The 144,179-nt window shown below is 32.7% G+C and overlaps 7 protein-coding genes and 1 long non-coding RNA gene across 9 annotated transcripts; 5 read left to right on the top strand and 3 right to left on the bottom strand.

Annotated features, from left to right (window-relative positions):
- Positions 1-6,055: 6,055 nt before the first annotated feature.
- On the bottom strand, positions 6,056-9,348 carry LOC139522715 (Krueppel-like factor 4). Its single transcript, XM_071316194.1, has 2 exons — positions 8,837-9,348; positions 6,056-8,151 (listed from the first exon to the last, which is right to left on the bottom strand). The coding sequence occupies exons 1-2, from the start codon at positions 8,912-8,914 to the stop codon at positions 7,006-7,008; spliced, it is 1,224 nt and encodes a 407-aa protein (XP_071172295.1). The 5' UTR covers positions 8,915-9,348; the 3' UTR covers positions 6,056-7,005.
- A 20,381-nt stretch (positions 9,349-29,729) lies between these two features.
- LOC139506653 (uncharacterized) lies at positions 29,730-30,148 on the top strand. Its single transcript, XM_071295510.1, is given in 2 exon segments — positions 29,730-29,953; positions 30,076-30,148. Coding segments are annotated over 2 exon segments (297 nt in total).
- A 10,138-nt stretch (positions 30,149-40,286) lies between these two features.
- LOC139522708 (uncharacterized protein KIAA1958-like) lies at positions 40,287-42,791 on the top strand. Its single transcript, XM_071316182.1, has 2 exons — positions 40,287-40,750; positions 41,267-42,791. The coding sequence occupies exons 1-2, from the start codon at positions 40,499-40,501 to the stop codon at positions 42,545-42,547; spliced, it is 1,533 nt and encodes a 510-aa protein (XP_071172283.1). The 5' UTR covers positions 40,287-40,498; the 3' UTR covers positions 42,548-42,791.
- Positions 42,792-46,434: 3,643 nt separating this feature from the next.
- On the top strand, positions 46,435-47,566 carry LOC139510344 (uncharacterized). Its single transcript, XR_011661875.1, has 2 exons — positions 46,435-46,489; positions 46,826-47,566. It is a non-coding gene; the product is annotated as an uncharacterized lncRNA (long non-coding RNA).
- Positions 47,567-51,314: 3,748 nt separating this feature from the next.
- Positions 51,315-77,626, bottom strand: LOC139510337 (uncharacterized). Of its 2 annotated transcripts, none has more exons than XM_071296879.1 (22): positions 77,493-77,626; positions 75,162-75,263; positions 74,194-74,291; positions 73,280-73,408; positions 72,581-72,715; positions 72,348-72,409; positions 70,826-70,887; positions 69,133-69,236; positions 67,859-68,060; positions 66,890-66,955; positions 64,855-65,006; positions 63,959-64,117; positions 63,324-63,482; positions 62,748-62,832; positions 61,931-62,121; positions 61,107-61,193; positions 60,570-60,782; positions 59,273-59,391; positions 58,314-58,448; positions 56,907-56,985; positions 55,962-56,085; positions 51,315-52,723 (listed from the first exon to the last, which is right to left on the bottom strand). In XM_071296879.1, exons 1-22 carry the CDS (start codon positions 77,620-77,622, stop codon positions 52,521-52,523), a joined length of 2,796 nt encoding a protein of 931 aa, XP_071152980.1. In that variant the 5' UTR covers positions 77,623-77,626; the 3' UTR covers positions 51,315-52,520. The 2 variants fall into 2 exon arrangements, with proteins under 2 accessions (XP_071152980.1, XP_071152990.1); XM_071296889.1 differs by having other exon boundaries at positions 75,162-75,260; positions 77,493-77,603.
- Positions 77,627-90,444: 12,818 nt separating this feature from the next.
- LOC139510329 (actin, non-muscle 6.2-like) lies at positions 90,445-92,949 on the top strand. The gene is made up of 2 exons (XM_071296851.1): positions 90,445-90,748; positions 91,780-92,949. Exons 1-2 carry the CDS (start codon positions 90,623-90,625, stop codon positions 92,782-92,784), a joined length of 1,131 nt encoding a protein of 376 aa, XP_071152952.1. The 5' UTR covers positions 90,445-90,622; the 3' UTR covers positions 92,785-92,949.
- Positions 92,950-98,172: 5,223 nt separating this feature from the next.
- Positions 98,173-103,997, bottom strand: LOC139510332 (actin, cytoplasmic-like). Its single transcript, XM_071296867.1, has 2 exons — positions 103,753-103,997; positions 98,173-99,229 (listed from the first exon to the last, which is right to left on the bottom strand). Exons 1-2 carry the CDS (start codon positions 103,876-103,878, stop codon positions 98,225-98,227), a joined length of 1,131 nt encoding a protein of 376 aa, XP_071152968.1. The 5' UTR covers positions 103,879-103,997; the 3' UTR covers positions 98,173-98,224.
- A 14,818-nt stretch (positions 103,998-118,815) lies between these two features.
- Positions 118,816-134,913, top strand: LOC139506638 (uncharacterized). The gene is made up of 4 exons (XM_071295504.1): positions 118,816-119,020; positions 120,952-121,950; positions 132,352-132,519; positions 133,783-134,913. The coding sequence occupies exons 1-4, from the start codon at positions 118,895-118,897 to the stop codon at positions 134,785-134,787; spliced, it is 2,298 nt and encodes a 765-aa protein (XP_071151605.1). The 5' UTR covers positions 118,816-118,894; the 3' UTR covers positions 134,788-134,913.
- Positions 134,914-144,179: the final 9,266 nt, after the last annotated feature.

Genomic DNA, 144,179 nt, shown 5'->3' with positions numbered 1-144,179 from the left:
CATATATACGAAGCTCTGTCCGATGGGTGAGTATTGAAATATCCATTTGGCGGTGTGGGGTACATACATACGAAACCCTGTCCGGTGGGTGAGTATTTAAATATCCGTTTGGCTGTGTGGGTTACATACATACGAAGCCCTGTCCGATGGGTGAGTATTGAAATATCCATTTGGCGGTGTGGGGTACATATATACGAAGCTCTGTCCGATGGGTGAGTATTGAAATATCCATTTGGCGGTGTGGGGTACATACATACGAAACCCTGTCCGGTGGGTGAGTATTTAAATATCCGTTTGGCTGTGTGGGTTACATACATACGAAGCCCTGTCCGATGGGTGAGTATTGAAATATCCGTTTGGCTGTGTGGAGTACATTCATACGAAGCCCTGTCCGATTGGTGAGTATTGAAATATCCGTTTGGCTGTGTGGGGTACATATATACGAAGCCCTGTCCGATGGATGAGCATTGAAATATCCGTTTGGCTGTGTGGGGTACATATATACGAAGCCCTGTCCGATGGATGAGCATTGAAATATCCGTTTGGCGGTGTGGGGTACATACATACGAAGCCATGTCCGATGGGATTCTTAATCTTAATCTAATTCCGCGTGATCGGAGAAGAATCCTTGGAATTACTCATACAGAGATTTAATATTGACATGCAAGGTTTCATCCCCTCTCATTCAACAGACTCCTTTCTCATTGATATTTTGAATTCCAAGCCCTTCATCTTAATTGACACACTTTGCAGAAGTTTACTTATTTTGTTTATTGTTACATAGGTACTAGTAGTAAGACCAATATTTATCGACTATTATATTTGTTTCAAAGATTATTTAAAAAAATCAATTTGTTTTTATAGATATAGGAAGATGTGGTAATAGTGCCAATGAGACAACTCTCCACCCAAGTAACAATTTGTAAAAGTAAACCATCATAGGTCAAAGTACGGTCTTCAACACGGAGTTTTGGCTCACACCGAATAGCAAGCTATAAAAGGCCCCAAAAAAATTCTAGCGTAAAATAACCATACAAACGGGAAAACCAACGGTCCAATCTATCTAAAAAACGAAAAACACTTATTTGATTTTGATTTTGATTTTAAACCTATTTTATTCATTCAGATATGAAAAGGATTGAGCAGCAGGCACAGCCTATAAAAGCTCTCTCCATAATAATTAAATGTTGCATAGAGTTATGTTCCTTGATTTAGTTCATTGTGAAATTCTAAATTTATTATCAAGTGAGATTGCTATTTTATTGTGTTATAACTGAGCAGCACTTACTGATTTCAACATTTACCAGCACTTTCTCTTGTTTTACACCAGGTGCTTAAAGTCATATCAGAAGCAGCAGACAAGTCAGTACGACACATGTTCAAGGTATAATTCAATTATAACAACTGTATTTAAAATAATGCATTAAAGTAGAACATGCATGCTACTCGTGAGCACACACGAGAAAATAGATGTTAACAATGTTACTTACTAAATGCAAAGTATATTTAAACATATAGGCAAATAATCATCAGTTATTAGCAAACCGAACAGCAAGCTATAAAAGGCCCCAAAAATTACTAGCGTAAAATAACCATACAAACGGGAAAACCAACGGAAAAACGAGAAACACTTATGAACCATATAAACAGACGACAACCACTGAACATAGGATTCCTGACTTATGACAGGTGCACACAATTGCAGCGGGATTAAACGTTTTAATGGTACCAAACCTTCTCCCTTTTCTAGTCTGCAATTTTGTAATACAGCGTTAGCGAGTACTACCAGTTTTTTGTTTAGTATTATGATATATTTTTTATATATAAATGCTGAAAGGTGACGTAAAAAGAAGCTGAACAAGAACAGTAATTACGTCTGAAATAAAAATGTGCTAAACCTTTTTCATTTTAGTAAGATGCAAAACATAAAAAAATATTAAACCATTAATTTATTTAATCAATCAAAATATTTATATAGCATATCATTCATTGTGATTAATTTTCTCTTGTTATGCATTGTTTAATTTACATTATTTGTCATGTTGTAAATGTTATATATGTTGTACACATGGATAACGCAATTTATGAAAGTTAAGCAAAACGAACTTTTAATCCTTGAAATAACATCAGTTTAAAATATTGTAAAGTTATAAATTATTTACCTCAATATAAAAAGTTTCATTTGGTATAGTTTTATTTCTAGGCTTAACTTTATTTAAGACAAATTTAAGGGAAATGTATGAACACATCAATGTGCTAGTCCTATAATATACAACTTTCGCAGTCTGTTTCATTTTTTTACGTTTTTATGCTGCTATGATATTTTCATTTTTATTCGCATTAACAATGAAACCAACAAGTATTAAATGAGAAACAGAGACCAGTTAAAAAATACAAATATCAGGGAAAAAATAGAGAAGAAATATAATTTTGCTTTAATTAAGGACTGGTATGAATCGCATAATACATTTTAATTCTAATACGGCGTTATCTCCCTTATACTGTTTAGTCCTTGCACTGAATATGACCATACTACAACACCTTTTTTTGGTCCATTGAAAAATTAGTGTGAAACATTTTCCCATGCATATCTATTTTTTAACAATTTGTTGTAATAATGGCTTGAAATGCCATGCATCAACGAAAGTACTAGATGGTAAAATAAAGTCGGGCACTATCGGAACCTGAGAATGTGTAAAAGTCAATCAATCTAATACCCAGTAACATCTGTCTTTTTCTTACTTAATATCTTCATAACGACAAGTGATCAGGAAAAACGTGTAATGGATAACAGACAAAAACATTGAACTAATAATTTACAGTAAATATTTTTTGGAAAGACAAATAAAATTTAGAATGGAAATGGGGAATGTGTCAAAGCGACAACCCGACCATAGAGCATACAACAGCCGAAATCCAACAACTGGTCTTCAATGTAGCGAGAAACTCCCGCACCCGGAGTCGTCTTTCAGCTGCCCCTAAACAAATATGTATACTTGTTCAGGGATAATGGACGTCATACTTAACTACGAGTTATACACCAGAAACTAAAATTTAAAAATCATATGTAAGACTTACAAAGGCCAGAGGCTACTGACATGGGACAGGCGCAAAATTTCGTCGGGGTTAAACATGGTTTTTTTTTTATAGTTTTCAACCCTCCCCCTATACCTCTAGCCAAAAGTGTAGAAAAATAAACAAACAACAATACACACAGTAAAACTCAGTTTAAGAGTAGTCCGAGTCGGATGTCAGAATATGAAACAAAAGAAAATAAACAAAATGACAACAATACATAAATAACAACAGACTTCTAGCATTTACTGACATGCCAGCTCCAGACCTCAATTAAACTGATTGAAAGATTATGTCTTCATCATATGAATACCAGGCACAATCCCTAATTCTGTTAGGGGTTTAATATTATACCATCATGAAATATATTAGAAGAACATAACCTGTGTCATGCCAACAACTGGTTTTAAAATAAATGTTTTTAATTCCGATGCAAAGACCCTATAAGTGAATCAATATTAAAGCCAAAATATGTAATCTTTAATGACCTAACAACAGTATCGTAACTATATCCATTCTTAATCAGTCTGTTTAAAGGTTTTGTTAGCTTTTGGGGTGAATGCTCACTTGTGTGTGCTTTGTAAAGAATATTACCATAAAAGATTGGATGTGAAATACCTGAACGTATAAGATGTCTGCATGTTGAGTTATATTTACAAGATTCAAGATTCAGATTTTATTGAACACTCAGACACAGATACATGTGTAACATGAGGTCATACATAATAGCATTATATAAACATGACGAAGTAATTATGTGGTATCAATGACATAGATATAGCATAAAGATATATAACAATAACATACAACTATGTTATTTTTTTAACATTTTCAGAATTACGAATGATTTCCTTGTACCGTTTATAGTTTTTGAAACTATTAATCGAGTAATAGTTTTTTTCCAGACAATTTCGAATAAAATTTAAATTCATTCGTATAAATTTTATAAAGAAATTCCTTGTGAGGTATATTGATATAATAACTATATTCTTATATGATTTACAATTGACTAGCTACACATACTAGTAGATGTGCATATAAAAATTTGATTTCGTATTAAAAACCCAGGGTTATAGATTGCAATCACCTTGTCCATTCATCAATTCGTCCATCCGTTCGTTCGCCAGAGAAATATTTTCGTTTCATTTTTATGAGAAACTTGTATACAGAATGACTCAGATTTGGTCAGAAAATAATTCTAACGAATTTTGTCAAGTGTTTTCTGTCTACCTAATCGCAACGTATTTGTATTTTCGGATTTGTAAGGCACATACCTCCTTATTTCTGATACTTTAAATTACAAGTTAGGGTATAACATGCTTGGCACGACAACGCGTGAAATTTGTTTAAAATTCGAAGCAGTTTTGGATTCAATTTGAAATAGAAGTGGAACTGCAAAAAAAAAAAGCTCCGTAAGAAGGCCAATATTGTACATTAGTTGTCATAAAAAATAACGGTCAAGTTCAAAACCCGGTTTGAAATTTCTTTTAGTAGACCGCTTCTGTCGTTGGAAAAGTAAACATTTTTTTTTCAAATCGCCATGGCTAGAAAATACTATAAAGCATCATGTAATGGAGGTCATTTTTGTATTCAGCTTCCACACTACAAATTATAACAGACCCTTCCTTCCCCGCTGTTCGAGATACTGGATCATACATCTGCATAATTCTCTGGGTCTCCGTTTCTAGACTTTTTTTAATGTGTTGAAATTTATCTCCTTAAATCGACTCTTTGTCTTAATCCGTCTCATATGTAGATGTCTCTCGGTATATAACCTCTTCCTCTGCATCAATAGACAAGTTTTATTTGTCTTTGCAGGTGTTGACTCAAACTTATTCGTTCAGTGTATGTTTACTTGTTTATGTTTATATTTTTTTTTGATTGAGTTAAGCAAATTCAGTCGATAGTTTATACAGTGCGTCTGTTTATGTTGTTATGTTACACAAACTATACCATCTCATGTAAGGGTGAAGGTTGGTGACTGTTTAAACCCGCTACATTTTTTTAGTATGCACCTGCCCTAAGTCAGGAGCCTGTTTAGTGGTTGTCGTTTGTTGGTGTGGTTTATTAGTGTTTCTCGTTTTCTATATTGATTAGACCGTTGGTTTTCCTGTTTGAATTGTTTAAAGCTAGTAATTTTTGGACCCTTTAAAGCTTGTTGTTCGGTGTGAGTAAAAGCTCCGTAAGAAGGCCGTACTTTGACCTATTACCTTTTAATACATTGTAACTTGGATGGAGAGTTGTCTTATTATAACTTATCTTCTTATTTATATCGTATGATGTGATTCAGTACAGAAACCAGTTCTCTTCAGTTCATTATATTGACTCTTCTCTGCTTAAAACGTTTGATCTGTTACAGGTCTATGCATTTTATTTTGTCCTTTGATGTTTAAGGCAGGCGATTAGCCCGGTGATATGATTTAGAGAGACACGTTTCATTTGCATTGTTGGTGACCGTATGATGGCCTGTAAAGTTGTGTTTGTATCGTTGCGCTCCTGTCTCATTTACGTATACCATGCTTGTCTTTGCATTCCTATTCTCAGATACTTAAGCAGATTATATAAAAAGTAAAAAACTAACATTCTAAACATGAAAATTTGAATCTTCCAGAATAATTCATAAGTCAGGGGTCTGTTGTTTAGTGGTTGTCGTTTGTTTTTGTGGTTCATTAGTGTTTTTTTATGTAAATTAGACCGTTGGTTTTCCTGTTTAAATTGTTAACCTTTAACACTGGTCATTTTTGTAACCTTTAGTGTAAAATTTGTTGTTCGGTGTGTGCGAATGCTCTGTGTTGAAGGACGTACTTTGACCTATAATGGTTTACTTTTATAAATTGTATCTTGGATGGAGAATAGTCTCATTGGCACTCATACCACATCTTCCTATATATCTATTAAACATTATCCTCTGGTAAAAATATTGACCATTCAGCAACCAAACCTTTAAGACTAAAGTAACCAGTAAAACAAACAAATTTAATAAGTTTTAAACATATTTATTATATATTAAGGTGTTAGCAGACCTGTACGAGTCAGACCATGCTGACTCCACAGGCTTGCTAATAATATTATACTTATAGTATATGGCACTTTAACGTGAACACCGTTGACTAGGTAAGGGGAGGCATATTATATACAAGTACAAATAATATCAAATATTTTAACAATATAAAGCACCAAAGTTAATAATATAACAAAAATAATTAACCCTAGAAAGATGTTTTAATCAATAGTTTGATTTTAATTATTAAGTACCGACTCCTGCGGTGGATGAAATCAACATAATTATGTGGTCTCTTTGCTATCCTAATATATTTGACTTTTTCTGATTACAAAGGTATACATATATGACCTGAAATCGGGTCTACACAATTGAAACCAGTCGCAAACGTTGCATGTCAAGATTAAATCTTTCCTTCTGAAAAAATCATTTGTATAATTCAGAACTTTAGTTTATAAAGAAATTAATGAACAATACAAAATAAAATATGTATAGGCACTTAGTATAATTGCACTTGTCCATTGTTTTAACAGTAACACGACAGTTAAATAACAATAAATAACTTTTCGTTGTTTGTCACTTTCTTGCATTTCATTACAATTTTTTTGACGCTGCATAGTTCGTCTTTAATAGCACTTTTGTTCAAGACTGGTCACAAAACCTTTTACATGTTTTTAACATGATAATTTTACATTGAGAGTTAACTCTCTTTAGACCAACTTGGACTTTTTCGCCTTAACCGAAACGGACCAGCCATGACTTTCGGCAAGGTACACCATACCATAGTAGTTCTCGTCCAGCACAACGCTGGTCGGATTGGTATGGTCTTTACATACTGACATCATACGACGTATAAAACTATTATTACAGTCAATATAAATGTCATAATATATAAGTTCTTGACCATTTTTGAGTCCTCATTGTCATTGTTAAATATGCCTCTTCATGTGAAGTGACAAATGGTCGCTTCTTGAGAAGGCGCGTTCGCAAAGATGGCACTGGAATGGACGATCACCAGTATGTTTACGATAGTGGCGAGTAAGTTCGTCTGATCTGGCAAATTTCCATCCACATCCTTTCCATGTACAATGATACGGCTTTTCACCGGTATGGGTTCGCAAATGAGCCTTTAAATGTGAACTTTTGGTGTAAGTTTTGCTACAACCTGGATGGGTGCATGTGTGACTTGTCTGTCGTTTGCGTCCCCAGGTACGACGACCTCTTCGTTTTGGCTGTATGGTCCCTGGTTCCATCGTCTGTTGTGGAAGAAGAAGATCAACTAACTGTGGCGAGGATGGTGGCGTAATCATTGGATGTGGCATCATCTGTGGCTGTTGTGACATTTTGGCCATAAATGGATGACCAGACATCATATACATATGGGTTTGTGGTGAATGTACTTGTTGAACGGACTGTGGTAGGTGGTATGATGACATTTGATTGTGTGTTTGTGACATCACATTGCCTAGTTCTGGTGATGAAGGAGGTGATAAATGGCCTGGAATACTTATAGAATATCGCATCTGATGAGGTGATGAAGGAGTAACAACGTTACAGTGAGATTGTGGAACAGTCATGGTGGTATTTGTATTGTGCATATATGTACTACATGAACTAGCTGTATACTCTTGTTTAGGAACAATTGGTTTAGAAAAGTCACTTTTCACATTTTCCATTTCTAATGAGTTGTTATTGTTCATACAATTGTCAAATTTGATATCAGGAATGTCCATAAATGTAGAATGAAAATCTGGAAGTGGGTCTTGTGATGACGACATAGGCTCTCGCTTCACTTTTGATTCGTTGTCTTCATACAATGAATTGTTCTCAATACTATTTGAAAGAATAAAGTCAAAGTCTAATAAATCCTCAATCGTTTCTTGTGTATCAAGACACAGGTTCGCGGAACACAAATCTTGTTTTCCGAAAGCTAGATTGCACTGTTCGGTAGATGTTACAGTAGAAACTGGAGATGCTGAACTGCACTGCATTTGGTCAATGACATGAAGCATACTACTCTCGTATGGTGTGTTGTCTTGGTACATTAGAGCTAAACTCTCAACGTCGCACCAATTCTGAAAAGATAAAACATCAAATAATTATACAAACTGGTATGTCACAATAAGATTGATGCAAGGGTAATGATTTAAATACACAACTAAGATGTTCCCCTGAAGAAAGTGGTTATCAGTTGTCTGACATTTCCCTAGGTAATTTTTAAATAGAACGATGTAAAATCATACAAATAACTTCATCACTACAAACTAACAAGTCTATCTTTTACCTGTGAATCAAAATCGAACAAGTCCATGATAATGCCTATATACAGCTTAGATATACAGCCTCCTTGATGTCTCTTCATATAATGAATGTTCAGCTATAAGAGACTTTTCATTTTATACCGTTAAGTAAGGGGCTTAAAGAACACGCAATAATGAACTGAAATCGCATTACACCATTCTTTTTAATTAATTAGATGATATATAATAGATATTTTCGTTATGTAGGATACAATATAATGTTACACGTTAATCCAGTAAGCGTGAATGTTACAGAAGATCCTCACACTTATTTAAGTTCAGGATTAGCTAGCATCTTTATCACACGTGAAAAAAATACATGTGATATTAAAGTTGCATTTGAGTTTGAATAAAAGCGATATTATGCCTTTTATTTTGGTCCGCAGTAAACTTTTCAAACATAAAAAATAAACAATTATTCACTGATACATTATGCAAAGTTATAATATAAAATACTTACATTTGTCAGCTTTTCAAAGTTTTCTTCATATAAACTTTTTGAATTAAAGTTTCCTGATTCCATTCTATCACACAACATTTTGAAGTATTAATTGATCTAAGTTTGTCCTCACATTTAACTCTTAATCAAATTATGTCAACAACGGATTAATATTTAGAATGAATAATACTGATACATATAGTTAACTTTATACAGTTTTACAAGGTTTCCGTCAAAATACTCCTCAACCAATCAGATTGAAGGTAGTATTTATAGATACCTATATAAACCTAACTTTTACCTTGCTATCACTACAGTTCTGTCCCACACGAAACACAACACAGAGACGACGGCGGAAATATTTTATTTCCTCATCGATTACAAAAGTTGAAAAAAAACATATAATAAAAGATAATGATCAATATTTTTAAAGATTTTTATAAATTTGATTTCAAGCAGTTTACGCTGTATCAAGCAAGAACACTTTCTGTCCTCATTAATGCATGACCTAATTCGTAAACAGGTGAACAAACGGAGATTGTCGAATTCCTACGATGCAATACACATCCTCATTTTTCGCTGAGCATCACTTGGTATTATAATTAGTAATCTATAAATAGTACTGGTATATAAACTGTCTGTTAGGTATGACTGCTGACATAACACAGGCTGAACTATGATGTGTGATCATCGGTAGAATAACCTTACAGTAAAATATCTTCTGTTCAAATGAATATTTCTTATACACACAATTATTCATGATTTAATTAAAATAAATTTTAGTTAATAAAATTAAAGTATTAAAAAGTAAACAATTTTATAAAAGGAAAGGATTGTAATATGTTTGAAATAATTAAATTCTGCAATACATAAATATGGATATAAGCATCAGTGCAAAAGCTGTTGAAGGCTCCTGTTTCCCCTGAAAAAAATTGGGAAAAGGCGTTTAACGAAATTCAGGTATAACTTTTAACCAAATTTTATAGCAGTACTCAGAACTATTTTTTATCTATTTTGACAGTGGAATCGGTTAAGCGTGGATCCAGAAATCTCAAAATGTGCCAGAGGAGGGGGAGGGGGAGGGGTGGGGGAGAGTTCCAACATACATTTACTTTTCGTCGATTTCTAATTGATTAAAAGATATATACAAGGCTCTGTCATCCTTTAAGATAAATAAAGGCATCAATAGATACCTGGTTTAAAATGTTGTAAACCAGATTCGCGTTTCGTCTACAAGAGACTCAGCAGTAACGCTCGAATAAAAAAGTTAAAAGGGCCTATTTAAGAACGAAGTTCAAGTGAATGAAAAGTTATCAAAGTTATATTAAGTTTGATTGATCCTCTGAATTAATTAGTGGATGCACGAAATTTGCAGTGAAGTTACTATTTCGGCCTTTTCAATTCCTTTAACAATTATAAATATTAAACAAAATCAAAAGAAAGTGTGAAAAATTAACGATCAAGAAAAAAATAACTGGAGAGTTAATTATGTTATGTTAAAAAAAAATAAGCCAGTAGCTGGGTGTGAGCAAAAAAGAAATTCTAATATATAAATAAGGAGATGTGGTATGATCGCCACAACAACTGTAGGTCACCGAGTGACTTTCAACGATAAGGAAAAAAACTGATACCGTATTAATAAATGTCAGTTATAAATTGTACTGCAACAATAAACAAAAAACAGTTATGACAGAGAGCAACAACGACCACAGGATTACAGACTCCTTGATTGGGACAGACACACGGAGACAGTGGTGGGGTAAAAACATATTAGTACTACACTCCCCCCTTACAAGAGGGCAGGATCGTAACAGTTCAACATAAGAACAACACGTTAATAATAATATGTATAATACCGACTACATGAAGTTATGTTTCTCCCAAATTCCAAGGAGAATTTTAAGAGCATGGTCATTCAGCAGTTGAAATTACACTTAAATACGAAAAGCTGATACAATATTAAAAGATTATCCGCATGTATAACGCATAAATATTGTAAGCTATATATGGTTGTACCCGCACAAAGCGCGTTGATATTGTCAGCTATATTGTACCTGCACATAGCGCATTGATATTGTTAGGTACAGGATTGTACCTGCATATAGCGCATTGATATTGTTAGGTACAGGATTGTACCTGCACATAGCGCATTGATATTGTTAGGTACAGGATTGTACCTGCACATAGCACATTGATATTGTTAGGTACATGATTGTACCAGCACATAGCGCAGTGATATTGTTAGCTATATGATTGTAACCCTCTAAAGCTAGACTAGTACTTAACCCTCCAAAAGTGTCTTAATCTTTCAATTAGAATTATAGTTTCCAAGACGAGTCGAACGACGATATATGCATATATATATAAGTTATATATTATGCTCTGAAATGTGTCTCAAATTGCTTTTCATTAAAACATTCATCATTGTTTTATTTCTTTGTGTGCTAGCAATTTAATATTGTGTTATCACTCCTATTCATGTCTTATTTTCTAAACAACTGTTTTTTTCAGAAAGTACATGGGTGCTTTTCACAGCGGTAAAACGTCGCCGATGATTTAGACTGCATGAAAATAGAGCATACGTCCAGAAAAAAACATGATATATTACACGGGCTTAAGATCATTTATTATCTTACCTCCTATACATTTTCAGGAATATGATTGGTTAAAAGCGTCCGGAATAAACTGTATAAGCTATTCGGCAGTACTAGTATTGAGTTTCGTATGGTGAAAGGGAATCTTACCCTTGATGGTTGATATTATCAAGTTTAATTACAACCTCTGTTCATCTCCTTATTTCATGCTTTAAAAATGCAATTAGGCAGGGCTTTTGAAAAATATGGAGCCAAAGAATAATGCTCATTTCTTGATAATGTACCTGGACGAACGCCATAGGTTGATTCTATTTATATTTTGGTCATGACATGAAGATTAGTAGGGCCGTCTAAAATAAGACAACATTCCATATGTATCTATTCATATACTGGCTTGGACATTTTAAAAATAGATATTATTTGACCGAGTGCGAAAGTTTTAAATGTTGACCTTTTATTTAAAGTGGCACTAAATTATGAACTTTAATAATATTATACTTTAATATCCTTATGTTTACTATGTGAATCTTTATATGGTAAGATAAAACGTCACCATGAAAGAAACAATAAACTTGGTCGCTATAGACAGTTTGATTATAAGTCTACTGTATACTAGTGATTATTTAAAGACAGCCATATTTTTTTTTGGGGGGGAGGGGGTTCACTTTTTGCTAGGCTGACTTATACCCCCGAACAAATTTTATTTTTACCTTTTTTATCCAATTATTCTCTTGTTGGGGACCAGGATTTTCTTTCTCTTCCAGTATTGGCCATGCTTTTATAATCAGGTCTTACTAAGCTAGGTGTTCATTTTCAAAATTCATCCTCCTTTCCACCAGAAAATAAAATTGTCGTCCCCATAACACAAGATGACAATTTCAAAGAAAAAAAAACCATTAATTTTCCTATAGTTTATTCTTGACCAGTGCCACAACAATGACATGGCTTTGTGTGGTATATGTGGAACCTTCGCCACTTCTTGGGACTAAACATGGCATTTACCTGGCATTACAGTATAATTTCAGGAATAGTGAAACACACCCTTTATTTTTTTTAACTTTTTCACATATCAAATATTAACCTCGAACCAGAAGGGCGAGACTAAGGAGCTGTTCCCATCAACAGTTTTAAGTAGTCAACATCCAAAGCAAAGGTGTTTGACAGAACTGCACTAGAAATTGTACAGGTATAAAATTGTAGGAGGATATCTAAATTTATGCTCGAGTAATAAAATGTCAATTTTAAAACCATAAAAATTCCTTTCAGATTTACTCATCTATCAAAAATATAAATATTTACATGCAAATGCTTGGTAGCGAGACGAAGGTCGGTGCATTATGAAGGTTCTCACGTTCACTATCCTCATATCATATATTACATAGCTTTTAAATCGATTTATCATCCTGTTCTCTTTTGCAGACGGTAAGTCCGGTTAGAATGGGACGTTCATGGTTCAGTCCGAACAACCTGTATGATAACATGTCTGCGCGTTACATCCGAGCATTGGCATTATTTAGGAGTTCAAAGACTACCTGTAGAATAAGAATGCAGAACACTATTGTTTCCCAAATACCTGCTTTCCAGGAGTTTGCTGAATGTTTGCTATGGACTGATAACCTAATCTTGTAAGACCTTGTGGTTTTGCACAGCAAAACGAATGCATTCCTCATAATGAAAACCTACTGGATCGAGATGGATTTGCATTGGAAAAGTTTTTTTCATTATTCCCCAGTCAGCCTTTTGGGGCCATAACAGTCTGATACGAATTACGATTTACAAATATAATAAAAGCCAGGGAAAGGAAAAGAGGGGTTTTCGAACTATTAAAACACAAACCGAAACTATTATTATTATTATTATTTAATTATACTCAGAGAGTCGTGTTCTTTATCTTTGCAGGCATTTTTGGTATAAAAAAGTATCACAAAACTCCAAGCCAAAAAGGGGAAGTCCCTATAGAACACTATCAATCAACAGAACAAGTGAAAAACAACTGAAAAATTCATGCATGTTACATATTTCACGTATCATGCATGCCAGTGGCGTTTTCTTCTTATTTCATCAGTTCTTTACAATTATATGCTGAATCATTCACATTTTACTCGACGTAGTAATGTTTTACGCTATCTATTTATATTTAAATAACGATTCTGTAACGAAGTAAATTTATCTTTCAAATTTTAATTCAAAAGATATCCGTATTTAAATATTAAATTTTCTCTCGAAAGACGTTTTACTTTAAAATAAATCGTCTTCACTGTAGAGTGACCGCAATGTTTACCTCCCCCACTTTTACCTTTGGCCTGAATGATCAAACAAAATACCTGAGCAAAGACAGCTAGGCCGAGTAATGACGTCAATCCAGCTAGAAGAATGTGTCTTCAATAAAAGCTTGTTTATACAGAGGTCGTATAAGGATTGATATGAAAGTGGTGTGATATAAGAAAAAGGAAAGATTTATATGGATGCAAAAGCATCCGGTATAACGCACTGAGATAACGCAAACCTTAAAATCGTGATTTGCATAGAAAATGCAAGTCAGCCACGGGATTCAGGACAGATAGTAGCGAATTGTTCATTTCAAGATTACGTTTTAAGACAAAATTTTGCATTTTATGTTGCGTCATAGCAAAGATCGACCAAGAATTACAAGCTAGCTCATTTATTTAACTATTGTGGTTTCTTTTGTTTTGTGAACATACATAATATATATATAATAATATAGATACACATGTTCTTTAGCGTTCTTTGGTAAAGACTATACCAGTGCTTGTTTTCTTGTATGGAAAACACTGATTGTTCCTTGTTAGCCGGATAACCGGTAACAGAATGAACGTATGACCTTTAAGTGTAAAAAATACCTTCAGTATTGTAGAAAATACCTTCAGTAATGTAAAAAATACCTTCAGTAATGTAGAAAATACCTTCAGTAGTGTACAAAATACCTTCAGTAATGTAGAAAATACCTTCAGTAGTGTAAAAAATACCTTCAGTAATGTAATTTTACAAACATTTTTTATCTTTAAAAATATTAAAGAGACAAATAAACTCCTTTGACCTGTTCGAAACGTATGTTTGAATACAAACTAATTTTATGGTTCGATCTCATTGGTATACTTGAACTTTAGTCAATGGAGAAAAAAATATCTTCTTTTCGTGTAATGTCCAGTGCCAAGTATTTCATGTATAATCAGGACTTGACTACATCAAATCCGTATTGACCTGTAGGGTATGCTAAGCCATTTAAGGTCAAATGGTAAATGCAATAACTAGAACTGTCTTAATATGTTAAAGTTATTAAAACAGGTGCCTATAACATTTTACCAAAAATTTAAATCACATTTCCATCTTGTCTTTTTAATTTTATGTTGATTTAGCTGTGTTGATGACATTTGTGCGACTTTTAAAAAACATTTTGCAGATAGGCATCAGTTTATTGCGACCACCTTACAATTTGATGGATATTATACAAAAACAAATGCTATTAGTAAAGTTAAATCATGCATTGAATACATAAATGTCATCATTTTTTTGTTTCTTTAACATAGATCTAAATACATAACGTATTCATTGATAAAAAAAAATTATTTTGAACATGCGACACCCTAGAATAATTGTTTGTTTGTGTGTCAAGCTATACTGGAACCAACTATGTCGTAAAAAAGATCTTCAACAACAGACAAGTGCATGCACACTCATGTGTCTTTAAAATACAAAACTACAGCAACAGTATACTCTTCATAGTTTGCAAAAGTCATCATTCAAAATTATTCCTACATATAACTGGTGAAATTATAAGTATTCATTTTAAACTGTATGTTTGCGAGTATCGCCAAAGAGTAAACAAATGTGTGCGACGTAACCATCCATATGCTGTTCAACCTCATAGTCACAGACATCGTAGTCTGACGAATACTTGTTTCTCATCTTGTCGTTGAGTAAGTTATCAAAGATTAATTTCTGACATACTTTTGATTCTGATTGTCTTTTGAATAATAATTATCTTATCGTCCAATTGATGCAGGGATAAAACTTCACAAAGACTGGAGTTACAAATGTGGACAAGGAATTTTAATGAAGTTCAATATATTTACCTAAATCTTACTTGGAAGAGATAATGACCTTACCGGTTAGAGATATGACATTGGAGATCAATGCATGCAATAAACAGTGTCGTCTGAAAGTCGGTTAGACCTCAATGTCTGATAAATTGTGTCTTTCATTTTTTATTTCAGGAGATTCAACTTCATTTGCTTGCCATACAATTTTGAAGAGAATTTTCACTTTTTGTAAATTTGGGCGGGCTTTTTTTGGTAGCCTTGTTTTTTTTATGGTATTAAAATGCATTATCACTGAACCAGTATATATTTGTTTAGGGGCCAGCTGAAGGACGCCTCCGGGTGCGGGAATTTCTCGCTACATTGAAGACCTGTTGGTGACCTTCTGTTGTTGTTTTTTTCAATGGTCGGGTTGTTGTCTCATTGGCACATTCCCCATTTCCATTCTCAATTTAATTTTAAAATCTTGTCGATACAGTTAAGTCATGTGACTATGTAAAATGTCACTCTTTAATAAAATTGACGGTTAGTTATATTTTAATATAAAATATATATTAAAATTTAATGCAGAAAAGTATCTCATGTTTTGATCTATTTTTTTCAAAATTATCAAATTATCAAGAATTTTTATATAGTTTTCTACTCAGTACGTTGAACTAACCCTTAGGATAGACTTTTCTGTACTAAATTACAGAAAAAAAAGGAAAAAATATGAAAAAGTGCATCAAGAGTACACGGACTTGATAACTTTACAATTTTTAAAACACTGAAAAAAATTATTCATAGCTTTGGTTGCTGAATTTGTAGTTAGCTTCATTCGCCTTATGGAAATGCTTTGCTGAACCTTTTCTTAAGATTTCTTTTGGTAGAATTATCAATAGGTATCCATCGAGGAACTTGCTACACGACCTGTTGTTTCGGTTCGCATATGCATACCGATCCGTCAATTGGTTACTGCATTGATTTATATAGGTGCTTTTTTATATATATATAAACATATGTAAGCTCTTTACCTCTTAAGTCCATACTTGTTGTGAATAAATTAAACAGAGACTTCCAGATTATTTAAGGGAAAACACACTAAAATAATATACATGTATGTATCCAGAAGAACGTACCCGTATTTTAACGGTTTTAATTTTGTCTTTACATATACATAAAACACTCGTCTGTTACAAGTAAAACACGTTTACCGAAAGACAGAGCATAGTTTAGAGACTGTAAACAATTATAATCACCGCATGGCCTTCAACAATGATGAACCCATTCCGTATAGTTAGCTATAAAAGACTTGATATACAGAATACATAAACATTTTGCATTCGTGATGACTTCTTTTATTCTATTGCCATTGTGCGACCTACCTAAAACCGTACCTTAAAATAAGAATCAATGATATATAGCGCGCATCGATGCATACATATAAATTACTAGTGTACAAATCTTTCTGTACACATAACAAGTATTTTAGTATATTAACGCCATCATTTGAAATACTTGAACATTTTTTTTTCTCATAAGGATGCAAATTGTATTTTTATAAAGATGAATCAATCTTTTTGCCACCTACACAATTTAATATAAAATGTACTTTTGATGGTGATGCAGAATAAAGCATTACTCACAGATTTCCCGTGACATCACATTCAGTGTTATAATATATTAGGTTAATGATTTTGTTTAAAGGGGTGGGGTGGGGTAGGGTGTTATTTTTTTATTATGTTTATTCTAAAGAAGCTGAACAAAACATGATTGGTTTTCTTTGGCAGAATCCAAACGTGCTTTAAAGTGCATGTTGTTGATTTTAAGATTATTTTAGTACAAAGCATAAAGTCTGACTGAGATACTAGTATATAAATAATTTTTAAAAACATGACAGCAGCCACCCTGCCTCTCTTCATGTGCCACTCGGCTTCTTCTTAATTACTTGTTTTTATTAATAATTACTAAATATCAGCACAACAATGTTACATCTGTAAAAGAGGGGCGAAAGATACCAGAACCTGAGGGACATTCAAACTCATAGCAAATAAACTGACAACGCCAAGGCTACAAAAGAAAAAGACAAATAGACTAATAAGAGTACACAAGACACAACATAGAAAACCTCAGACTAAGCAACAGGAACCCCACCAAAAACTGGGGGTGATCTCAAGTGCTCCAGAAGGGTAAGCAGATCCTGCTCCACATGTTGGCTCGTCGTGTTGCTCATGTTATTACAAACCCGGTAAATAGTCTAATTCAGTAGGTCACATAAGTGAAAAGGGTACGGGAAGCAAATGTTTGTTCTTCCCTTGCCGGGATGCGAACTCATACTATTGAGAAACCGTGACAACATCGCCTGCACTCTGTCCAGCGCCCTAGACCCCTGGGCCACCAAGACTAAACTAATAATTAAGCTATCTGTGGCCGAATGTTACCTTTCCTCGTCTGTAGAATCTTGAGTTGCACACAGTACATGATATATATTAAGCATACAGATATGAATTTGATGAAATATTTTTTAAGCGATTTATGGTTTTAAAAGTGCAATGGTTTCATATGCATGTATACAGCTGTAAAGCTAATATATAGATGCCTAAATAGAAAAAAAACCCGTTATTTTTATACCATATCTAATTTTATGACAAGGAAGAAGTGTAAGTAAATACATCCTCCCACAATAAGTTTTTATAATTATAATTGTTTATTAAATGGAATGCATTACACCTTTCCGGTTATTCATACATTAGTTTTGATAGGGATTTTTTTTCAAGTTTTATTATATTTTTTAAAACAATAAGGAATATGCCAAATCTCTTTTTAAACAAGTGTATCTTTCCAAGACAAAATGTCACCAAAATTAAGTTTTAAAATGAGTCAGACTGTTGAAAAAGAAATCCGTAATGGATAAACTAGAATGAGAAGAACATTTCAAATATGGAATCATATTCAATAGCTATGCTGCCTTTATTTGTAATTGTTAACAGACTTGTAAAGTGTTGTTCAGCATGATTATCAGAATTGAAAGAACAGCTTCAAGTTCTGTTTAAGAAACTCAAGAAACATAGAAGATAGCTGTCAGACTAAACAATTATGATATAACTTATCTATCCTCATAGTACTGATACAATACATTATGTGGTCAGTTATATTAATTAGATGGTCAGTAGTTTTGACATTAACAAGACATTTTGACAATGTTTATTATGCAATGGTTTCAACACAAACATGACTAACAAGAATTTGATAGCTTAACCCATGATTAACGACACCCGCCATCCACACGTTTGACCATACAATGCCGCTACCCCAGGCTTTATTGTACCTCAAGTTGTCCACTACACCATCAAATCTAGTATGTTAAAAGATATACTCTACTGATATAACAGGTCCACGTGTGAAAACGATTGTAATCTTGGACCTCCCAGTCCACCGAACCCGCAGGTCCCTAAACTGACTATATCCAATACACTATAAATACTTCAAAGTGTATTAAATTAAAATAAAGATTGTCCTTGGTTCACTTATCGTTATAATAAAATGAATGAATTAGTTTTAACGTTTTGACCCGAAGTCACTGAATATATCTTGATAAAGTTATTATAGTAATGTCAACTGAGGTCACGTTAAAAAGGAAACATATATCTTAATTTAATGAGCATTAATTAAGTTTACATAAAAAAAGTCATAATACTTTGATAAAGGATCTAAATATGGAAAATATCTTGCATGTTTGATATTTTATCTACTTTTATCTTGATTTTTTTCTGTATTCTCTGTTAAACAATCATGGACACAAAAATATTTCAGCAATATGTGCATATAACTTCTTTTAAACTGAATTTTACTGTGCGTATTGATTGCTTTGTATTTGTTTTGGTTAGAGGTATTAGGAGGGGGAGGGTTTAGATCTCATAAAACATGTGTAACGCCGTTGCATTTTGCGTCGGTCCCAAGTCAAAAGCACTGATCTGGCCTTTGTAAGTCTTGTATGTTGGTTTTTTTTAAACTTCATAGATTTAGGAAGATGTTGTGTGAGTGCCAATGAGACAACTCTCCCCCCAAATAACAATTTATAAAAGTAAACCATTATAGTCAATGTACGGCCTTCAACTCGGAGCCTTGGCTCACAACGAACAGCAAGCTCCAAAAAAGGCCCCAAAAATTACTAGTGTAAAACCATTCAAACGGGAAAACCAACGGTCTATATAAAAAATGAGAAACGAGAAACACGTATAAATTACATTAACAAACTACAACTACAGTACATTCAGTTCATTAACTATAGTATATTTATACCATTTGGTAGTCTTGGGCTGTTTTATGCTCTTTGGGCGTGTTGTTGTCTTGAAACATTCCCAGTTTCGATTCTCAATTTTATGAATGACTTTTCATTATTTAAAGATTATAAACGGCATCGCTTTGAGCATTGGTATTATGGAGTGTTTAACGAACTAAAATTAGAACACGTTTCAATAATGCCCCAACTTCTGTCAAGGAAGTAGGTAAAAATTCCCCTGAAAACAAACAAGACCGGGAAATTAACCCTACCTACCTTGCCCCCCTTATGCATTTGTTATGTTGTCCCCCTTAACATACATTTGTTATGTTGCCCCCTAACATCTATTTGTTATGTTTATCGTTGTACAATATCCGTTGGAGATGATTGTGTTTACATTTCAAAACATAGTCTAATGAATATTTATCTACAGGTACTTTCTCTTTAAATCGAATCAATTGACTCTTTAAATATATCCATTGCCAGCAAAGATGAATTGTATAAATTTGTCTTTAAAGTTACATCACAAGAAAAATATTTTTATTGGTATTAAATGGTCAATGAAGACGTTGTTAAACGTACGTTCTCTGGTCGACATACTGTTTGAAACAACAACGAGCAATCAAATTCCACAAGAAGTAAGCCATGTGCATATAGTGTTATGACAATTGATAAACAGATAAATATTACAGCGCAATTTTCATATTACGTAGTAGCTTCAACATTTCAAGAATAAGACTGACCTGTTAAAATAGGTATGGTATGGGGACAGGCTCTTCAACTGGACCCTTATGACAAAGATGGTATGGTGACAGGCTCTTCAACTGGACCCTTATGACAAAGATGGTATGGGGACAGGCTCTTCAACTGGACCCTTATGACAAAGATGGTATGGGGACAGGCTCTTCAACTGGACCCTTATGACAAAGATGGTATGGGGACAGGCTCTTCAACTGGACCCTTATGACAAAGATGGTATGGGGACAGGCTCTTCAACTGGACCCTTATGACAAAGATGCAGAAATTCATTGAATTAGAAAAAACTACCAAATAAGCAAAGAATCGGTAAAAAACAAAAACCTTCACATAAAAAAAGGTTGAAAAATCAATATTGAAGCTAAGCCAAGATGCCATTCAAATATAAATTAAAAATTCCATCATTCAGAATTAAAGTCGTGATAATGTCAATTAAGATTTCCCTTCAACAAGACAAAGTTTTCTTTTTTAATGTTAATTTTTCAATACAAAAACTAACTTTTGTTTTGATATAAAATACAAACCAAGTCGCCTTGGCATTACAGTAAATAAAACGAATACATTAATTTCTTGATCTTCTACAAGAAAATGCTGATTAAACTAAATTCCTATTTTTATTAAAGATTTGTTTTCCCTACTAGACTGTCCTCCGATAGTTGTACAAGTTTTTATCGAATTTTGAAAAAAATATATCAAGCTAATCATTTGGAAATGGAAATGTCACAAGAGTTGGCGTGAAGGTCGCAATACAATCTATCTTAGGCCATCATAGGAATGTTTCTGTTTAATCTATTTAAGGCTATACTGTTTGGCTGCTGTATGGTGACATATACCTGTATCGGATTTGAATCATATGCCTGGTATGTTCACAGTAAGCCGGATCTTTTTTAAAAACTGAATATCAGGTGTAAATAATTGTCTTGTCTTCATGTGTAAATCATTGTTTTCATGAATGCTTCATGATCGTGGACAAATGTACATATACAATATTCCAAAGAAATACACACATAAATGTTGCTCTTGCATAGAACATATATACCTATTGATAGTATGGCCAGAGTATGGCTTATATCTAAATTCATACTTCAATTTAGTATATAGAACTTGTATGCGGTATAAAAAGTTTAGTTTCACTTTTTGCTAGTTGGGTTAATTTTTTCAGGCGGTTTAATTTTAATTTTTGTACACTTTTATTTCCGACATTTTGTGTATCGAATATTTTGTTTTCGTTTATTGTTTTGTTATGAATCTGTATTTGCTTAAAAATCATTGGATTGTTGTCTCCTTGGTAATCATACAGCATTTCCTTATATCTGTTATCAATACGTTTCTATAAGTTATAGATATCTGGAAATATTTGAGATGCAATTGTTCCCCTATTTTACCTGAATAATAGACGAATCTTGTCAATAAATAGTGGCACACAAGCAGAAACAACGAAGACCTATTTTTTCTCATTTGTACCTGAACGTTGTAACATTGTATGTTACACGGGTTTTGTCAATATTCAACAATAGTGGCACACAAGCAGAAACAACGAAGATCTAATTTTTCTCAATATTTGTACCTGACCGTTATAACATTGTTACGTTGGTATGTAACACGAGTTTTGTCAGTAAATTATCATGTTCTTCCGTCAAAATAAATTCGTTTGTTCAATATTTAATACCATCTAAGTTGTAAACAAGATACAAACTTGATTCCGTGCGTAATCGGTCACATCTAAGTACATAAGCAGTTTGGAAAAGTTGGTTGAAGATTTTAAAGTAAACAGAATTAAAGGGGGGAATTCATTTCACTTTCTCAATTCGAATTAATAATTTTGTCCACTTGATTCGGTTCAAACCAACAGTTATGTTATAAAACTTAGATTAATTTCCCATGGCAATCAAACATCAACTAATTCACATTTAAAGGCATCCTCTCATATTTATACTGGTGTAAAAATAGAATATGGAAGTTAATTTTTGCACAATTACCGGTATTATATGCAAACTGGAGTGTTTTTCGATCACATGTAATCATGTTTAATTGAACGTTTATACAGGGTTTAATAAAATACAATTGAAGTTATTGTGAAGTAAGTATAAAGTTATTGTGAAGTAAGTATAATATTTCATTTTTTACCTGGTAACCTTAAGTATAGGTATAAGACATAACAGAAAGAGCCTATAGTGACATTGAAATAGAAAATGGTGGTTTTTGTTTAAATCAACAATATGTCTATATCGAAAGAAAAATCTTGATCGGAAAAGAAATGGGGTCGTTCATATGGCTTTCTTTGTTAAAACGTTTTACAAAATTACAATTGACAAGAGAAAAATGAACAAGAGTATTTATTTTGAACAGTTGGTAATTTAATGGTCTTCGTATCGCATAATTAAGATACTTTACATATAAATTAACATAAATTAAAGCACTATATGAACTACTTAAAACACTTATACAGCAAATTTGTAGCATTTTGGTCGATCATTAATTTGTTTGGAAGAATGATAAGTATAGAACAAAAGACCCAGTTGTCACTTTCAAAGTTAAGTTATATCTAGGTCAAAAAAAAATTTTTTATCAAGTAGACTTGGTCAAATTCATTTATTTTCACTATTAAAGGTTTTTACACAAAAACTCGGTCAAAGAAAAGGTTCCAAGAAAAATGGGATGATATTCTATTCCATCCAAGTCCGTCAAACTTTTTCAAGTTGCATTATAAAAGAAAATCTGGATTCATATAAAAGTACAATGTATTTTTTAAATGTGTATTGAGTTTGCAAGTAGCACGCTTTCCGTTAACGAAACTGCACAAAAGATTTCTCAATTAAACTCAAATTGTTCATCCATTATTTTGATGAAAGAAATTAATTGCCTTGCAAACGGAATTGGATTGGCGAAAAGATGTGCAGATGAATTTTTATATTTTTTAATAATTTATATATAGTGGATAGGGAGGATAATAGAGAAAAAATAAGAAATAATTGAATATCCACAAGAATGGACCCGCCCTTTATTCACAAGAACTCTCAGTTTATTTTGGACATGTGTACTACTTATACGAGTTTTAATATTTCCTTTTCCATTTCATTTTTTTTTTTTTTTTGCATTCCAAACGTATTGAAATTCGTCTCCAATACAATAAAGAATGCCGAGTCATCAAAATCTATATATTTACTCGTGTCGTTGAATATTTTGTCACCTTCCTTGTCCTCGGTAAATAGTTTATGCTTTATTGTTCTGAATTCATAGTTGTGCAGAAAAATAAAAAAATATGTTTATAGACTATCGTTGGTTATCTCAACGAGATTAATTTTCTCGCTTGAGCCGGTACGTCGAAAGTCAGAAAGGTAATCGCGTTGAGATGACCAATGATAATCTGTTTATCGCTAGTTTACCTATGACGACGGTGTTAATTTCATTTACAGCGGTACGTGCGCCTTTACTTTCTAGTGAGAATTTTGCATATCACTATAATTACATTAGATGTATGTTTCATTACAATGCTTTATTCTGATTGGCTAACTGCACATCACGTGTTATTCCGTAAGCAGTTGCATTGCTCAATACAACTTTTCATTCATGATAACACGTGGTCCAACAATAAAGTGCACAGATGAATTAAATAAAAAAAATATATAAAATTCGTATTTTCATGATCATAGCTAAAAAATGTAATTATAAGTATTGAATGCTTCTTTTTGTAACTTTATAGGGTTGTAAAAGAGTTGACCGTGCGCACATTTTTAGATACAAAATGTACTTCGGTCAACGCTTTTACACCCCAATAAATTTACAAAAAGAAGCATTCAATTCTTAAATATTCTGTTGAGAAAAGAAATTATCAGGTAGTTAGATTAAACGATAATAATGTAATTTACACGCTCAATACTTTATAAACATGCATTTGCTTACTACATCCAAAAGTAAATGTTGACCAAAAATATTTTATTGATTTTCTTCATACAACTTGATTATTTCAAATTAAGGAATGTATCTCCCTCATGCAAAACTCTGAATCCATGTCTGGCTATGGACATACTGTTTTACCTTTAGGATTATAGGTCTTCATCTTTTGTAAGCCTTTGGATTTTCAATTATTTTGGACTCGAGCATCACTGAAGAGACATCTTTCTAAGACTCAGACTGAAGAGACATGTGTCTTAATGCCCACCTGTGACAGAAAAAAATAGGTTTCAAAAATGTTATAAGACTCATATGCACAAAATAGAGAAAAAAATTACACGAGTTGTTTGTTGGACAGTTTCAAACCAAGACAACTTCTTAGGTTTACAACGTGTAAATCAGTAAAGTTCATTGTATTTTGTAAAAACACCTTTTTTTCAATGTAGATTTTAACGAGGTATTATCAAAAAGCAGAGACAATTTAAACCAATTGTTATAATAATTAGGACTGTGTACGTCAATATACTATTATTTATGCCCAATTTCACTACTGTGGAAAGATTTAAATGTTCAAATCATTAAATGCAATTATAGTTTACAATGATTGAAAATTGATATTTAAGGCGATAAACTTCTCAATTTGAAGACAGGTATAGATTTTGTAACTGATTACTTTTATGTTTGTTCATTTTTTTATGAAATAAATTTACTATAGAAATATGTTTCTTATAGTGAGTACTTCACCTTAAGAAATAGTTTCTTGCAATTATAAGGTTACGACGTCCTAGATAGGTTTGCTCAGAGTAAGTATTTTATAAAATACACGAGATCATGCTAGTATTTTAGCCATTTCGGTTATTGAAATTATGTCAACACAAGCTTGCAGAAACTATTGCATTTATTTTTTATAGATTTAAGATTATCCCAGATGCCAAAATTGTATTTCAAATGCATCTTTTAATTTCCATTTAAAAGTAATCTTAGAATATATATACATGCAAGATTGTACTAAGGATTTTCTTATCCCAGGCATAGATTACCTTAGCCGTATTTGGCACAACTTTTTGGAATTTTGGATCCTCAATGCTCTTCAACTTTGTTCTTGTTTGGCTTTATAAATATTTGATATGAGCGTCACTGATGAGTCTAATGAAGACGAAACGCGCGTCTGGCGTACTAAACTATAATCCTGGTACCTTTGATAACTATTTTTCTGGAGATTTGTTTGTAATGTTGATTTTGTCAGACATATATAGCCTATGATAATTTCCATAAATGCAAGAACAAACCCAAATCGTAGTTGTGTCTCCAACAAAACGCGATTTTCAAAAGAACTACATCTCGATTTCCCCTTACCAACTTGAAAATATCTTTAAATCGGTTGAGGTTTTTAGTGATCTGTAGTGTTCTAAAAAAATAAACTTGGACTTCAGCAAAAATATGGGAAGGTATCTCTTTTCCCCATCTTTACTTATCAAATTTAAACACAGCCGAAAAAGGTTATATCATTGACTATCATTGGGTCTTTCTGTCAAGTATTTGTATGTGAACATGTTGTCATTTTAATGAACTAGACTAATTATATACATTAACCAGTAAAAGAACATAATATACGATTTGATTTGTGTGTGACAAGTTCCATACATCTAAAATATGAATACATTTTTCACCTGTACGTATGCAATCCTTACTTTTATTTGTTGTTGCTTATACTATTAGATGAAATATTACCAGCCGACATTAGAGAAAACTTTGAGGTTAAAATGATTTAAGATGTCAAACATTAGACATGCATGTAACACATGTATGTATACACTGATGTAAGTTTTTGCTCACGTCACTATGTTTCTTTGATGATATAGATTTATATGTTTATGTTTGTCTCTGTTTTAAAATTTCGAGCAACAAATGATTTCTCAAAACCTTGTCTGACTTTTGAGTTATAAGTTGTCGTCATTGTTTCAACCGTTCTTTGGAAAACCGCCAAGTTGAAGATAACAAAAAGATACAATTTGATGACCATATAGTATGCTCTGACAATTACAGCATCAATTGAATATTCCCTTCCCGCTCTTTTTTTTGGTTCATGATTCAAATGGTATGTATCAATATCCACTGATCAATGAATATGCTTCAAAATATATCATCTGAGTATTTTCCGATTGGAGTACAACATATGCATGAGAGGCACATGTAAAAGATGTCCTCTAGAATGTATCATCTGTTATCTGTTAAAAGTGCCATTTAATTTTGTTTCTGCTTAAATAATTTTTTTTTTTAAATTTGACCAGATATTGTTTCACACCAAGGAAAATGTTTCCAGTTCACACATATTCCCGTAATATCTGTATATTGTTGAATGAACCGGATCGTAGTTATCTTATGACGGAAATACCTCATTCAAGAAGAAATACCCAATAATTTCCTAAATTTATCAATGGAAGTGTTTAAATAGCCTTCTTTATGCAACATTTGATTGCCTCAAGTTAATGTATGCTGTTATGCAAATTCCAGGTTCTCAACCTTAAAAAAATCAGCGAATTTTAAGTAAATACCGTCATCAGATAGGTAATTTCTCTTAAGCTTTAATATAGTCTAACTGAAACATTTGGGATCGCGAAGAAAATAGTTTTGTAACCTTCCACGTTTAAATCTCTGTTTTATAGGTTTTCAAAAAAAATAATTATATCTTCGTTTTTATGGTCCAGCCGACTTAGGTTCGGCCATACAGTATATAGCCTGGCATCCCGGCCCAATCTAGCTGCGCATCGCGTATACTGACAAGATTAGCCAGGACCCCAGGCTATACAGTATAGTGTTACTCTTTAATATCTTTCATTCTGTAATTTCGCCAACGAACAGTTATACGAACTTTTTAACCGGCCTTGACATATTGATCTGATTTTCACATCGGATGACCGTGAGGGTATTCCGGTGAATTGCTGTCGCCTAGATTTCCATTGCATAACTTTCGCTATATGTATAAGTAAAAAATCTTTAATATCTTTGCACACGTACAGAAAAATGTGTTAACGCATGCGAAAGAATATCTCGAGAACTTTTGCAATCTCCCATGCAGAGTTATCGGTCCTTGCTCTGTCTCAAGATAAGAGTGTCCACCATGCACTTGCATTGCACTATTAATAATGTAGTAGAATAGAATGATATACAAATGGATGAAAATCATATATAAATATAAATCATCTCAATATGTCAAGCCGGTTAAAAAGTTCGCCCTGTATAACTGTTCGTTGACGGAATTACAGAATGAAGGATAGAGGGTATCCATTGAAAAAATGAATTTATTACCATCGATAAGGAATGTTATTTTGCACTCGATAATGTCCGCGTATTTATCATGTTTATAGATCGGTTACAATCCCAACACGAAATTTATGTAATGGAAATCTAGGCGACAGCAATACAACAGAATGCTAAGGTCACCCAATGTGAAAAAAAGAGGACAGCCTTATGTTTTATACACACTGATTTTCTTTTGTATGTCTTTTGTTTATCTGTGTCGTTGGGCTGTTGCCTTGTTGGAATAAGGCACGAGTCATGTTAAGTCTTGTTTACCCATACATATGAAACATTATAGGAAGCCTTATACTCAAGGCCTTATGCTTATGTACATTGACATTTACATTAGATAAAGTGCCAGTGAGCTAGATTGTCTACATGCAGGGATACAGGTTAGGTTATTTATATAGTTAAACAATACAAACTCCTTATAGAATATTTTATTGTATCACTAAAGCAGTTTTTAAAACGTGTCTATATGTAACAAACGTATAAACAGGAAATATCTGAAGTATTTGAATTTTGTATAATAGCTTCTGGATATCTATACTTCAAAGACATGAAGTATTTACGGGTTTGTTTGATAACTAGAAGTTAATGTCCTCTTGTCTGAATCAGTAATAATATATGGTAGATGTGTATGGATTAATGTTTCCGAGCCGGGAATGTAAATTTAACGTCGGCGAAAACTTGTGATGCAGATTTGTTCAATTTGGTATACAGATAGTTACAGAACTGGCCAGTATAAGGTTCTTCTTTTGCATGGACTTCCAGTCATGACTGTCGCGAGTTTCTAATTGATTTAATGTTATTACTAAGATACAAATCGGACTCTGAAACGAAGACAACCGGTGTCTTTTTCATCTTTTAAATCGTTGCCTGGGACCATAGATATGTATAACAGGTGCGTGTATAACCTAAGCGGTCTCTGGTCTTTAGTGGAAGAATACAAAATGCTTCTCTTTGATGTGGCATATAAAAAGAAGTTCTTACCATATTAAGTTTGTTTTATTATATGATTTATTTAATGTCCTTTTACGCTTTTTTTTACTTTCATGTGCATTATAAATGTCAAAAAATGAGAGAGTTGGCGGCGATGACGATGATGATGGTGAAGATATAACCGAAAGAGGAAGAGTATCAGCAATCCTATTTTAAACGTAAACTCGCACGCGTGGTGCACAAGGAAATCATATACGTTTTAGCTAATATTTTAGATTTTGTTTGCTTCCAATGTTTTCGTTGTCCATTATTTTTTCAAAGGTTTTGCTGATGCAGGCTGTATAAGTTCCTGAACAAGATTCAGTGAATTCAAACTTTTACTGCGTTACGATTCATGGGAATGATTTATCATGTTGCAGTTTTTATCATGTTGCAGTTTTGTATTTATTTAATTATACATAAAAAAAAAGATTGTGTTCAAGAATTACAAAAAAACACTAAAAAAAATCCAGACAAAGATAATGCCCGCGCTTCAGCATGTATCACTAGAGTACTGAATTAAGTAAAACAATGATGTAATGTTCATGAGCTGTGTCTGAAAGATGCCCGCCAGAAAACAGTCAATATATAAAAAAAAACTTCAACAACCCGTCATTTGTGGAAAATATAAAGAAAACCAAAATCCCGATAACGTGCACATCTTATTACATCAATCTACATAATTTCTTTAGAAGTTGGTCAGACAAACCAGGTACCAGAACGAAATGAAGGGGACGGAAGGGGTTAAACAATATGCTGTCGACATTTTGTCGAAGGGTATAAAACTAGTCAGTATGACACTAGCAAACCAACTTCTAGAAAACAGACATAAGAACAATAAAAAGATACATACGAACAATGGAAAGATACACATACGAACAACGAAAACAGGCATACGAACAATAAAAAGATACATACGAACAATGAAAACATACATACGAACAATGAAAACAGGCATACGAACAATAAAAAGATACATACGAACAATGAAAACAGACATACGAACAACGAAAACAGGCATACGAACAATAAAAAGATACATACGAACAATAAAAACAGACATACGAACAATGAAAACAGACATACGAACAATAAAAACAGGCATACGAACAATGAAAACAGACATACGAACAATGAAAACAGACATACGAACAATAAAAACAGACATACGAACAATGAAAACAGACATACGAACAATAAAAACAGACATACGAACAATGAAAACAGACATATGAACAATGAAAACAGACATACGAACAATGAAAACAGACATACGAACAATAAAAACAGACATACGAACAATGAAAACAGACATACGAACAATAAAAACAGACATACGAACAATGAAAACAGACATACGAACAATAAAAACAGACATACGAACAATGAAAACATACATACGAACAATAAAAACAGACATACGAACAATAAAAACATACATACTAATAATGAAAACAACAATGAACATAACATGCAATGGTCCAGATAGCTTGGTGTGTTACAAGCACACGATGTGGCGTGTACACAAACTTAGGCAAAAATATAAAATTCTACAATATAAGTCATATACATATAAATTATAATATCTTAAGGTATATCTATAATTATAATTCACTTAAACAAGATATTAAAAGTTTTCCTAAGGCTTGTACATTTTATGATAGTTTTATTTGCATCAAATTTGTCTTTTAAAATTTTTAATCTTGAAGCTAGCATAAAAAAGGGAATGATTGCATTATATAGACAGCTAAAGCGGACTTCGTGTCATTGCCATATATCCATCTTTGCTACGCTAGTCCTCAATTTTATTCAGTCGAACACACACTGTCAACTACCTATCATCAGTAGAAAGTACATTAGGTCATACATAATTGTTATATGCTGCTTCAATTTAAGGTTCTCTTTTTAACAGATATGTGCCTAATTTAGTTGTTTCTTGTTAAATATGTCCACAAGAAAACATAATGTTATTTTTAGTCTTATTTACCAGTGATGTAAACAAGTAAGATAATTTGTCCTCCTACACCTTGTTACTGGATGACAGTTAATGTTTCTTTTTAGGTGGCCATCTGTTTCACACCATGAATCACTGTAAATTGTAGTAATAAAAGTATATTAATATTCATGAAAAATCAACTTCGTTAAAGCTTCAATTTCTTTTTATTTTTAAAGTTACTTTTATGATTTTTTTTACGAAGTTTACATTTTACTTTTCCTATTAGCAATTATATTGCACACGGCAAATTGTATACTGAACAAACTTGCACGCCCCAAAAGGTAGGTAAAGTTTTCAATTTCAGGTCTATCACTGGTTATGGTCGGTCTGTAGCGCCCTTTCTGGTCTAGTGTAGTAAGTTAAGTATTTTGTAAAAGTATCACTTGAAAACAATTGATGTATTCATAGATAAGAAGGTAATTTTATCCACTAATTACTTGAGTAATTGTTTTATGATCAATAAATGATAAATATCCTTTCAAGATATTGACTCTGTCTGATAGTTCTTTGGAATATTTCCAGCCAAATGAGCGACAGGCATGTCCGGTTCTGACAGTACCTATGACATCATCGGAACTTTGAAAACCATGAACCTAAGTTTTAACAGTTTTAAATTCCGTTCTGGATCGAGAGTTGTATGCTTATCAGCGATATAGAAAACCATGCTTTATGTTTTTTGTGATATAAGCTTTATTTGGATGATCAATTTCCGTCAATTACTTTTATGATAATCAGCTATCTATTTCGTTATTAATTACAAAAATTGTATCATTTAAGAACGACTTTTTGTTTTGAGATTTAAATCGTTATTTTGTAACAGAAAATGAATTGTCTGAGCAATCGAATTAATGAACTATGTACTCGGGGTTAAATGATTGGAACCACTTTTCTGGCACTATATTTTGTAGATAATAGCCTTTTTGTTTTGTCTAACGACATTTTGATTCTAATCAGTACATATCGACTTGTTGACTGCTTCACTAAAATACAAATTTGAGAATGATTTAAGTGCAGATTAGCATTTTAAATGCCAAATTTTAAATCAAAATCATTTAAATTATATTGTTAACTGTATCAGAGATCTATACCTTTTCTTAAAGCCTTTTTCAATTGTGATATTTTCAACTTTTATCTATCTTCTCAATATTTTAGGGAATTTACCCATCAGTTCCACAAACAAGTTTTAAAGTGATTCAATTTGAGAGCCCGAGGCTGTATTCATGTATTAGCTGCATGACTATATTGGACACTCAGTGTATGGACAAAGTTTAATGCATACTTTGAAGTCAAGACAACACCCAACCAATCGGTAACAGACGGCCACTTGAAAACAAGAGCGGACTGGATATGTCACGCACTGGTTCCAGTTAAAATATTGAATGTCAAATGTTGCGACGGTCCGTCAGTCTTTCTAGTGCATTTGTGTACTAAATTCACACTAAATCGTTCTCGTATTATCCTCATTTTATTATTTGTGTCCAAAAATTATTAGATGTATTTTAACCATTTAAAAAAGACCAGCGTGCATCGCAGTATCATAAATGTTAAGTTTGCCTGTGATGCTTGGCTTCAAGAATCTTGTCGACCACCAAAACTATATTTAAAAAAAATGGCAGGATGGCGTTCATATCGATATGAAACTTATAAAATACAAATTTATTATTTATTTATCCTTATCATTCAAAATTATGAAATAAACAAAATAATCGGCCTGCGCCTATTTAGCAATATGAAGTTGACGCGAAATTATACATAAAGGTCAACCAGTAAAAGCAAAGTTATTCAATGCTCGGGTAGATTCAGATTCAGATTCAATATTTGTATTAGGTCCGAAGTTGGGTCCGATCTAAAATCCCCATACTGAGAATTTGAGGGCGGCCAAATGATAAGATTGTCCAAGCACCGACTCCAAAAAAAAGGGATTACGCATTGTGATACGGAGCAATTAGTTGCAAAGAATACTCGTTTTGAATTTGGATCAAAGATCTCACACTAGATATTAAGCAAACAACAAAAAGGATATGTGGTATGATTGCCAATGCGACAACTATCCACCATAGTTCAAATGGATGTAAGCAATTATATATATATATGCAAACGGACGACCTTCAACAGTAAGGAAATCCATCATTCATATTCTGTTATTAAAGGCCCCGAAATGGAAAATGTTAAACAATTTTAAATCAGAAGACTGAATACCGAATTTATAACAAAACAATTTTCGAAAAACACAAAAAAAACGACATGAGCCAGAGGTTTCTGACTTTGGACAGACTCATAAACATGTTTGTGAGAGCTTAATGCCATGTATGAATCACATTTAAGTTGTTGCCTTCACAATCAGGGTTGGTAAGAACGCATAAGAAAATATTTGCAGGCAATACACAACCTTGACAATCAACTCCTCTGCATATACCGCTAATACTTTATATGGAATACAACACATTTTAAATTATATTTGTGAATTGTTATTTTTAGAAGAGAGGTAAAAGAATATTTAGATGAGTCAAAAATGTCTCATTTATTATGTGACGTCAAATATTCTGTTAAGTCACATTGATTATGACGCGGGGGTGCAAGCTATCTGCGGTCTGTGTGACTTCGGTTGTGGTTTAAGGGATCACTATAATATTGTCAAAGTAAACATGTAGGCGAAATATCAAATCTTCGACTTTGAATACCTTTGTAAAATATACAAAGCTCAATGCCATGTAATAACACACCTATTTGGTTTCAATTAACGTTGTTCCCTTTGCCGTCGTTGGCGGATCTGGGATTTTAGAATTGAACAATTTATTATTAAAAGGAAACATGACGAGTATGCAATAACCCTATTTGTATCTTCATAGAGAGTGTGATAGGGTGGGACACAGTCCCGTCTTAAACAGCTACTCAGACCACTGACATCGGATACTATATAAGTTGGTTTAGTCTGTTTTGTCTGCGACTTTTTTTGTAAAACGAGAATCGTCACACTTTAAGCAGTTTACGCATAGGCCCCATTTCTCGTTTGAAATAGTGAGCGGTAAAGATGTATATACAATAATTTGATTAACTTAGCAATGAAGGGTTAAGTCAATGATGGGTTTTCCGGTGTGCAGTATGTCTTTATCCACTCGACTCATTGTACTGATGATAATAAAACATATAATTACTACTATAGAAGGACCACAGAGGTGTACTGAGACAGATCTAGATCTTTCAAACTGCCACCAACATAGCAAAAATGTCCGTTTTGTCAGTTTATACAGGAGTCCACAGTTTATACAATAAAACAAGCTGTTTAATGTATCTTTATAGTTCCTTTTCCCTTGATTTTTACCTAAGTTCGAAATAATCTTCTTATAGATGAAAGGATAGACATTTTGTATTTGCACAAGACGCGCGTTTCATCTACAAAAGACTCATCAGTGACGCTCGAATAAAAAAGAATTTACAAAGGCCTCAGTTCGAGTTATTATTCGATTTGTAGGGATTTGCTATATGTTTATAAAAAAATGGAGGTCTTTTATAAGAAATCCTTAAATACTGCCAACTATAGGTAAGTTCTACTTATGAATTTAGTACATACATACTGTACTTTGTGTTAAGCATTTACAAACACCGATATATATCATTTATCAAATAACATACGATATTTTGTTTTAGTTTGTTTTAGTTTGCTTTGGATACTTGTATTAACCTGGTTGTCTCCAATACTTGATATCAAGGTCGATCGATGACACCCCCGCCATAAAACAGGTCGTCTGCCAACAGGGATCTTAAGAGGAATCTCATTTTATTATATTTGCACAGAAGAACTCTGCATATTTAAATCCGACGTAAAATCTATTGCTGACCCGATTTTATAGTTTGACCTCGAATGCCTACTAAATAACCACCCACAACATTATATATACATGTACGTCTACACGTACAGGAGGGTATTGCCGGAATGATGGTGAAAAAAAAGAAAGAACAAAAAATTAAATGCTACGATATAAAGAATACGAAATTTTTGACAAAAACAATAAATAACAGCAACGAAGACTCCTATACATAGACCCAAATACATGTTACGTACACTACAAATAACCTAGAGTTACAACTTACAGAAAAAAAGATTCCGCTATAGACCCTCATATAATTAACTCTAAAAATAACCTAGAGCTACAGCCTACAGAAATAAAGACTCCGCTATAGACCCTCATAAATGTAACACTAACAATAACCTAGGGTTCACAGCAAGCAAAAAGAAAATAGACTCCGTTATAGACTCTCATACATGTAACACTAAGAATAACCTAACGTTGTATAGTAGGTTTAATCAAACAACAGTTCTAAGCTCTTATAGTACTAGCATTTGATTAATCAAACATCAAAACATATAGAGATTAAATGGAAAGAGGACCGTTTGATACAATTAAAGGTCATATGGTGACCTATAGTCAGTGCCCGCAGTATCTTAAATCTGCATCCTCTGGACTATGATGATGAGGATACCCTTACTTTATCAAACCAAGTAATAAATCACTTGACATAATAATTTCACAAAGGTGTCCAATATCAAAGATTTTATATTTCGCCTACATGATAACTTTGATGTACTTGTACTTTGACAATATTTTAGTAATCCCTTAACCGCAGCCAAAGCCACACAGACCGCAGATAGATTGCATCCCCGCGTCATAATCAATGTGACTTAACAGAATACCATACGTCACATTACAAATGAATCATTTTTGACTCATCTTAAAATTCTTAGACTCCTCTTATATTCTAAAAATAACAATTTATTAATATTTTGTATTCCTTATAAAGTATGAGCAGTATATGAAGAGGAGTTGATTGTCAAGGTTGTAGGTTCCCTGGAGATACGTTCTTTTCACATCTAGGTTAGACAATTCTGCTACCCTTACATTCCCCAGTGACGATCAGACCTACACGATGGAGGAGTGGGTCTGTATATATACAGAATGTATGAATACTGAAAACTTTAAATGCAGAAGTTAAATCTGTCCCATGCTAGGAGGGTGGCAATCTCAACTAGTTGAGCGGTCCTTTATAATCGTGATTCAAAAAAAACATTTCCATAAACATACTAGTACCTCTCAGTTTTTCAATGACAAAGTTGTTACGCCTTTTATCATTTGCAGAACGTTCCTGATTGAATATGCAATAACAGATTTGGCAATTGAATTTAAACAAGCAAGCAACAATCAATCAATCAATCAATCAATCAATCAATCAATCAATCAATCAATCAATCAATCCAATCAATCAATCAATCAATCAATCAATCAACAATCAATCAATCAATCAATCAATCAACCAATCAACCAACCAACCAATCAATCAATCAATCAATCAATCAATCAATCAACAATCAATCAATCAATCAATCAATCAAATGCTTTCATCATCTTGTAAATAAATGGAGTTGTTTGGTAAACGTCAATTAGACAGCAACCAAACGACAAAAATAACGACATATAGAAGGCATTATACAGACATCAACAATATACTAATACAACATGTGTATGTTTTCCCATATAAATCAGAGGTATTTTCTTGCACTTTTTTTTTTATAAATCTCAACAGACTGCCTACTTTTAGTAATTATCTGAAAAATTGAGTCGAAAGAAATATATGGGGCACTGATAAAATAAATGGAATGTGAAAACAACATTTAATAAATGATAAATGTGACCTGCATTCGAAGCGTTTTTCTGGATTTACCTTCAACAGGGACGCTCAAAATCATATTTGAAAGCCAATATTGTTTAAATACCTGAATGCAAGAAAAGTTATGTATGGCAATGGGTTTTGAAAATGAAATATTATCGATTAAGTTTCACTAAAATCCATTCATATTCTGGGATATAAATATAGACCATAGTCTATAAGCTAGGATTGAAACAATCATTTACTGAAAACCTCTAGGTAATGCTTTCACTGAAAAACTTTAGGTGATGCATTCACTGAAAAACTCTAGGTGATGCATTCACTGAAATACTTTCCTGAGTTTGAAATCTTTGAAGCCGGCGAACAATCACAGCCGGATTGGCAAGCTAGAAGGCCCCATGTAGAAGGGGAGAACAAACTGCATAATTGCCTTGTAAAAATAGCTTCATAGTAGAACAAATTAACTGTTTCCACAGTCAGTGTTTTTGTTTTTACTTAAAGCGACATATTAAAGTCCATTTCATATAGAAAATTACACTGTTTTACAAATAGATAACACCAGAGTGACATCACTATTCGTGTGCGTCACTAACAAAGACTATTTCCGCGACAAGGAAATTAAAAGTACATGTATATATTTGTTAAGACATGTACTTAGCTTTAAAGGATTGGGCTTGATGGTCTAGTTTTTTCATACTTTACCTTTGCACTATCACGTGAACACGCGAAGCGACTTAATTTCTACATTATTGAATGAATGCATTGCATAAGCATTCGGGTGAATTATGTCAAAATGTGAGACGACTTACGTGACTTAGTCCCTAAAATATAAACATTGCGGGCTATTCCTTGTTAGCTCACCTGGCCTAAAAGGCCATGTGAGCTTTTCTCATCACTTGGCGTCCGTCGTCGTCGTCGTCGACGTCGTCGTCGACGTCGTCGTCGTCGTTAACAATTTTTCAAACATCTTCTCCTCTGAAACTACTGAATGGATTTGAATGAAACTTAACATGATTGTTCCTTAGTATATCCTGCACAAAATGTGCGCTTCGATTTTTGATCCGTCAAAAAACATGGCCGCCGTTACTTAAAATAGAACATAGGGGTCAAATGCAGTTTTTGGCTTATATCTCAAAAACGAAAGCATTTAGAGCAAATCTGACATGGGGTAAAAATGTTCATTAGGTCAAGATCTATCAGCCCTGAAATTTTCAGATGAATCAAACAAACCATTGTTGGGTTGCTGCCACTTAATTGGTAATTTTAAGGAAATTTTGCAGTTTTTGGTCATTATCTTGAATATTATTATAGATAAAGATAAACTGTAAACAGCAAAAAAGATCAGCAAAGTAAAATCTACAAATAAGTTAATATGACCAAAATTGTCAATTGACCCCTTAAGGGGTTATTGTCCTTTAATGACAATTTTTCACAATTTGTTCATCATATTTGCTAACTTTAAAAAATCTTCTCCTCTGAAACTACTGAATGGATTTGGTTAAAACTTAGCATGGTTGTTCCTTAGATTATCCTGCACAAAGTGTGTGCTTTAATTTTTGATCCGTCAAAAAACATGGCCGCCGTTACTTAAAATAGAACATAGGGGTCAAATGCAGTTTTTGGCTTATATCTCAAAAACGAAAGCATTAAGAGCAAATCTGACATGGAGTAAAAATGTTCATTAGGTCAATATCTATCAGCCCTGAAATTTTCAGATGAATCAAACATCCAATTGTTGGGTTTCTGCCACTTAATTGGTAATTTTAAGGAAATTTTGCAGTTTTTGGTCATTATCTTGAATATTATTATAGATAAAGATAAACTGTAAACAGCAAATATGATCAGCAAAGTAAGATCTACAAATAAGTCAATTTGACCAAAATTGTCAATTGACCTCTTTAGGAGTTATTGCCCTTTAAAGACTTTTTTCACAATTTGTTCATCATGTTGACTTACTTTAAAAAATCTTCTCTTATGAAACTGCTGTATCAATTTCAGCCAAACTTAGGCTAAATGAGTTTCAGAGTTTCAGAGTATCTAGTATAAATTTTATATTTCATTTCCTTGTATTTCAAGAAACATAGCTCCTATGGCTAAAATAGAACATAGGAGAAAATGATTTTTTTTTGCTTTTGAAGAAAATAGGAAGATTCAAAGAACATTTAAATAAATTGAAAAGCCAAAATAATCATTGATGAGAGATTAAACCAAAAAAATTCAGGTGAGCGATTCAGGCTCTTGAGAGCCTCTTGTTATTGTAAAATGTTGCAAATAATCAGCTAGTGGAGCATAGATGATTGAAAAAAGCTTTACTGATACTTGATATTATCTTCACAGTTTTTTTTCCAAATCAACAATATACTATTTCTGCATGGATTGGCATAACTTTCATTGACCCTAACGAGTTATAAATTTTTCAAGCAGTGAAATAATAAATGACTTTTTGTTATTCAATGTAATCAATCAGACTTTGCTCAAAATCCATCACCAAAATATATCAGGGTCATTGCCCATGTATGCTTAAAGCTTCTATACAATTGATATTGTATAGAGATAACGACACAAACAAGGTTTTATTTATGTAAATAAATAGGATTGACCTTCCCCTAATAAATTGGTTGATGAATTTATTTTCTTTTTTAATAGATTTAATAAAAACCTAAAGTTTCCTTGACAGCAGCTCTGTTGTTTATTATGGTCCTTTCTAGTAAAGGGTACTCAAGCTTGCTAACAAGAACACAGAATGAGTGCTTGTTCTGATTGTTCTTCGTGATGCTTACTAGTCAGAGCACTAAGAGATTGTCTGCTATTTGTGTTGCTTATACTAGTAAGTAAAAACATGTGATCTTTTTGGGCTAAAAAGAATACTGTCGACTGCTTGTGTGTTTAATTTTATCATCGTCCTTTCTTGAAAGAAATAATCATTGTTGTTCTTTAAGTTCGTTGTGTTTTCTAGAAGAAGCACTGACTGTCGTTGTCCTTCCTGCTTTCAGCTATAAAACACTGACTACACAGTGTTTCTTCATTGTGCTTATACTCTATGGAAAAATTTATAAGGGTTCCGCGATACCCAGTGTCTCGCCTACTTTATGAAGGTATTAAATGTTTTAAGAACTTTAACTGCAGATTGTATGTAATGTTAACTAAAAGAAAAACTACGTCCATGTATAAGTAACATACGGAAAAACAGAAAATATATTTTTACAAAATTTCCTTTTAGATACTAGCTTTTGATCATAAACAAGCTTCTGTCCAAGTTTGGTAGAAATCCAGGATAGTTTAAGAAAGTTATTAAATTTTCTAAAACTTTAACCATAGATCGAGTGATTATTTGTGGACGCCGACGACGACGGAATGTAGGATCGCTGTCTCGTTTTTTCGACAAAAGTCGAAGGCTTGACAAAAATGACTGTGCAATTTACTTCATTGAGCTCTTTCGTAAGAAAATAAACTGCAATATTGTTCGTCATGGTGCTTAAGAAAGAACAGTCTGCACGCTTTTTTTTCATTGTGTTTTCTGTGTTAGGTGTGATATGTTTTACAGTTGAATGTATTATTTTGGTTTTGACAAAGTTTTTGATTTGAATATGCGTTAAATACTTGCAAATATGGTAGATACGCTTAGATCAGCATATTTTTAAAACCCTATCGTTCCTAAAGGTCTATGTCTGCTCGGAATGGACACAAATATTAAGTTAGTCTGCTCGGAATGGACACATATATTAAGTTAGTCTGCTCGGAATGGACACATATATTAAGTTAGGCTGCTTGGAATGGACACAAATATTAAGTTAGTCTGCTCGGAATGGACACATATATTAAGTTAGGCTGCTTGGAATGGACACATATATTAAGTTAGGCTGTACTAATTGTATAAATATAAGATGGTTAAGTGTACAGGGGCACTTTTTCCTAACAGACCACCAAACATTCTTGTTAGACTTGAAGGTTGATGTTATAGTTATTGACCAAGCAAGTCGGTATATGGGATTTAATTTGCACAGCTCGAGTGACCCTGTTTAACCCGAACGACGAAGGAGTTCGGGTTATTGGGTCATCTCGTGCTGTGCAAATTAAAACATATACCGATTTGATTGGCCAATAACTGTTTTAACACATGACGTCAACGACGTCAACAATTTTCCCGCATAAATCACATTCGCCCAACAAGACGTTGCAATGGATGGATTTCATCATGAATTATCGGAGGATGATATGATCTTATCACAAGTATTAGAAACATTGGAGGATGAAATGGAACTGAGAAATGTAAATATAGAGGACTTTTTTGGAGAGTTTCCTAGTAATGTGATGGATGAGAATGCATCTGGAGATTTAATCAACACCTCAGCTGTTTCATTTGACCTAGGACTAGACTTAGATCTATGGTTGCAAGTTCCTTCGGAAAACGGAAAGATCCAAAATGTCAAGGTACGTCTTTTTTTTAGAATTATCTGCCTCGCGCAGACCCATTATTGCATGATTTATCTGATTTGAGGTGTGGACCCATAGACGGGTCCCTCTTTTGTGGAAAAAAATGGTTAATTATATAGAGAATCATTGAAGCATGACGCGCGCCCCCTCCTTTTAGGTCGGTCAGCCCTCCCCCTTTAATAAAAAGTTCCCATTATTTCATGATTTGAGGTGTGGACCTATAGACAGATCCAAGGGATGGAGTCCCGGGTCTCTCTTTTGTGGAAAAAAATGGTTAATTATATAGGGAATCACTGAAGCATGACGCGCGCCCCCTCCTTTTAGGTCAGTCAGCCCTCCCCCTTTAATAAAAAGTTCTGGCCCGCTACTTAGACCCTTGATATAATCATTTTCGGAAACTACCGACTAGTTTTATTGTTTAATTGTTCTCATCCGGAACATTCATGAAATATTTGCCACTGCCGGATTTTGCCTCTGCCATGTGTTAAATTATGTGATATTATCTCATTTTAGGATGAAGAACCTAAAGATCAGGAACTAGGAGTCGAATCAAGGTTTGCAGAAATGACAGACAATGAAATTGATACACTTATTGAAGATGCTGAGAACAAAAACACAAAGAAAGCCACAAAATGGGCAGTTAATGTCTATGAAGACTGGAAGAATTCTAAAATTGGTAGTGGTTTAATTATACCAAACCTGAAGGATTTGTCTGTTCAAGATATTAACAGCTTTTTAGGAAAATTTGTAGTAGAAGTTCGAAAAAAGAATGGAGAGAAATATCCAGCGAAAACACTTTATCTTCTTGTAACTGGACTTCTAAGAGGAATGCGGTCACAAGGTGTTTCTAATCTTAACTTTTTGAACGAGTCTGATGACAGATTTCTGAGGTTTAGACAAATACTTGACGCACAGATGAAAAAATTAACATCAGATGGGTATGGTATAAATGTTAAACAAGCAGATCCAATTTCAGTTGAACAGGAAGAAATTTTGTGGGACAAGTCTGTGTTTGGTAATCATTCATCCGAAAGTTTATTGCATACTGTTTTTTTCTACAACTGTAAATATTTTGGTCTACGTGGTCGTGACGAGCACCGTAATCTGCAAATTTCACAAATACAGTTAGGAGAAGATGATAACGGAAACTATATAGAATTCCGGGGTAAGGATAATAAAACGTATAATGGAGGGCTACGCCATCGCTATATTGCACCAAAATCTGTCAGACAATATTTAGAGAAGGATTGTCAGACCCTTCAATCGTATCAGATTTATATGAATGCAATATACGAAATTGATAAATCTGTTAGCAGTCCTTTTTATCGAAGACCTGTTTTATCAGATGGTTCTGTTAAGTTTGACCACATACTGGGCGCTAATAGATTAGGGTCACTCATGAAGACAATATGCCAAAAGGGAGAATTAAAGGGGAATTTTAGTAACCACTCTGGGAAAAGAACACTTGCAACTAGATTGTACCAAGCAGGAGTCAGTGAGCAGATGATAATGGATAGAACAGGTCACAGGAGTGAAAAGGCTGTTCGTACCTACAAAAGACCTGCGGATTCTATGCTAAAAGATGTCTCTAACATTTTGAATCCATCTAATAAGCAGATAAAACTTGAGGATCCCAAACCATTAACCGATACTCGTGCAATCCTTCCTGAACAAGTTGATATTGAAAATACAGAAAATGCATTTAATGTTTCAAAACCAGAAGGAAAATATCGAGGACTGCCAAGTAACAGCTCTTTTCAAAACTGTGTGTTCAATTTTGTTACGAAGATGTGAACCTCACAGATTTTTTTTTCAATGTTTAACACTGAATTGTTAATTTAAGTTGTTTTTAAGCCGTACATAGAAATGTATGAAAAGCGGGTAATTTTCACTGTGTCAGGTTGTGACACTGATAACTTACATATCAAGACTACAATAGGAAGATGTCGATGATAATTTATTTTCATTTTTTTTTAATGACAATTTTTTTTTATTGATGGAAAAATAATTTTAGTATTAAATCAAACTGTGTTCTTTATCTTATTTAGATTTGTATTTTGTTGATTGTAATGCTACTACATTTGTTTTGTATGTTTTCTATTCTGATGTTTTATCAAGTGACTAATTTTTATGTCCGAGTATAGATACATGTATCCACTTGATATTTCTTACAAAATGGAGAAAAACAAATATCTGTAGTAGCAATGGAATCAATAAACGTAAAGTACTGTACAATAAACATCTGTCAAGGACGTGACCTGTGCAATAATTGAAGTAGTTAATGCACACCTGACCCGTGCATTATCCAGATTATACTACAGTAAGATCAAAGGGATTTTGCCTCTGTCATGTGTTAAGAACGTGTTAACTCTACACCACCAATTTGTTGATTTTGCCATGTATTCTGTCATGACTACAAACAAGTTATTGTTTTGGCAGATGAATCAGAATTAAGACAATTGATGAAGCTGTTTTTCTGTCTTGAATCATATGAGGTTTATTAATTGGTCAACAAGGTCTTCATTTATCAAATTTTCTCAGTGATCCTTTTCGGACAAGTTTTTCGTATGATATATCTAATAATTGATTTCTTTCCTTTAGGCTTTTACAGCCAGGTGACTAATTGTATACAGCTAGAAACATGAAACATACAAGGTATAACCTTGTGAACCTAAGGCCAAAATCTTCACAAACAATACCATACCTACAGGCTGTATTAACACTGATCGTGGAAAAGATACGTCTTTAATATTCTTATCAATATTTCATATTTAATTTAAAGATTAATGGATGATTTAATTTCAGGTGATAAAGGTATATGTTAAATATCATTAATGATTGGTCTGTATAGATACATATCACCATGGCCTGTACCAGAGCAGATAAAAGTTTGATTAATTATAACTTATGTGCTATTGTCATAAAGAGGCATCCATTATCCCTCACATTCTTTTTAAAGTAGCCCAGATTTATTTTATTGTTACTTGCTAATTAATTTTTTATCCATAAATTCTATGGTAATATTAAATTACAAATCCAAAATAATAATAAAATAAGATCTTGTTTACTTTAAAAAATAGTATACCCCTTTTCACAGAAACAATATAAAGAGATGATATGTTTTGTCTAGTTTTTCACACTGTATAACCTTAATGAACTTGGATAATATATCCTTCCTAAGAAAAATGTTTAAATATCTACTTTACAGTAGACTAATATTTTAAACAATATATAAAAGACTATTGTCTCCTATGTCCTTGTTTTATAATTTTTCCAAATCGTTATATAAATACTTAAAAAAAAATTTCCCTGTAAAACAACAGATAACATGTTACATGTGGAGAGTTAGTAGACGACTGATCAGGCCATCAGTATCAACTTACTTTATATACTGTGTTATAATTAGTATCAAAAGTAGGTTTTTCCCTTTCAGTACACTTGGGGAACATATAAGAATACAAAAATAAATAAACAGGATTATTATTTTGATAAAACTGTTAAGGATCTTAATCTAAAACTATGGTTTTCTGAGGTATAGAATTTCTTTCAGTGATAATACAAATTAACCTTTAAACTGAAAATAAATAACAAGGAAATAATCTTTATCAAAGGATACGGATTAACAGCTTTTAATCTTCAAAAAATCCAACCCAACTTTTTTTCTGGAAAATTATATAGATCTTGTTGTTAAAACATAAAAATCCAACATGTAAAAAAGAAGAAAATGTATTTTTACCCCTTAAAATTGTCGTAAGATTAAGATCACATATTTTGAAGAATTTCTAGAATGCTATTTTCCCTCAATTTCCTGACTTTATTTCCTTTGAAAAGTTTTCCAGCATAAACATATATATAGATCAACTTTTACATGAAAGTGGTATTTTTGTATTTCCTGAAAAATATTGTATTGATATAAGACAATACTAGAGATGTTTTCCAAATAAAAATATCATAAGTTATAGTTATTGACCAAGTAAGTCGGTATATGCCATTTAATCTGCACAGCACGAGATGACCCAATAACCCGAACGACGTAGGAGTTCGGGTTATTGGGTCATCTCGTGCTGTGCAGATTAAATTACATATACCGATTTGATTGGCCAATAACTGTTTTAACACATGACGCAATCAATTTACGTGAACGTTTTAGAAATGTGGACGTTATTCCGCAATCCACTGATCCTAGGAAAGTTTTATTGTAGGGGAAATACGACTTTGGTAAGTTTAAAATTAATATTTTTTTTGATATTTAGACTCATTCTACAATTGCGATTTAATGGTGTATTTATTTTTATCGTTTCCGTTAAATTTGTTCCCAATTTTTATTTAATTGGTGACGATTAAGACTTTGACAAATTGTGTACTTTCAAATTGGTGTATGAAAAGAAAAATAACTGCAAGGGTTATTGAGTTTAAATTAGATTAATCGCTTTTGAATTTCTTTCCCTCAATGATATGTTTAGAGAAAAAAAGAACCGAGGAAGATGTTATATTACCTAAATTTTAAATGTTAAATAAACAGAAAATACATTTCTCTTTTAAAAATTTTAAGACACGTCCATCTAAATAAAGTCTGATTGATCTCCAGCTACCCAGCTAATCCCCGGTTTGAAACTAACATAAATATGATCCTCATTAAATTCGATCCAAAAATAGTCCTTTTATAGGAATAGCTATCCAAAAAGTCGTTATAATTCCATTGAGTCTGAAACTAATCCAAATCAGATTTCCTTTTTTCGGATATTCGAAGATACATTTCTTTTTTGGCAGAAAAAAACAAAAATTGTTTTAACTATCTTTTTAACTTTAAAACACTGATTTAGATTTACGTTGTACACAAAATATAATAAAATAGTTTATGTACCAGCTTAGATAAAAAAAAAAAAAAAAAAAAAGGAATGAGAAACCTTTCGTTTTCCTATTTTGAAACTACGATGTTTGTACGAAGTTCAACTTTGTCGTAATTTCAAGGCAGATAGTGGATTCGGGGGTGGGGCGAACAGGTCTTTAACCCTTGGATTGGACAAAGTATCGTGTTTTAGCTTAAAATCGTCAATTTTGTCTTTAGTCTCGCTACACTCGATGATATTTTTTTTAATTTGATAGAATAACGCCCCTTTTAAAATCCAGGAACCGCCCCTTAAGATAAAAATAGATTTGAACTGTGCAGTATATCTGAGGTAGTTAATGCACGCCTTTGCTGTGCATTATCCAGATTATAACACAGTAAGAGCAAAGAGATTTAACTCTTGCCATGTGTTAAGTTATAGTTATTGACCAAGCAAGTCGGTATATGGGATTTAATTTGCACAGCTCGAGTGACCCTGTTTAACCCGAACGACGAAGGAGTTCGGGTTAATGGGTCATCTCGTGCTGTGCAAATTAAAACATATACCGATTTGATTGGCCAATAACTGTTTTAACACATGACGTCAACAATTTTCCCGCATAAATCACATCCGCCCAACAAGACGTTGAAATGGATGGATTTCAATGAATTATCGGAGGATGATATGATCTTATCACAAGTATTAGAAACATTGGAGGATGAAATGGAACTGAGAAATGTAAATATAGAGGACTTTTTTGGAGAGTTTCCTAGTAATGTGATGGATGAGAATGCATCTGGAGATTTAATCAACACATCAGCTGTTTCATTTGACCCACATTGTAGGACTAGCCTTAGATCTATGGTTGCAAGTTCCTTCGGAAAACGGAAAGATCCAAAATGTCAAGGTACGTCTTTTTTTAGAATTATCTGCCACGCGCAGACCCATTATTGCATGATTTCAGGTGTGGACCCATAGACGGATCCAAGGGATGGAGTCCCGGGTCCCTCTTTTGTGGAAAAAAATGGTTAATTATATATAGGGAATCACTGAAGCATGACCCGCGCCCCCTCCTTTTAGGTCAGTCAGCCCTCCCCCTTAAATAAAAAGTTCTGGATCTGCTTCTTAGACCCTTGATATAATCATTTGCGGAAACTTCCGACTAGTTTTATTGTTTAATTGTTCTCATCCGGAACATTCATGAAATATTTGTGTTAAATTATGTGATATTATCTTATTTTAGAATGAAGAACCTAAAGATCAGGAACAAGGAGTCGAATCAAGGTTTGCAGAAATGACAGACAATGAAATTGAGATACACTTATTGAAGATGCTGAGAACAAAAACCATAGAAAGCCACAAAATGGGCAGTTAATGTCTATGAAGACTGGAAGAATTCTAAAATTGGTAGTGGTTTAATTATACCAAACCTGAAGGATTTGTCTGTTCAAGATATTAACAGCATTTTAGGAAAAGGCTGTTCGTACCTACAAAAGACCTGCGGATTCTATGCTAAAAGATGTCTCTAACATTTTGAATCCATCTAATAAGCAGATAAAACTTGAGGATCCCAAACCATTAACCGATACTCGTGCAATCCTTCCTGAGCAAGTTAATATTGAAAATACAGAAAATGCATTTAATGTTTCAAAACCAGAAGGAAATTATCGGGGATTGCCAAGTAACAGCTCTTTTCAAAACTGCGTGTTCAATTTTGTAACGAAGATGTGAACCACACAGATTTTGTTTTCAATTTTTAACACTGAATTGTTATTTTAAGTTGTTTTTAAGCCGTACATAGAAATATATGAAAAAGCGGGTTTTTTTTTTTAGTTTTCATTGTGTCATGTTGTGACACTCATAACTTACATATCAAGACTATAATAGGAAGATGTCGATGATACTTTATTTTCATTTTTTTTAATGACAATTTTTTTTATATTGATGGAAACATAATTTTAGTATTAAATCAACCTGTGTTCTTTATCTTATTCAGACTTGTATTGTGTTGATTGTAATACTACTACATTTGTTTTGTATGTTTTCTATTCTGATGTTTTATCAAGTGACTGATTTTTATGTCCGAGTATAGATACATGTATCCACTTGATATTTCTTACAAAATGGAGAAAAACAAATATTTGTAGTAGCTATGGAATCAACAAACGCAAAGTACTGTACAATAAACATCTGTCAAGGACGTGAAGTTCACGTGACCTGTGCAATTATTGAAGTAGTTAATGCACACCTGACCCGTGCATTATCCAGATTATACCACAGTAAGATCAAAGGAATTTTTCCTCTGTCATGTGTTAACATCAATTAATATTTTTTTCATTTTTTTGCTTTAGTATTTTATACTGCATGACCTTTTTTTTATTTTTTAAGAACTTGATAATATTTTTGTAAATTTTTTGTAAGAAAAATATGTAAATTTTCAGTCGTAATTTTTTTTTAATATCATAAACTATGAATGTGTTTTTTCTTTTCTTAAATTTTGTAGATATTAAAAGAGCATTTTTTTGTGCATAAAAGGATCTTAATGCCCTTGCTTAATAAGCTGATGTTAAAAACTTCCATCATCAGCTTATTTTCTTATTTTCTACTTATCAGAACATTTTGGTATCAGAGAATATTTAGAAAGATAAAAACATTAGCTAATAAACTGGACTGCAAATTATGCTTATTCTGCAAATGTATTAAGTTTTTATTACTGTTTTTTAATTGAAAAATTCTTTATTCAATGGAATGTACTTGAAGAAAGAAGTCTTCTGTAATGTCTGGATCAAGTATTCAACCTTTAAAGCTTATATTGTGAAAACAGATATCTCAAAGTTAGTCATTGTCACAATACAATAATGAAATATAACAATAGTTTAACAAAGCAGTCCTTAGATTTAAACTGACACTTTAATTTACAATCATTACAAGTGCATGTGTGTCTCATACTGCACTAGACTAAAGCAGAAAAATAGTATGAAATTCTCCCCAGAAGTAATATTTAATAATTCTCATGCATAATAATAAAGTTGTCTGAACTTCCTGTAGTAAAACCTAATAATCAGCTGACAGATGTATACATAACTATAGTGATACAAAACATGTACTTTTTTTTATCTTTATTTTATGGACAAAATGATAGATTTCAGAATAAAATATTAATACGATTTATGCAATTAGTTCATTTTATGATAGATTTAACTAAGGTTTAATCAGAAAAAGATTTCCATTCAGATTTATCACATTTTTATGTGCTAATATCTGGAATTTATATGAATGTCCAATATTATATCAATGTGAATAACAGCAGATGTTTGGGGGAAAGGTAAATGAGACAGCAACTTAACAACGCAAGTTCACCAACTTAGACAATTAAAGGACTGACTATCTAACACACCAGGTGACCCTAAGTTTTTAGCAGGTAGAAAAAGTAGAAGTCACAGAAACAGCTAAATGATGATATAGTTTTAGAGAGAACTAGTCACAGTCATAAAACAGGTATCTGTAGTAATAAGACTAAACTTGATCAGCAAAATAACAAGATATATGTTAATATTTAGAATAAACAGTAGATTTCATTTTAATTAAACTTTTTCTAAACCAATTTAATATAAAAGGGATGATGTTTGTCTCCATCTATCCTGTTTCCCGGTACTATGTTCCAGGTATTAGCTTATAGCCATACTCTCTTACTGAATATTGCGATCGGGAACCAGTCTAGTCTCCATCCAAGCATCTGATATATTAGAGATTTTCATTTGTATTTTCATTTATATAGTGAAGTAAATATAGCCTCCAATGTTATTCAGGAAACCATCAAAACAAATTGGATGAATTGTTAACATTTGTCATCAATTAAGTTCCTTTAAATTGTGGAAAAAATCATTAACTTGTTAAATTGCACATGGCTATTAGTTAGTAATTCCCCATTTTATAAACTTAAAATAATTTATTAGTATAATAGGCAAAGAACATACGAATTGTACTTATTTTTTAAACAGCATTACATATTGCCTACTGGTACTTGCTGTTACTATCTGGACAACTTAAAGAGTTATTTATTGTATGTCAAAGGCACCAGTTTCAACAACATGCACAAAAGAAATTAAATGTATAGAAATGTTAAGATCTTGATCTTAAATGGGAACAAAGTCAAAGGGGAGTAACTCAAGTGCTTAAACCTAATTTGGGAAGTATCAGATGTAAATTTCTCATTATCATATGTCAGCATGTAAGTGGTTTGTTGAAAAAGTTTTACAGATTAATTTTACCAAAACTTTAGTTTTGAGAAACAATGATGTTCTGATTTTATTTAGAAAATCGTTTTTTTGTTTAATATTTTAAACAAAGTTTTTTTTCAAATACATAAACAAGTATTGGACTAACAATTTTCTGGCATTGTAACTTTTAATTAGATCTTATCTTGGCAATCATTTTCGCTGTTAAGATTCACTCTATTGACTATTGTTTTTTCAGAAAAACAAAAAGAGTTAACATTATCATTGAAGGGCAATAACTCCTGTAATCTTGATTGCTTAAAGACGAAACTGACACAGTTCAACAGTGCAAAAAAACTGACAATATTGATCATAATAACTTTAATTCTTGATCTTCTTTATTTTGACTGTTTAGGGTTTATCTCCATCTATTGTAATTTTTGTTTAAAGGTTACCAGTATAGCCAAAAATGCACTATTGGTTAAAAATCATCTTTCAAGGGCAATAACTTCTATAGGGAGAAGATTGACACCTAGTAAGTCCACAATGTTGTAGATCTTGCTAGTCAGTTTTGCTAATAAAAGTTTCTCACTCAATCTATAATAGTTTCCAAGATAAAGAATTTACTCAAAATGGATAGTTGAGGGGCAGTAACTCCAAAATAGATTATGTGATAGTTATGAAAAGTTCAGGGTAGATAGATCTTGACCTCAGAACAGATGTAAAATCATCTTATATCATTTGTTTAAATGAATACTTTACATTGTATTAATGTACTATATTTTTGTATATGTTGATACAACTGAATTATGACTGTATCTTGGTCAATGCTCCCTAAGGAATGTTAACTTAATTGGAACCAACATATATTGTATTATTTTCTATTGTATTGTAACAAAACTTTTCTTCATTAAATATTTACATCAACAACAGTGTTTGTTCATTCACAACTTAATTGTAACACTGGCAGTAATGACTTCTGTTTATTATTCTGAGAAACAGCTTGACCTACTTGAAGCAATCTTTATCAAATCAGATGTGTGTATAGCCTTTCAAAAGTTAACAAGTGGTACAGTTATCAGACAGTTCTTAGATACCATCATCCATTAGATGTTATAAAGTCTGGAAAACATGATAAATCTTCTCTTTATTATTAAAAACATTTCAAAACACTTGATGAGTACCAGAATAAATTTAGTCTGAATGTCAAACCTACTTTTACAGCCCATTTAATTTGAAATAAAATAGACTTTTAAGCTTTCCAATAAGCCACTAGTAAAGATTGTCCAATACCAATCATAACACATCTAAAAGTTGTAACCATTTTAATACAGATTTGACTGAAATATGTTTATGGCAGACTGTGAGGGTGGGGGTGGATAGGTTTTATTATTTATTCAATTTCACCTAGAACAGTGAATTGAACTACAACTATTGTTGGTTGTATATGCAGGTTTTCTTTGTCAAATGATCCAGAATTATACTTCTTCTGGCAAATGAAAAATAAAAAAAATATTTTACTCTCATAGTTTAATTGTTAATATAGTATAAATATGTAAAATATTAGTACATCAAAAGGACTAATAAATGTTATTACTAAAAGTAGCTTTCAGCAATTTACAAAAAAGTACATATATTTAAATAACTAGTTAAAGATGTTGAGGAAAAAATCTAACAAAATCAACTTTCTGCTTGGCCATTTAGCCTATTTCAATTTCATCAAAATATATTGGATATAATTTCATGTTTGATTTATCATGTGATAGTATCTGGACGATAGCATAATAGATAATGGATTTATTCACTTTGATGGGAAGGGGACATAACCCACTGTGTAACAAGAAAATTCAATTGAGAGAACCAGCTCTCGTTGTAAAACATGTAAAAAAAAATATATATAAATATTAAATATAAAAATATGCTAACAATTTGTTTTCATTCACCAACAAATAGAAATCTTTCATTAACCATGTTAACAGAATAATTATACATATTCAGGAATGTTGTGATATAAAAAAATCTGTCAGAGTGCATTCATTCTAAACCGACTTAACAAATGACTACTGTTGATTCTTCATTGTTTGTCAGATACTAATTTTTAATGGATTTCGTAGATAAAGGTTAACCATGAAATCAAATGTTCAACAAATTACAAAGGAATGTATGCAGACTTACAAAAAACACGAAATATAAAATATCCACAGAAATGTAAGTTTTCCTTAATCCACAATAATTAGTTCCCTTGAAAATAAATTAATCCACAGTAATTCTAAATAAACATTCATTAAAAACAATAATATTGGAGAATGATAGAAAATCTTATCCAGTTGATATATTTTACTAATGTAAAATTCATACAAAAATTGCGTCAATATAATAAGAATGATACAAATATAGATATATATGTATAAATGATGGGCACAATGGAGGGATTGCTGATCAATTATTTCCAAAATGATTTTGTCATAATCTTTTAAAATGAACTTTTATATACTATGTTAATCTTACATGAATCAGTTCAAGAATTATGCATACAAAGATATGAACAAGTCACTAAATAATAAAAATGAAGTCAAAACTGCACACATATGTCACATTATCATTCTAAGAACAAGTCATTCATTCATATCTTAAAGATAAAAGAAGTTTATATCCATTTTTTGAATACCTCGTAATTCCTTATTCTCACTACCTTTCATCCCAGAAAATAAAAGTATGATATTAAAAATGTTCTGTTTCTATAACATTTTGTGAAGGATCATCCAAGTAATCCAATATAAACTGCTTTAATTTGTATGGTTCAAACCAATCCACGGACCAGCGATCTTGATCCAGGGGTGGGTAGAATGCAGCATGAGTGTGGTCATTCTTCTGTACCATACACACTCTAGGATAGTCAAATAATAATTTGGGATCACCATCGTCTGCAAATAAAAAGATAAATTCTAACAAGACGTCCTTCAAACGCTTTAAGTACAAACCCATGGAATAATATGAATATATTGCCAGGGCTGTTCCTATCGTACTCCCACGTCATATGTTTTTTATGAATGATGTACCCGACATCATAGAACGATGACGTAAGAATATAAGCATTTTACAGGAACATACACGCTTGTGAAACCGAAAATCATTACAACAAGGAACCGTAAACAAACGATGATAAAATGTGGTATAAACCCATTTTTTTTTTATACATATAATATATACATATGAGTAAATTATCATTTAAATTCATCCAAAACTATCTAAATATGTTATTGTAAATAGTTAAAGCATGTCACTAATTCAGTTTGCTCAGTTCTTTTAAGCTAATTTAATAGTGCATTTATTTATGGGAACGGCAAATGTATGCCTCCACCTAAATTGCTTTGATCCAAAAGAATTGCCGTATTCAGTGGCGGATCCAGAGCTCCCTTTGCTCGGACTTTTTATACCCCCGCTTTAAAAAAGGGGGGGTATACTGTTTTACCTCTGTCTGTCAGTCCGTCCGTCCGTCCATCAGTCCGTCCGTCAGTCCGTCCGTCAGTCAGTCAGTCCGTCCCATGAAACTTTCGTCACATTTTTCTCAGGAACTACACATCCACCCTTTCTGTAATTTAGTATCAACATTTATATATGTCAGCCATACCGTGTGATGCGTTTTCAGATTCATCACTTGACAACTTCCTGTTTACCGAACACTTGTCTGATTTTACACATGATAGCCAAGTTGAAAATTTTCGTCACATTTTTCTCAGGAACTACAATACAAGGATTTCTGAAATTTGGTTTCAGGATTTATATAAGTCAGCTATACCGTGTGATGCGTTTTCAGATTCATCACTCGACAACTTCCTGTTTACCGAACACTTGTATGATTTTACACATGATAGCCAAGTTGAAAATTTTCGTCACATTTTTCTCAGGAACTACAATACAAGGATTTCTGAAATTTGGTTTCAGGATTTATATAAGTCAGCTATACCGTGTGATGCGTTTTCAGATTCATCACTCGACTACTTCCTGTTTACCGAACACTTGTATGATTTTACACATGATAACCAAGTTAAAAATTTTCGTCACATTTTTCTCAGTAACTACAATACAAGGATTTCTGAAATTTGGTTTCAGGATTTTTATAAGTCAGCTATACCGTGTGATGCGTTTTCAGATTCATCACTCGACAACTTCCTGTTTACCGAACACTTGCATATTTTTACACTATTAATATTATCCACTTGCGGCGGGGGTATCATCAGTGAGCAGTAGCTCGCAGTTTCACTTGTTTTTGGTTTTTTGGTAAAATGATTAATCAGACTAGACTTCGTGAATTTTTCCATTTCCCTTGTCTTTAATTTTCATGCGACAATTTTTTACTTATTAAGATATTTTTGGCTGGTATTTACTTATGTCAAAGTCATGTGATTCGCTATGGTGGAGTTGACGAGTGATTCAAATTACAGTAACACATTGCTTAAGCTGAGACTGACAATCATGACACCTTCAAAGCAACACAGGATTAAGCATGTTTAACCCCAAACACCCCAGCCTATTCTAAAATAACATAGTTAACTCTCGTTGTATCAAACTCGGTTGACTCGAAATTTTGGATGAGTCAAAGTTTTCATGTGGTCTAAAATAACATACATGTAGCTGAAAAATAATAGTATACCTACTCAGTATAAGCTCTAGATATATTTTAAGTCTAAGGTATGAACCATTTGATTTGAGGGCAGTGTGAGGTATATGAGTGAACAAAATCTGACTCTGATTTTTGCTATTAGAAATGAAATTTTCCAACAGAATCATTTAGCATTAAATGAACATGATGAATAAAAAGCGGGTGTATTTTTTTGGGGGGTCAGAGGTTTGCATGTCTGACCTGAATGCCTGTTTCGCCGAACTGATATTTTGACTTTTTTTCTCAAGGCCAGACTGCAACCTGCCTGCTGGGTGTGGCCTTTATGTCTCCTTTTGTCGACCGTCGTTCATTAATTCGTTGTCATTTCAGACTCATTCGTAGCCTTTTGTTGATTTGGAACCCCTCACCTCCCTTAATTTTGTTTGGTGAAACATAAAATTGCGTGTTCGTCTGTTTTAACTCGTGTCGGTCGTATTGTTTTCCATGGAATAGCCTGGCATATATCTTGTTTACAACAAGAAATCTAACGCAGTTGTGCTAACTTAACATACAACAAACAAGAATTGTCCAGGTCTATTTATTACTGACAAGTCTCACATCAAATATATCAGTACATAGCTTTGAATCCATACTATCATTTTATGATAGACAGTAAATAGGGAGAATAAAGCATTAAAATGTCCTACCCCTACACTTTACAGCAACTATAAAATATACATGCCCCACGTCAGAAACCGTTTAAAAAGTGTATTTTACACTTATTTTATGTTTTTTTTAGGCTAAAAACAGGTCCCAAAATTTTTTAAAGATTTGCAGGTGTTATAATGTGAAAGAGCCTATTTACAAACTGACTATACTTTTTTTTTACCATTTATGTCCTGGAGTTTGGCATAAAGATAAGTTTCTCATTTTATCTCATTTCTAATTATATTGCTGTTTATCTTGCTTGGTGTTGAAGTGGTATGATTAAATTTTTTTTTAAATATTTGTGTTAAATTTTCATTTGTAAAACCCTTTTTTTGGCACACGTGGCTTAAAATGGCTGTAAAATATGACAGATAGTTGGATGTCAATTTCAAACACTATGAAATCATGTTTATGATTAGTCCAAGTCCAAGATCATGTTTATGATTAGCCCAAGATCATGTTTATGTTTGGTCCAAGATTGCTCTGGTGTTTGACAGCCCTTTTAGGCCTTGAGACATCAGAGCGTAGTCTATTTAGAAACATTAAAACTATCTACCTAGATTTGAGTTGGTAAGTTTCTGTCTTGAAATTGTAAAAGATCCATTTTAAAGTACAAAAATTAGATATCATTTGATTCCTTATTCATTTTAATCCATGAATATGTAACTTTATGCAAGAACCAACCACCTGTACCACAAATGAAAATAATACCTCCTTGCTTAGTCTTTTCCCTTTGGACAAGTTGTCATGTGACTTTGTTATTTCAGTTAGTGCATAAGTAAATTATAAACTTAATAAATAGCATCAAGTTAACAGTTCTTTTGTAACTGCATTACTTGAGAGGTTCTTACATTTAATCATAATTTTAGTGTAATCTAAAGGCAAAAACTGTCCTGCCCAGGCTGGAAACTCTTCAACGTCCAGTGTCATAACAATTATATCATTGTAAAACTGATAGGCTATCTCTGTTAAAACCTGGAAAGATATAAAATTACTGGAGAGATATAAAATTACTGTAAATATAACTGAACTATTCCAGTACGAGACTGGTGCATACTGAAACCTGTCAAATTTGACAATTCTGTATAGTGGGTTATTTTTGCAGAGTGCAATTTTTGCAGATAGAACAAAATTGCCAAAATAAATTCTGAAATCTAAAACTGCACATGCAGAGGTATTGATAAAAGTTTTGAATCCACCAAAATATTTCGTATACATTATTCAATGAAAATCGCGAAAATTTACATCAGCAATAATAACCCGTTATACAGTATTTTGTAATGGAATCCATCATTGAAAGAAATATGAACTAGTTACAAAAAAACAATTTTTGACAATGACATCTACTAGATTCATTGGTACATCCCATTTGTCACTACAGTTAAACCTAGTATTGAATATACTTTGATTTCATAAAACACAATTTTGCTTCAATTATTAATTCTGTTATTTACATTTTTACATAATCTATCACATTAATCTACAAGGCAAACAAAAGGTTCTTTAAATCATATAAAACAAGAATGTGTCTCAAGTACATGGATGTCCCATCCGCACTATCCTTTTCTATGTTCAGTGGACCGTAAAAATGGGATAAAATCTCTAATTTGGCATTAAAATTAGAAAGATCATATCATAAGGAACATGTTTACTAAGTTTCAAGTTGATCAGACTTCAACTTCATCAAAAACGACCTTGATCAAAAACTTTAACCTGAAACGGGACAGACGGACTAACGGACTGATGAAGAACAGACCAGAAAACATAATGCCAATAAATGGGGCATAAAAACGTACCTGTGAAAAAGAGGCTGTATCTGTTATATTATCTTTGTAGACTAAAGCAATCAATATAGGCAAGTCTTCACTGTCTAAGCTAAAAATGTAAACATTCAATAACTTATGTACATTTCATACATGCCTGGCAATAATTAGTAAGAATAAATATTAAAATGTTTGGTATAATAAAGGAAGTTAATGAAAATCAATGTGAAATGCGTACAAAAAGTAACGATATATTTTCAGTCCCAGAAATGCACAAAACTTCAAAAGTGGCTACATAATGCATTAACTAGAATTATCAATACAGAAGTTTAAAATTGTGATTTCTTCCATGGGAACAATCATTCTCATCTTGATAAGAACATCTGGGATCAGATATTGGCAGCTCTGAAGCAATCCCTTCAGTATGTAATTATTGGTGATAACACAATTGAATACAAACAAAACTGTTTGAATTTTTGCAAATGTTCAAAGGGAGATAACTCAAATTAGTTATTACTAAAATTCTGCTCTTTTTTCTATAGCTCAGGTTTTCTGAAAAAAATATATTTTCTTTTTCTTTTACATTATAAATTACAAGCTAAAGATCATAAGCAGACAATATATTATTGTAGGTGTCATGCTGATCTTCATCCAAAAAGTGTTGAAAGATAAATAAATTAAAAAGTAAAATCACAAAAATACTGAACTCAGAGGAAAATCAATTCGGAAAGTCCATAATCACATGGCAAAATCAAATAACAAAACGCATCAAAAACGAATGGACAAGAACTGTCATATTCCTGACTTGGTACAGGCATTTTCAAATGTAGAAAATGGTGGATTGAACCTGGTTTTATAGCTAGCTAAACCTCTCACTTGTATGACAGTCGCATCAAATTCCATTATATAGTCACCGATGCGTGAACAAAACAAACAGACATAATAGGTAAAAATGTCAAAAATAGGGGTACAGCAGTCAACATTGTGTTATCATCTTAATCACTATAAAAACAACAAATGTAACGAAGAAGCACAAAAAGGCATACATCAAATTAACATCCTCATTTTGATTAAATCTCTACTCATGATCATCAACCCCTTTTACAGGACCCAGATAATTTGAATAATCTTAGAATAATGTCAATAAAATACAAGGAGTACAACTTGTAAATAAAATATTGAATCTGTATATCGGGAGATAAAAAATATTTTCTAAAGAGGTTTTTTTAACAACAGATTCATTTTCCTTAATCACTTCTGTTAAACTGAACAAACAGATGAATTCTGTTTATGTTCTGTCAATTTATTACCCCTTATTACAATTTCAAAAAAAACAAAATTTTTAATTTTGATGCATTATTAATTGCCCTTCCCAACCTTAATATAGTTGCATAAACCAAAATTTAACACAAGACATTATAAGAATGTGTAAATTCTTACCTATCTGAGGTATGGAATGCATTAGAGTTGATCTGGGTTATTGGCAGACGTGAATGGTCCAAAGTAAAGGCTGTTATAATATCTGTACAAGCAGCATGGTCAGTTTCACATTTCTGACCGTGCCCTATTTTATATCTACAAAATATGGATCATTGAGTGATTTTCATGCTTTAAAAAGCTGACTGACTGTACATATAAACCCTCTGATTCTTTATAACAGTGATTCACTGTTTGTTACAATGCAAGTTTGATCATGCATGATTGAGAAAGAATGATTCTGTTAGCTTGACAAAAGTATGAGCTTTGTGAAACATGTTTAAACTGCATGATTCGCTCTCAAAACTGTTTCAACACTGTATACTGTAACCCATCTTATTTTCGCTGATACTTTATTTCAGGTTTTACCCTTTCTAGTTTACTTCCAGACTATTCAATTTCGTGATGTAGTTTAATAAGGAAAGATCTAATTTTCACATATTCACTTTATTTTTCTTTTCGCGAAAGCTACGAAAACAAAAAGCTCGCAAAAATAAGTTGGTCAATAGTAATGTAAACTACTACTCACTAATTAGTACACCCCTCTTGAATTTCAGTGAAAAGAAACAAACAAAAGTTACCAATTTGAAGCTCAGTAACATATACCAAGAAACTCTTATTTGTAGCTGCTGAGAAAAAGTAACAAAAACCTTAATCAAAGTTAGAGACAGACGGGATGTCTATAAGTAACAGATCAAAAAGATACGTAGTTACTGAGAAAAATAGAAATTTTGTATGGACAGACAGACAGACAGACAGACAGACAGACAGACAGACAGACACAAGGATGGAAGGACAAAGTATACCTCTTTGAAACTGAATATAATGATGTATCACTGAATAAATGAGCTTTATGGAATATGTTTAAATTTTTATTTTTAATGGATTATCTAAAAACTTTGTCAATGTAGATAACAAATTACCTATGAGTTTTGTGGAACATGTGTAACTTTGTATTTTGTTGATTCTCTAAGGACTGGCTGAGTGTATGACCGATCTGCATCAGGGTAGCATCAACTCCATCCTTTCTTTGTAGAATTATCTAATCAATATTCATTATAACATGTTTAAGGGGGTTCGCGGGTCTAAATCATTTATATAGGATATCTCTATATTTTTATATAAATGAACTTTATCTTATAGTTAATAGAAAAATAACATAAAAAAATGGGGTCACCGTTCATTTGCGCTCACAATCTGCCTTTGAAAGAAGCAAACATCTTTGTAAAAGTGTTTTTTTCCTGTTGAACTAATAGGAGAAATAAAGGTCATATCGAAACGACAAAAGAAATTTATTACAGAAATCACTCAAATTTTACAATAATTTAGTTTAAGTACAGCATATATCGAAATTATATTAAAAAATATAGGTAACCGATGAGTTAAAAGAGATATTTCAATTTTAAAGCCAAAAAATGGCATTTTTCCACCAAAGGGAGATAACTTGGAACTTTTTCAATGATGTTTACATTTTAAAAGTCATCGGGGGCCAACACGAATTAATTGTTTTGAATGTTTTTTGTACCATATGATAAAGTAACAACTACAAAAGGTAATACATAAAATTTGTAATGAAAAACAAATGTTTAATTTTTTTCTGAAATTTGTATACCCTCGAGCCTCCTTAACACATATATGTACTGTAAATTCAGAAATTATTGCATGCATTTATTGTTGCGATGTCATTTTAGACAAAAATGCTATTTTAATTTTTGCGATACTGAAAAAAAATCCTGTTTATTTCATAAAAATGATTTCAAAATGTGAATTTAAACTATTGCAATAATTGTCGCATTTTTCACAATAATAAAAACATTGCAATCATTTCTGAATAGATATATTATATCATTATTTTTATATTATATATAAAGCAAATACAACAAATGTTTAACTTGTTTTATCAGTATCACACATTAAGAATCTTATTTTCAATTTTTTATGTTTGAATACAAGAAAAGTAAGCAGACTTCTTTTTGAATTCGAATGCACTACTTTTTAAACGGTATTCAAACTGTCCTGAATTAAAATAAGTCTGAATCTGAAAATGGTTTGTTTCTACCAATAAGCTATTATCATTAGTTTCTAGCTGTTGTATGTCGACTATACAGTAAAATGAAGAAGGAAGTTATGCAGAAATCATATATTTGAAATTTATAACTTGTTTTTTTTACTTTTTTTTTTATTAATTGAATTTCTTCGTTGCTAAGGAAAATATATTACCTTAGATACAACAACATCTAAATCTTTCTGTTTAAATTCTATTTGTGGAAGTTCTTTACTGTATACTGAATAACAGGTAGCTTTACCATACAGTCTTTCACATATCAATCGATAACATTCATAAGAGAAATAATAATTCTGTTTTCTGCCTTGAGGAATAGGAAGGAATCTGGATGCTTTAGGTACCAGGACACCGACCAGTCTTACATCTTCCTGTGAAAAGAAAATTAATGAATAGAAAAAGAGTGGTTATATGAGTTGACACACTATCATGTCTTGCATTCTGCAATTTTGGGTTATTTCGAATAGCACTGATCTCTGAAACAGAGTTCAAAGCCAATCAAGTCAATCAGATACACCTGTTTAAAAAAAAAAAAAACTTGCTTGATTTAAAATAGTATGACTACCACTCTGTGGCATAAATGAAAGCTGTATAATAAAGGCAAATTAATACATCTATACTGAATATATGTTATTTTAAGCAAAATACTTGTCAAATTAAACATACAGCCTGAGGATTTATATTTCTTTACTTACCACTAGTTGTTGCTTAGGCCAATCAAATAATCTGTCTTTTACTGCAGAACTAGCTATTTCTCCAAACCACACCATTATTGGTTTGGCCTACAAATACATATTGATACTATTTTGAAATACACTTTTTGCAGTATTCTACTATACAATACAATAAGATACAATACAATATTTTTATTTTCCAAATTAAAGGGCCCATTAAGAGCATTGCATTAATAACAATATGACATAAACATTACAGATTGATTAAAGAAACATAAAATAATAATTCAAATGCATGAGGAAAGGATCAGTGGTCAAGGGGAGATAATTTTGATATCTATTAGAGCATGTAGAGAATCTAAGTTAACTAATTTTCTGATTTTCTTAGTTGCAGGCCTTTATCGAGGTATGCACATAAAATAGATAAAAAAACTGCTATCTTCATTAATCATGTTCCATGAAAAAAGATCTTTCTGTTGAAATTCTACTGTCAGTTTCAGATTACAATTTAAACTATGCAAAAAATATGTAAAAAAACAGAAAAATTCAGTAATGAAATTAAAAATCAAAAAGGCTTGTGTGTTTAATTAGTTTATACTTTACAGGTTGAAAAAACATTTAATGTTGGTGATTCAATTTTTTAATAAATTTTATTTTTGTAAATGTAGTTTTCATTTGTGCTACATGTATCATTATCATGTTCAATGGTTGTTCTGTTAAAATTTCTGGTTAGATGGTATTCTATTTTCCATTTTATAGCAAACAGTTCAAATTTTAAAACAAAAAAATTCATTTCTAGTTTTCTGAGACAGAACATAAAACCTAATAATGGCTCCCTTTTATACCTGTAAAACTCCATGGTAATCCATTCTTCTGTAACTATTATATAATCTCTGACTTTCATCAGAAATACATGTACTACTGTCTAACCAACCAAGTCCTCTGAAGGCTGTCACAGTGGGGAATCCCCTAATATCATGTTCTTTACATAGCTCTACTTCTTCTGTACAATTCACTAAGTAGACGGAGCCACCAGCTACAATAAAACAAGGGTGCCATGCTGAAATATCTCCAATGCTTTACTAGCCATGATTGATTTTATGTTCAAAGTCCTAAAGATTAAAGTTTTACTACAAGTATCATATAAAGTTAACATTCTCAATGATCATGAAACTGTGCCAACCATTAGAATTTCTGCATACGGACAAAGGGAGATAACTTAAATTAGTAATTTCTTAGATTCTGCTGATTTTCCAATGGTATGTTTTCCAGAAAATAATTTCTATTCTTTACAGTGTATATTACAGGATATATATCATAGCAACAAATGATCTTTGGATTTTCATAAACATAAGAACACTGTCTACTAGGTTCTCACAAACAGATGTTTCCACAAGTACAAGTATCATATAAAGTTAACATTATCAATGATCCATGAAAATGTAAGTAAATGTGGACCCCTGAATGATAAGTCTAAATAACCAGGCTTTCTCCACTCCTACAGTATAAACTAGCTAAACTTCTTATTTTAACTTTTTTAACAGCAAATAACAGGATGAAGGAAAATCATCATTAGTTTTGCATGTAAGCTCAAAAGATATATATTTTACTTGACTCTCAGAAGTAATATCACAAAAGTTCTAAATCTGTACTAAGGTTTACCTATATATTTGACAGAATTCTGTAGATTTTTAAATGTTTCCATTCCTTTTTTACAACTCCTGCAGTCAGCCATTATAAATATAATCTGAAACCAGATAATATATTATTTATCACTGTGTCTTAATAAGTAAATAAATATTAATCAAACTTATCTTGAAGTTGTATTCAATAAGATCTTAACTTGTTTGTTTTTGACATTTCATTTCTGAACAAAATTGTTTCCATAGTACACAGATGCTCAACTCACACTATCATTTTTTATGTTCCATTATGTAAACCATAAAATTGGGGTCGAAACTCTAATTTGGCATTAAAATTAGCAAAATCATAGGGAACATGTGTACTAAGTTTCAAGTTGATTGGACTCAACTTCATCAATATTTACCATTACCAAAAACTTTAACCTGATGCAGACAAAATGACGCACAGACCAAAAAAACAGAATGCCCATAAATGGCGCATAGAAATCAATGGCGCATATAATGCAGGTCAAAGTGATATTTTTTATAAATTAACAAGCAAACTTTTTGCCTAGTGTAAAATGATGAAAGTGTGAGTGATTTAACAGATACTTACAAGAGCAACCTTCGTCACTTCACCAGCCCACTCTCTACCTGGCATAAAGGGATGTAAAGGTGCGTGTGACTTCTCCACTACTTCAGACCAGTACAGATGACTTAACAATGGAATGTCTTCTAGTTTTTCCAACTTTTTATTGATGTTTTCTGTTCCAAACTGAAGCAAATAAAATATATATATTCTTGTGTTTTTTTCTTATTTATGCTATTAAGTTTAAATATATTTATTTATAGTGGATTGGGAAACAAGTTATTGCAACTTATATTAATCCCTCTCCACTTTGCGTGTGCGAGTACTGCCTTGTTGCCACATTAGTCTACTCTTTTTGAAATCTACAAGGGTGTCTTTTACGTCCAAGAGATATGGCTCTCTCTTAACATGGGTCGCCCATTCATCGCCCCCTTCCGATGGACTATCATTGTTTCTCAAGACCATACTCGCAATTGGTGTCTTATTTATGTTGTAGGGAAATGTTCAAATAATTCAAAAAGCACCACAAACGCACATCCATGTTTTATCCCCCATGACATTAATGACATAGAAAAAAAGAGAGATGTAAAAGTTCAACTAAATAAAGATCCTTGTCATTAATGGAACAATGGTACAGTTATAACATTATTGTGTGAGATTACCACATCATGCCATGATTTCTGAGTTTTTGTTTTTTTCTGTCTTTGTTTGTTTGGATGAATTCTCCATGTCCACCAGTATTGTTGTGGTGTACTGACTGTCTGATTGTGTGATGTAAGGTAACAAGAACATCCATATGGTCCTTCATCTCTGTATGTAAACTACAATTAAAACATTATAAAGCTTTATATTTTTATAATCTTTGACGAATAACAGTTGAGTTATTCCTTATTGATAATAACTCTTACCATGTTACTCAGAGCCTCTGTAGCCAAGTGGTCTAAGTAGTTCTACTGCTATAATCACTATCAAGTCAACACTGAGGTTGTGTTTTGAACCCTACCATTGCATTGTTAGTTTCCCTACTGAAGGTCGATGGTTTTCTCTTGGCACTCTGGCCGCCATGAATAGCCCAAAAGTGGCATTAAAATACCAAAAACCCATCAATCAATTACCATGTTAATATAAAAACAGATCAGGCAAATTATGTGATTTATCCAAGGTGACAACAATAATTGTTTATAAATTAAAGATTTGAATTTTCTTCAATGCTGCATCATATATTGTCTACATTTGCTTCAGGAAAATTTGCCTTATTGTCAGTTACTTATGGTATGTTATATTTTTTTTCTGTCCTAACTTACATTTTCTAGTTCCAACTACATTTTGTTTCTATTTTCTAAAGGCATTATTATGTGTTATTTGTGTTTATGTTATATAATGTAATATATAATATTATTCCTTTGTTATACTAAAATAAACAAGCATGCAGGACAAGGAGGAATAATCTGTCCTTTATATAACTAAGGTTGTTTTCTTATTGACTAACAGAACTACTAAAATAATCTCTAAATATCAATCTAAATTTACTAAAGACTTCATTGAGAAAACTTATTACCATATTAGGATCTTCCACACCATAGGGTTGATAAATAAGAGGTAAGTGTATTGTCTCAGCAACCTCTTTATAAGTTGATAACCAGTTATATACAGACATAGGTGTTGGTCTGTCTTCTGTAAGTAATCTCTGCTGGATTGTTTTATTGCTGTCTACAATATAAAACAAGAGGCTCTCAAGAGCCTGAATCGCTCACCTTAATTTTTTTGGTTAAATCTCTCATCAATGATTATTTTGGCTTTTCAATTTATTTAAATGTTCTTTGAATCGTCCTATTTTCTTCAAAAGCAAAAAAAAAATCATTTTCTCCTATGTTCTATTTTAGCCATAGGAGCTATGTTTCTGACATACAAGGAAATGAAATATAAAATTTATACTAGATACTCTGAAACTCATTTAGCCTAAGTTTGGCTGAAATTGATACAGCAGTTTCAAAGGAGAAGATTTTTTAAAGTAAGTCAACATGATGAACAAATTGTGAAAAAAGTCTTTAAAGGGCAATAACTCCTTAAGGGGTCAATTGACAATTTTGGTCAAATTGACTTATTTATAGATCTTACTTTGCTTAACATTTTTGCTATTAACAGTTTATCTGTATCTATAATAATATTCAAGATAATAACCAAAAACTGCAAAATTTCTTTAAAATCATCAATTCAGGGGCATTATACCTGAAAAACCAGTTACCCAATTCGGCTGAAAATTTCAGGACAGGTAGACCTTGACCTAATAAATACTTTAACTTCTTGTCTTATTTGCTCTAAATGCTGGAGTTTTTGAGATATAAGCCAAAAACTGCATTTTACCCTGTGTTCTATTTTTAGCCATGACGGCCATGTTTTTTGACGAAATAAAAAACAAAGCACAAACTTTATTTTATACACCCTACTGATCATTCAGTTGAAGTTTGGTTGAATTTGGTTAAGTAGTTTTAGAGGAGAAGATTTTTTAAAGTTAGCAAATATGATGAACAAATTGTGAAAAATTGTCATTAAAGGACAATAACCCCTTAAGGGGTCAATTGACAATTTTGGTCATATTAACTTATTTGTAGATGTAAGATCATTTTTGCTGTTTACAGTTTATCTTTATCTATAATAATATTAAAGATAATGACCAAAAACTGCAAAATTTCCTTAAAATTACCAATTAAGTGGCAGCAACCCAACAATGGTTTGTTTGATTCATCTGAAAATTTCAGGGCTGATAGATCTTGACCTAATGAACATTTTTACCCATGTCAGATTTGCTCTAAATGCTTTCGTTTTTGAGATATAAGCCAAAAACTGCATTTGACCCCTATGTTCTATTTTAAGTAACAGCGGCCATGTTTTTTGACGGATCAAAAATCGAAGCACACACTTTGTGCAGGATAATCTAAGGAACAATCATGCTAGTTTCATCCAAATCCATTCAGTAGTTTCAGAGGAGAAGATTTTTTAAAGTTAGCAAATGCGATGAACAAATTGTGAAAAATTGTCATTAAAGGACAATAACCCCTTAAGGGGTCAATTGACAATTTTGGTCATCTTAACTTATTTGTAGATCTTACTTTGCTGATCATTTTTGCTGTTTACAGTTTATCTTTATCTATAATAACGTCGACGACGACGACGACGACGGACGCCAAGTGATGAGAAAAGCTCACATGGCCTTTTAGGCCAGGTGAGCTAACAAAAGGGTTTAAAATGACAAAAAATCTGAAGTTTCCAAATTATAATAAAAATTAGAAATTAAAAAAATTGTAGGACTTGAAACTTAGTTTGATTAAATTGATATGTTAACATATTGACATCCCAATCAGAACAATTCAAACAGATGACATTTTATTAATCTTCCTTTCTAATCCAAATCTGTGACTAGAGATTTTATGAGACTATAACTATTGACATCATACTTTTGCATTGTTACAGGCTTTTCTCTTTAAAAAACATCAACATTTTACTGATTCTTAAATAAATACATTCTCCAAAATCTAAAGATATGGCAGATAAAAACATAACCAAGGCATAAAATCCATTGACACTGCTCTTACCTTTATAATAGATGAGGGTAAATGGTAACTGCTGAGCTATTCTTGAACTGATCCATCTGTTTACAACTAGAAAAAACAAAACATATAACATACATTTCTATTAAAATAAAACTAGAGGCTATCTATCGTTCACCTGCATATTCAACAATTGCCACTTTTTTGGGAATAAAAAACATTATTTAAGGGGAATAACTCTATTATCCTGCTGATAATTTTTCCTCTTTCAAGTTTCTATCTTTCTATCATAATTTTCCAAATAAAAGACAAAAAAAACACCAAGAAGAATGATAAAAATTATCTTTAAAGGGCAATAACTCCAATAAAAGATTACACAGAAGATTTTGGCCATGTTGCCGTATTAGTAGATCTTGCATTTCTTTTCAAAAGTTTCTGTCTATCTATTATAAGTTTAGACTTAATGGACAAAAAAAGGAAAACAATTGGTAATTAAAGGCTATAAATCCTATGAGATGTTTGACAGTTTTGACGTAAATGGACATTAGGTAGATATCAACATATTGTACATTTCTGACACAATAAGATTTTCTCTATTCATAACAGTTTTCAAGAAAATAAACATAACCCACATACTACCCCAATATTCTATTTCTATTAACCATGTTGGCCATGTTGGATGGTAGGCCTGGTCATAAGCCACATTCTAAATGAGATTTCCAATGATGATTATGGCTAAGTTAGGTTAAATTTGGCATAGAAATTTCAGAGCAGAAGATTTTTGTAAAAGTTTAAGGACAAAAATGCTGAATTACAATTGATGAGAAAAAAGTAATATACTGTAAGCAATAAATGTCTGATCTTTCTAAAGGTCCCTTTTCATTGTGTATCTTGATAAACGAGGAAGATTATTTTTTGAATTTGAATTTATTTTAAAATTTGTTGTTTTTTCATGGCTTAAACAAGATAGTAAAACAACACGTACACAGGAAATCATTTAATCAAAATTCCTACTTTTTCTAGAATCTGCTGTGTCATCAGTTATATCAACCAGACCAAAATGGACCTCTACATCAAGGTCACAGAATTCTTCTATAGTCCTGTTAAGAGCTGATAAATAACCATATATTCCTGGACTCCAATATGCAAAAAATGTTAGTATTTTGGGAGTATAAATTCTCACACTGCTTTTTATAACATCTCTTTCAAACATAGCCTGCAATACAAAGAGTTAAAAATAATATGTTCTTAAATATATATATATACACATACACAGTATTTCAAGTGAGTTTAGTTTACACATATTTCATTTACTAAAATACAATTTAAATAAGACAAGTCAAACAGGCTATGTAAGTATCCTCCATTTGAAATATTTAACAGTATAATATGAAAGAGATTGCATACATTAATATCATTTTTACACATAATTTGGATAGAAAAACAATTTGTAAAAAAAATCCAGATATTAATAAAGATATTGTCAAAAATAATTTCATTTCTTTATATAAACTCATCATAGATACCAGGACTAAATTTTGTATATATGCAAGACGCACGTTTCGTCTACAAAAGATTCATCAGTGACGCTGGAATCCAAAAAAGTTAAAAAGGCCAAATAAAGTACGAAGTTGAAGAGCATTAAGGACCAAAATTCCTTAAAGTTATGCCAAATACATGACAGCTGGTTGGTCACAAAATATAAGAATCAACTCAAGACAGAACCTTGTGTTAAATAAATCAATATGTTAAAGTCTGTATAAGCAACATTAACTAAAGACCCAGTGAAGAGTACAAAATGATTCAACAAATTATACTGAACAGTCTGATGCAGGTATGGAAAGATTGCTACCACATAGCTTCCTGTCAAATAGTCAGGGGTTGGTTTCAAAAGGTGTTACAAGAATTGTCAATCAAATACTCAAAAACTAGTCAAAGTCCCATAACTCTATTTCAATTGGTCAGATCAGATAGCAGTATAAGATGGTGAAGTACACATGATGGTAAACAATCACACAAAACATGAAGAAGACGAGTTGTGATCACAAGGTGTTTTTGTCACAAAACTTCCAAATATGGTCGAAGTCAGACAACTATTGTAAATATTGTCAAATTAAACTGACTATTTAGCACAGTTTAGAGAATATGACATGAAAAATACTAACAAGTATGAAACCTGTATGTCAAAAGGGTCTCTGATAATTGATGTGTTTCGAGGCATGAATAGACGGACATATATATATATTATAATATTCCCACAGGACAACAGGTGGTGAATAATAACATACCAAACTATAATGTGGAACTGGTAATGATCTGGACTTTATAAATATATCCAATGACAAAACTGTCATCTGCTGTTTGCTAAAGTGATGTACTGTTTTGGTGGTGTCTGAAATACAAACTGTATATTTAAGCTTCAGAGGTGTTATATTTTTGCAAGTCAAATTCATTAAAGAATAAAATAAGTAACAAATCCCAATAGTAGTTTTGTAAATAAAAATTACAAGCTTTAATACTTGATGTTAGGGATTCCTTTGTTCTCTCTTTATAATAAACAGCTGCGCCATGAGCGCATGATATGCCCGATGTCTGGTGTGGAAGTTTAATGCAATAATCATAAATAGTTTCCGAGATTTTTTTTAGCAATAACCATATATTGGTTTTCAGATACGGCGGGACATGTGAACCCCCCCCCCCCCCCTCTCTTTTTTTTTTTTTTACAAAAAACTAAATATCACTAAAATAAAATTTTGAATCAAAACCAAAAAGTATACAGATCTTAAGATTAATATAACAAAAAAGTGTGTGAAGTTAGTTTAAAGCAATTATCATAAATTGTTTTTGAGGTACAGCACGACATGCAAAAAAAACCTCCCCCTTTTTTACAAAATACTCAATAACTCAAAAATAAAATTTTTAATCATCACCAAAAAGTATACAGATCTTAAGATTGATATAACAAAGAAATGTGTAAAGTTTAAAGCAATAACCATAAGTCATTTTGGAGATACGGCGCGACATGTAAAAAAAACCCTCCCCCTTTTTATAAAATACTCAATAACTCAAAAATGAAATTTTGAATCATCACCAAAAAGTATACAGATCTTAAGAATAATATAACTAAGAACTGTGTAAAGTTTTAAGAAATAATCAAAAATCGTTTTTGAGATACAGTGCAACATGTGAAAAAAACACCCCCCTGTTTTAGTTACAAAGTGCCGTAACTCAAAAAGTTTTAATCTTATTTTCACCAAAAAGTATACAGATCATTTGACCATCATAAGAAACAACTATATTAGGTTTCATGAAATTTGGATAAGTCGTTCTCAAGTTACGGTGTGACATGTTTACGCCGGACAGACAGACAGACGGACACCGGACATTTGCATACCACAATACGTCCCGTCAAAATTTCGACGGGCGTATAAAAACCAGGTTTACCCTTTTTTCTATTTATAAAATGCTGATTCATTTATATATTGTTTAATGTGTCATTACAGAATAACAGGGATCATAAAACAGTCAATTCTTATTTTATTTTGTTAGTTTTTGGTTAAATCTCAGTAACCTATGGAAAGGTAGCCCTATTTCACTATTGATACCTATAACCAGTTATAATGGTTGCATGGATGTAAAGTAATTGACTAACTTGTTGACACAACCAAGTTCAATTGAGTTTCATGAAATTCAAGGCATTTTTCATCTCTATATGTCTTTGGATATTTAATTGACTTTTCCTATTATATTAATGCATAACTTGTAAAATGCTCTAAAATAAAGGATTTGAAATATATCAGGAACCTTTGTTTGTGAATGCACAACATTTTTGTCAATGTATTCTACCGTCTGTCATGTAATTGGCGTTAAGACTTTATACAACAATGAAAAGTGGCAATACATGTCAGATAGCAGTCCAATTATATTTCATATCTGCTCATACTACTTAAAATAATTGAATTGTTTATGTAAATAACTTACCTTTCCTGTATATAATAATAATGGATGGAACTTCATTTACATTATACTTCAATCTTATTTTTCTGAAAAAGAAAATAAAAAAAACCCAATAAGTTTGTCCAGTTATGTCTTGGTTACTTCAATGACAAATAAAACTCATTAATATTCAATGTAGTCTATGCTTCACACAGATGACTGTAAACAAGAGTGCACACACTGAAATGTCTCGCCTTCTTTACTAATCATTGATATTATGTTGATAGTCCTAAGTATAAAGCTTTATTACAACTGTCACATAAACTTAACATTAACCAAGTAGCTAAACAAAGACCAATGAACCATGAAAATGAGGTCAAGGTCAGATGAACCATGCCAGGCAGACATGTACAGCTAACAAAGCTTCCATACAACAAATATAGTTGACCTATTACTTGTTATAGTTTAAGAAAAATAGACCAAAACACAAAAACTTAACACTATGCAATGAACCGTGCAATTGAGGTCATGGTCAAATAAATCTGCGGGACTGACATATAGATCATAATATATTTCCATACACCAAATATAGCTGACCTTTGGCATATAAAATTACATAAAAAGACCAAAACTTAAAAACTTAACTTTGACCACTGAACCATGAAAATGAGGTCACGGTCAGATGACATCTGCCCGCTAGACATGTACACCTTACAATCATTCCATACAACAAATATAGTAGACCTATTGCATAAAGTATGAGAAAAACAGACCAAAACACAAAAACTTAACTATAACCACTGAACCATGAAAATGAGGTCAAGGTCAGATGACACCTGCCAGTTGGACATGTACACCTTCCAGTCCTTCCATACACCAAATATACTAGCCCTATTGCTTATAGTATCTGAGATATGGACTTGACCACCAAAACTTAACCTTGTTCACTGATCCATGAAATGAGGTCGAGGTCAAGTGAAAACTGTCTGACGGGCATGAAGACCTTGCAAGGTACGCACATACCAAATATAGTTATCCTATTACTTATAATAAGAGAGAATTCAACATTACAAAAATTCTGAACTTTTTTTTCAAGTGGTCACTGAACCATGAAAATGAGGTCAAGGACATTGGACATGTGACTGACGGAAACTTCGTAACATGAGGCATCTATATACAAAGTATGAAGCATCCAGGTCTTTCACCTTCTAAAATATAAACCTTTTAAGAAGTTAGCTAACGCCGCCGCCGTAGGATCACTATCCCTATGTCGAGCTTTCTGCAACAAAAGTTGCAGGCTCGACAATACACTTTGTTCCATATCTTACAAAAGATATAGTTTACTTGGACATGATTTCTTCATGTTCATTCCTGTATGTTCATATTTAAAGCAAAATATTGTCCCACAAGAGAATATGTCATGACTATGTATCATGGAATATTGTCCTTGTCTATAGAAAAATGTCCAAAGAAGGACAAATTTCCATAGTTGGATTTTGTCTGTAGGTAGTTCAGATCGAATTAAAAGCTTTAAAACTCCTAAAAGTTCCATAATTGTCTCCCTTACCTGTTATCTATTGAATGCATATGACTAATATAGGCTTTACAGTTCAAGTTCTCTGCTGTAACCTGAAATACAAATACATATATTTTGATATTATATAATAATTTGGCTCCTATTCTAGGTGTAATGAATATGCTTGTTACATTATATGTTTTCTTAAACCTTAACAATTAATGTCTTATTGGTTTCCTAATAAAATAAAGTGTCTTTAATGATATATATAGATCTATTCAAACCTGAAAAGCCATTTCTTCAATCTCTGAGTGCCTAGCATGATCAGGAAAAGCTACCACAGTAAATTTGTAATTGTCTGCAGTTTTGTGCACCAATGTTTCAGTTGCATCTTGTAACTGGTCTTCTAATGTTCTGGCCTACAATGAGTTATTCTATAAATAAACAAATAAACAGTTCCACTTCAATCGGTCAGCGATTTGATATGCATCAGAGGTGTTGAACTTGAAGTCTACTGCTAAAAGTTTCAACCAGATTTTAATAAACAGTGTCGCCATAATAACATGATACCCTCATTGCTTTTTCAAAAATATAGTTCAATAACTTCTCAATGTCATATCAGAAATTCATAACAACAACTTGAAGGTGGGTTTTTCAAATAGATATAAAACAGTCACCAAAACCAGTTTCATGAAAACTGCTCAAAGCGCTTTTCAGTTATTGTCCAAAAAGTACAAAATCACTCTTTTTAATAAATAAACCCTATAACTCAGAAATGTAAGTTCTAAAATTCATAAAAATCAAAAAAGGAACTGACATCAATAGATATAATCAAATTCACCAAAGTTGCTTGCGCATTGGTTAGAGTGTTTTTGAGTTATTGTCTGACATGTTGAGGACAGACAGAATGACAGACAGACAAACAGACAGAAATGCTTTAATACTTTAAACATATTAAATATCCTTTTGTGTATAAAGCTTACCAAACCATGTAACCAATGATTGATCTTGTATTTACTTGGTTCATCTGTATAATCAAAGTGAGATGTAAGTCCTAGGAAACATCTCAATAATGGAACAGTTGACGGATTTCTATAGTGAAGTTTGGTATTCTGCAATAAATAGGGGAAACAATTCCAACTTTGACTACAAAACATTTATTATGTCACAATTCTGACAGCAATAACATATGATTGAGTACACAAACATATTGGTGGCCTTCGACTGATTCTGGTCTTTGTTGTCTCTTTGATACGTTCCTCGTTTCCATTCTTAATTTCGCAACATATGGATGTCATGTCTTTCTCTTTGAAATATTCAAAAAAAAATTGTTAAAATGTAATAGAAGGTACTGTGGATTCATTATTTTTGCTGGTATAACATTGGTGAATGAAAAAAATGCAATTTCTAGAGTTATCTAGTTTCTTGGTTTTATCTTTTGGTCCTGACAAAGTAACAAAATTAATCATATTTCATTGAATTTTTAAACGTGTGGTTTCCTTCTACTGACACAATAAACAAATGTCTTTCTTTTTTGTTTACTTTTTAATGGAGGTATGTGTATAGGTTGTGTCCTAATTTTAATGTTAACAGTGTTTGTTGACCATGAAGTAGTATTCTAATCTAGGGGCCTCGGTGGCCGAGTGGTCTAAGTAGTTACTACTGTAATCACTAGCCAGTCAACACTGAGGTTGTGAGTTCGAACCCCGCTCGTGTGGATGCACTCGACTCCAATCTTAATTGACTAGGATTGTCAGTTTTCCTATCGACGGTCGGTGGTTTTCTCCAAGAACTCCGGCTTCCTCCACCAATAAAAACTGGCCGCCACGAAAAAGCCCAAAAGCGGTGCTTAAAAGTGGCGTTAAAACACCAAAAATCAAATCAAATCTAATCTTACCTTGCCAAAGGAATATGAACCAAATTCCCAAGAAGTAAAATTCTGTTTATCACCTTTCCATAACTCATGTACTACATCCTCTAAAGGTGAACCTTCACCTGTTTAATTGATTAAATGTCAAAGTAAACACATTGTAAATCAGAATCAATCAAAAGTAGACTATATTTAGATCTTTTACATGTACATGTATCAGCCTCCTAAGGGGAAATCAAACAGTTTTCAAAAATGTACTTTAGAGCATAAATTTAAATTGAAATTTAGTTAAAGAGGGTAATTATGATGATGCATGCACTTTCTGTGTATTATAAGACATTAGATAAATGAACTTATTTTGTTATCAAATGTAACATTTGAAAACCATTGAAATAAATAAATATTTGAAAATTTGTTGAATATTTTAGTTGTGGTCCAGGTTACTATGGCGTGTTTTTAGAAAAAAAGTTGTTGTTTAAAATACATTGCATCTATTTGCAGTATCACTTTATGCTTTAAAGTGAGTAAGCGTGAAGATATATATTGTACTAGCACAGACTTTGCCTCTTCTGAACTATTGAACTATCTTTAAGGAATCATGACTGGAAAATACCTCAACTTGTGTTGTATTGTAACAAGAGTGCACAAGCTGAAATGATTCTTTTGCTTAACTGACCATTGATTTTAAGTTAAAAGTCTTAAATAAAGAAAAAGGTTTTACTACACCTATCACATAACCTTAATATCAAGATCAATGGACAATGAGATCAAGGTCATATAAATGCTCTCAGACAGTTAAGTAGTAATTATAACATATACCAAATACAGTTCTCATATTGCTTATGGTTATTCTGGTCTAGTGTTGACATGTACACTTTAGTTTTGGTTTGTTGATGGGTCACTGTCTCATAGATACCTCAACCTCAAATGTGTCTCCTTTTATTTGCATAAAACTTACACATTTACTACATAAAACAGTCAGTAAACAATCCTACCTGGTTTTCTGTATATAACACACACTGGTAAATGTCTTGACACCTTTATATGTCTATCCAGAACATTTGGTAAAAAATCCTTAAATTTTGGTGAAAGGTCTGCTAAAATATAAAAAAAATAGCAACATATACTTTAAAAATGTATCAACATGCAGATAATTTAAAATAAGATAGTGTTCGGTATAATACATGGATGCCCCACTCGAACTATAAACTCTTATTTGGCATTAAAATTAGAAAGATCATATCATAGGTAGCATGTGTACTAAGTTTCAAGTTAATTGGACTTTTACTTCATCAAAAACTACCTGACCAAAAACTTTAACTTGAAGCGGGACATACATTGTACGGACAAACAAACAGAAGGACAGACCAGAAATATTATTATTATAGTTTCATAATGCGCATAAATGGGACATAATCCAATATTGTCTCTGAATAACCTATTAACTTGTGACGTCAATGCTTACGGAAACAATACAATACAATATTTTATTGGCACAAACGCATTTACAATAAATGATAATGACAGAATGGATAAACAATTTACATGGTAGTAAAATACAAACAATTATATATATGTGAATAACAAATTAAAGGTATAATGAAAATCTTACTTCTTGCATTTAAACAATTTGTTTAATACGAAAGAGGAAGATAGTTTTAGTGCCGTATAAGATGTATTAAGTATAAGATTTATTTTATTTTTATCGCACAATGTGGTTATATTTTTTCCTGTAATTTTGAACATTTTTAATACAAAAGTTTCTCTAACACTGAAGCAACCTCTGCAATGTAGCAGCATGTGCTGTTCATTTTCAATTTAGCCACTTTAACAGATTTCACAAATTCTTTGATCTCTGGGCACTTTTAAATATCTTTTTCTTTCAATGGCAAGGTTATGAGCACTAACTCTTAATTTACACAATAATGATCGATCTGATCTATTTCTTAAAGCATCAACATAACCTGCCTGTTCACTCTTTTGTAAACACTCTGGAAAAATGTTAATTTTGGAGATGCTGAACATGTGTGATCTTAGTTAATTGTAAACAAATTTGCATACAAGTGTAAATAAGCCTATTAAACTAGCCATTCATGACGTCACAATGATTTGGACTAACAATGTAAAATTGAAAATGGAAATGGGATCATGAAATTGTCAAGAGACAATAACCCTGCCAAAGGACAAAAAGAAGCACAAGGCTATCAATGGATCTCAGCAAAGCAAGAAAAATGCATCACCCAAAGGCAAAGGCAGGATTCCACTGCCCCCCCCCCCCAAAAAAAAAAAATTAGCTAGTTCAGCAAATAAAATTTACACCTTAGCCTACTTTGATTCGTCCAACTCAGGTTGACTCGAGTTAAAAGATCAATGCTAATTGGCTTGTGTGCAACCTTCCCAAACGAAAGTCAAAACTCTGTCTAATAACTATCTCAACTTAGACTTAAGGGAAGAGAAAAACTTGTTTCTACTGAGCAAAAAAATAAAAGAAACCAAACATTATGTTTCAGAAAGAAAAGTCCTGATCAGATCAGATCCTGTATGCTTTTGAAAAATAGCATGTTAGTGAACAAAATTGTGAGAAAAAAATAACTAATTTCTGTTCTATTATAAACATCACCAACAGTTGATATGCACGTAAACAATATTGAATGAATTCAAAATACAACCAAAAAAAAACAACCTTTTAAGCCCTTTCTTCGACTGTATTTTTACAAATACCAGTTATTTTGTATCACTTTTCTTTGTTGCAACTATTTGACGCCATCTTGAAACTCGACTAAACCTGCCCTGCCCCAGGGTTGATGTTGAGTTAATTCGGGTAGATTCAACAGGTCAATCTCAGGGGGGGTAGTCCAAATAATTATGACGTCTGGCAAGGCTATTTTAATTTTTAATTTTTTCTGGGACGCCTTCCTGCGACAATGTGGGATCAAAAAAATCAAAATTGAAAAATACCCACAGCAAACGGCATGATTATCTGGACTAGGGGGGGGGGGGGGGTGTCAGTTCAGTAAACTCGACAGTCTACTAACTATAAAAACTAACCTGACATGGACGAATCGATGCCTGCCCTTATGAATTAATTGAGTCTGAAAAATTAAGAGTCTGGTAGAGTGACGTCTTACTCTGCCAAAATACTATGTGATTTGCATTGAGTCTTAGAATACTACGAGTGGCAGTGCCAGTATAAATGTACAGACCATAAGGCATAACAATGTATAATTTGTGGTTACCGTTACATGAAAATGACAATGTTGTTGTTTAAAAAAATCCAATTTAGTGTATCTACGAAGTTTCATGTTATCTACACTGAATAAACTTACTCGACGAGGTTGCTGAATGTACCAAAGACAAAATAATAATTTGTAAAATGCCAAAGCGTCGTTCGCAACCCGCCATATTGTGCAAGTGCCATCTAGCGACAAAAACGGACAAATGGTATAAAACAAGCATCTTCGTACCGTGGCCGTCCCGTTTTGTGCCATGTCTATAAAAAAAAAATAAGATTAAGTTTTATAGACTAATGACACGCTGCACTGACATTAAAATTATTAATGCTTTTTCCCAGCTCTATATGGACAATTAGTATAATCAAACCAAATATTTTATTAGCCGGCAAACTCATCAACAATAAATGGTTAAGGCTCATGGTATATCAATTACATAGTTGGTCAAACATAATAAGTATTGAAAATAATGACTATATTAATATGTAATATTATAAACAATGATTATGAATTAGACATATTGACAATTTTATAGAGTTTGTTCTGCTTTACGCAGGTTCAAAATGACTGAGATGAAAGAGGAAGTCAATTTTAGGATTGTGTATGAATAATTATTTAATAAAAAGATTATATTATTTTCATGTTTTTGAAATTTTGTAGGATCAACGATTATATTTGAAACTTTATAGTAAAATATGTCCCTTTTAGTTGAGTATTTTCACAATGTCGGTTAAAAGCTCTTTAGAGCTTATGTTTGTCTATGTTTTATATATCATACCGACTCTAAATAAAGCTTATTTATTATTTATTATTATTAATGTAAAAGAAAATGTTTTTCATTTTCAATTTGACCAGAATTACATACAGAGCAGTATCTCTCATTTCTGGGAATAGTTTAGATGTCTCCCTCTTTCAATCATCAGTATATGAGCACTTATACGGATCTTACATATTGCAGCTCTGTCACTTCTGTTTTTCAATATATCAACATGGGTGGTCTTCTGCCCATTATGTAGACACTCTTGAAAAAATCTATCTTTTTGGATTCAAATATATTTGCATTTTGAACTTGCAAACATTGGTCATTAATTCTTTGTTTAATAGAATGTAAATTACCTTTAACATAATTAAAGTTATTGATGATATAAAACATTCCAAGTTCATTCAAAAGACTCTTGACCTTTATGACCCAAGGGTTTGAATCTACAGATTTAGTGAATATATCATATGCCAAAGAATTTTCCGAAGAAACTATATGGTTCAGGTAGTTGAATATTGAATATAATATTTTATTTTTCAAGGGAATTATATTAAGTTAGGCTCGACATCCATCATTAGATGCCTTACAGTAAACCCCTAATATGTGTTTGATAAATTTAACATGAAGTTTTTCAAATGGATCAGAGTCTTTATAGGATGAAACATACTTTGAAATAAAAAATAATATTTCATTACAAGACTAAAAATAATCTTCCAGGAAGGTATTATGGTACATTAACTACTCTCTTAAACGACATAATTTATTACGATTAAATGTAGAAGATGTATATCATGAACAGGTTACATTTCATGATGACCGTATATATTCAGCTATTCAAGAAATGATCAAATGTACTCTAATTTCCTAAATCTCAACTCATATGCCTTGAAAACAAATGAGATGCATCCACTTTCACTGATGTTGATAATCGACAACAACTGAGAAAACACCACCGTCATTTCGATTTTAATATCGTTTATCCGATATCATTTTATTATGTCGTCTGTAAGGAAGAACTATCAAAGAATATATGATGATCTTTTTTGCAAATGTCCGGTCAATTTGGTCAGGTGTATCAAAACGCAAATGTCCTGTCGTGCTCAATGTAAAAAGTGCAATGTTCTAGTATGTAGTCTTTCATAAGGTTGTTTATGTACTAGTTTGCAGTCTACCATTAGCTCGTTTATGTTCTTGTTTGCAGCCTAACATTCGTCCCTTTAAGTTCTTGTTTTCAATCTACAATTAGCTCGTTTAAATTCTTGGAACAAGTCTATAATAAGCTTGTTTATTATTGTTTTCAGTCTACCATTGATTCGTATTTGGTCGAGTTTGCAGTCTACCATTAGGTCGATCATGTTTTTGTTTGCTGCCTACCATTAGCACGTTTTGTTTTTGTTTGCAGTCTATCATTAGTTCGTTTATGTTCTTGTTTGCAGTCTACCATTAGCTCGATCATGTTTTTGTTTGCAGCCTTTCGTTAGTTCATTTATGTTCTTGTTTGCTGACTACCAGTTACTCGATCATGTTTTTAAGTTCGTTAATGTTATAATTTGCTGCCTATCATTAGCTCGGCCATGTTCTTGTTTGCTGACTACCATAAGACTAGCTCGATCATGTTGTTGTTTGCTGACTACCATTAGCACGTTACGTTTTGTTTGCAGCCTATCATTAGTTCGTTTATGTTCTTGTTTGCTGACTTCCAGTTGCTCGATCGTGTTTTTAAGTTCGTTTATGTTATAATTTGCTGACTTCCAGTTGCTCGATCATGTTTTTAAGTTCGTTTATGTTATAATTTGCTGCCTACCATTATCCTCGGCCATGTTCTTGTTTGCTGACTATCATTATACTAGATCGATCATGTCCTTGTTTGCTGACTTCCATTAGACTAGCTCGACCATGTTCTTGTTTGCTGACTATCATTATACTAGATCGACCATGTTCTTGTTTGCTGACTACCATTATACTAGCTCGATCATGTTGTTGTTTGCTGACTACCATTAGACTAGCTCGACCATGTTCTTGTTTGCTGACTACCATTAGACTAGCTCGACCATGTTGTTGTTTGCTGACTACCCTTAGCTCGATCATTTTTGGCACGTTATATTTTTGTTTGCAACTTATCATTAGCTTATTTTTATGATCTTTTTTTACGGTCTACCATTAGCTCGATCATGCTCTTGTTGCAGCCTACCATAAGGTCTAGTATGTTCTTTTATTCTAACGTGGCAAATGCTCTTCATAAACCAGCTAAACTAATTATCTTCAAGATACAGTATCAATATCAATTTCAGTTAGAGTTTAGCACATTACTTTTCAATGTTTATGACATTATGTAAAATTTATGACATACATTCTTTTATATTAAAAAATCAGTATCAATTAACAACTTTCGGATTGATTTTGACCCTGAGCTCACATATACGGACTATTGTTTTGTTCGATTGACACTGTGTATAAAATGCGAATCCAGAAAGTTAATTTCCAATGTCATGTGCGAGTATTATTATTGTAGAACAAATGATAAGGGGACAATGATTTCGTTTTGAAAATACAAAATAATTGATTTGAATGCATTTTTAACACAATTTCATAAGAATATGGCTAACAATGTTCATTTATATGATTGAAGTACAGAATCTAAAATAAATTTATTGAAAGAAATTAATTTTGACATTTGATGCGATGCATTATCACTGTAAATGCGATCATTTCTGATGTGGAATTTTTCTAGATGCGATGGATTTTCATTGTTGTTTTATGTGATAATTTGAAATGTAAAAACTGATAATATTCATTGACATTTACAATTTGAGTATTAAAACTGATCGTATATGCAGTAAACCATTCTGAAAAAAGTCATCCGTTATGAAATGATTTATTCTGTAGCGTTCGTTGAGCATTTTCGCAACAGAAATATACCCGTCGTTGCTAAATATAGCGAGAAGAGAATATGTTTTCTCTTTTGAAATACACATCTTTTCTATTTTGTTACGACTTGACTATTCGCCATTTCTACATTTGTAACATTTTAAATTAAAATTAAATAAATTTTTCGTTTGTTTATTTATCATTCAACGTTAGAAATTTATGGCATATACAGTGAAAATTAGATTTCAGGCTACGCACTTGATATACACTTTTGACATATGCAACCAAAGGAAATTAAATTCGGATTGGGTACTTAATTATGTTTAGCAAGGCAACATTTTTACTTATATGACATATAACTCTTTTAACTTGTTGTTTGATTTTTGTGAACTTGTGAACTTGTAAGAAATTGAGTCCATGTTCAATATGTGCCAGACGTTGAGGAGGTTTTTTCCCCATCAGTTTTCTTGTAGACTAAATTTCTAATCTAAATTTACACTAAATATTTGTTTATAAATTACTTTATTCATTCTGATGTTATTATAATATCTCTTGTCAGTTGTAATCTTTTAAATATATATACACGTATAATATATATACACGTATTTTTTGATTGAGTTAAGTCTGCCAATTGATATTTTATCGTATGTTTTTCTTTGTTGTGATGTTATGCTATTGTTTCAGAAAAAGGGAGAAGGTTTGGATCCATTAAAACGTTTAATCCCGCTGCAAATGTTTGCACCTGTCCTAAGTCAAGAATCTGATGTACAGTAGTTGTCGTTTGTTTATGTAATATATACGTGTTTCTCGTTTCTCGTTTTGTTTATATAGATTAGACCGTTGGTTTTCCCGTTTGAATGGTTTTACACTAGTAATTTTGGGGCCCTTTATAGCGTGTTTTTCGGTGTGATCCAACGCTCCGTGTTGAAGGCAGTACTTTAACCTATAATGGTTTACTTTTTAAATTGTTATTTGTATGGAGAGTTGTCTCATTGGCACTCACACCACATCTTCCTATATCTACGTATAAATATATATACACGTATTATATATGATATAGTGGATTTGTGAAATCTTAAAGACATGTTGAGTTTTGTAAAATCTCTAAATTGAATAGAAAGTTATAATTATTTTTTTACTTGACATTAAGTTTGTGATTTTTCTAATTCAGTACTTTTTTACAGATTCTTTAGGAATTAAGAAGAAGTAAACATCTTTTTTTTAACCCTCTGGATGCTAGACGGTGGACTCGGTATCCCAAATAACTACTTCTCTATTGGTACGAGGCAAAAAGACTGCTATCAAAATTCATTGATCTTCAAAAGATGGGTACAATTACATAAACAAAGTTTTCTTTGGCTTCAGTGATAGATTTACAAAAAAACTATTCTTTCTTTTTGCTTTGTTTTGAGGTACTTGACACTACTTTCCTGGCTTGATACTTTATTGAATTAAATTCTATGTCCCATCTCTTCCTTACCGTACATGATGCAGTGAGGTGCACACTTCTTGGTTTTGTCAATTTAGTGCACATTTGGTCTTTCAAACAGTTATCACACCTATCATTGCATTGTCGGGTAGCTGTTTCCCTAATGTTCACCAAATACTGGGACTATTACACTAACTGAACAATTTCTATATTGAACTTTCAAATTTTCACAAATTTTAATTTCAATTACCGCTTTAGATTATTAAAGCCTTAATTCGGTAACAAAATGATGTCAAATTATATAAAAATAAAGATGTAATGTATACGTCAATTAGACAGCAATCCAGCGACACAAACATACGATTTATCTATTTCTCCCTATTGCCAACATTCTGTTTGATTGTCGGAGGGTTTTGGTTTCCATCGACTATCATAAGTTTTGAATATATCTGCTACTCATACTGAGTCTCCGTGATCATCGCCCCTATATAATATATAATTATAAAGCACCGAAAGAAACGCCGGGTTTAAAATTTCAATTTGCGTCATGCTATCACAGTTATATTCATAAGATTATCAATGTATATTTGTATATTATAAATTAAGCGGTCTTAATGTCTAGCATTCTATATCATAAATTCGTTCATTTTTAAATTAAACTCCAAACAGACCAGCGAATGTCCTTAAGTCAGCATATATATAATGTTCACTTGACCTTTACTTGACAAATCAAACTATTTTTATTGCAATGTTTGACGGATTGCCTTATATGGTAATGAAATCGTACACCCTAGATAAGTACAGACTGAACTAAATAGTACTTAAGATATGATATCTCGAGTACTACAAATTGATCGGGGATTATCTATAAAGGTACTCTCATACGATGACACTTCCTCACCGTACGTATAATACAAGCAGGATGAAAAATTGGAAACTTCAACAAAATTGTCCGCTAGAAAAAAAATAACCCTTTTTTTCACTCTAAACTTGGTTATGACTTCTTCTTAACCGTATAACGCAAGAAGTTATCATAATAGTAAAAGACAATTAATTTTTCTACATAATATTCTTCACAATATGACAGCTTCTTGCGTGAACATTATCCTGAACATACATGAACTATTTGCCACTGGACGTTAAGCAACCAACAATCCATCATGTGTGAACTTTAAGGTTCTAGAAACTTTATTTCGTATGACTGAACATGTAACCAAATTCTAAAATTCTTAAAGATAATTTAAAACTTTAACTTGGCAGATTTTGTTTATTGATGTAAATTTAAGAAGATGGACATTAAAAACCAAAACAACAAAATAATTCTTCTTTTCAAAGCTATTTTTTCCATTAAGAAATGGATCAAATATTGTTGGTTAAGAATGTGCTTTCTATGCAAAATATTACAAACAAACATGCACTCTTTGCCCTAGACCAATTTGCTTTAATTGATATTATAAAACTATCGTCTTTTGATGAGGGAACTGTGTGGCCCTTAACACTTAAAAGAAAATGATATATATATATATATATATATATAAATATATGTGGTATGATTGCCAGTAAGACAACTCTCCACAAGAGACAAAAATGAAACAGAAATCAACAACTATAGGTCACCGTACGGCCTTCAACAATGAACAAAGCCCATACCGCATAGTCAGCTATAAAAGGTCCCGAAATGACAATGTAAAACAATTCAAACGATAAAACGTTTCAAATACAAAATTTGTTGTAAGTATTTTTTTCCCCATATGATTTGACAACTGCATCTTTTAGGCCTCAGAACACAGTTGTTGTGTAATGTTTTTTTAAGAATAAAAGCACATACTAACTAAATTGCACTTGCGTTTCGTATCCCTCAATAAGATTTTTACAGCGAAGTATACTTCTTTTTGGGTCAATTTATATCAAATTTTCAAAATTGTTGAATGATATCTGCCTATGTTTGCTTTGTGCATTTGTAATCTATGATATTCTGATATAAAATAGATAACTGTTCTATTAAACATTTACACAATTCAACGGTAACAAAGTTTAGCGTGATGGTGCAGTTATGGGGAATATGTTTTGAATTCTAAAGTAAATAATTTTAACTGATTACTAAGTTATTATAAGTATACTCTTAATATTAATTTCTCAAAACTGGTGTATATACAAATGGGAATAAATACACATTGTTCACTCTCTTTAGATTACACATGGCAGTGAACCCCCCTGTTTTACAGCTTTTAATTTACCCTTGACAAAGTCTTCTGATTTCTGCTGATATACGGACTTGGAAAGTTGCAAGTCGAATTGCAGTACCAACATTTCAATATGGAAATGAGTTTTTTTTTAAACCAAGAAAAAATGACAATTGTTTAACAGTAAATAAAACCCGACAATGTGTCAATCCATATACGTCTAACCGAAGATGTGTCAATCTAAACGTCTAACCGACAATGTGTCAATCCGAACGTTTAACCGACAATATGTCAATCCATATACGTCTAACTAGCGATGTGTCAATTCAAACGTCAATCCGAACGGCTAACCGACACTATGCCAATCCATATACGTCTAACCGAAGATGTGTCAATCCGAACGTCTAACCGACGATGTGTCAATCCGAACGTCTAATCGACAATGTGTCAATCCATATACGTCTAATTGACGACGTGTCAATCCGAACGTCTAACCGACGATGTGTCCATCCGAACGTCTTATCGACGATGTGTCAATCCGAACGTCTAACCAAAAATGTGTCAATCCATATACCGCTAACCGACGATGTTTCAATCCAAACGTCTAACCGACGATGTGTCCATCCGAACGTCTTATCGACGATGTGTCAATCCGAACGTCTAACCAAAAATGTGTCAATCCATATACCGCTAACCGACGATGTTTCAATCCAAACGTCTAACCGACGATGTGTCAATCCAAACATCCAACCGACGATGTGCCAATCCAAACGTCTAACCGACGATGTGTCAATCCAAACGTCTAACTGACGATGTGTCAATCCGAACGTCTAACCAACAATGTTTCAATCCATATACCGCTAACCGACGATGTTTCAATCCAAACGTCTAACCGACGATGTGTCAATCTGGACGTCTAACTGACGATGTGTCAACCAAAACGTCAAACCGACGATGTGTAAATACGAACGTCTTGACAATGTGTCAATCCAAACGTCTGTACAATAAGCAGCAGCTGTCATCAGTCAATGGAGTATATCATTTAAACTGAACATTGCTTAGACGAATGAACTGATAGGACCAGACCATGGTAGTGAGAAGAAATACTACAATATTCAGACTAACTGAATTATAATAAAAGCCAAATAAGACAAGAAACTCATTTATAACAAAAATTAAACATAGAACCGTCAAACATAACATGTGACGTAGAGTTTCTTGTTATATCCAACAATCTGAACCCGAAATAGTAGATCCGGTTAGGCATCTTTTTGGCCCCCAAATATTGCAGTTTACAAAGTTGTTAAAATGTAAATTTTTAGCTATTTATTGGAAAGTAGAATACTTTTGTTAGTTAAATATGAACTATTTTTGACAATGCTATGCACAAACATCGGGTTTTAGCATCAATAACATATGCAAAATTATTGAAATCTTCACAATTGTAGCATTTGCGCAAGTTTAAAGACGGTTTTTGTTTAAAATGAAAGTTGCCGCCTTTGTGTCCCCATCAGTCTAAATGTGTTCAGTCTAAATATTTTTTTTTTTTGTTGTTGATACTAATACATACCATATATACAGGAGCCTGTTATTCAGTGGTTGTCGTTTGTTGATATGTTCCATAATTGTTTTTCGTTCAATTTTTGTATATAAACTAGGCCGTTAGTTTTCTCGTTTGAATTGTTTTAGATTTGTCATTTCGGGACCTTTATAGCTGAGTGACTATGCGGTATGGGCATTGCTCAATGTTGAAGGCTGTACGGTGATCTATAGCTGTTAGTTTCTGTGTCATTTGGTCTTTTGTGGAGAGTTGTCTCATTGGCAGTTATTCCACATCTTCTTTGTTTATATATAAAGTTTGAGACTGAACACGAATGCGGCCATTTATATTTTAGACAAAATCTGAAAAGTGACGTTTTATGCATATTTGAAAGATTTTTCATATGAAAGGCTATAAAGCTTGAATTTGAGCGTTTTTAATGACCAAATCTGTTAATAATTTTTAAATAAAATATTTGAATCAACTTTAATACACACTTTTGTCTTTAAAAAATGTCTTGCGATGTTCTTTGAATTTTATGCCGAAATAAGCCTATACTGGAACTTGTCCTTTTATACATTTCTCTTTTGAACCAAACATCCGCACAATGGACAATATTCAGATTCCCAGGATCCAGCCTTACCTCTAATCAGTTCACAATTATCTCAACCATCATAATACTAGAAGATAGAAGTTAGAAGTTAGATTTGTTAATGTTTCTATAACAAAATCAAACCACCTCCAAAATCTGACAAAACTCTGTGAAAAAATTATCGAAACGGCGAGTTTATGAAATTTATCACCGAAACTAGATCTTATATATCTGCTAATGCGAGACTCCTATGATGTCGTACATTCTGTCATTTTCATATAAGTGTCCGTTTATGGGAGAAGTTTAGCCAAAATTTGGTTAACCATTACGTATCACATTTGTATATTGATGTCAGCTTATTGTATAAGGCAGAATTCCGCATTAGTTGGTTAAAGAAAAAAAGTCCATTTCCACTTGTTGTCGAAGAATGCTGGATACCAAGTTTGGTGTTCAGTTAACCAGGTTTTTAGTTAACTAAAGTTGTCAAAAGAGAAGGTTTTTGGACAACAGACTCCAATTGATAGTGGTACAAAATATTGTTATGACTTTGTTTGGCCGGAATAACTAACAGTATATTAAAAACAAAACCCTTTATTTTATTCTGCAATAATATGTAGAGGCATATATATGATATAGGAATCAAGTTTACGTGCATGAAAGGTAACGTTTTCCTTAGGGTTTTTTTTATTGACAAGCAACTTACACAAATAAAACACCTCCTTTTCTGGAGATAGAACACTTCACTACAAACAATGCTTTTATTTTTTAGAAATTCATCCATATATTTCTATTGGAGATAAACCATGTTTTTTAACTGTGTAATAATCCAAATTCTGGACTGATGGATTTGCATAGAATTGCTCATATTTATAGCTCAAACCATGTCACCAAAATAAGGATAGTAATACTAAGATGGTTTTGATAACAATTATTTCAAAACAAAAATACATGAAAATAGTGTATATACAGCACTATAAAATGTTATGCTTTGAACTAGCTAAACGAACATTGTAATCACGTATATAGTTACAATCCAATTGGAGACGGACAATTCTTGTCTTTCAATACGGTTATTTTGAAATTATATGTGCTGTTGTAGCTGTTTTTGACTGTTATCGGTTTTCTTACAATTGAACCTATTGTTGTAAACTGTTTTTGTTAAAAAATGACCCTTGTTAATTCTTTATTTTTTTGTTTTTGAATTCACTGTATTTTGTTTTCTCATTTAAGATAATCCAAATTGCCTGATCGGTTATCAGTATTTGAAATTTACTGTAATCTGTCTTGTGCGAAATAAAAAAAATATAATGTTAACCTGTAAATGACCTTCCCCTCACACACAAAAACACACACTCATGGTGGTATGAGTGTCAATGAGACAACTCTCCGTCCAAGTCACACTTTGTAAATGTAAACCATTATAGGTCAAAGTACAACCTTCAACACGGAGCCTTGGCTAAAACGGAACAACAAGCTATAAAGGGCCCCAAAAATTACTAGTGTAAAACCATTCAAACGGGAAAACCAACGGTCTAATCAATACATGATAAAATAAACGGCTGCGCTTTAGCGCATGCTACGCCCGTTGCTCTTTTAACTTGTCTTTTATGCTTTAAATGAATTTATATGATCAACTAGAAATATATATATACAAATCAAAAGGGATGTTACATTAGTATATTCACCAAAGTTTCATAAAATCCCCCTTTTTTAAGTATAAAAATACATTACTTAAGAAAACGTAAAATCTAAAATTTATAAAAATGGAAATGGAGCTTATGTCAATAGATATAAACAATTTATCAAAGTTGCATAAAATTTTGTGAAAGTGTTAGTTATTGTCCCAAAATTGGAAAATCCCCCCTTTTTTAAGCATAAAAATTCATAACACGGAAATGTAAAATCTGAAATTTATAAAAATTGAAAGGGAGCTAACATCAATAGATATAAACAATTCACCAAAGTTTCATGGACATTGGTGAAAGCCTGTTTGAGTTATTGTCCAAAGTGTTGAAAATCCCCCCTTTTTTATGAATAAAGCCCCATAAATCCAAAATTAAAATCTGAAATTACAAAAAAACGAAAGGGAGCTTACGTCAATAGATATAAACAATTCACTTAAGTTTCATGGAAATTGGTGAAAGTGTTTTTGAGTTATTGTCCGAAGTGTGGACGACGGACGGACGGACAGACGGACGGACAAAGGTATACCAGAATACGTCCCGTCTAAAAGACGGGCGTATAAAAACGAGAAACACTTATTAACCACATCATCAAACGACAAACTACTGAACATTTACAAATTGTGACTTGGATGGAGAGTTGTCTCATTGGCACTCATACCACGTTTTCTTATATCTATATATAACACTATAAGATTCACTCGACGAAATATTCTTCTTATAACGGCAATTAAACGATGTCAATTGCTCAAACATCACTTCTCGGTAAAGGTTTACTTCCTATAAGTATAGATACTAATTATAGCACATTTGAGACATTGAACAATCAAATTGTTAATAGTAACGTACGTTGCATACATATTTTGCATCTTGTCTTAAAATGTAGTACCTGACTGGATTAGTTTGATCTCATTTTAATTCTCTTTTAGTTTTAACGTTTAAAATCAGAAAATGCTTCCGCATTTATTTAAAGACTATTTGAGGCAAATGACTCTCTAATGAACTTTAGCGAGTTGACACTATACTTAGAGACACCCGAGATGTTAACCTATAACATATTATATTTTATTTCCACTCTTATGTTCATTTCTTAAATATTTCAGACAATATTTGTTTTTCAAGGAACAATATGCAAATTTGTTGTACAGGTCTATTTTGAAAACACTTCAAGATAAAATATAAAATTCCCCTTGTGTATAAGATAAGCACATATATTGTTGTAAATGGACTTTATTCAAGCTACTAGTAATCATATATATTATACTCGGTGCATTATATTTGCTACTCATCGCCATTTCATTTGCGCGCATTCATTTAACAGGAAAATCAGGAATTTTTTTAAAGTTATTATTTTATGTTATGACTTTTATTCTTTCAAGTGCTTTGGGGTTTTTATGTTTGTAAAGTTTAATCATATTAATAATAAGGTCATATTGTTTTCGCCGATATAAACTACAAACATGATCCCCAGTAACATCGTGATATATTAGTACGAATATGTTTAATCGACCTATCTAAAATACATGTTGGCTGTTTTTCGTTTCTTATCATTTTTTAAAATTATCTAATATTTTCTCAATCGCCTATGTCTATGTTAAACATAATTAAAAGTGTTTTTTTATGTACGAATTTATCGGTAGAGCAAAACATATCCTTTAAAATACTTCATATGACCCGTTTTCTAACCCCGACACAACAAGCCTTAGCTACATAAACTGTATAGTGGAGAAGCTTAGTTTCTAAATTAGTGACTTGCTATCCCAAAGATAGAGATCCCCGCCAATTCGGTCACGGTAGTATTTTGAAAATTAAATTATGCGCTGTTACTTGCGCTATTTTTTCCGATTTGCATTTTCAACTTGTAAAGTTCAAAACAGTTATGTAACTTGCAATGTATGTGAAACAAACAGATTTGTCTACACAATGACATGGATTTGTTGTAAAGAAGGATACATTAAGTATCTTAAGACATTTACTGACAAAATAAACAGGATACCAAAATGACGCACGGACAATCGGATGTGGACACTGTCGAGTGCCGTATATGGTCATATATTGTATTGTAAAACAATTTAATCCTTTTGTGTCTAAATAAAACTGTGCATGCCGGTATTTCTCATCATTCAGATTGTTAACTCTCTTATCTGTTAGTACCTCTAGTTTGTAAGGAAAATGTGTGACGACGACGTAGCCGCTTTAGTTGTAGACAATGGATCTGGAATGTGTAAAGCTGGATTTGCAGGAGATGATGCTCCAAGAGCTGTGTTTCCATCCATTGTCGGAAGACCCAGACATCAGGTATGTAAAAAGTCGCACTTTATTACTTTAATTTTAAATGCTTTTTAATATTTTAAGGGCCTACTGAGATGCTTACAATAATTATTCACACGCAACTATCGACTAGCTTAAACACTTCATATTATCATTTTCTTGAATGAAGAACTACATAAAATTATACATATAGATAGATTTATGTCGTTTGTGTATACTTCCGAGGTTGTCCCCGATATCTATGAAAAAGGAAATAAATAAGTCTAATAACAAAAAAATGTAATTTTCTTTAATCATTTTTTTTTTTATGCATAGATAACTTGAATAAATGATATATAATGCACTGTGTATTCTCTTTGTATATTCAAATACTGATTTCCTGCATTAAGTTTCCTTAATTGAACAATTTCTCGTTTAAATTTAAGCTTCCGTCATAGATGAAATTGCAGAATCAGTGTCAACCTATAGTTTATGTCTTTAAGCAAGATACAAAAAATTAATCATACTCTGTAAAAAATAAATGTATATTTTTTTTGCCATACAAAACAGGGACAATTAATTTGATATATTTGTTATTTGTTCAGAATATCCATTATCCGCCGAATGCTCTTAAATCATATATCCCTACTTAAACAAATCATATATCCCTACTTAAACCAATTTAATCGTCCTTCAATTAAATATTAGTTTAAGAATTATATCTAGAACCGGAATAAAGGCTTCGAACGACTTTATTACATTCATTAAGAGGACCTATAGATCCTTTTAAAATGTCTGCACCATTTTGTAAATGTTTTTGTACACTGAGTATTATATATGTGCATTCGCTTTAAAACGCGACAATTGACACTTTCATATCGATATTCGATACTTTTGAGTCATAAACAGTTTATCACTTTCAAGAAAAATAAACCTACTTCGTGTTGACCTTTCTTAATGCCATGCATTTGACTAATATTTTGCATGGTTGATATGACATTGTATATGCAGTTTATGATCGTTTGTCTGTAGTTTCTGTTAGGTAATCATTTAAAAATAACACACTATTCATATTACAGGGCGTAATGGTTGGTATGGGACAGAAAGACAGTTACGTCGGTGATGAAGCACAGAGTAAGAGAGGAATCCTAACTTTGAAATACCCAATTGAACACGGAATTGTCACAAACTGGGACGATATGGAGAAAATCTGGCATCACACCTTCTACAATGAACTCCGTGTAGCACCAGAAGAACATCCCGTTTTACTGACAGAGGCTCCACTCAACCCTAAAGCCAACAGAGAAAAGATGACCCAGATTATGTTTGAAACCTTTAACTGCCCAGCCATGTATGTAGGAATCCAAGCTGTATTGTCCCTGTATGCCTCTGGTCGTACAACTGGTATCGTGTTGGACTCTGGAGATGGTGTATCCCACACTGTGCCAATCTATGAAGGTTATGCCCTTCCTCACGCTATCTTGAGATTGGATCTTGCCGGACGGGACCTGACAGATTACCTCATGAAAATTCTGACCGAACGTGGGTATTCATTCACCACCACAGCCGAGAGAGAAATCGTCAGAGACATTAAAGAAAAATTATGCTATGTAGCACTAGACTTTGAACAAGAAATGTCCACAGCCGCATCATCATCATCATTGGAAAAGAGCTACGAGTTACCCGACGGACAAGTCATCACTATTGGTAACGAAAGATTCAGATGCCCAGAGACCATGTTCCAACCATCATTCATCGGAATGGAAACTGCAGGTATCCATGAAACAACATACAACAGTATCATGAAATGTGATGTTGATATCCGTAAAGACTTGTACTCTAATGTGGTTTTGTCTGGTGGTACCACCATGTACCCAGGTATTGCTGACCGTATGCAAAAGGAAATATCTGCATTGGCTCCACCAACAATGAAAGTCAAGATTATTGCTCCACCAGAAAGGAAATATTCCGTATGGATCGGTGGTTCCATCTTGGCTTCACTCTCAACCTTCCAACAGATGTGGATCAGTAAACAGGAATATGACGAGTCCGGTCCATCCATCGTCCACAGGAAATGTTTCTAAACAAATAACTCAAGTTTAATAACATTTTGAAAACATTTATCGTAAGACAGTTTGAGACATGAACACAAGCAAGTGGACATTGGTGACTGTTCTTTAATTACATGTACCTATACAATATTGTATTTATGATTAGGACACAAATAAAAAAAGATAGTTGATTTACAATGGTTTTTTATGAATTGTCATGATCAGAATTATAAAATGATTTCCATATTTTTCATATAAAAAACACCAATATATATATATCAAATCTAGTATACTACCAAAACATGATTTATTTATATCTCAAATCTAATAAACAACTCAAAAGTATCTATGACGATTTCAAAGAGCACATAAACACCAGCAAATTCCAATAACATTGCACCAACGTAACTATACATTTAATAATTACAAGATAACTTTAAAAATACAAGGATAAAGAAAGAAAAGAAATCCAACAACGCTACACAACACAACTGTATACAATGAAAATAGAATTGGTCTGATGAAAAAAATGAACTAAAAGACATTATAAAAATATATCAGCACCTCGAAATAAAACAAAGCTTGTTTGCTCGTTTGCACGCTCAATCGGATGTAAAATGTACAAGGTTCACATTGTGACTCGCAACAGATATTTAACGATATCAATGTGTAGATACAAATAATCCCTTAGAGTTTAAATGATGTGGATGTAAGCAATCATGTGCCAACGTACGACCTTCAACAATAAGAAAACCCAATACCATATTATTGGTAACAACCAAAACTAATTTCATAATTTATAACAAAATGATTTATAAAAAAAAACCCAGAAACGACAGACATGAACCCACGACAACAGAAGACATAAAGATTGTGGCGGACTTAAACAAATTGTGAGTGCTGAACTCTCTCCATACATAGGACAGTGGTGTAACAGCACAACATTAAACAAACTGTCAAAATCAGTTGCAATTGCCTGAACTTAAAAGTTCAGTACGAGTTGAAAACACATAAAACAATAGACACAAAACACCGTTCACGAGACTTGTAGTTTATAAAAGCTAGCTCAAAGGCAATTGCAAGTAAAAAAACAAATCGTGTTCTCCAAGTGGAATAAAGGTCAAACGAACATATCACTTGCAGCTAGAATAAAATAACTTTAATGAAAATGACATTTATTTGGTTTAAAGAAAGATGTCATAAGTATCTTTAAACTGTTATACAATTGGAAGCGGATAACTAAATGGTACAAGGTCAATAGGATTTGGATACTGTCGAGCTCTATGTGTGGCCATTTGTTGTTAAGTTGCCATATATTTAATCCTGTTGTATCTAACATAAAACTGTTTATACCATAATGTCTCTCCATTCGGACTACTAGTATCCTATCTGTAAGAAGCTTTTAAGGAGTTTTGAGAAAAACTAGTAATGTTTTAGTGTTGGACAGTGGATCTGGACTGTTCAAAGCTGGATTTACAGGAGAAGATTCTCAAAGAACGGTATTTCCAACAATTTGCAATCAAATGTATCAGGTTCGTGAAAAGACATGCATATATGCAATTCCTAAGTTAAATCGTTTCGTAAGAATCAAAGAACCAATAACATGCATTTCTCCCTCATTTTCCACAACTTTTAAACTGTACTAAAACAATTGAAGTAATAATTGATTCCCCTACAAATGTACCATGTTGGAATTTGGAACTGCATATAAAATCTTGTATAAATTTAATGTTGTCATTTAATTTAAAATTTAGATTTAAAACAATTTGCCCAGAAGATTGATTGTTATTGTTTGCTTTTAATGCCAAAGTAAAAAAATCAAGCAAAACAAAACAGAAAACCGTGTCTATGGTCTTCTAGTTGCGTACTCGCCTCGAGTGTGGAAGTCGTGTCTTCGACTCCCGACTGGGTCAAATCACATACTTGAAAATTGGCATTTGTTTGCTCTCCGCTAAGCACATTACATTTCAGGATAAGACCATAGGCTTGTCAAATTGGAGTTAAAATAATGTGACCGGGTAGGGGTGACATTTCTTCCTGCGCATTGTTACCTTTTGTAGCTAGCGTGTTACAAATCCAGCTCATCTAGTTATTTTGTATTCATCCTTCAACGATAATTTTATCACGGTATATCGCTGTCGCTCTATTCGTTCATCCCAGACAAAAAGTGAAAAATCTAACGTCCTTTGTTATGACTTCATAGTTAGCGACAAACCGATATATAACAAGCAGCAACGAATACCAATCATTATATATTAAAAGCTCCTGAACTGAGGCAATAAAATTGAGAATGGAAATGGTGAATGTGTCAAAGAGACAACAACCCGACCAGAGAGCAGTAAACAGTAGAAGGCCACCAAATGGTCTTCAATACAACGGAAAAATCCTGAACGCAAAAGCGAGCTTCAACTGGCCCCTAAACAGAAATGTGTACTTATTCAGTGATAATGGACGTCACACTAAACTACGAAATATATAATGAACTAAAAGTAAAAATCATGCAAGATTAACAAAGGCCGGAGGCTCCTGACTTAGTACTGTCGAAAAAATGCAGAGGGGTTAATCATGTTTTTTTTAGATCCCAACCCTCCTCTATACCTCTAGCCAATGTAGATAAAACACACACACACAGCAATACTCAAATTAAAACTCAGTTTAAAAAAAGTCCGAGTCTGATGTAAAAATAGGTAACTAAAGAAACTAAACAAAATGAAAATGATACAAACATTAACAAATGAGTACTAGCAGTTACTGACATGTCAGCGCCAGACCTAAATTAAACTGATCGAAAGATTATGTCTTCATGAATATCAAGCACTATCCCTCCCGTTAGGGGTTTAGTATCATACCATCATAAAATATATATGAGATGAACATAACCCGTATCATGCAAACAACTGGTTTTAGAATAAATGTGTTTATTTCCTATGCAATAACCCTATAAGTGAAGCAATATTAAAGCCAAAATATGCCATCTTTAAGGACCTGACAACAATATCGTAACTATATCCCTTCTAAATAAGTCTGTTTAATTTTTTTTTTTTTTTTATCTTTTGAGGTGAATGCCAACATTGTCGTGCTTTGTATTTTAAAAGAATATTACCCAAAACAATTGGATGTGAAATACCTGAACGTATAAGATATCTGTCCATATAAAATTTGGCGGGGTTACACATATAGTGTCGGTGCTCAACCTTTACCGTAACCTGGGACAATGATGTAACGACAAAATCGTTTGAATAAATTGTAAAATATCAGTTTGAAATGGATTTACTCAACAGATTGACACTTACATAAACTATAGGTAAATACAAATGTTGTTTTTCAAGTTTGGCTGTTACTGATTGTTTTTCAAGTTTGGCTGTTACTGAAAAAAACTTTTACATCACATCTTTTGATTTTTACCGTAATGTTGTTTATAAAGCCAGAAAACTTCAATACGATCCATTGACTTATTGGTCTTTTAAATTAACATATAATTTTAAATATAACATTTTAACATCGTAGTAAGATCTTAGCATATGTTTTTTGTTGGTGGATAGTTGTTTCATTGTAATCATGCCCCATCTCATTTATTTTAAACATGATGAACTACAATTTTCTTATGACAAAGTCAAATTATCAAGTAAATTAATCAATTACAGCCGATTTCAATGAGTATGTAGCTAAAGGTAATATCTTTTGTTAGCTTGCTTGCTAGCTGAACCGTGAAGTCATTGTTAGGTAAGGTATACAACCCTCTTTTCGATGTAGCCTAGTCCTTAACTGACATATAGATTGGTTATCTGTTGGATTAGTCTACTCTTTAAGGAGGGTAGTTTGTCTAACCTAACAATGACTTCATGGTTCAGCTAGCAAGCAAGCTAACCAAAGATATTATCTTTAGCTACATACTCATTGAAATCGGCTGTAATATCTAAATGAAGTATGATACAGATTTCCATGGGTATATAAAAAAGAAGATGTGGTATGATTGCCAATGAGACAAATATCCACAAAAGACCAAAATGACACAGACATTAACAACTATAGGTCACCGTGCGGCCTTCAACAACGGACAAAGCCCATATCGCATAGTCAGCTATAATAGGCCCCGATAAGACAATGTAAAACAATTCAAACGAGAAAACTAATGGCCTTATTTATGTAAAAAAAATGAACGAAAAATAAATATGTAACACATAAACAAACGACAACCACTGAATTACAGGCTCCTGACTTGGGACAGGCATGGTAAGGCCTTTTTTTACGGTAAGAGTTAATAAACGTATGATACTGAATTCTATGGATATGACTTTTTTAGTAGGAGTTTATTTTAAGAATTGAATGCTCTTTTTTGTAAATTTATTGGGGTGTAAAAGCGTTGACCGAAGTACATTTTGTATGAAGCGCTTCATACTAAAAATGTGCGCACGGTCAACGCTATTACAACCCTATAAAGTTTAAAAAAAAAGCATTCAATACTTATAATTACATTTTTACCTATAGAATCATGAAAACACGCCTTTTATCAATTTTTTATTTCATTTACCTGTGCACTTTATTGTGGGACCTCGTGTCATCATGAATGAAAAGTTGCATTGTGTAATGCAATTGATTAAGGAATATCACGAGGTTGCTAGTTAGCCAATCAGAATAGCGTATTATAATGAAACATACATCTAATGTAATTATAAACGTATGATACAGATTTCCGTGCGTACAACATTGTTTTCTGGAATTGCTATTATCAGATATGCTCGAGAATTTAAAATGATCGAATACATATTTTGCATGCGTATTTCATATAATTATACCCCCTCGTAAGTCTGAATGACTTTTTTCATAATAGTATAATTCTTTTTTCTTGTGATAGAAACTTTGTTATAACATAAGAGCTATAATGCAAATCCAATGATGAAAGTGAATCTGCATTTATTGTTTGCTCGATTAAGAAAAAGACCAGATTTGGTAATTTGTAAAACGTGTTTGTTTTAAACTGAGTTATACTGTACGTATTGTTATGTATTTCTATATTCTACATTGGCTAGAGGTATAGGGAGAGGGTTGAGATCTCATAAAACAAGTTCAACCCGCCGCATTTTAACACCTCAGGAGCATCTGGCCTTTGTTAGTCTTGTATGTTTTTTTCAATTTTAGTTCATTAATATGTTTTGGAGTTTAGTGTAACGTCCATTTTCACTGAAATAATACACAATTTTATTTAGAGGCCAGCTGAGGACCACCTTCGGGTTCGGAATTTTTTCTCGTTGCGTTGAAGACCCATTAACGGCTCTTCGGTCGGGTTGTTGTCTCTTTGACATGTATTCCCCATTTCCATTCTTAATTTTATTGTGTCAATCATGAATGCAAATGTTTTTTCTAAATCCATTAACCTCCTCTTTCAATAGTTTCACAAATCTACTAATACTGGACAGTAAACCATTCTTACAACTTTTTTTTAATATTATAACAAAACCGAAAAGTTAACACGTTAGAAACATTTTCTGTGTACAATACATGGACCAGACTCGTCGTATTCTTCTTTACTAATCCACATTTGTTGAAACGTGGACAGTGATGCTAAAATTGACCCTCCAATCCAGACAGAGTATTTTCTTTCTGGTGGAGCTACTACTTTAACTCTCATAGTTTGTGGCGCCAATAAATTGATTTCCTTTTTCAACCGATCAGAAATCCCTGGAAACATGGATGATCCCCCAGAGAGAACGACATTTGCATAAAGGTCTTTCCGGATGTCGACATCACATTTCATAATGCTGTTGTATGTTGTGTTATGGATACCTGCGCTTTCCATTCCAAGAAAAGAAGGTTGGAACAAAACTTCAGGACACCGGAACCGTTCATTACCGACTGTAACTATTTGTCCATCCGGAAGTTCATAGCATTTTTCCAAAGAGGAAGTAGTCGCCGCTGTTTGCATTTCCTGTTCAAAATCATAGGTAACAAAGCAAAGTTTTTCTTTAATGTCTCGTACGATTTCTCTTTCGGCAGTAGTTGTGAATGAATATCCACGTTCTGTGAGAATTTTCATAAGATAGTCTGTGAGATCACGTCCAGCTAGATCCAATCTCATGATAGCGTGAGGAAGGGCATAACCTTCATAGATGGGTACGGTATGGGTGACACCATCACCAGAGTCCAACACAATACCAGTTGTACGACCAGAAGCATATAAAGATAATACGGCCTGGATAGCAACGTACATGGCTGGCGAGTTAAAGGTTTCGAACATAATCTGTGTCATCTTTTCTCTGTTGGCTTTAGGGTTGAGTGGCGCTTCCGTCAGTAAAATTGGATGTTCTTCTGGTGCTATCCGGAGTTCATTGAAGAAAGTGTGATGCCATATTTTCTCCATATCGTCCCAGTTTGTGACGATACCATGATCAATAGGATATTTTAAAGTAAGAATTCCTCTTTTGCTTTGTGCTTCATCACCAACGTAGCTGTCTTTCTGTCCCATTCCAACCATCACACCCTTTATATGAAAATTAAGATAAAAGAGTAACTTTAGAAATATTCCTCTTGTTAAAGAATCATTACACATTAATATAAGATTATAATTTATGATGGAATGGTTTTCATGTCTTGTTTGTTGATTAATTTCTGAAAAAAAAATATAAAGTAAAAAATCCGAAACTTCATTCCGATATATATACCCGTTCATTACATTTGGTTGAGACAAACTAAAGTTAGAGAACAGGAACGAAAAATTTAGCATTTTTTGTATATAAAGGATCATTACTCATGACGATAAAAGTGATGCCACCCACTTTCTGTATTTTGTGGTAATAAGCACTGCGTATAAGTTCTATAACATATGGTTGAGGCAAACATAATGTGTAGCAATAATGACAGAATTGTTGACAATGGCATAATTTGATGTGGAGCAATAATGAATGAATTGTTTACGATGGCATAATTTGATCTGTAGCAATAATGACAGAATTGTTGACGATGGCATAGTTTGATGTGGAACAATAATGACAAAATTGTTGACAATGGCATAATTTGCTGTGTAGCAATTATGACAGAATTGTTGATGAAGGCATAATTTGATGTCGAGCAATAATGATTGAATTGTCGACGATGGCATAATTTAATATGTAGCAATAATTACAGATTTGTTGACGATGGCATAATTTGATGTGGAGAAATAATGACATAATTGTTGACGATTGCATGATTTGATGTGGAGCAATAATGATAGAATTGTTGACGATGGCATAATTTGATGCGGAGCAATAATGATTGAAATGTCGACGATGGTATAATTTGATGCGGAGCAATATTGATTGAATTGTCGACGATGGCATAATTTGACGTGGAGTTATAATGACAGAATTTTCAACGAAGGCAAATTTTGATGTGGAGCAATAATGACAGAACTGTTTACGATGGCATAATTTGATGTCGAGCAATAATGATTGAATTGTCGACGATGACATAATTTGATGACGAGCTATAATGACCGAATTGTCGACAAGGGCAGAATTTAATGTGGAGCATTGATGACGGAATTGTTGAAAATGGCAGTTTGATGTGGGGCAATAAAGACTGAATTGTCGAAAATGACATAAATTGCTGTGGAGCAATAATGCCTGAATCGTCGACGATGACATAATTTGATGTGGAGCAATAATGATTGAATTGTCGACGATGGCATAATTTGTTGTGGGGTTATAATGACAGATTTTTTAATGAAGGCATAATTTGATGTGGAGCTATAATGACAGAACTGTTTACGATGGCATAATGTGATGTCGAGCAATAATGATGAATTTACGACGATGGCATAATTTGATGTCGAGCTTTAATGACAGAATTGTCGACGAGGGCGTAATTTAATGTGGAGCATTGACGCCAGAATTATTGAAAATGGCATAATTTGATGTGGAGCAATAAAGACAGAATAGTTGACGATGGAATTATTTGATATGTAGCAATAATGACCAATTTGATGACCATGGCATTATTTGATGTGGAAAAATAACGACATAATTGTTGACGATGGCATGATTTGATGCGGAGCAATAATGACAGAATTGTTGACAATGGCATAATTTGATGTCGAGCAATAATGATTGAATTGTTGACGATCGCATAAATTGATGTGGAGCAATAATGACAGAATTGTTGACGATGGCATAATTTGTTGTGGAGCAATAATGATTGAATTGTCGACGATGGCATAATTTGATGTGGAGTTATAATGACAGAATTTTTAACGAAGGCATAATTTGATGTGGAGCAATAATGACAGAACTGTTGACGATGGCATAGTTTGATGTCCAGCAATAATGATTGAATTGTCGACGATGGCATAATTTGATGTCGAACAATAATGACAGAATTGTCGACGAGGGCGTAATTTAATGTGGAACATTGTTACCAGAAATTTAGACGATGGCATACTTTGATGTGGAGAAATAATGACATAATTGTTGACGATGGCATGATTTGATGTGGAGCTATAATGACAGAATTGTTAACGATGGCATAGTTTGATGTCAAGCCCTTATGATTGAATTGTCGACGATGGCATAATTTGATGTCGAGCTATAATGACAGAATTGTCGACGAGGGCGTAATTTAATGAGGAGCATTGATGACAGAATTGTTGAAATGGTATAATTTGAGGTGGACCAATAAAGACAGAATTGTTGACGATGGCATAATTTGATGTCGAGCAATAATGATTGAATTGTTGACGATGGCATAATTTGATGTTGAGCAAAATTTTTTGAATTGTTGACGATCGCATAATTTGATGTGGAGCAACAATGACAGAATTGTTAACAATGGCATAATTTAATGTCGAGCAATAATGATTGGATTGTTGACGATGGCATAAATTGATGTTGAGCATTTATGACAGAATTGTTGACGATTATATATATAATATGATATGGAGCAATAATGACAGAATTGTTGACGATAGCATAATTTGATGTGGAGCAATAATGACAGAATTATTGACGATGACATAATTTGATGTGGAGCAATAATGACAGAATTGTTGACGATGGCATAAATTGATGTTAAGCATTTATGACAGAATTGTTGACGATTATATATATATAATATGATATGTAGCAATACCGACAGATTTGTTGACGATGGCATAATTTGATGTGGAGAAAAAAATGACATAATTATTGACGATGGCATGATTTGATGTGGAGCAATAATGATATAATTGTTGCGTTGGTATAATTTGATGTGGAGCAATAATGACAGAATTGTTGACGATGACATAATTTGTTGTGGAGCAATAATGATTGAATTGTCGACGATGGCATAATTTGATGTGGAGTTATAATGACAGAATTTTTAACGAAGGCATAATTTGATGTGGAGCCAAAATGACAGAACTGTCGACGATGGCATAGTTTGATGTCCAGCAATAATGATTGAATTGTCGACGACGGCATAATTTGATGTGGAGCAATTATGACAGAATTGTTGACGATGGCATAATTTGATGTGGAGCAATAATGACAGAATTGTTGACGATGGCATAATTTGATGTCGAGCCATAATGATTGAATTGTCGACAATGGCATAATTTGATGTGGATTTATACTGACAGAATTTTTAACGAAGTTATAATTTGATGTGGAGCAATATTGACAGAATTATTGACGATGAAATAATTTGATGTGGAACAATAATGACAGAATTATTGACGATGGCATAATTTGATGTGGAGCAATAATGATAGAATTGTTAACGATGGCATAATTTGATGTTGAGCAACAATGACAGAATTGTTGACTATGGCATAATTTGATGTGGAGCAATATTGACGATGGAATGATTTGATGTGGAGCAATAATGACAGAACTATTGACGATAGCATAATTTGATGTGTAGCAATAATGACAGAATTGTCGACGATGGCATAATTTGATGTGCAGCAACAATGACAGAATTGTTGACGATGGCATAATTTGATGTCGAGCAATAATGACAGAATCATTGACGATGGCATAATTTGATGCCGAGCAACAATGATTGAATTGTCGACGATGGCATAATTTGATGTGGAGCAATAATGACAGAATTGTTAACGATGGAATAATTTGATGTGGAGCAATAAGGACAGAATTGTTGACGATGGCATAATTTGCTGTGGAGCAATAATGACAAAATTATTGACGATGACATAATTTGATGTCGAGCAATAATGATGAATTGTCGACGATGGCTTAATTTGATGTCGAGCTATAATGACAGAATTGTCGACGATGGCATAATTTAATGTGGAGCATTGATGCCAGAATTGTTGAAAATGGCATAATTTGATGTGGAGCAATAAAGACAGAATTGTTGACGATGGAATTATTTGATGTGGAGAAATAATGACTGAATCGTCGACAATGACATAAATTGCTGTGGAGCAATAATGACAGAATTGTTGACTATGGCATAATTTGATGTGGGGCAATAAAGACAGAACTGTTGACAATGGCATAGTTTGATCTATATAAAAAATGACTGAATTTTTGGATGGCATATTGATGTTGAGCATTTATGACAGAATTGTTGACGATTATATATATTATATGATATGGAGCAATAATGACAGAAATTGTTGACGATAGCATAATTTGATGTGGAGCAATAATGACAGAATTGTTGACGATGGCACAATTTGATGTCGAGCAATAATAACTGAATTATCGACGATGGCATAATTTGATGTCGAGAAATAAATACAGAATTGTTGACGTGGCATATTTTGAATAAAATGCAGAGAAACGTATTCTCAAAATATGTGTTTTGTGATGAAATATTATACTGCATCATTAGAAAAAGTCAAAACATCTTTCTTTAATTTGTTTAATTTAAATGTAATATGTAATAGGTTATCTGTTTATATTATTTTTGTTAGGTTGATTCTATTAAAAAAATTTAAAGGGCCGCAGACATGTTTTATGGCCGATGACTTTCAAGTTTAAACGATCCTTCTTATAAGAAAAAAAGTAGTTTGCAAACCTGATGTCTGGGTCTGCCAACAATGGATGGAAATACAGCTCTTGGAGCATCATCTCCTGCCAGTCCAGCTTTACACATTCCGGATCCATTGTCAATAACCAACGCTGCTACATCTTCCTCTGACATGGTATAATTTATATTTACTCTATCAAAAACAATGTCAAGTATCTTTCTAGAAAAAGAAGGACTTTGGCAAAACTAAATTTACATTTTTTTCACGTAGTTTCCGCTCAAAACTTGATAAATATCCGTTGTCGGAAATAAAAATAAATAAACTTACGCACTTATTTAGTATGTCCATATGTAAAATACGTGTATACATTAGACAAATTTGAAAGAATGGATTATTAGATAACGATGCGTTAAAACCCAGTAAATGGACCAATTTTAGTATCTAATTCAATGATTTAGGTACATTCACGTAAAGGAATAACAGTACTGGATATTTACCGATTTGGAGAATTACTACTGTCGCGATTGCCAATTTGGAGTTTTAAAAGCGAAGTAAAACGGATAAATGATGATAATAAGAAGATGTTATAAGTCTGCCAATCAGACAAAAAACATCGGACTTCAAATTACGGCTTTCATCAATGATAAAAACACGATCCGTATAATCGGCTTTAAAAGTCCTCGACATGAAAAATGTGATACAATACGACCGATAAAACTACAGACTTTTGTCACCAGAGACTGTTCCCTCAAATTGACAAATCTGAAGATCATAAACTTCATAAAAATAAAATATATAAAAAATATCGTCCACTATGGCAAGCCATTTTACTATTTATTCTAACTTCAAGATATCTCATATAATATATAAGATATCTCATAAAATATATAAGATATCTCATATAATATATAAGATATCTCATATAATATATAAGATATCTTATATAATCCAGTTTTTATAAGATATCTTATAAACTTTAGAAGATATCTTATATACTTTATAAGATATCTTATAAACTTTAGAAGATATCTTATAAAGTATATAAGATATTTTCTAAAGTATATACTCTTATTAAGAAAAAATTCACATCCCTAATTAACTGGGCATTTAAAAAGTCGGAATGCGAGTACATATGTTCAAACTCTTTTAGATCATTTTTTAGTAGCAATAAACAAAAGAACTATGTCAATTGGACATGCTTTGATACTATTTATGCACTTGAATTTTTACTTGATAACATTTTTGTTCGCTTTGGAGATTCCGTATATCGTCAAGTTATTGGAATTCCAATGGGGACTAACTGTGCACCACTTATTGCGGACCTGTTTTTGTATTGTTATGAGTTACAATTTATGACTAAAATTAGCAAAGACCCATCAAAACAACATTTGATACAAAAATTTAACAATACTTTTAGATATTTGGATGATATATTGGCTCTAAATAATGACGACTTCAGTATGTATACTAAAGAAATTTATCCTGTAGAACTTACTTTAAATAAAGCTAATGATAACAATGACCACTGCCCTTTCCTCGATCTTGATATCTATATCATAAACGGGAAGCTTAATACAAAAATTTATGATAAAAGAGATGATTTTTCATTTCCTATTGTTAATTATCCATTTTTAGATGGTGACGTTCCCTTGTCACCATCTTATGGTGTTTATATATCTCAACTTGTACGATTCGCTCGTGTATGTAACAATGTATTAGATTTTAGCGAGAGAAATTTATGTATTACTGAAAAATTATTACACCAGGGTTTTCGATATCACAAACTGGTCAAAACATTTACTAAATTTTATCACCGGTATAAGGAAATAATTCGTAAATATAACTCAACATGCAGACATCTTATACGTTCAGGTATTTCACATCCAAAATTTTATGGAAATATTCTTTATAAAGCACAAAAATGTCAGTATTCTCCTCAGAAACTAACAAAACCTTTAAATAGACTTATTAAAAGGGGATATAGTTACGATACTGTTGTCAGGTCATTAAAGATTGCATATTTTGGCTTTAACATTGATTCACTGATAGGGTCTTTGCATCGGAACTAAACACATTTATTTCTTAAAAAAACAGTTGTTGGCATGACACGGGTTATGTTCTTCTCATATATTTTATGATAGTATGATACTAAACCCCTAACGGGAGGGATTGTACCTGATATTCATATGATGAAGACATAATCTTTCAATCAGTTTAATTGAGGTCTGGAGCTGGCATGTCAGTTAACTGCTAGTAGTCTGTTGTTATTTATGTATTATTGTCATTTTATTTATTTTCTTTTGTTACATCTTTTGACATCAGACTCGGACTTCTCTTTAACTGAATTTTAATGTGCGTATTGTTATTGTTTTACTTTTCTACATTGGCTAGAGGTATAGGGGGAGGGTTGAGATCTCATAAACATGTTTAACCCCGCCGCAATTTTGCGCCTGTCCCAAGTCAGGAGCCTCTGGCCTTTGTTAGTCTTGTATGATTTTAAAATTTTAGTTTCTTGTGTATAATTCGGAGTTTAGTATGACGTCCATTATCACTGTACTATTATGCATATTTTAGGGGCCAGCTGAAGGACACCTACGGGTGCGGGAATTCTCGCTACATTGAAGACCCATTGGTTGCCTTCGGCTGTTGTTTGCTCTATGGTCGGGTGGTTGTCGCTTTGACATATTCACCATTTCCTTTCTCAATTTTACGATATCTTATAAAGAAAATTATATGAGATATCTTATAAATTATATGAGATATCTTACAAATTATATAAGATATCTTATAAACTTTATAAGATATCTTATAAACTTTAGAAGATATCTTATAAAGTATATAAGATATCTTATAAAGTATATAAGATATCTTATAAAGAAAATTATATGAGATATCTTATAAATTATATAAGATATCTTATAAAGAAAATTATATGATATATCTTATAAATTATATAAGATATCTTATAAAGAAAATTATATGAGATATCTTATAAATTATATGAGATATCTTATAAATTATATAAGATATCTTATAAACTTTATAAGATATCTTATATACTTTATAAGATATCTTATATAGTTTATAAGATATCTCATATAATTTATAAGATATCTCATATAATTTTCTTTATAAGATATCTTATATGCTTTATAAGATATCTTATATGCTTTATAAGATATCTTATATATTATATGAGATATCTTATGTTTTATCTTTTCTAGTTTCAGGATAATAACTTGTGTATTAGTATTTCTATTGCTCTGAAATTGTACAACAATGTTTAATACCACACGTAAAAGGTTGGGATTCATTTTCGGGGTCATGGGGGCAACAGTTTAGGAATTAGGTAGCAATACACAGTTAGAAGTTTAGTTTCGCATTTTGGCCCCTGTGGATTTTTCAAATAGAAAAGTTATTGTGTAATAAAATTCATTTTTAGACAGCTGAGTGCTAATTTAGCCTTCAAAGATGGTTTATAAGAGCATCAAGGTTATTTTTTACATGTTTTATGGGCTGTTTTCTGTTTGACAATCCGTATTTTCATAGCTAGACCGGCCATCGGTCCAGAAATTAATGTAATGTTTACAAACACTTTTTTTCTACACGAAGTTTTTGACGCAATTTTACAAAAAAATGAGACGAAAGACATATGATTTTCATTGGATTTGCTGAATGATATATGTACACAGTTTCAGAAAAGGTATTACTTCAAGCGATTGAAATTCTACTTTTAGCCAAATTTTTGGGAAATATGTGACATCTTTTCCCCCCTTTTTGCAATATTTTATAACAAATAAATGCAGATTGTTGCCATGGATACACCAAAAAGAAATGCTATTTTACCATTTTATATACTGAATATAAAATCTATGGAAGATTCTGATTACATACATATGCCCATATATGACACAAACAGTAAGCTTGATATTGCAAGAAACAATGAAAAGGGGATGGTAAAATTTATAAGGGCAAATTTTAATATTTTTTCCTAACTGTTTATTGCTACCTTAGGGGCCCAAAAGGGGCAAAAAAAAAGAAGATTTTTTCTAGTTTCCAGACAATAACTTGTGCGTAAGTGTATATATCTCTCTGACATTGTACCACATGGTTCTATATAACACAGGAAAGGTTGGGATAGAGTTTTGGGTTAATTTCCCCAAAACATGTAGGAATTAAGGGTCAAAAACAAGCATTTTCCTAGTTTCGAGACAATAACTTGTGTTTAAGTGCATGGATCTCTCTGCAATCGTACAAGATTCCTTACTACAAAGGAAAGGCTGGGATTGAATTGGGGATTATTGCTCCAAGTGGGGTTTCTAAAAGTTAAGGGGGTGGGGTCAATTCTTTAAAGGGATTCATATTTTTTTTCTTCAAAATTTATTTTGCATTCAATTGCACAGTATTGCGCAATAGATTTGTTACATCTTTGACCACATTTATTTTGTGTCAGAAACCTATATTATGTAAAACATTTGATCACAATCCAAATTCAGACAGTATCAAGCATGAATATTGTGTCCAAATTTGCCCCTATTGTTCAATGTTCGACCTCTGCGGTCGTATCAGGCTGCGCTCTGCGAAGCATTTTATTAAACAAACGACATGCTTTAAATGGTCCATTTAATTCGGCTAACAATTTTGACTTTTCTCCTCTATACACTAAACGTCCACACAATCTTATCAAAAAAAGTTTTCCTACTTTAATATGGTCGTTCGATAGTTTCAAATTTATTTGCTGCAACTCTTATAAAGCCGTCTTCTCAAACAAGAAGGGTAAATATACTAGATATACTTAGATGGAGAGTTGTCTCATTTGCACTTATATAACATCTTCTTATAATCTAGATATACTTACTTGAGATGTAATGAGATGATTATATATTAAAGCCAGAAATTCTCTCCTTAACAACATTTATGTACGTTTCGGCAATACAGTTTGTCGACAGATTGTAGGTATTCCTATGGGTATCAATTGTGCCCCTTTAATAGTAGACTTTTTCCTTTCCTATTTTGAATCACAATTTATGGCCAATCCAAGTAAAGACCCGTCTAAATTTCATTTACTAGTAATTGAAAAGTTCAACAACACATACCATTATCTTGATGATATTGTTTTTGTTTAATTTTAATCAAAAAATCTTTTAATATATACGTGGAAATTCACAACAGGATCTTACCTTAAAAAATCAAATTTTACAGTAATGAGTGTTTATCCCTATAGATTTAGACATTTCATAATTAAACCAGAAACTCTACACCAAAAATTATGACAAATTGAATGATTTTTCTTTCCCTATATATTGTTAATTTTCCTTTTTTGAACGGTGATGTTCTTCTGCACAATCTTATGGTGTTTATATATCCTAACTCGTTCGTTATGCCCGTGTTTGCAGTGGCTTTTTTTTTTAAATTTTAATGACCGCAATCTCTGAATTGCTGGTTAGGGATTTCATTACCACAGATTACTTTAAACCTTTACTAAATTCTTCCATAGATACACAGATTTGGTTTGCAAGTTTGGCTGTTCCCGAAGAAAACTTATTTCAGACGGAAAAAGCACATCCTAAATTTTACGGTAATGTTGTTAATCGAGTCCGAAAAAAATTGGATACGATCCGGGTAATCTTATTAATACTTTGAATAAACTTATTCTAAAAGGTTACGTATTCAACACTGTAATTAAACCTGTGAATACTATTTTATTAGTATAAATATTGATTTTGTTATCAGAAAATTAAAAAAATACTAAATATGATATACGTATCTACTTTCAACAATCTGTCGATGCCTATATTTTGACATTGCACAAGATCATATTTTTCTCCGACTGTAAATGACGTCTTTACACTAAATCCATTGGATGTTGGATGTGTACCGATTGCTATTTTAGTTTTAAAAAGACTTAGATACATGATTTTTTATAAGTTGTTATAGGCTTTTGACTAGCTGTCAGTAGCTGTGAGTACATGTTCTTTCAGATCAGTACATTTTTGTTCGCTTTGGAGATTCCGTATATCGTCAAGTTATTGGAATTCCAATGGGGACTAACTGTGCACCACTTATTGCGGACCTGTTTTTGTATTGTTATGAGTTACAATTTATGACTAAAATTAGCAAAGACCCATCAAAACAACATTTGATACAAAAATTTAACAATACTTTTAGATATTTGGATGATATATTGGCTCTAAATAATGACGACTTCAGTATGTATACTAAAGAAATTTATCCTGTAGAACTTACTTTAAATAAAGCTAATGATAACAATGACCACTGCCCTTTCCTCGATCTTGATATCTATATCATAAACGGGAAGCTTAATACAAAAATTTATGATAAAAGAGATGATTTTTCATTTCCTATTGTTAATTATCCATTTTTAGATGGTGACGTTCCCTTGTCACCATCTTATGGTGTTTATATATCTCAACTTGTACGATTCGCTCGTGTATGTAACAATGTATTAGATTTTAGCGAGAGAAATTTATGTATTACTGAAAAATTATTACACCAGGGTTTTCGATATCACAAACTGGTCAAAACATTTACTAAATTTTATCACCGGTATAAGGAAATAATTCGTAAATATAACTCAACATGCAGACATCTTATACGTTCAGGTATTTCACATCCAAAATTTTATGGAAATATTCTTTATAAAGCACAAAAATGTCAGTATTCTCCTCAGAAACTAACAAAACCTTTAAATAGACTTATTAAAAGGGGATATAGTTACGATACTGTTGTCAGGTCATTAAAGATTGCATATTTTGGATTTAACATTGATTCACTGATAGGGTCTTTGCATCGGAACTAAACACATTTATTTCTAAAAAAACAGTTGTTGGCATGACACGGGTTATGTTCTTCTCATATATTTTATGATAGTATGATACTAAACCCCTAACGGGAGGGATTGTACCTGATATTCATATGATGAAGACATAATCTTTCAATCAGTTTAATTGAGGTCTGGAGCTGGCATGTCAGTTAACTGCTAGTAGTCTGTTGTTATTTATGTATTATTGTCATTTTATTTATTTTCTTTTGTTACATCTTTTGACATCAGACTCGGACTTCTCTTGAACTGAATTTTAATGTGCGTATTGTTATTCTTTTACTTTTCTACATTGGCTAGAGGTATAGGGGGAGGGTTGAGATCTCATAAACATGTTTAACCCCGCCGCAATTTTGCGCCTGTCCCAAGTCAGGAGCCTCTGGCCTTTGTTAGTCTTGTATGATTTTAAATTTTAGTTTCTTGTGTATAATTCGGAGTTTAGTATGACGTCCATTATCACTGTACTATTATGCATATTTTAGGGGCCAGCTGAAGGACACCTACGGGTGCGGGAATTCTCGCTACATTGAAGACCCATTGGTTGCCTTCGGCTGTTGTTTGCTCTATGGTCGGGTGGTTGTCGCTTTGACATATTCACCATTTCCTTTCTCAATTTTACGATATCTTATAAAGAAAATTATATGAGATATCTTATAAATTATATGAGATATCTTACAAATTATATAAGATATCTTATAAACTTTATAAGATATCTTATAAACTTTAGAAGATATCTTATAAAGTATATAAGATATCTTATAAAGTATATAAGATATCTTATAAAGAAAATTATATGAGATATCTTATAAATTATATAAGATATCTTATAAAGAAAATTATATGATATATCTTATAAATTATATAAGATATCTTATAAAGAAAATTATATGAGATATCTTATAAATTATATGAGATATCTTATAAATTATATAAGATATCTTATAAACTTTATAAGATATCTTATATACTTTATAAGATATCTTATATAGTTTATAAGATATCTCATATAATTTATAAGATATCTCATATAATTTTCTTTATAAGATATCTTATATGCTTTATAAGATATCTTATATGCTTTATAAGATATCTTATATATTATATGAGATATCTTATGTTTTATCTTTTCTAGTTTCAGGATAATAACTTGTGTATTAGTATTTCTATTGCTCTGAAATTGTACAACAATGTTTAATACCACACGTAAAAGGTTGGGATTCATTTTCGGGGTCATGGGGGCAACAGTTTAGGAATTAGGTAGCAATACACAGTTAGAAGTTTAGTTTCGCATTTTGGCCCCTGTGGATTTTTCAAATAGAAAAGTTATTGTGTAATAAAATTCATTTTTAGACAGCTGAGTGCTAATTTAGCCTTCAAAGATGGTTTATAAGAGCATCAAGGTTATTTTTTACATGTTTTATGGGCTGTTTTCTGTTTGACAATCCGTATTTTCATAGCTAGACCGGCCATCGGTCCAGAAATTAATGTAATGTTTACAAACACTTTTTTTCTACACGAAGTTTTTGACGCAATTTTACAAAAAAATGAGACGAAAGACATATGATTTTCATTGGATTTGCTGAATGATATATGTACACAGTTTCAGAAAAGGTATTACTTCAAGCGATTGAAATTCTACTTTTAGCCAAATTTTTGGGAAATATGTGACATCTTTTCCCCCCTTTTTGCAATATTTTATAACAAATAAATGCAGATTGTTGCCATGGATACACCAAAAAGAAATGCTATTTTACCATTTTATATACTGAATATAAAATCTATGGAAGATTCTGATTACATACATATGCCCATATATGACACAAACAGTAAGCTTGATATTGCAAGAAACAATGAAAAGGGGATGGTAAAATTTATAAGGGCAAATTTTAATATTTTTTCCTAACTGTTTATTGCTACCTTAGGGGCCCAAAAGGGGCAAAAAAAAAGAAGATTTTTTCTAGTTTCCAGACAATAACTTGTGCGTAAGTGTATATATCTCTCTGACATTGTACCACATGGTTCTATATAACACAGGAAAGGTTGGGATAGAGTTTTGGGTTAATTTCCCCAAAACATGTAGGAATTAAGGGTCAAAAACAAGCATTTTCCTAGTTTCGAGACAATAACTTGTGTTTAAGTGCATGGATCTCTCTGCAATCGTACAAGATTCCTTACTACAAAGGAAAGGCTGGGATTGAATTGGGGATTATTGCTCCAAGTGGGGTTTCTAAAAGTTAAGGGGGTGGGGTCAATTCTTTAAAGGGATTCATATTTTTTTTCTTCAAAATTTATTTTGCATTCAATTGCACAGTATTGCGCAATAGATTTGTTACATCTTTGACCACATTTATTTTGTGTCAGAAACCTATATTATGTAAAACATTTGATCACAATCCAAATTCAGACAGTATCAAGCATGAATATTGTGTCCAAATTTGCCCCTATTGTTCAATGTTCGACCTCTGCGGTCGTATCAGGCTGCGCTCTGCGAAGCATTTTATTAAACAAACGACATGCTTTAAATGGTCCATTTAATTCGGCTAACAATTTTGACTTTTCTCCTCTATACACTAAACGTCCACACAATCTTATCAAAAAAAGTTTTCCTACTTTAATATGGTCGTTCGATAGTTTCAAATTTATTTGCTGCAACTCTTATAAAGCCGTCTTCTCAAACAAGAAGGGTAAATATACTAGATATACTTAGATGGAGAGTTGTCTCATTTGCACTTATATAACATCTTCTTATAATCTAGATATACTTACTTGAGATGTAATGAGATGATTATATATTAAAGCCAGAAATTCTCTCCTTAACAACATTTATGTACGTTTCGGCAATACAGTTTGTCGACAGATTGTAGGTATTCCTATGGGTATCAATTGTGCCCCTTTAATAGTAGACTTTTTCCTTTCCTATTTTGAATCACAATTTATGGCCAATCCAAGTAAAGACCCGTCTAAATTTCATTTACTAGTAATTGAAAAGTTCAACAACACATACCATTATCTTGATGATATTGTTTTTGTTTAATTTTAATCAAAAAATCTTTTAATATATACGTGGAAATTCACAACAGGATCTTACCTTAAAAAATCAAATTTTACAGTAATGAGTGTTTATCCCTATAGATTTAGACATTTCATAATTAAACCAGAAACTCTACACCAAAAATTATGACAAATTGAATGATTTTTCTTTCCCTATATATTGTTAATTTTCCTTTTTTGAACGGTGATGTTCTTCTGCACAATCTTATGGTGTTTATATATCCTAACTCGTTCGTTATGCCCGTGTTTGCAGTGGCTTTTTTTTTTAAATTTTAATGACCGCAATCTCTGAATTGCTGGTTAGGGATTTCATTACCACAGATTACTTTAAACCTTTACTAAATTCTTCCATAGATACACAGATTTGGTTTGCAAGTTTGGCTGTTCCCGAAGAAAACTTATTTCAGACGGAAAAAGCACATCCTAAATTTTACGGTAATGTTGTTAATCGAGTCCGAAAAAAATTGGATACGATCCGGGTAATCTTATTAATACTTTGAATAAACTTATTCTAAAAGGTTACGTATTCAACACTGTAATTAAACCTGTGAATACTATTTTATTAGTATAAATATTGATTTTGTTATCAGAAAATTAAAAAAATACTAAATATGATATACGTATCTACTTTCAACAATCTGTCGATGCCTATATTTTGACATTGCACAAGATCATATTTTTCTCCGACTGTAAATGACGTCTTTACACTAAATCCATTGGATGTTGGATGTGTACCGATTGCTATTTTAGTTTTAAAAAGACTTAGATACATGATTTTTTATAAGTTGTTATAGGCTTTTGACTAGCTGTCAGTAGCTGTGAGTACATGTTCTTTCAGATCAGTACATTTTTGTTCGCTTTGGAGATTCCGTATATCGTCAAGTTATTGGAATTCCAATGGGGACTAACTGTGCACCACTTATTGCGGACCTGTTTTTGTATTGTTATGAGTTACAATTTATGACTAAAATTAGCAAAGACCCATCAAAACAACATTTGATACAAAAATTTAACAATACTTTTAGATATTTGGATGATATATTGGCTCTAAATAATGACGACTTCAGTATGTATACTAAAGAAATTTATCCTGTAGAACTTACTTTAAATAAAGCTAATGATAACAATGACCACTGCCCTTTCCTCGATCTTGATATCTATATCATAAACGGGAAGCTTAATACAAAAATTTATGATAAAAGAGATGATTTTTCATTTCCTATTGTTAATTATCCATTTTTAGATGGTGACGTTCCCTTGTCACCATCTTATGGTGTTTATATATCTCAACTTGTACGATTCGCTCGTGTATGTAACAATGTATTAGATTTTAGCGAGAGAAATTTATGTATTACTGAAAAATTATTACACCAGGGTTTTCGATATCACAAACTGGTCAAAACATTTACTAAATTTTATCACCGGTATAAGGAAATAATTCGTAAATATAACTCAACATGCAGACATCTTATACGTTCAGGTATTTCACATCCAAAATTTTATGGAAATATTCTTTATAAAGCACAAAAATGTCAGTATTCTCCTCAGAAACTAACAAAACCTTTAAATAGACTTATTAAAAGGGGATATAGTTACGATACTGTTGTCAGGTCATTAAAGATTGCATATTTTGGATTTAACATTGATTCACTGATAGGGTCTTTGCATCGGAACTAAACACATTTATTTCTAAAAAAACAGTTGTTGGCATGACACGGGTTATGTTCTTCTCATATATTTTATGATAGTATGATACTAAACCCCTAACGGGAGGGATTGTACCTGATATTCATATGATGAAGACATAATCTTTCAATCAGTTTAATTGAGGTCTGGAGCTGGCATGTCAGTTAACTGCTAGTAGTCTGTTGTTATTTATGTATTATTGTCATTTTATTTATTTTCTTTTGTTACATCTTTTGACATCAGACTCGGACTTCTCTTGAACTGAATTTTAATGTGCGTATTGTTATTCTTTTACTTTTCTACATTGGCTAGAGGTATAGGGGGAGGGTTGAGATCTCATAAACATGTTTAACCCCGCCGCAATTTTGCGCCTGTCCCAAGTCAGGAGCCTCTGGCCTTTGTTAGTCTTGTATGATTTTAAATTTTAGTTTCTTGTGTATAATTCGGAGTTTAGTATGACGTCCATTATCACTGTACTATTATGCATATTTTAGGGGCCAGCTGAAGGACACCTACGGGTGCGGGAATTCTCGCTACATTGAAGACCCATTGGTTGCCTTCGGCTGTTGTTTGCTCTATGGTCGGGTGGTTGTCGCTTTGACATATTCACCATTTCCTTTCTCAATTTTATTAGTGTATTTTTGTTGTAAGGGATTATGAATGGATATATACCAAGCCACGTCCATGTTTTTGTTTTATGTTTTTCTATGTATCGATCTAATGAGTTGAGCCTTTTTCAACTTATTTCTATAGTTCTGTCCCAGGTTATGGGAGGGTCGAGCGCTCGTAAACATGTTTAACCCCGCTGCATTATTTAATGATGTGCCTGTCCCAAGTCAGGCGCCTGTAGCTCAGTGGTTGTCGTTGGTTCACGTCTGTCATATTTGTTTTTCATAAATTGTTTTGTTATAAATTAAGCCGTTAGTTTTCTCAATTAATTTATTTCCTATTTTTCATGTCGGGGCCTTTTATAGCCGACTATACGGTATTAATGTGTCTCATTGTTAAAGGCTGTATACGATTGCATATAATTATTTACATCCACTTTGGTGGATAGTCATCTCATTGGCAATCATAACACATATCTCCTTTTCTTTTTTTATAACTTATAACAAAAACGTTTTCCGAAAAAAAAAGATGGATAGTCATGACCGACGACAACCACTGGACTGCAGGCTCCCGTCTTGGAACATATGATTATCTTACCTCCTATACATTTCTAGGAATATGGTTGGTTAAAAGCGCCCTCGTGGAGACCGTGTATATTTCATATTAGGTTAGTAGGGAGGCGGGGCTTATCTCATACACGGTTGGTAGTGGTGTTACGTCCCTTTACATTCCTTATAAGTTATTAGGGAGGCTGGGCTTATTTCATACACGGTTAGTAGTGGTGTTACGTCCCTTTATAAAAACAAAACGGTACTGAGAAAAGAATCGTAAAGGTTTCAACAGACGAAGAAAGTGATGATTAAGATTGAAATAAATTCATAAAACACATTTAAACCTAACAAGTTGTTATTGTTGGTATCTGTTTTTGTAGGGTCAATGGAAGTAGTTTCTTACAGCGGATTTCATTGAGTGTGTATCCAAAGGTAATATCGTTGGTTAGCTTGCTTGTTAGCTGAACCGTGAAGTCATTGTTAGGTCAGGTAAACTATCCTCCTTTAAGAGTAGACTAGTCCGGCAGATAACCAATCTATCTGTCTGTTGGACTAGGCTACTTCAAAAGAAGGGTAGTATACCTGACCTGATAATGAATTCACAGTTCAGCTAACAAGCAAGCTAACCAAAGATACTACCTTTGGCTACATACTCAATGAAATCTGCTGTAATGCTTACAGTATTGAAGGCTTGCTCATTTTGATAGGTCACACGTCGAGCTTCGCCCTCATCCCATATGGAATTTACTGACCCCATATATACCGCATTAGGTCACTAGCACACTATGTAACTAATAATATCAACTTTGAACATGTTGGGAGGTCGTTAAATGTAAGGGCTAAAAAATATGAAATATTTTTGAAATTGAATAAATATAAATACGGCTTCTCTATATGTCTGTACAGTTTAGTGTCTGTGGTTGTATCTACATAGTACATGGTAACTGTCACATATACATCAATGGTAATTAAAGCTCTTGACAATATATTATTAACAAAAACACAAAATATTAAAAGAAAATATGTACAAATGGCTTAGTTATAAATAACATTGTTGGTTTATCTTGCAAACTCTAATGTTTCTGTTTTAAGTCTGTATCACCAATATTTCTAATACTTTCGTCGAGTTTCCTTTTACGATATTGGTTATGGAGACGTTTTCAATCGCCAAATGATGTGAAACCCGATTTTGTGTCTTGAGGTTATTCTACTTTTAATCAATGACAGGTTTTACTTGTTTTTTTTTAATTCAATGATTATGTGTGAGTTTTAGAACTACTGAAATAAATTTCTCAAATGGGCATAACAATTACTTCGTTATTTAAGATGATATTGCACCATTGAAGTCGTTCAAAAACAGGATTACGTGTTTCCAGCATTAAGAAACTTTCCTTAAAAGTAAATATTTTCAATTCATTTCAGGATGTTTGCTGCTCAGTTTCATAATATATAACTTTCCATAAAACTAGTATATATCGATAGGGGATTAATTGAGGAATCAAAAAAGAAAAAAAATATAGGGGTCAATGTGCTTATTGAGATATTAGCCATTGGAGTTTTGGCGGGAACATGTTCTCTCTTGATTTTTCATAGCTTTATCATTGGCCAGTTAAAATTCTCAAAAACTATTAAAAAATAAATAAAATTTTATAAGACTTTTACAAATGGCTTATAATTATACATGTAAAAGATTTATAAAAAGAAAAATGGGGGTCCATGGGCAAAATTTTTTAAGGCATTCAAATGTTAAAACCAGAGGATTTCGAGAATCTGACAAAAATTCCAAACCATGACAAGCAGACATCCTTAAGGCTGGTTGGCTAGAAATATACATGATTATTGACTGCATATGTTTTAATTTGTAACACAATGTATTTCATGTATTTATATGTACTTAAAACATATATATCTATCTATCAATATTTTTTCTATTTCATTTAAATTTTTGAGTGTGAAATAAAATGTTACATTGATCGAGAAAAATAAAACTTCAAGTAGGTAAGTAAGTAAGATGATTGATTATTATTTTGAAAAATATAATTATAGGGATATGCGGGTATGGTCGCCAAATGGAATGAGTGTCTAAACCGGTTTTAAGATAAATTTTTGTTTTATCATAAAATTTTATCGCAAAATAAATCACAATTGAATGTACCCTAATGGCATAGAATTGAAATGTAATTTTTAGTTTTAGGGCAAACTTTAATTGTGTCATAAACATGAGTATTATTATATGTACCCCAGTAAACTTGAATGACGTATACTCGATACACCTGATTAAATAATCACTATAGGGTTGACCATATATGGATTTTTTTACCTTACAATTCCGAGAAATCTCCGCCCATTTTACATATAAAGTCGACACCCACCTAGGATTACTTCACAATACTCTAACAAGTTGAAAGGTTCGCACGTGGAGAAATAACACCCAAGAAATAAGCAGAGAAAATGTGTGACGACGACGTAGCCGCTTTAGTTGTAGACAATGGATCTGGAATGTGTAAAGCTGGATTTGCAGGAGATGATGCTCCAAGAGCTGTATTTCCATCCATTGTCGGAAGACCCAGACATCAGGTTCGTTAATTTCTTTAGTTTTCTAATTACGAAAAAGAACCGGTCCCAAACCGATTACACATGTTTCATGTACCAAGAAAAATACCACGATTAGAAAGGACCACCCCTGTTCCCACTTACACCTAAGATTTTTTACCAATCAGTTTGATATTTGATAAATTTTGTTTTCCCAAAATTTTTTTAGTTGTTTTACATTCATCAGTCGATTCTGATGCGTTGTTTACTAGTTAAAAGTAGCGACGGATGAACTAGTGAAAGAGTAAAAAAGTTTGAGAAATGCAATACTTTTTTTCTGAATTAAAATATGTTGCCATCATTTCCAAAACAGCATTTCTTCCAAAACAACAGTTCTCCGTAAACATTAAAATACGCTTTTTTTTGTAAACAATCCGGATATTTTTTTTGGGTGATAATCATCTCAGAAAATGATGTCGGATACAAAAAAAAGTTTCTTCTTCTGCCATGCCGACGAAAACGTCAATATTCAAAATCCATATCGTTTAGATTGTCTGGTTTGATTTTACCTATCACAGAACTATGTTGACCACTTTTATTAAGATTATTAGATGAAATAAAGATATGTCTATTATATACTATTTAAAGTAATTTTGATATTTGTTCAGATTGCAGCCGACTTAATTGGTAGTTCGACGAAAATTGTCTTTTTTAGATTGTTTAGAAAAATATTTAGTTAGTTCACACTTTAACCTTTTGGTATTTCCCTGCAAAAATTTCCGGTTAGACGTAAAGAGATTAATATATGATGACATATGATACCATGCCCTAATACTGCGGGAAGTAGATAACATGGTGTACATTGGCCCTCTCGTGTGGAGCCAATAATGATACCTTTATCAGCGAACGATAACCAACAATTGTACTACAAGTTTATCATGCTCGAATTGCAAGATTGTATTAACATCATGTCCTAGATTGTGCAAAACAAACAAAAACCAATTTTGGTCGTAGAAACACACAAAACAAATATAAGAAAAACTTAGCAATGATAATTAACGAATTACTGAATTGTACTACAAGATGCATACTTTAAATATTTATTGTTCTTGATACCTATAAGCTGTATTGCTTTTTGAAGCAAGAATATATACTACTCTAAATAAATTGCAAAAACAACTTCTAACTGACACATGTGACAATATATAGCAAAACAAACTCTCTCATTGCATTATTGATAACATATGAGTTAAACCTTATTATTACATTGGTTGCAATGAATTACATTGATTTCCCAGTTAGATAAAAACCGATAATTTCACATGTGAAATAAACGTGGTTATTTCACTCTCTGACGTCATACAACAATAGGCGTTGTCAAGACTTCGATAACGTCGGATCAAAACAAATTGTCAATGCGTAGGAAAAAGATATAGTTCCTTACATTTTCCACATTAATTTTATAAAAAAAAGCCATTTGCCAATGTAATAAAAAGAATAACTAATCGCCGTATTTGAATATCAAAAATAAGACAACTTGTGACCGAACGCCGCTATGGATTAAACTCGTGCTGCAAACATGACCACTCAATCAGCTATTGTTACTTAATCTATTCCTTGCAATTTTATTAAGTAACACATCACATACCACACATATATCTCGTTAGGTATACTTATGTAATTATTACTTGTTTGAATTAATGTACTTGTAAGTATTACGTGTTTGATTAATAACTATATACAAAAGTATGTACTTCTAGTAGGTATATGTTTCATATCTATATCATCTGGAAACGGTTCTATATATGAAAGCCATTTGGATTCAAATAAATGTTTCTGAAAACTAACACGCACACAAAACACACTGAGACTATTTCGATTAAGAATTTTACAGATATTTAAAGCAATTATGCCAATTTATAAGTTGCACAATACTTTGGAGCAGATTTTCATTTTGAATTTCTTTTATCATTTAGGGTGTAATGGTTGGTATGGGACAAAAAGACAGCTACGTTGGTGATGAAGCCCAGAGCAAAAGAGGAATCCTTACATTGAAATACCCAATTGAACACGGAATTGTCACAAACTGGGACGATATGGAGAAAATCTGGCATCACACTTTCTACAATGAACTCCGTGTAGCACCAGAAGAACATCCCGTTTTACTGACAGAGGCTCCACTCAACCCTAAAGCCAACAGAGAAAAGATGACACAGATTATGTTTGAAACCTTCAACTCCCCAGCTATGTACGTTGCCATCCAGGCCGTATTATCTTTATACGCTTCTGGTCGTACAACTGGTATTGTGTTAGACTCTGGTGATGGTGTTTCACATACCGTGCCCATCTACGAAGGTTATGCCCTTCCTCATGCTATCATGAGATTGGATCTTGCCGGTCGGGATCTCACAGACTATCTTATGAAAATTCTCACAGAGCGTGGATATTCATTCACAACCACAGCCGAGAGAGAAATCGTAAGAGACATTAAAGAAAAGCTATGTTATATGGCTCTAGACTTTGAACAAGAAATGTCCACAGCCGCATCATCATCCTCATTAGAAAAAAGTTATGAATTACCCGATGGACAAGTTATCACAATCGGTAATGAGAGATTCAGGTGCCCAGAGGCTCTTATGCAACCTTCATTCCTTGGAATGGAAACTGCCGGTATCCATGAAACAACATACAACAGTATCATGAAATGTGATGTTGATATCCGTAAAGACTTGTATGCTAATACCGTATTATCTGGTGGTACCACCATGTACCCAGGAATTGCTGATCGTATGCAGAAAGAAATTACTTCATTGGCTCCATCAACAATGAAAATCAAAATCATTGCTCCACCAGAAAGGAAATATTCCGTATGGATCGGTGGTTCCATCTTGGCTTCACTCTCAACCTTCCAACAGATGTGGATCAGCAAACAGGAATATGACGAGTCCGGTCCATCCATTGTGCACAGAAAGTGTTTCTAAACAATACATTTACTGATTTGGATTGTGCAATGTCGTCCCATATCATCTAACATATATACAAGGCAGTATATCATGTTATCCGTCACTCGTTATATTTAACAGTCAAGTGTTCAAATTTTCTCTTGTTATACATTTTTATATTTGTAATAAAAACATAAAGGTACCATATATAAAACCTTACATACAATAAACAATATGGCGCTCTATTTTAGACTTGATTCTTTTTCCAAAAAGTACTGATTAAACTGATACTATCATAGATGTTTATTGTTCGTCTTTCTTTCAAGGAAGTTCCTAGGAAAATTTGTGACACATTTATGTTTCTTTCCTGGTTTTTATAGTTTAAAGAATATTATCTAGTATGCATATCCTACATTTGTGACTAAAGAATATTATCTTGTATGCATATCCTACATTTGTGACATGATAATTTGGATTTGTTGTTGTGTTTAAATGTCTCATCCTGATGAATCGTATTTTTCAATTGGTCTTTGGTGTTTGACTATTTTGATGTGATTACAGCAGTTTCCCAGGTCAATGCAGAGTCTGTGGCGGATCCAGATTTTTTTTATAAAAAAGGGGGGGGGGGCAATTATTGCATTAGAGGGGTTCAAGTCGTCCTTCAGTGATTCACTTATTAATCAACAAAAATTTCCCCCCAAAAGAGCCAAACCGTAAACCTAAATCCGCCTCTGAGACTTGAATTCTCTCAAACATGGGTTAAAAGCATTCGGTATGTGCATTTCCCAAGTCAGTAGCATGTAATCCTTCTGATAGAGTTAGTAGAAAATAAAAATGGCGGGGGGGGGCATATATTATTAAATTATTGTATAATATCGTATGTATAAGAACAAGAACTTGTGAAATTTAAAATATACAATACAATAAACTCTAATAGATAACAAAAAAAAACAACATACGATTGAAACAATGACAAGTTTAACTCGCAAATTGATCCTATAACTTTGCCAGAATCGGGATTAAAGAAGCTCGGTGTTTGAAACTAGTGCATCATACCAGGTCTTTTTTAAAAGCTCTTTATCTCGTAGATTTTCATTTTCTAGAGCACCTGAGATCACCCCAGGTATTTGGTGGGGTTTGTGTTGCTTAAGTTTTTTATGTTGCTTCTTGTGTACTATTATTTGTCTGGTTTCTTATTTTTTCGCCATGGCGTTGTCGGGTTTTTTTTCAAACTGAGTATCTGGTATCTTTCGCCCCTATTTTGTACAAAAGGGGATAAATCATAACAGAACAAGCTTTTTGGAGTTTTTTTCAAGTAAAGAAATGTGATATGTTTGACAATAAAACTTTATATTCAAGTGAGTTCATCTGTAGCCGATTTTAACAACCATAGGTCACTGTACGGCATTCAACAATGAACACAGTCCTTACCGTGCAGCCAGCTTTAAAAGGCCCTGACATTACAAAAAGTGAATCAATTCAAATGTGATAAATTCAAATAAAAATACAACGACCTGACTTATGAAATAACAAACGAAAAACAAAGATGACAGACGGAAACAAACCACAAAATGCACGTAAATAAGAAGCATGTAAAAGAGGCTATATTAAACATGTTTGTAAGCGCATAACCCTCCTCTAGACTTAATAGGGTCATGGTGTAACTGCACCAAAAAAAAAAGAAGAACAAACTATAAATCCAATGATATTTAATTTTCGTTGGCCATATTTTTTTTATCAGTAGAATATCATTTTGTAGCAGATAATCCTTTAATGTAAATATATTGATTCGAGTCCGTTTCATCCCCTGTTATAGAAAGAAACGCACTAGTTAATCAATGTCTTCAAATGGGATTATTCAATTAACCCCCATGTCACAATGTATAAATTGACAATATTTGTTTAAACAAAAGAACCGTGTGGCACCGTTAAAGTCCACAATTCCTCTAAAGTCCACAACACCGCTAAAGTCCACAACAAATTTCCGCTAAAGTCCACAACGCCGCTAAAGTCCACAAACTTTCCGCTCAAGTCCACAAAATTACCTCCGCTAAAGTCCACAAGAAAACGCCGTTAAAGTCCACAATAACAAGTTCCGCTAAAGTCCACAAAAAAGCACCGTTAAAGTCCACACCAATTTTTTTATTGTTAAAAACATATTATTCGTTATTTTTATCCAGTTAGTACAATACAAAGCATTGGCCTTTCTTCTCGGTAGTATTTTTTTTTATCAGTTTGATACATGAAACTAGAGGCTCTAAAGAGCCTGTGTCGCTCACCTTGGTATATGTGAATATTAAACAAAGGAAGCAGATGGATTCATGACAAAATTGTGTTTTGGTGATGGTGATGTGTTTGTACATCTTACTTTACTGAACATTCTTGCTGCTTACAATTATCTCTATCTATAATGATCTTGGCCCAGTAGTGTCAGTGGAAAATGTTAGTAAAATTTACAAATTTTATGAAAATTGTTAAAAATTGACTATAAAGGACAATTACTCCTTAGGGGGTCAATTGACCATTTTGGTCATGTTGACTTATTTTTAGGTCTAACTTTGCTGTACATTATTGCTGTTTACAGTTTATCTCTATCTATAACAATATTCAAGATAATAACAAAAAACTGCAAAATTTCCTTAAAATTACCAATTTAGGGGCAGCAACCCAACAACCGGTTGTCGGATCCATCTGAAAATTTCAGGGCAGATAGATCTTGACATGATAAACAAAATAACTACCAGATTTGCTCTAAATGCTAAGTTTGATTTTTGAGTTGTAAGCCAAAAACTGCATTTCCCCCCTATGTTCTATATTTAGCCGTGGCGGCCATCTTGGTTGGATGGCCGGGTCACCGGACACATTTTTAAACTACATACTTCAAAGATGATTGTGGCCAAGTTTGGTTTAATTTGGCCCCGTAGTTTCAGAGGAGAAAATTTTTGTAAAAGATTACTAAGATTTACGAACAATGATTAAAAATTGACTATAAAGGGCAATAACTCCTAAAGGGGTCAACTGACCATTTCGGCCATGGGGGACTTATTTGTAAATCTTACTTTGCTGAACATTATTGCTGTTTACAGTTTATCTCTATCTATAATAATATTCAAGATAATAACAAAAAACAGCAAAATTTCCATAAAATTACCAATTCAGGGGGATCAACCCAACAACAGGTTGTCCGATTCATCTGAAAATTTCAGGGCAGATAGATGTTGACCTGATAAACAATTTTATGCTTTGGTTTTTGTGTTATAAGCCGAAAACTGCATTTTAACCCTATGTTCTATTTTTAGCCATGGCGGCCATCTTGGTTGGTTGGCCGGGTCACGCCACACATTTTTTAAACTAGACACCCCAATGATGATTGTGGCCAAGTTTGGTTAAATTTGGCGTAGTAGTTTCAGAGGAGAAGATTTTTGTAAAAGTTAACGACGACGACGGACGCCGGACGCCAAGTGATGGGAAAAGCTCACTTGGCCCTTCGGGCCAGGTGAGCTAAAAAGTACAGTATCGGTATATGATTTTGTTCTATCAATTTTGATCTTGATGGCCAATTTGGACATCATTTCTAAAAAGTTTGTAAATTCGTTATTTATTATTACTGCATTCAACAAGTATTTTTTTTCTCTTATTCTTTGCAAACGTTATTAATTTCTGTTATGATTTTCAGAACGGAAAATGAAGCCAGTATGATAAATTCCAAATAAAAAAGAAAATATTCTATGCTTCAAGATGAAGTTATATTTTTATCGATTAGTATCAGATATCGATGCGTTGAATGGGTTTCTACCAAAATGTCACAACAAAACCTGATTTGATCGATATAGGAAGATGTGGTATGAGTCACAGTGCCAATAAGACAACTCTCTATCCAAGTTAAAATTTATAAAAAACCATTATAGGTCAAGGTACGGCCTTCAACACGGAACCTTGGCTCACACGGAACAGCCAGCTATAAAAGTCCCCAACAATTACAAGTGTAAAACCATTCAAAAGGAAAAACCAATGCCCATAAATGGGGCTTAAGAAAATATACATACACTAGTTGTTTATCTCGGTAAAGTGTTTTAATCACATGTAAAATTACTCACAAGATTAATTTCTATAAACTCACAAAACGCTAAATCTGTTCTACAGTATTAAACCAATAAAATTGTATTGAAAAGAACAGAAACATTCTTTGATATTATATAATTCGTAAAAGTTTCAGCTTAAAACTTCATACTAGTCTTCTATTTAGCCTTTTCAAAATACTAAAAAAAGTATCTTTAAAAGAGAATAAAGAAAGGAAATTAACTCTGAAAGCGATACCGTGAACTTTGATGTGACGTACATTTTATCAATCAATATGACTATAGGATAGTTCAACAATTGTTGGTGTTCGGGCTCAATGCAAGATGAACGTTCCTATCGCCTTTTAATATTCTATATCCACATCCTGTCTTTATCCTATATCCACACCCTCCAATGCTCATATACACCTATTTTTATTAGTTCTGGATTTCTCAACACACAAATACGTCGGCAAGTTTTTTTTTTATTTGGTCATACTTTTCTTCGGTTAGTTTTGTTTTTCATTTTTGGTGTAAATCAAATTTTTGGATAAGATATAAACTTTGTGTTATATCATCAGAAATTGAGAATTAACGCTTCAAAATAGATAAATTATCAAATAAACAAATAAACCTATGAGAGGTCTGCTTCTATTGGTACTAATTTTGATTAAAATCTTACATGAAATAGTTCCTAAATATTTGTTATGAAAAATACCCGAAGATTTCATGATATATAACAACTAATTATAGGTGACAAATAGATTCTACTTCTGACCATTTTACTTTACTGGCTTATCGGTTTTTGAAGTACAACGTTCCTAAATGTTCTAAAAACTTATCTTCCAAAATATACATGTATGTACTTCCATAACTTCAATTGCAATTTGAGCATTTGAACTTAATTTCATACTAAAAAATGTAGCGTCACTTTTTAGCTCACCTGTCTCAAAGGCCAAGTGAGCTTTTCTCATCACTTTGCGTTCGGCGTCGTCCGGCGTCGTCGTTGTGAATCGTTAACTTTTACAAAAATCTTCTCCTCTGAAATTACTTATACAAAGTGTAACTAAACTTATCCACAATCATCATAAGAGTATATATTTTAAAAAATGTGTCCGATGACCCTGCCCACGAACGAAGATGGCAGACTTGGCTAAAAATAGTACATAGGGTAAAATCAGTTTTTGGTTTATATCTCTGAAACTGAAGCATTTAGAGCAAATCTGACGGTGGCAAAAATGTTCATCAGATTTAAATAAATCTGCCCTGAAATTTTCAGACAACCAGTTGTTGGGTTGCTGCCCCTGAGTTCTTTGCTATTATCTTAGATATTATTATAGTATCTAATGATATCTTATACTATAAATTATGATTTTAACCTTATTTCACATGATTTCCAAAGGATCAGTAAATACAGGTGAGCGACACAGGCTCTTTAGAGACTAGTTTATTTGGTTAAAGTTTTTATTTCATTTTCTGACTCGTGATAAATTTGACAAATGCACATGTATGGTCGACCTCATACTAAACCATACGAGTATACTCCTACGGTACGAGTATACGTTCAGGTATATTTATATGGTCCACATTGTACGCGTAAGGGTTCAAATCAGATATACTCATATTGTCTGGAACATATATATACATGTAGCATTGTTGAAAAAAAAACTTATACTTGTACTCATCATGGATAATACACAATACAGAACCACATCCGCGTATAATTTATTCAATTCATCTTTCATTCTGAAACAAATTCATTTTCCTTTTTTAAAACAAAACAAACAGTTGTTTATAATGTCTGTGTCATTTTGGTCTCTTGCGGACAGTCTCATTGGTAATCATACCATATCTTCTTTTTTATATGCAAACCAAAGAGTGATGGAAATCTGCTGAGCACCACAAAATGCATGAATGTGTGGTATTCTTTATCATTATTTTGATTTCAAAAAAGAACATGATGGATCCAAGTCTATTTTTGAGATTTACGGACCGTTTTGGCTGCTGTGGAACCTAACAGACACTGAATGGAAATCTTACTTAATATGTTTTATAGATATTGCAAAGGAAATTTAAATATCAAATATAGGCTCCAAATTATGTCTCCAGCATATACATAAAGAGAACGCTATGTTGGAGTTTCTTGTGGATGAACAAATATTTACTAAAGAATAAAAAGAGTATAATAGTTAGATAACTTTTCAGAAATGTTGTCTGTTTGATTGATAGAAAATCGCATAAAAATCAATAAAGCAAATACTATAATTTTTTCATTCATCAAAAATATAATTTATGCTGACAAGAAATACTTTCTAAGAACAAAAGTCCGTGCTTTTAATTAGATCTATAATATCGGGTGTAAAAAACAGAAAATTGTCTTTTGATAATGAAAAAAAAATGTTTGGACTTTAACGGTGCTTTTTTGTGGACTTTAGCGGAACTTGTTGTTGTGGACTTTAACGGTGTTTTCTTGTGGACTTTAGCGGAGGTCATTTTGTGGACTTTAGCGGAAATTTTGTGGACTTTAGCGGCGTTGTGGACTTTAGCGGAAAATTGTTGTGGACTTTAGCGGTGTTGTGGACTTTAGAGGAATTGTGGACTTTAACGGTGCCACAATGCATCAACAAACCTGCCAGCCATGAATAAAAAAATCCGAAGTTTTGATCCATCAATAAACCTGCCAACTATGAATAAAAATAGAACATAGGGGTCAAATACAGTTTTTGGCTTGTATCTAAAAAAAATAAAGCAGTTAAAGCAAATCTGACATGGGGTAAAATTTTCAATAGGTCAAGATCTATCAGCCATGAAATTTTCTAATAGACTGTAGACAGCAATAATGTTAAGCAATGTAAAATATATATAAAAAAAAGTTAAAATGACTAAAATTGTCAATTGACCCCTTAAGGAGTTATTAATAATAATCTTCATTGTCATATAAGTAACATTATACTTGTGACATAAACAAAAGTAACAACAACAATAAAATAACTGAGTTAAACACACACATATCTATATATATACAAGTAAAACTAACTAAGAGTCCCCTGTCCTCAGCTCTAAAGACTGTTTTATAAAGGAACCTGTTTTTTCACTTGGTTTATAGTAGAAGGATTTAGTAGGACTACTAGTTTTTCAGTATCAGATAGATTTGGAAACATAGGATTATCTATTGCCATGTCTGGGCTTTAAAGACATTTTTACACAATCTTCCTTGAAACTACTGGGCCTTATACTTTTAAAATTTAACTGAATGTTTCTTAAAGGGGCACTAGCTACGAGATATATAAAAAAAATCTAAAGTTTGAATTTTGTTCTGTTCAATCAATAATGAAAGTGAAATAGTGAAATAACAATTCGCTTTTTACAGCCAAAAAGGTTCAATTTTGTCAAATTAGGGGATCGCTCACCTATAAAATTTTGCTGAAAATCGTATGAGTTTTGCCATAACGTTACCGTTTCTTTCTACTTTTGTTAGTTTTTCCATAGCGTTGCCAACTTTTGCTCTCTATGCGTGAGTTTTTGCCATGGCGTTATCTGTGTTCCCTATACGTGTGAGTTTTTGCAAAAGCATTATCAGTTTCTCCCTACGTGTGAGTTTTTCCCAGAGCGTTACCAGTTTCTCACTACGTGTGAATGTTTGCAAAAGTGTTACCAGTTTCTCGCTACGAGTGAAATTGTGCCAAAGCGTTATCAGTTTCTCCCTATATGTGAGTTTTTGCCATAGAGTTTTCAGGTTTTCCCTTCGTTTGAGTTTTTAATGTCCTATCGGTATGTTCCGCTACTTTTTGAAATACAATTTTTCAAGACTTTTCAATCTTAAGTTCTTGTTTTGTGAATTTTCCTACCCCAATCCTGTTAATGTTTAATTCAATTAGTAGTCATTTGTACTTTACTTCATCATAATTGAGTTTCACATTAAAATCTTTATATATTGTTTGTATTTGCGATTTTGTTTAAAAGGTTTATAATTTTGTGTCAATTGTCATATCTTGAAGTGTAAGCCACTCTTATTTTTCAATTGGTCCTGGCTGTGCGCTGTCTAGAAACATAATAATATGTAATAGTAGGTTTGCCAATTATTGGCACAATTATACTCCAAAGTTCAAAAGGAAAAGTGTAAATGCATATATATAGAAATTGTTATGGATTCATGACATGACAGGATTTGATTGATTGATTGACTCAAAGCTATATTGCGGCGACCATGCATAGTTTAAGAGCAACTCTGACCTCCTGCAGGAGAACCGTTAGCAATCCAAGTAAATTAAGATTGGAATCGGAAGCACATGCCACTTACCGACTCAAACTCACAACCTACATGTGTTGGCAGGATACGATACAGTAGAGGAACGACTCAAATTCACAACCTACATGTATTGACAGGATAACGATACAGTAGAGGAACGACTCAAACTCACAACCTACATGTGTTGACAGGATAACAATACAGTAGAGGAACGACTCAAACTCACAACCTACATGTGTTGGCAGGATAACGATACAGTAGAGGAACGACTCAAACTCACGACCTACATGTGTTGACGGGATAACGATACAGTAGAGGAACGACTCAAACTCACGACCTACATGTGTTGACAGGATAACGATACAGTAAAGGAACGACTCAAACTCACAACCTACATGTGTTGGCAGGATAACGATACAGTAGAGGAACGACTCAAACTCACGACCTACATGTGTTGACAGGATAACGATACAGTAGAGGAACGACTCAAACTCACGACCTACATGTGTTGACGGGATAACGATACAGTAAAGGAACGACTCAAACTCACAACCTACATGTGTTGGCAGGATAACGATACAGTAGAGGAACGACTCAAACTCACAACCTACACGTGTTGGCAGGATAACGATACAGTAGAGGAACGACTCAAACTCACGACCTACATGTGTTGACGGGATAACGATACAGTAGAGGAACGACTCAAACTCACGACCTACATGTGTTGACAGGATAACGATACAGTAGAGGAACGACTCTAACTCACAACCTACACGTGTTGACAGGATAACGATACAGTAGAGGAACGACTCAGTTTAAACTTTATAAGGGGAACTACGTTAACCACTTGACGATCGATGCCCTCGAGAAAAAGAAATTAATAAGAGTTAAGAGTTATCTGCAGAAAAATGTAAAATATAATTTTGAGTATTGGCCTCTGTAAAGTTGTAAAGATAGATAGACAGAAGATATAGTGGAAGAGCAATGCAATAACTGTGAAAAGTATCTTGGAGCCATTTTATTCTTTGTATACTTTGAATTCAAGCCTTTTATTTGACCAATTGACAGAAAAATTGATATTGACTTATATAAATACTTTTGCATCTTTTGCTATTTGTCTTTTCATACTGTGATTAAATATGAACGTCTGGCGGTGCATAAAATTTTGATTTTATAAATATAAACCTCTGAGTTACAGGCAGGCACATACAGAATGTGACAAGGTTAAACACGTTAAAACGTTTGTAATCTAAAGTTTTGTTAAAAGACCAAAACGGTTGAAGATTTATGAAATGAAACAATCCGTCTACTTAAAAAATTAGGCAAATATATTATAATTATAACACTAAACTGAGACTACTATAACACAGTGTGTGTTATAGTAGTCTCAGCTCTAAACTAACCGCGTTATGTCTGTTCCTTGCATTTGTATTTTTATTTTGTAATGTGTATTTGTATTTTGTAATGTGTATTTGTATTTTGTAATGTGTTTCTAAATTTATTTGTACATGTCTCTATACCATTGTACTTTGGTTTAAGAGAACATATAAAAATAAAGATTTATTTATATATGCGTGTGTTTAGAAAGACCAATATGAAATAAAAATATTTGACCCTTTTATATTGAACAAAACTAAGCTTTCTTAGTTTTTGAAATAAAAGATATGTTAGTTTTCAAATTACAAAAAAATAAATTAATAATCTGCACTTTTAGTAGTGTAAAAGACGTGTGTAAACATTTTTGAGAATAAATAGCAACGTATGGGAAAAAAACTTGTAGGTATATACGTTAATGAGACAACATTTATGTACGTTTAAACATACATTTCCTTTACGTATGGTCTATTAATCATTCTGTACAGAACGAATTTGAACTAAAGGTGTTTGTTTACTAGATTATTTCATAAACCCATAATTAGATATACCTGTATAGTATGTAAAGTATGTCAACACCTATACCTACCACATGATAGATATTATTGGCCAATCCATATAAGGGAACAAGGTATTCCCAAATTTGGTATTGATTTCTTACGATATGAGTCTATTTCTTGGAAAACTCCGCCCCTTCGCTTTTTACTGCATAAATACGACTGAAATTTCTCACCTATCTTATTAACCCATTAACTAAAGGTTTTAAGACGTGTCAGAAAAACAAGAGAAAGGAAAATGTGTGACGACGACGTAGCCGCTTTAGTTGTAGACAATGGATCTGGAATGTGTAAAGCTGGATTTGCAGGAGATGATGCTCCAAGAGCTGTATTTCCATCAATTGTTGGCAGACCCAGACATCAGGTTTGTGAAATTTTACTAAATAAGTCGAAATTACCAACTACAGAAAAGAAAATCAAAATTGGAACATCAAGTCGTCTAGCGTAGTACTTAAATTGATTAAAGTTCTTAAAAGTTTTATTGAGACAACAAATTATAAATAACATACATAAATTCGATTTATTTTATCAATCTGCTATGGTACCCAGTACAACACAAGATGTAAATTGTTGAAACTATTATACATGGAGACATCAATGTAGTCTAAATACTTCCACGACAATAAGCAAATCATAACATTGAAAAATACTACATATATTTTTTCTCACAAAACTAGACTACAATTTTCGTTTTTCGTCTTATTTCTCGAATTCCTTTTATTTTCCATCTGAAAGAATAAAATATGAACAAGAATCAAAATTAATAAAAGTTTAATAAAGCTTAATGATAATCGTATGTGTCAGTTTTTAAATATATATTAGTTAACTAAAATAATAAGTGCATGTGGCGTATAATTGGGGGCGTATGTCCGTACATCTAGTTATCTTGGATCGTGATCTGTGTACATTGTTCATTAATATCATGTCATGGTAGATTGCAATAGATTATCTATAACATTATATAATTCATGATTAGTAATATTAATCTAATAAGTAATGATATCATGTATTTACATATGATTCAACGGTTTTAATCAGTACATACCGAATATAGCCTGGGATCCTGGCCAAGTCTGCTCTACGTATCGAACAGCGAGCCATGGACCCACCCTGCTTACGTAGGAAATTACAACATTAACTGTTTTTAGTTTAAAATCAGTGTCGATCGCCCCAAATTTATAAAGTTTTATTTATAATACAAACCCCACTTCCTTTCTGAAATATTTTTTCCCCCTAAATTTAAAATCAAACTATTTAAAAAACAATATGTTTCTTTACAAAATGTCTGTGTCTTAGAATCCTTACTTCTAGTATAGGTGTTCACAGGGAACTCAAAACTGTGTGAAAAAAGCAATCATATAATTTAAGTAGAAATGAAGTTTCCATTCAACAAGAATGTGTTATAGTTTTCGTCGGAAAATTCCAAAGAACGACTAATGCAAGACCTCGGGTAATGTTGGTTAAGATAACACAAATGAGCAATCTAAAAATCATGACAAACATGTTTTCCAATCTACTCAAATGCTTTGTTAAAATTTTAAATCAAATGTTTGAAACTATTGTGATTGTATAAATACATAGTGCATCTTAGCAGTCAGTTAATTTATTCTAAAATGTTTTATTTTAGGGTGTGATGGTTGGTATGGGACAGAAGGACAGCTACGTTGGTGATGAAGCCCAGAGCAAAAGAGGAATCCTTACATTGAAATACCCAATTGAACACGGAATTGTCACAAACTGGGACGATATGGAGAAAATCTGGCATCACACTTTCTACAATGAACTCCGTGTAGCACCAGAAGAACATCCCGTTTTACTGACAGAAGCGCCACTCAACCCCAAAGCCAACAGAGAAAAGATGACACAGATTATGTTTGAAACCTTTAACTCCCCAGCTATGTACGTTGCTATCCAGGCCGTATTATCTTTATACGCTTCTGGTCGTACAACTGGTATTGTGTTGGACTCTGGTGATGGTGTTTCACATACCGTACCAATCTACGAAGGATATGCACTCCCTCATGCTATCATGAGATTGGATCTTGCCGGTCGGGATCTCACAGACTATCTTATGAAAATTCTCACAGAACGTGGATACTCATTCACAACCACAGCCGAGAGAGAAATCGTAAGAGACATTAAAGAAAAATTATGTTATATGGCTCTAGACTTTGAACAAGAAATGTCCACAGCCGCATCATCATCCTCATTAGAGAAAAGTTATGAATTACCCGACGGACAGGTTATAACAATCGGTAATGAGAGATTCAGATGCCCAGAGGCTCTTATGCAACCTTCATTCCTTGGAATGGAAACTGCCGGTATCCATGAAACGACATACAACAGTATCATGAAATGTGATGTTGATATCCGTAAAGACTTGTATTCTAATACCGTACTATCTGGTGGTACCACCATGTACCCAGGTATTGCTGACCGTATGCAGAAAGAAATTACTTCATTGGCTCCATCAACAATGAAAATCAAAATCATTGCTCCACCAGAAAGAAAATATTCCGTCTGGATCGGTGGTTCCATCTTGGCTTCACTCTCAACTTTCCAACAGATGTGGATTAGCAAACAAGAGTATGACGAGTCCGGTCCATCCATCGTCCACAGGAAATGTTTCTAAGATGTTAAGAACTCGGGCTACGTTGCCTCCTAGATCTGTGATATTTGTATGTCGACAGGGATTGTGCAATTTTTTTTCATACTGTTTTTGTTGAAATACATATGAAATAAAACTATATGAATAATATATTTTTGTGAAATTTTCTCTAATGGGTTTTTAACGTACGAGTTCATATTATAATATACCAATGCCTGTCCTTCCTTTTGATGAAGTTTCGCAAAAGTACTAAACAGTTGTTTTCATGATAATCCTTTCAATTTAAAAGATTTCTTATATTTTATTATTTCAGAGAGTCATTCAAACTTAAAGTTTCGATTACATTTCATGTTTTCTTCAGTTATCCCAAGTAGATCGTTGTGAAATCTGTGCAAAATTACTATGATTTTTCAAGCTATTTTCGCATTGATTTTGTTGATTTACGAAAATTTCGTCGTGTAATTTTTGGTGGCACATTCGATAAGCACTAGCATATTATATATACTTAGCAATATCTAAAGTAAAACTGATCTCGTGTATGAACATTACAAAATTAAGGTTCAATTGGTATGCATTGTTATAATTTCCAAAACTTCATTCTTATTTGTATGTGCTCAGTCCTAAGTCCGAAGCCTAAAACAATGGTTGTCGGTGTTTACTGTCTGCAATATGTTTTCATGGTTTATTGTTTTAATATAAATTGGGTTGGTTTTCTCATTTGAATTGTTTCACTGGCATGTCGTGGTGGGCCATTCATGGATACTGTGTGTTTTTTTTCATTGTTGAAGACCTTACGGACGGAGTTTCTCCGTGATTGACAGTCCCAGTTGTCAATCTACAAGAACTAGTTATCTCGTGTCAAGTCTTTAAACTTGAAACACTACAATTGAGGTATGCGAATATTACCAGAAAAATATATAGGCCGTACTTTGACATATAATGGCTTACTTTTTACAAGAACATGAATGGAGAATTGTCTCGTTGGCACACGTACCACATGATCTTGAACCTATATCTTGTATTATCACAATTTTTTGGAATTTTAGATCCTCAACGCTCTTTAACTTTGTACTTGTTTTGCTTTATAAATATTTTGATATGAGCGTCACTGATGAGTCGTTTGTATGGACGAAACGCGCGTCTGGCGTACTAAATTATAATCCTGGTACCTTTGATAATTATTTACACCACTGGGTCGATGCCACTGCTGGTGGACGTTTCGTCCCCGAGGGTATCACCAGCCCAGTAGTCAACACTTCGGTGTTCACATGAATATCAATAATGTGGTCATTTTTATAAATTTACTGTTTACAAAACTTTGAATTTTTCGAAAAACTAAGGATTTTCTTATCCCAGGCATTGATTAACTTAGCCGTATTTGGCAATTTGTTTTAGAATTTTGGATCCTCAATGCTCTTCAACTTTGTACTTGTTTGGCTTTATAAATATTTTGATATGAGCGTCACTGATGAGTCTTATATCTGGCGTACAAAATTACAATCCTTGTACCTTTGATAACTATATATTTCTAATATTTAGATTTGAACCATCTAAAAAGGGAGAAGGGGAGACAAACCTATAATGTAGTATTAAATATCCAATATATCTAATTTCCGGTTTGTACAGACGTGATTATTCCGATGACTACGATTGGAATGCTATGATTTTCTTTTTACTGTTGATACAATTGATAATGGCGTCTGCATGCAATATGCGAGGCACTGAGAGAAGAGACCCATAAAAGCCTGAATTGGCCAGCGGCTGTTTTTTTATGTGGACATTGAGTCAATGATTATCTTGCAGTTGACTTATGTTTTATTAGTTATCTTTCATAGAAAATTTGAATCTATTAAGAATCCGTTGACATTTACGGTCATTTAACCTATGTGTAGGTCGTACTTTGGTGACCATAATGTGGTGACCATAATGTATAAAATTTAGCATGCATTACAACTACATGAATAAAATTAAGCATACATTACATAACAAACAGTTATAATATTTAATATTTCATACTTTAAGTATAATCTCAAACAAGTATAAAATTTGAAAAGTCAAATAATTAAGAGTTATCTCTCTTTGAATAGACATTTGCTAATAATGGTTTAACATCTCAGACTAGACATTTGATATCTCTACTATTGAAAGCAGATACTGCAAATGCCATGATTTTTTTAAATATACACCAATCAAACATGTACATATTAATTGTAAATGAAATTTTTAGAAGAGAGATGGTGAGGCAGAGGGGATTTTTTTTTGTGTGTACAAAATGGAATGTCACCAATTTTCTGAATGTTCTTCAACAGGATATGTCAAACTCGACTATCACAGTAGAGCTTTCAGAAGCTTTATAGTTGAGTTTGACATATTTATAGACCTTTATTGCTCAGAAGAAGCTGAATATTGAAACATATACTCGTAGGCAATTGGGAATCAGCTAAAAATTGTCCATGCGCGTGATTGAGAAGTTATAATGTCATATGTTTTACATATTATTATATACTGGCTCTTTAATTTATGTACTACTTTTCTTTAGGAATAGCTATGTATCGAGTTTGTTAGTGTCTTTTTGTTATGTGGATGCATGAGTAACCGTCCACCCTTACTCTGTGTTTTTTTATGTGGATGTATGGGTAACCGTCCACCCATACTCTGTGTTTTTGTTATGTGGATGTATGGGTAACCGTCCACCCTTACTCTGTGTTTTTGTTATGTGGATGTATGGGTAACCGTCAACCCTTACTCTGTGTTTTTGTTATGTGGATGTATGGGTAACCGTCCACCCTTACTCTGTGTTTTTGTTAGATGTATGGGTAACCGTCCACCCTTACTCTGTGTTTTTGTTGTGTCGATGTATGGGTAACCGTCCACCCTTACTCTGTGTTTTTGTTGTGTGGATGTATGGGTAACCGTCCACCCTTACTCTGTGTTTTTGTTGTGTGGATGTATGGGTAACCGTCCACCCTTACTCTGTGTTTTTGTTGTGTTGATGTATGGGTAACCGTCCACCCTTACTCTGTGTTTTTGTTGTGTGGATGTATGACTCTGTGTTTTTGTTGTGTGGATGTATGGGTAACCGTCCACCCTTACTCTGTGTTTTTGTTGTGTGGATGTATGGGTAACCGTCCACCCTTACTCTGTGTTTTTGTTGTGTGGATGTATGGGTAACCGTCCACCCTTACTCTGTGTTTTTGTTTTGTGGATGTATGGGTAACCGTCCACCCTTACTCTGTGTTTTTGTTGTATGTATGTTTGTTTGTATCCATCTGATGAGTTTTGTAGTTAGTGTGCTTATGTTTTACTGTAACATCTGACGAGTTTTGTAGTTAGTGTGCTTATGTTTTACTGTAACACCACTGACTGTCCCAGGTAAGAGGGAGGGTTTGGCGTATTCAAACGAGTTCAACCCCGTCCCATTTTGTGTGTGCCTGTCCCAATACAAGAGCTCGTAATTCAGTGGTTTTCATTTGTTGCTGTGTAACATATTTGTGTTTGGTTCATTATTTTGTTCATAAATTAGGCCGTTAGCTTTCTCGTTTTTGTCGAGCCTGCGACTTTTGTTTCAGAAAGCTCGACATAGGGATAGTGATCCGTCGGCTAAGGCGTTAACTTACTTCTTAGAAGCTTTATATTCTAGAAAGTTTAAGACCTGGATGCTTCATACTTTGTATATAGATGCCTTATAGTACGAAGTTTCCGTCTGTCACATATCCATTGTCCTTGACATAATTTCATGGTTTAGTGACTACTTAAACAAGGATGTGTCCATAGTACACGGATGCCCCATTCGCACTATCCACGTTCAATGGACCATGCAATTAGGGTCAAAACTTTTATTTGGAATTAAAATTAGAAAGATCATATCATAGGGAACATGTGTACTAAGTTTCAAGTTGATATGACTTCAACTTCATCAAAAACTACCTTGACCAAAAACGTTAACCAAAACTTTAACCTGAACTTCGCACTATCATTTTCTTTGTTCATTGGACCATGAAATTGGGATCAAAACTTTAATTTGGCATTAAAATTAGAAAGATCATATCATGGGGAACATGTGTACTAAGTTTCAAGTTGATCGGACTTCAACTTTATCAAAAACTACCTTGACCAAACACTTTAACATGAAGCGGGACGAATGGATGGACGTACGGACGGAGGCACAGATCAGAAACATAATGCCCCTCTACTATCGTAGGTGGGCATATCGTAGAGGGGCATAAAAAGTGGATCAGTGGACAAGGTTAAGTTTTGCATGGTGGTCAAGTCAATATCTCAAATACTATTAGCAATAGTTCTAGTAGATTTAGTGTATGGAAGGATTGTAATGTGTACATGTTTAACTAGCAGGTGTTATCTAGCCTTTACCTCATTTTTACGGATCATTGGTTATAGTTAAGTTTTTGCGATTTGGTCTCTTTTTCTTATACTTAACAGTGTATGCAATTGGTCTACTATATTTGGTGTATGGAATGATTGTAAGGTGTACCATCCAACTGGCAGATGTCATCTGACCTTGACCTCATATTCATAGTTCAATGGTCAAGTTAAGTCTTTGAGTTTTTGTCTTTTTATGCCCCTGCCGTAGTGTTGGGGGCATTAAGTTTTATCCTTCTTGTCTCTACGTTCATCCCAAAGTTGGTTTCCGTTCTCTAACTTCAGTTTGCTTCAACCAACTGTCATGAAACTTATACAAAATGCTTCTTATTTACTCCCTCGTTTCACTCCTACGAAAATAAGATTCAGAAACGTTAAGGTTACATATAAAAAGGGTAAGGGGTGGGAGGCTTGGGAATAGTATACCAAACTAACATAGTCCTTACTATCTTGTAACGAGCGTCGCATTGGTCAAACACACCTCAAATCTGCCTTATATACTAACTGCCAAAATCGTCCGTGCAGAAAACAAAGGTGCAAAAATAGTATATACAATGAATACTGATATATGACAGGAAGTACAAATTATAGTAATACGATAAAGTACATGTATTGACAGGTTTTTATAACACTTTTTCAAAATTTACTATTCCAGTAAAGAGTAAATATATGTGATGTTTTCATCAGTTATGCATACAAAAAATATAGAGTTGTTTCCCTTATAATAGTAAAATGGTCATTCGAACAAACAGATATACATGTACTTCCGATATATCTTTGTTTATATTTTTTTCAATTAAAACTTCTGAGCAATGTACGCATGGCTAGCAAGAACTCGAAAATTAGTTTGTAAATTGGTTTGAACCCGCTGCATTTGTTTACACCTGTTCTTAGTCAGGGACCTGATGTTCAGTAGTTGTCGCTTTTGCTGTGGTTCATACGTGTTCATCGTTTCTCGTATTTCAATAGATTATATCGTTGCTTTTTCTGTTTGAAATGTTTTACACTAGTCATTTTGGGGCCCTATAAAGCTTGATGGTGTTAATTCTATTGTGTAATAGTGTTCAGCTAAACTGCAGAGTGCAATTAGGAGTTAGAGCAAAAGCTGGTTTGGAAGAGGTCACAACAATATGACTTACATGTAATGGAAGATATATTCCAACTCGAACAAGATTCGAATATTGAAAATCGTAGCCTTTAACCGAGCCAAGCAGGTTTTTTTTCGACTAAATCAACATAAAATTTTATATACAGTGCACACATGCATCAGGACATTCCAAGGATAAAAATGTTATCTTATGTTTCGAATTTGTTGTAGTAAAAAATGAATTACAATAGCATAAAGGTTTTTGTAATAGAATAAAACTAATGTTGTCCTTGTGAAAATAATAAAGAAGTATACATTTAAGGTTGCCGAGTGACAACAAGTATTTATGGAATGCAAGTATGCATGTACGTAATATAAAGATAAGGAGATGTGGTATGAATGTCAATGAGTAAACTATCCACAACTATTCTACAAGTTCAAATAACGTAGGATTAAGCAACTATTTGTCATCGTGCGTTTACCAAACATACAACGCATCTATCGTATTCATGGGATACTAAATACTTACAAACAATCCGAATGATGTATTTGGAATAGTTTCTTGATTTCGAATAGACTAAAAGTTTACCTTAAAAGCTAGTATCATAGTTCAGATATTGGATAAGAGCAAGAACACATGACTAAATAAGTGGAAATATTAAGAGATATTTACTAACAAACAAAATGATAAACCCCAAAGATAGAGAAAAAGGGGATCTGTTTCTCAAAGGCATGTGGATTTATTCTCATATGTCTTTTCTGGATATGCAGTATACTATCCTTTTATTGCTTGTTAATGAAAATCTTCCCGATACTGAAAACGTATTACAAAATATGAATATGCTGCTTATAAGCAGACGTGTATCAAATTAACATGGAACCATACTAAGCTGTATTGACTTTTTAATGGCAACTCTCTTGAAGTGACTTTCACAGATAAGCTGCTGACATAAGAATAATGAACTATATATAGGAACAGTTATTCAGGGATTAATGGGTAACTATATATCCGATCGACATCAAAAGTAAAAATGGTGTACACCAAATCTTTTAATTCCGAATAGTTCTATCCTGTACTTATTTTCGAAATAAAAAAAACCAAACTTTTTACCTTCGAAAGCAGGATCTATATAACAGTCAGAACAAAGCAGGCATATCAACATTCTTTCCATGACCCTTAACCTTAGTTGACCAATTGATGACACGAAAGGAACAACTCCTTCTGCATATTGCTTTAAGGTTCATGTGGACCCTATGGCTAAAATGGCCGTATTTTAACCTCAAAATTTACTCTGAGTACAGACAAACCTGTGCATCTGTAAACATTTTCAGGCATAGCATGCCCTAGATAAATAAATTTCAAATATGTTTTGTGTTTTAGAAAAATAAAAACTTACCAGGATTTTGCCGTGCACTTTTTTTCATTCCTCCAGAAGGTGCCAAAATTAACTAAGTTGGGAAACAGGTTTGAGAACTTCCCCACAGGTAGTTATTGAAGTGAGCTGTTTTGTTTGACATGGACATGAGATGGACAATAGATACCTGACAATAATTGGTTATTTAAACTGTGTACCTGAGTGGACCATATCAAGGTAAACTCAACTGTTTGTTAATTTTATCATCTTCTTCAGGGACGAAAAAAAGTGTACGGTAAAATTCAGTTAAGTTATGAATTTTCTAAATCATACAATGCATTTGAATTCTATTTATCTAGGGCATGCTATGCCTTAAAACTTCTCAAAATGCACAGGTTTGCCTGTACTCAGATTAAATTTTGAGGTGAAAATACGGCCATTTTAGCCATAGGGTCCACATGAACCTTAAATGTATTGTTGTATTGGATTAAAGATAAACCTTTATAACACCATGTATAATTTTGGTGGAGCTCAAACTTTTAATTAAAGTTCACATGAGCCGATTAGAGGTACGAGGAGTTATAGTTCAAGCTTTTATTTAATAGTCAACCTATGGCAGAAATAGGTAGTAGCTGATTTCACAAGGCGAACATTTTAAGTCTTATTCTATGGCATTTTATTGTAATTAACTCATTGAAGTTTTTAAGACGGGATATACAATAATTTTGGAAATATTTTCTCTAAAGAGTTCTACGTTTGTTGTGCTGCATTTTCTTTGCAAAATCTATTTTATTAATCTTTTGTGTTAAAGTCTTAAACTGTTAAAGCCGAGGTAGTTAAACATAAAGTGGTTGTAGATGAACCATCGCATGAAAAGATTAAAGACTGGGAGAGTACTAAAGACTTCAGACTTTATTGATATTATAGACGGAGAAAAAGTAAACGAAATACTGACTCAACTAGTAAATATGGTTGACAATGCAACAATAAATGAAACAACCATAAATACCGCAGTTGAGAGTATAAGTAATTTACTAACAGATGCAGCTAAGAGTACTTTTGGCACATGTACCCAGCAAAAACTTAATCCAAATTTACAAAAATATAAGAAGGCATCCAAACCGTGGTTTGATGATGATTATAAAGAAGCCAGGAAAAAATATAAATCTTCAAAAAGAAAGTTGAGAAGAAATCGATCTCAACCGTTCAGGAGGCCGAAACCAAGGATTTGTATAGTAAGACTCGCTATACAAATCCTTGCCGAACTAAATCATTAGAGAAAAAATATAAGAGTACTATGGATAAAAGTATGAGAAAACATAGGGAAAAAAATTAGAAATAAAATAAATAATTTGAATTCCACTAACCCAAGAGAATATTGGAATAGTGGAAAAAAACAGAAAAGCCCTAATATACCTATGAACATATTGTTAGATTATTTTAAAACGTTAAATGCTGGTAGCGCAAATGAAGATGGCGAAATGTAAACAACCAAAACGATATGGATAGTTTAAACATGTTATTAAATGTACCCATAACTGTAGATGAAATTGAAAAAGCATTTAAAAATCTGAAAAATAATAAAGCCTTTGGTGACGATATTATTATAAATGAGTATTGACGCATTCATTTCATATTGTATATTAGTAAAGCTGTTTAATATTATATTTGACAGTGGCATTATTCCCGAGATTTGGTTATTGGGAAATATTATACCAATATATAAAAACAAGGGTGACAAATTGGATCCCAAAAACTTTAGGCCTATCACTATTATTAGCTGCTTTGGAAATTTATTTACCTCTGTTTTGAACACAAGATTAAACAAATTTTCTGATGATTATCAGATTATTCGTGAAAATCAGTCAGAGTTTAGGAGTGGATATAGTACTACAGATAATTTATTTGTTATTTACATGTTATTTAATTTAATAAAAAGTAAAAACAAAAAAATGTAGTGTGCCTTTATAGACTTTGCTAAAGCATTTGATAGTGTATGGAAAAAAAGGATTGTTTCAGAAATTGCTTGGAAACGAAATTAACGGTAAAATTTATAACGTTATATTCAATATGTATAGTAATATTAAATCAAAAATTGTATATAATGGACAATCATCAGACTAATTTCCTTGTAATATTGGGGGAAGACAAGGAGAAAATCTTAATTATATCTGAATGATTTGGAATCTTTTTTACAAATACATGATGTTTTGGGACTAAGTAGTATATCTGAAGAAATTGAGAATGAGATGAATATTTATATTAACTTTTTGATTTATTATATGCAGATAATAGTTTATTTGCTGAATCAGCTGAATCTGCTTGGACGTGTACGTTTACAAAGCACGTCGACTCACTGAGAGAAGAAGCTCTTTCCACGTTATTTCTTCAACAAAATACTTGAAATGAACGTTACCAATTGAAACTGGAAGATGGATAGGTTTAGATAAAGAAATTAGATATTGTAATTTAAGTCAATGTCAAGAATTAGGAGATGAATTTCACTTTCTTTTGAATTGTAGATCCATAGACGACTCAAGAAAACTGTTTTTGGATAATTGTTATTGTAACAGAGTAAATATTATCAATTTTTG

Source organism: Mytilus edulis, chromosome 1 (genome assembly GCF_963676685.1).
Source record: "Mytilus edulis chromosome 1, xbMytEdul2.2, whole genome shotgun sequence".
Taxonomy (NCBI): Eukaryota; Metazoa; Mollusca; class Bivalvia; order Mytilida; family Mytilidae; genus Mytilus; species Mytilus edulis.
The sequence above is the reverse complement of the archived record's forward strand: the minus strand, read 5'-3'. Positions and strand labels throughout refer to the sequence as shown.

Bases quoted from the DNA above. Each gene is read 5' to 3' on its own strand.
- LOC139510329 (XM_071296851.1), top strand. From the start codon at position 90,623: ATGTGTGACGACGACGTAGCCGCTTTAGTTGTAGACAATGGATCTGGA. The intron at 90,749-91,779 runs GTATGTAAAAAG...TTCATATTACAG, and splicing joins TCGGAAGACCCAGACATCAG to GGCGTAATGGTTGGTATGGG.
- LOC139510332 (XM_071296867.1), bottom strand. From the start codon at position 103,878: ATGTCAGAGGAAGATGTAGCAGCGTTGGTTATTGACAATGGATCCGGA. The intron at 99,230-103,752 runs GTTTGCAAACTA...TTTCATATAAAG, and splicing joins TTGGCAGACCCAGACATCAG to GGTGTGATGGTTGGAATGGG.
- LOC139510337 (XM_071296879.1), bottom strand. From the start codon at position 77,622: ATGCTTGTTTTATACCATTTGTCCGTTTTTGTCGCTAGATGGCACTTG. The intron at 70,888-72,347 runs GTAAGGGAGACA...TTTCTTTTTCAG, and splicing joins ATGCATTCAATAGATAACAG to AAAAATAAGATTGAAGTATA. The intron at 65,007-66,889 runs GTAAGAGCAGTG...TTTATATTGTAG, and splicing joins TACCCTCATCTATTATAAAG to ACAGCAATAAAACAATCCAG.
- LOC139506638 (XM_071295504.1), top strand. From the start codon at position 118,895: ATGTGTGACGACGACGTAGCCGCTTTAGTTGTAGACAATGGATCTGGA. The intron at 119,021-120,951 runs GTTCGTTAATTT...TTTATCATTTAG, and splicing joins TCGGAAGACCCAGACATCAG to GGTGTAATGGTTGGTATGGG. The intron at 121,951-132,351 runs TTCTAAACAATA...TTAACCCATTAA, and splicing joins CCATTGTGCACAGAAAGTGT to CTAAAGGTTTTAAGACGTGT.
- LOC139522708 (XM_071316182.1), top strand. From the start codon at position 40,499: ATGGATGGATTTCATCATGAATTATCGGAGGATGATATGATCTTATCA. The intron at 40,751-41,266 runs GTACGTCTTTTT...ATCTCATTTTAG, and splicing joins GAAAGATCCAAAATGTCAAG to GATGAAGAACCTAAAGATCA.
- LOC139522715 (XM_071316194.1), bottom strand. From the start codon at position 8,914: ATGTTGTGTGATAGAATGGAATCAGGAAACTTTAATTCAAAAAGTTTA. The intron at 8,152-8,836 runs GTAAGTATTTTA...TTATCTTTTCAG, and splicing joins ACTTTGAAAAGCTGACAAAT to AATTGGTGCGACGTTGAGAG.